Source organism: Vidua chalybeata, chromosome 3 (assembly GCF_026979565.1).
Source record: "Vidua chalybeata isolate OUT-0048 chromosome 3, bVidCha1 merged haplotype, whole genome shotgun sequence".
Classification (NCBI taxonomy): Eukaryota; Metazoa; Chordata; class Aves; order Passeriformes; family Viduidae; genus Vidua; species Vidua chalybeata.
This window is the reverse complement of record NC_071532.1, coordinates 77,286,567-77,430,745: the sequence shown is the minus strand read 5'-3', so window position 1 is coordinate 77,430,745 and position 144,179 is coordinate 77,286,567. Positions and strand designations below refer to the sequence as shown.

The 144,179-nt window shown below is 41.8% G+C and overlaps 4 protein-coding genes and 1 long non-coding RNA gene across 9 annotated transcripts in view; 1 reads left to right on the top strand and 4 right to left on the bottom strand.

Annotated features, from left to right (window-relative positions):
- LOC128786185 (gamma-aminobutyric acid receptor subunit rho-1) overlaps positions 1 to 29,270 on the bottom strand; it is a 29,544-nt gene extending 274 nt beyond the window's left edge. The window contains exons 1-10 of one of the 3 annotated variants that reach the window (XM_053939281.1): positions 29,174 to 29,270; positions 16,162 to 16,215; positions 14,399 to 14,505; positions 12,991 to 13,058; positions 10,973 to 11,196; positions 7,514 to 7,596; positions 6,204 to 6,344; positions 5,586 to 5,738; positions 3,702 to 3,898; positions 1 to 2,870 (exon numbers count right to left, since the gene is read on the bottom strand). The exon at positions 1 to 2,870 is cut by the window's left edge and continues 274 nt beyond it. In XM_053939281.1, coding sequence (XP_053795256.1) covers positions 2,583 to 2,870; positions 3,702 to 3,898; positions 5,586 to 5,738; positions 6,204 to 6,344; positions 7,514 to 7,596; positions 10,973 to 11,196; positions 12,991 to 13,058; positions 14,399 to 14,417 — 1,173 coding nt within the window. In that variant the 5' untranslated portion in view covers positions 14,418 to 14,505; positions 16,162 to 16,215; positions 29,174 to 29,270 and the 3' untranslated portion in view covers positions 1 to 2,582. Of the gene's footprint in view, positions 2,871 to 3,701; positions 3,899 to 5,585; positions 5,739 to 6,203; positions 6,345 to 7,513; positions 7,597 to 10,972; positions 11,197 to 12,990; positions 13,059 to 14,398; positions 14,506 to 15,907; positions 15,931 to 16,161; positions 16,330 to 29,173 lie in introns of those variants that run through there. The other 2 variants (XM_053939282.1, XM_053939283.1) reach the window with 2 other exon arrangements.
- On the top strand, positions 16,245 to 18,063 carry LOC128786186 (uncharacterized). The gene is made up of 3 exons (XR_008430199.1): positions 16,245 to 16,335; positions 17,019 to 17,181; positions 17,679 to 18,063. It is a non-coding gene; the product is annotated as an uncharacterized LOC128786186 (long non-coding RNA).
- A 24,799-nt stretch (positions 29,271 to 54,069) lies between the features above and the next one.
- On the bottom strand, positions 54,070 to 84,786 carry LOC128786268 (gamma-aminobutyric acid receptor subunit rho-2). Its single transcript, XM_053939427.1, has 9 exons — positions 84,659 to 84,786; positions 76,444 to 76,550; positions 68,654 to 68,721; positions 64,430 to 64,653; positions 61,041 to 61,123; positions 59,627 to 59,767; positions 59,249 to 59,401; positions 58,446 to 58,642; positions 54,070 to 54,411 (listed from the first exon to the last, which is right to left on the bottom strand). Exons 1-9 carry the CDS (start codon positions 84,769 to 84,771, stop codon positions 54,103 to 54,105), a joined length of 1,395 nt encoding a protein of 464 aa, XP_053795402.1. The 5' UTR covers positions 84,772 to 84,786; the 3' UTR covers positions 54,070 to 54,102.
- Positions 84,787 to 86,769: 1,983 nt separating this feature from the next.
- On the bottom strand, positions 86,770 to 113,224 carry UBE2J1 (ubiquitin conjugating enzyme E2 J1). 3 transcript variants are annotated; one of them, XM_053937859.1, is made up of 8 exons: positions 113,041 to 113,224; positions 103,837 to 103,910; positions 102,007 to 102,138; positions 101,365 to 101,449; positions 99,849 to 99,954; positions 97,859 to 97,988; positions 94,029 to 94,160; positions 86,770 to 87,986 (listed from the first exon to the last, which is right to left on the bottom strand). In XM_053937859.1, exons 1-8 carry the CDS (start codon positions 113,069 to 113,071, stop codon positions 87,714 to 87,716), a joined length of 963 nt encoding a protein of 320 aa, XP_053793834.1. In that variant the 5' UTR covers positions 113,072 to 113,224; the 3' UTR covers positions 86,770 to 87,713. The 3 variants fall into 3 exon arrangements, with proteins under 3 accessions (XP_053793834.1, XP_053793836.1, XP_053793835.1); XM_053937861.1 differs by lacking the exon at positions 113,041 to 113,224 and adding an exon at positions 112,768 to 112,929 and having other exon boundaries at positions 86,914 to 87,986; XM_053937860.1 differs by lacking the exon at positions 113,041 to 113,224 and adding an exon at positions 112,774 to 112,929 and having other exon boundaries at positions 86,914 to 87,986.
- A 5,338-nt stretch (positions 113,225 to 118,562) lies between these two features.
- RRAGD (Ras related GTP binding D) lies at positions 118,563 to 140,956 on the bottom strand. The gene is made up of 7 exons (XM_053938860.1): positions 140,722 to 140,956; positions 133,890 to 134,185; positions 133,287 to 133,486; positions 132,191 to 132,305; positions 126,243 to 126,385; positions 124,460 to 124,608; positions 118,563 to 122,526 (listed from the first exon to the last, which is right to left on the bottom strand). The coding sequence occupies exons 1-7, from the start codon at positions 140,867 to 140,869 to the stop codon at positions 122,375 to 122,377; spliced, it is 1,203 nt and encodes a 400-aa protein (XP_053794835.1). The 5' UTR covers positions 140,870 to 140,956; the 3' UTR covers positions 118,563 to 122,374.
- Positions 140,957 to 144,179: the final 3,223 nt, after the last annotated feature.

The window sequence follows — 144,179 nt, the reverse complement described above, 5'->3', positions numbered from 1 at the left end:
ATCAGTTTAGGGAGCTGTGCTGGAAGGGAAATTTTGAAAAATCACATGGGAAGTTGGAAACTAGGTTCTGACTGAAAGCCAGGGAATTCAAAAGTCCATCTCCCATTTGTATTTTCAAAATCTCCTTTAATATACTGATCAGATGCCAAATAATGTATGTAGTATGAGATTTATGAGTCTAAAAAGGAATGTACTGTACTGCAGAAAACTACAGAACATTAAGCTTCTTATGGAGCTGAAGAGCTTACTATAAAATCTGGCACTCCTGTTCATGCTATTCTTAAATTGTAGAAATAAATGGGTTCTTGCAATACTGAGAATCTAAATACATTCCTGTGCAAGTTTGCCCAAGAAATCGATTTGTGGGGAAAGTTGTCATCAGAATAAGGAATAAAGAATCAGGTAGGGTGGGCAAACCTGGTATCAACCTTTTATCTGCTTTTGCCAGAGTGACCTTTCTGCTTTCATTTGACTGAAATGTTTACAGGTTTTAAAAAAAAAAAAAAGGCATTTTTTTCATCTCTTGTAAAAACTTACAGGAGAATAATATTCAATGAAGGGGACTTGATAAAACAAGGTATGATAGTACATGTGCATGTAAAAAAAATCTCTCTAGAAATAAGTAGTAGAACTATCTTATGGGTGGGTGTATTTTTCAATGATGTTTAGCCTTTGTGATTTTACTGCCTTACCTGTGGAATGTAGGCTGTGTGAGATGAGTGTAGGGAGTTTTTCAGGTCACAATTTTAGCAGTTGTAAGAAATGCTGAGTATGTTTATGCAACATTTATTTACATAGGAAATAAAAACAACAACCAGCAGTGTTCAAACAACTGCAGTGACTGTGTCACACACTTGATGGTAGAGTGACAGAACAGGCAGGCCAGGGCAGTTGTCATGCAAGAAGAATCACTCTCCTTTTGGAGTCACAACTGCTTTGGTCTGATGCTCAGAGCAGCTCCACCTGCAAAACACAAGAGTATCTGCTGTGCAGGCAGCAATGAATTCTGCAATGTGTGCAAAAGCGTGTGTGTGTTTGAAGTCCTGTGAATGCAAACCCACAGATAGCTTTGTGAACACAGGTGTATATCATGTAGCAGCAGAAAAAACTGAATCATCACAATTCTGAGACACCTTTGGTGCTGCTGGTGTTGTAAAGGCCCCTGATTCCATTCAACTGATTCTTGGTTTTCTGAACTGTTTTATGACTCCTGCATTACAGATTCTGCCTTTTCCATATGGAGTGTATTACACTGACTGGCTGCTCTGCAGACACTGTGTTGGAGAGTTGGGACTTAAGTCAGTGCCAACTGCCCCCAGCTCCAGCTGTATCCCCTTGCTCTGCCTTGGAAGGTGCTGAGCCTTCTCTGAGGGCATGGTGGGCTGCAGGATGCTGCGGTACCATGCAGCATGAAAACAGATTCTGTCAGCTGCACCTGTGTCTGCAGTGGAGCTGCTGTCTTATGGTGGAAGCTGTTTTCCTACTTAATTCCAAAGGTTTTGGCATGGTATCTCTTGTAAAGTCCTTACCACTGCTTTGTCAGCTGTTGAGCACCTCTCTGTTATGCTTTTACTACAAACAGATGAACCTGGATTTTCCTGAAAGCGAGTACAACTACTGCTGGCATTGCAGGCTGCAACAGGTTTTCAGGCTTATACAGGCTGGGAATGCCCAGACTATATCAGAGGAAAGAGGCTTCTCCTCAAGTAGTTTGGGTTTTTTCATAGACAACAGATTGCCTTCACTGGATCATTTTGTAGAGAAACCCATTCCCAGGAAACTCAAAAGCAAAGCTACCTGTGACCCAAATAAGCAGATCCAAGGAGAGCTCCTGTGTTTCCCAGAGGATTTGGTTAGCATTACAGGAAGTCTAGCTTTTGTTCATTCCTTGTTAAATGTACATTGCAACTCGTATTTTAAAAATCTTAGTCAAGACAGTTTGGAAATATTCCCGTGTTTTAAATACTGTTAAGACAAAGCACAAATATGAAAGTATTGCTACGTGGACCTGCCAGTGCAGTACTGCTGATGAGTCATGTCTTAAGCTGTGAAAGTTGTAGCCATCAATAACCTTGCCAAAGCATTTCCCAGTATTGGATATTTTGTGTTTGTAATTACCATTTCTGACCTCATCCTGCAAACATGCAAGTATTTGCATATTCTTGTATTTATTGGTATTGAATGTGGTCAGTCTCTGAGCTGAGAGATGCATGCACTCAGGTACTCAGAGAATTAGGATTTTTGGGGCACAAAATGGAAGATGCACCATATATAAGCAACTGGCAATTATAGTCACTTGTTAAAATAGTTGACAGTGGCCTGTGAGGCACAAGAAGGAACATAGCACATCTTTAAATAAGTATACAATTTAAAAATGCATATCCTATATTTTGCTGACGTGTGAAACTTCCACAATTATTTATGCCACAGGTGAGTTGCCTCTAATTAAAAAAAAATTAAATCCTGGAAAAAGTCAATCTTCCTTCCAAATAAACCAATTCTCTCTTTTCTTTCTCTTAGCCTATGAGACTGTACTTTCATTTCATGTCACAATGCTCTGTGACTACAGAAGTTACGAATCTTTATGAAAAAATGGACCAGTATATCAAATTGAATAGAATGTATGCCCCAGGGAATATGATCCTGGAGTACTTGTCGATGGCATGGGTGTCGATGCGCATGCTGACGTATCTCTGGTTTTTCCTCCTGGCCGAGCCCCTCTCTGAGCCCAGTGCCAGCTGCACCATCATCCGGTCCTGTTTGTCCCCATCCTCGGACATGAAGTGCCCCAGCTCGTTCACGTCCCCGTCGTTGTAGCTGCCGTCCACCATCATGGGCCGCGGCTGAGGTAGGCTGCAGGCACAGGCAGGCTGCGGGCACAGACAAGGGCAGCAAGGGTTTGAGCTGTGTCCACACACTCACAGACACCCCTTTCCTCCTTCCATCCCATAGAGGTGGGGAAAGGCCTGGGGGATTCAGGCTGCTGGGATGCAAAAGGGAGAACAAAATGGTGGAGCTGGGCAGGAGCTTTTTCCATCTCCACTTCCATGTCTGCGAGGCACAGGTACAGTCAGGGAGAGAGCAGGGCTGTCTATGGAAAAGCTCCTTCGGTTTAGGCACAGGCACAAGGTGCAAATAAAGGTTGGACCTGTGCCTTGTAGCTGAGAAAATCAGAAGAAGACAGAGGAAAACCACAAGAAGAAATGAATCCTGCCCCATTTGGAGATAAACCCCCTTCAGCTGAAATTTTAGTTAAAATTTAATGTAACAAGGGCAGAATGGGAAAACTGGGACCACTGCATAAGTTTAGACTGTGCATAGACAAAAGTGGGGGATATCTGTCATGTCATCTGAAACCCAAACCACAGAATCCAACTGATGTTATCCACAGATTTTAATCTACAGGATAAAGAAAATATTTAAAGGTAAAATCCTAAGACCCATCCCATCTATACAGGCGGTGGAGGACTATACCTAAGTTAGCCCACGCAGACTCCAGAGAAAGAGGAGTGAGCTTGGGCATGGTTTGTGTGTGGCAAATCTTTATAACCCGCAATGACTCACTGCTGGTGTCTTTTTGCACACCTTGCATTTTCCCCAGGCAGCTGAGAGCTGCAGTTGCAAAGCTTTGAACATTTCCAGACTTTTGCCACACTTTTTCCCAGGGGCACTGAAATGACATTGGAGACAGAAAACCTCACCTTGTCCCGCAGTTTCCTCTCCTTCCGCTCTTGCACCGTTGTCAGGTAATTCACAGCCGCGTATTCCAACACCGAGAGGAAGACAAACACAAAACTGACCCACAGGTAAATGTCCACTGCTTTGATGTAGGAAACACGAGGCATGGAGGCATTCACCCCAGTGATGATCGTGGACATGGTCAGCACAGTGGTTATCCCTGGCAATACACCAGCAGAAGAGACCATAAGATGCTTTCAAACCAGACTCTTCATCACAAATACAGCAGTTGTTACAATTTCCTGACATCCGAATTTACCTTACAATATTTTTTTTCACTTTTGGGTAATGAATTTCACTGCCTGAGGAGGATCCAGGCAGCCCTGATTTGTAACTGGGGTTTTCTTGTCTATTTGGTGAGCACAGCTCTAATTCTGGTCTCAGGGTGTTGCTAGTCTGGCTCCTCACCACACCATCAGCCTACCCATCCCATGGCCAGGCAGCAGCACTTTGACCCTGTGCTGGCTGCACCCCATTCTAGGCTCAGGACAGTCCCTGGAGGGGTCCAAGCACATGGATTTAAACTCAATGATCCTTATGGGTCCCTTCCCACTCAAGATATTCTATGACTCTATGATTCTGAGTATGTCAACTTCTAGTTCAACCCCTCCACAGCATGGACACAAGTGAAGCTGCTGCTTTTACTTGTTTCCCCTGTGTTTTCTGTATGCTGGACTTCTCCTGGAAAGTCCTGCTTCATGAGAAGTCACAGAAGTCCCCAGCTGACTCTCACACTTGGTCTGTGCCTTCGCTGGAGCAAAAGCAGGGAATAATGGTGCCTCACAAGGCAGTGCTGTCCCACATTACACCCTGGGCAAGCACAATGAGCACAAGAGCAAGGGCAGGAGCCCCTGTAGTTCTGAATTACCTTGGCTCTGAGAGAGCCTCTCCATGGCCCTCTCATTTCAGGGACTAATTATGTCACATTAGTGATTACTTTGGAAGCTGAAATTATGTATACAAGCACAAAGGACTGAATTCACAGAGTATCTAGGTGCTAAAAATACTGCTAAGGCAGTGCCTACATCTCCTGAAAAGCCATGGCCCATACCCTTATGCTTCCTTTAATGATGTCTTGAGGCAATGGGTGCTGTTTCTAAATTCAGACTTGAAAAACTGCTCTATTGCAATCTCTATTTTGTCTCTCTATATTCTCTCCACTGAGGAATATGATTTTAAGAATAAATAAAATCCTGAGGCATGTTGCCTGGAATAAGAGGAAGCAAGCCTGAGCTCAGAAACTGCAAAAAAACAAACAACATTTTGCTGAGGGCAAAGCATCCACTTTAGAAGAAGATTTATGTCCTGCTCCTATGGTGACTCCTGTGACATATGGCTTCATCTCTCAAAAAGATGCTGCAAAAGGGGAAGCTGAATCCCTCACACTGCAGTGCAAACTCATTTAAAAAATTAAACTGCACAGCATAGTTCAGCTGTGTTACCTCCACCCTCCTTCCTCTAGCAAAACTCAATAAACTGAAATTTTGTCAGGGCTGCTCATACTGATTTTCACCTTCTTGCTCACTGAAGTCTCTGAAGGATACTGACACCTTGGCTGTACACGTGCCTTGTCTCTGTTTGGAGTGATGAAATCAGAGTGGGATGTTTGCTCTTTGATTCATTCCAGGTGCATCTTGTGCAAGCAGAGAAAGCAATTCTCTTGGCACAAGGAGAGTTTGCACCATGGGGGGACACATGCCCTGTCCCTGGGGCACGTGTGTGTGGCATAGCTGATTTCTGTGCCTCGAGGCAACACAGTGCATGGCACTGGGGGTTTCACCTTGATGCTCAAGGCTGTGGTTGCAGCCTTTGCCTCTTAGGTCTGCTGACTACAAGATTGTTTTTACCTAACGGGACTCTGGCAGGAACTGCTCGTCGGTCGATCCAGAAGGACACCCAGGACAACATGACCATGAGAGTGGCAGGGAAGTAGGTTTGGAGCAGGAAGAAGAAGATGTGTCGGCGTAATGTGAAGTTTATATAGAGGCGATTGTACCACCCTGTGAAACAGAGAGAGTGAAAAAGAAGAGTTACACCAACACTAGACTACTTTCAGATAGGGTGATGCTGCACCAGGGGAAAAGTGGCTAATTTTCTTTTCTGAAAACACAGTTAATGGCTGCAGATCATCGCAATTTACAGAAAAAAACTCATTACAGAACCAACTATCAAAGTCAAACCATCTCTCGGGCTGATGAATTCCAGAAAATATAACCTATGCAATCAGAGAGTTTAATTCAAGTGAAGACTTGGTGTGACCTTGAAGAGGGATTATCTTTCCAGACTACATGACCATTAAGGTGGAAGTGTGTGGCAGGGACAGCCAACTTGGTATAGAAGAGTGGCATGGCAGGTCTGATGGGATACAGAGAGAACCCCCAGTGGACGATTCTCCATGGCCAAGGTCAAGAGAGACAGTTTTCACCCCTTCTTCCCCAGCTCTGGCAGGTGCTCTGGTTGCCCACCTGTGCTGCTATAAAAGGCAAGCTTTGTGGTGGTGTGAAACTCCTGAATCAAGAACTGGGACAGTGATATCCTCTCATCTGTTTTTAGGGAATCGTTCCCATTCTTCCAGTAGAGCATAAGGTCATCTTCAGTGTAGGCATCTAGGGAAGCAGAGCAAATTCAGGATAGTGCACTAAGACAGTTGATACCACCCTCACAGCTCAAGGCATGCCCACACAGCCCTCCTGGCTCCCTCAAAGCTCCCAGCTGAAAAGGTCAAGTTCCAAATGGCACCCACCTTGGTGGTGGGTATGGCTGTGGCAAGGAGTGGACTAGCTCATGGTCACAGCCCTCAGGCCTGATGCTCAGTATGTTTTGTTAACCCTCCTGTTTCTCTAGTCATAGTTTCACACACATAATATGTGTGTCAAGTAACCCACTTCATCAGAACTTGAAAAATTCTTTCCTGTAAACCTTCTAAAATCAGAAGCAAAAAAAGGAGCCTTAGCAGAAAAAACCTGCTTGGGGTGACCAGAGGAACAATCTACCAATGGTCTGAGGCATGCAGGGAAAAAACTCAGGTAAACTTTCTGCCTATGATATACACATGAACATTACTTTGTTTTTTAATACATATGAAAGTAACAGTAATGTTAATCCTTTCAGATGGGTTTAGTAGCAGCTCTTTCCACACATGGAGAAAAAAATCACATATAAATGTATTAAAACAGAATTAAGATTGTAATTTCTTTTTGCAAGCTTAAGAAGGAGAAGAAAATAACTTGAAAAAGCCAAAAGTTTAAAATGTTGCTATGTGAAACCTGGCCACTTCATATGTGCATCATACTTGGGACAAATGGCAAAAGCTGGCTTTTATCAAATAGGACTAAGAAGCATAAAAGGAAGGCAATTAATGTCACTACCCCATCGTGGTTTCTACACCATGGATGAGCAGATGGTGCCTGTGAAGGGCGTATGGCCATTTATCCATGTGTTTGAGGGCACCTGGGCAAGCAGGCGCTGTTGGAGACAGCAAATGGCCCAGAAGCTTGGGGGGTGGGGTGGCAGTGGAGCAGCCTGGCTGGCATTCAGGGCCACTGGCAGGACAGTGCTCACAGCTGGTTTTTAAAAACACTTGTTGCAAACACCATCTACTTCTAGTGAAAAAAATATGGGCAGGGAACTTCTTAGTGTTGAAGTCTGATGAATTTGGTTAGAGCTCCCATGAATGTAGCAGCAGTTGAATTATTGCTATAATAAATTATTGGTATAACACAGTTTGGGTACCCATGGGGTGCCCTTGGCTCCCCTATACCTTCACTTTACTTACAGCTTTCAATCTCCAGGGAACATGTCTGTGTGTCCAGGGGAAAGCGACTAAAATCCATGTTGCACATTGCTGTTACTGTAACTCTAGGAATAATAAAAATCACTCCATTAAAAACTTGTCTCCTTACGGGACTGTAAAATAGTAAAGCTGTGAGTTTGGTCTTTTATTAAACAGCTACAGCCAGTACCACTCAACTGAAAATAAATTCCTTCTATTCAGCTAAAGCCATTCCACTTTAGTTAAAGCCATTTCTTCCTCTCAGCTAGCTACTGTTAAAAAAGGTGACTATACAGTTAGGCCATTACAAATTGCAACTAGATAACAAAAGTATTGGAGAAGAAACTGAGAAAGGGCAAAAAGGACACTTCCCCGTGACAATCAGCAAACAGATCTCTGCAGACATCTGTCCTTTAAACACATGCTTTGTAGGATAAAATAATTTGCATTTATCAAAGCCATCGTAGTGCCATGAGGGATACAGGTAATTTCCTTGCACACCGTGAATTTCCAGCTGCTCAGTGGCAACCCGGCAATCACACATGGGACTCAGCCACCAGAGGGCACAGGGCTGGAGCTGGAATGCAACAGTGACCACGGAAATGCTCTGGCCCATCCATCAAAATCTCTGGCCTTGCTATAGTCTGATTATCACATTTTTAATAGCATAATTTGGTGTTTGAACCGGAAGCAACCATAAATCTCGACTTGACTGGTTTGGACTCCAGAGAAGTAAATGAAAATAAAAGTATAAATTATATTGGGGAAAGAATTAATAAGTTATAGAAGGGTTAGTGGTAGAGAGACATCATACAGTGATAAAACCACAATGCAATCCCTTATATTAGTAGTCCTTCTGCACAAGTGGGTTCTGTCTGATGTTGCTTTCCCATCTGGACTTAGCCTTTGAGTGAAAGTGCTTGGCTCAGCTGGAAGGTTAGGTGCCAGTGAGGTCTATGGTGGTTTCCAAGATGGGAAAACAATGTCTGGCAAAGAACCCTAAAAGGGCAGACACCAAGGCAAAATACAATCTGCAGGCAAAGGCATTCAGCAAGGCAGACAGGCAGTAATGACCTGTTTGTTCTTACAGGGAGCTTTCGTCCTTCCCCAGCGTTCACGAAGCATTGCAACCTGCACTTGCTGCTGAATAAAATACTGAAACTCAGCCAATTTACTGTTGAAGACATTCACCACCACTTTGTATCAGGCAATTGTTTAAGCACAAGGCTGTGCAGGAGTAGTTTGATGCCCTCCTGTTCCCATCTTCTTTAGATAACCATAAATGCTTGCATTGCAGGTGACTGGCAGCTAAATGAGTGTGTAGGCATGCATGCTATCGATGAACAATATGTCATATTCTTGTCCTTTTTTATTGTACTCAGGACCTGACCAAACTTTGCAAAGGCCTAAAGAATACCTGAACCTTGTCTAATCTGCTGAGTGAAGAAGAAGCTTTGATAATGAGAAGGTAATGTTCAGGCTGTGAATTCAAATGAACTATAAGATAAAAATATCAAAAATAATTCATGTCAAAATGATGCCCCCTAGGGAATCAAGAATTTTTCTGCTTGACTTTTTTTTGTAGAATCATAAAACACCTTGGCAGGCTGAGAAGTTACCCCCTCACCTTGTGGCAGACTCAGCTTCACCTCTGCTGCTACCAATATTCCCTAAACACCCCCACAGCCTTCACAAGCACTGTATTCTGCAACTTTCTCACTAGTTAAATCTATCAGTCTTGCTGATACTGACCTCCTATCAGTCAGATTTTCCTTCTTTTTGTCCTTCAGAATATACTATCTATCATCTGATGCTTTGTTTATTTATCAGGTATTTTGTTATTTCATTGCTGTGGAGGTGATGTTGACATTCTTGCATCAGAATATTGTACAGAAAATGCATTTCTAATAGGTTTTTATGGGTCCTTTGGCAGTACTTGTTTTCTAACTGGATGGAGCTGCAGTCAAGTAAAACAAAAGCACAGATTTTATATTCTTTTCAAGATTGACAAATAGATTTTCTGGGATAGAGTTAATTTTTTTTTTCATAGTAGCTAGTGTGGGAATACGTCTTGGACTTGTCAAGAAAACAGTGTTAATGACACAAGGACATTTTCATCAGTGCTGAGCAGGGCTTCCACAGCAAAAAGGCCTTTTCTGCTTCTCACACTGCCCTAAAAGGGAGGAGGCTGAGGGTGCAAAGGGAGTTTGGAGGGGACAGCTGATCCCAGCTGACCAAAAGGACATTCCACAGCATATGTCATCATGTTTAGCATATGAAGTGGGGGAAGAAGAAGGAAAGGGTGGAAGTTTGGAATAAAGGCATTCGTGTTTCCAAGTGACCATTACGTGTGACGGAGCCCTGCTTTTCTGGGGGTGGCTGAACACCTGCCTGCCCTTGGGAAGTGGTGAATGAATTTCTCTATTTGCTTTGCCTGTGTATGGGGCTTTTGCTTTACCTAATTATCTGCCTTTATCTCAACCCATGAGGTTTTTTGCCTTTTACTGTTCCAGTTCTCTTCTCCCTCCCACCAGGATGGAGTGAGCCAGCAGCTACATGGGGCTTAGTTGCCAGCTGGGGTTAAATCATCACACAGATGCTCCTCACTTAGCATCCCCAAGCATGAAAGTGTTACTTAGCAGAAATTTTAAAATCCCAGTTTAATAACATTCAGACCTATGTCAACTGATGAACTATTTGGAAAATAAGGGAGAAAGCCAGGGCTGGGACCACCCCTCAAGCCAGAGGACAAAGCGATGTTTACCAAAAATGTCTCCTGCAAAGACCTTCCATGGATTTCACACGAAAAGTGAACAAAAAGCAGGAAGAGCCAAACCAAGTGTTTGGGTTGCTCTAACAACACACAGGAGTCACCAAGAGCTATATACCCTTGCTCTGAAGCTTGTCACTTCATGTGCTGGAGGATGTTCCCTCTGTTTTTTTGCTTATCATAAAGTGGCACTTGGTATAATTTATACTTCTTCATTATTGCTTTCAGGAATAGAAACTGGACATTTTGCTAAGCCTAGAGACTTTGCTGTGTAGTGAAGTGAATAACTATAGCTGCCCTGGACTTCTCTTTATTACCAGACATTTTTATTTAGAATATGCCCTGCCTCTTCAGCAGTGCCCCATGGGGATTGCAGCCTGCTAGCCCCCACTGAGCTGCTCCAAGGGACAGCCACATCTGACTGCAGCTTCCCAACAGGGACAGGGGCTAGCCATGCTCACAAGGTGAAGAGGCAGTGGTGAACCAACAATGCTGGCACAGAAACTGGCTTTCTGCAACAGGCACTTAAATGCATCATACAGGCACTCAGATGTCTGTGGATAGCCAGCACATTCGTTCTTTTTTATGCCTTTTTTTTTTTTGTACGAAGTCATGCAAAAACACAATGCAGCAATCAATTAAACCACTTTCTCTTTCCACTAAGAGCTGGCATTGACTGAATGCAGTTTTACCTGAGGCTATAAAGTACCTTCCCATCTGGCTGGACCCGCAGCATGACATTGTCTGTGGTGGTGTCATGGATGAAGGAACGCTTGGAGTGGACGAAGAACATGTCAGGGACCCAGATCTTCTTCACCAGTCTGCCATCAAAGGTCATGCTTTGGTTGTTGGTGCTGGGGAAGGACAGCCTCTCATCTTTCCAGTAGTGCCTCAGGTAAAGCGTCATGGTGAAGTCCTGCAGCAAACGGGCTTCTGTCACAACTTACACCTTTTCAGCACAGTAGTGACTGCTCCTCTCTGGGACAAACCATGAAGTGTACAGCACCTCTCCTGAGGGCACATCCACTCCCCGGGCTGCAAGGGGCATCACCAGCTGCAGCTTGTTTATTCATCAGGTCAGAGATTTACTGGGCTCAGACACAACTCACTTCTCAAGCTTAAACTTAGTACAGAATGAATAACTCTGTCACTGATGTGTCTTCATTTAAAAAGCAAGTAATGACCTTGCTAAGCACCAAGGCATTTTTCTATAAAGCTGCACGAGTTAAAAGGTATTGATTCTGAAAATATAAAATCTTCTCCATTATTATTTTGCTAACAGCCAAAATCGACCCTGAATTTTTTTTTAACCCAAAGCCATCTAGTGGTTTTCCCATGCTGATGAGTGTTGCAACATGACATTAGAGGAGGAACAGGGGCAGTATTCAAAAGCCAAGGGAATGAATTCAAAATCATAATATTTGATTTAAAAAAAAAAAGAAGAAGAACGGGTTTGTTGTTTGGTTTTTGTTTGGTTTGGGGTTTGTTTTGGGGTTTGGGTTTTTTCTTTAACTTCTAAGTCCTTGATGTTAGTTCTTCCACTCTGCTTTCAAGTCCCAAAGCTTTTTAGGGGCCCTCTGGCCACCTTTACAAGCTTTCTCCTCAACCAGAAGAGGTGAAAGCTCAGGACACCCATGGCTAGCTGTCGGGGTGCCAAGAGCACTGGAGTCAGGGAGTCAGCTGGAAGGGTCCCCAGTTCTGGGGCAAATGCTCACCCCTGAGGTCAGATGACTGCAGATATCCCAGCCCACACAAGAGCTGAAATAGCTGCAGTGAGAGGAGCCTGACGTGTCACCAGTGTGTCTACCCACCACCAGCTGTGCTGCCACACAGCCCTGTTCCTGCCTCAGGCATGGGAAGAGGTCCAGTGCAGGCTCTTTAACCCTCTGTCTGTTAATTAGGAGTACAGAATCTGGGGCTTCCTGTGAAACCTTCAGAGCTGTTTGATAATTTTGTTGAAAAGTCAAAGCATTTTGAAAAATATTCTGTACTGGGGAGTGATTCTTTTCTCTTCCAAAGCAAAACCTGAGTTACTGGGAGATTCTGTGGGTCATAGAATGTTTGGATTGGAAAAGTGCCCTTAAAGACCATCTTGTTCCAACCCCCCTGACATTGGCAGGCTATCCTCCACTAAAGCAAGTTGTTCAAAGCCCTCTCCAGCCTGACCTTGAATGGGACAGGGCATCCACAACTTCTCTGGGCAGTCTGTTCCAGTGCCTCGCCACACTCTGAGTAAAGAATTTCTTCCTTATATCTGATCAAAAGCTACCCTCTTTCAGTTTAAAGCCATTCCCCCTTTTCCTTGGGAGCTCTCTGGCCCCCGACTACCTCAGAACTTGTCCAAAGTGACTATGTCTGCAGCATGTAAGTGCCTTAAAACAAACATATTCATTAGTCTCCTCAGAGCTTTTAGGTGTGTTACCACTATTTAAGAAAATACAGAAACCCAAATCCTTTGAGACAGTCTTGGCAAGGTTTTACCATTTTGTCCTAGAGAAAAGAAAATGACAGATTTCTTCCTTCTGCTTCAAGGGCCATGAAACGGTAGCATGAGGTCAATAGAAGTAATTGCTGGCAGATTCAGACTGAACCTGAATCTGCCTTTGGAGGCTGTGGAGTGTTTGTCCTTGGCAGTATTCAAACCCCATGGACACAAACCCAAGTAGCCTGCAGAGTTTTGGTCTCCAGAGGTCCCATCTGTGACTCTTACCATGTCCACCTCAGAAATGCTGTCCAGACTTTCAACTTGGACATCCACCCCAACAGGAATTGCAGGGCCTAGGGGAAAAAAATACAGGAGTTGACAAACCTAGTGAGACAAAACAATCCTCTGACTTTACTATCTTAACAGATAGAAATAGATGCTCAGTCTGAAATACAAACAACAGTAAACCAATAGAAAGTATAAATTATTGGAATTCACAACAAAAATCTCCTAATAATAATTAAAGTCAGTAATAAGACTGACCTACTAATAATTTTCTCTTTTTATTGTGTCATCCTACATGTGTCTCTTCAAGATTTAAAAGCAACTTTAATTGTTTTTAGCTCTGGTGCTTGGGTCCAGGACTGGTGAGACAGATTAGTGGGAGAAGATCCATTCACAGAAGGATCAGTGGTGGCACAACTAAGGGAATGAGGGAGATTTTCCCTCACTTTTGCTCCCCTTGCATACTAATAACATCCATGAAAGCTTCTATATGCATTTGACTTTCACAAGACTCATTGCTCAGCTGTGGAAAAGAAAGGGTGACAGGAGGGGACATTGCAGGACACAGGTATGTGCCACTGAGCCTGAGGCTCCTGAGGGGAAGGATCCAACTGTGACCCCATGTATTAGGGATTCTGAACTTTTTTCCTTCCTCCAGGCTTTGACTAGTCTCTCATATACCTCTGGCAATTACAGTCCAGGAGAGCTGTCAAGTAAAATAATGCTCACATTTGTGAACTGCTGTGAAACTGAAATGTTTTTAAATTAATTGAACATGCTGGTATTTGGCATATTGAGCATTTAGTGATAAAATCTTCTTTCATCAGAGTATAATGGTATCCTGGATTTGAATGACCATCTGTCAGCCAGAAAGGGTAGATAAATTACAACATTCTCTAATCTGATGGGCTGAAAGAAAGCATGTTCTCCTTCATCCATTTCCCTGAAAGCTTCGGTTGCTCTAGCACACAGCCACAAAACTTTGAGCAAGCATTAACACAGGCAGTCAAAATATTTTCTTCTGGGTTATAAATTAAGTAAGTGCAGTACATCATTTGATTATGCACACACATGGCCATACTAAGACAAAAACTTAGAATTTCCCATGCCATCCAGGAATAAACATAAGGTGTATTTACAGATTTTTATCAGAGGAAAGTATCACTGAGCACCAGGATTAATATATTGCCTGTTAATCACATATCCATGCCTTTGACTATGCTTTTTGCTCATCCAGAAGGCTATTTCACTGAACCTCCATTCCCTTGAGAGTGCCATGAATTCACAACTCAAAAGAATAGAAATTAGAGACAGAAGAGCCAGTCTGCTTCTTCACTGCTGTACATGTTACAGTATAAGGAAGTGACAGTGCAAAACAGGAACAGTGACAAATGTGCATGTTTCATACCTCCAAAACCTGGTCTCATGCTGAAGTCATGGTCATCTATTCGCAGCAGCTGCTCTGACTTCGTCAGGGGAGATTTGGTGATGTCAGGGCTTCGTTTTAAGATTGGGCTGCCAGGAGGAGAGAAGCACAGCTATGAGCCCTGAGCAGTGCCTGTGAGAAGTACACTCTTGTTTCACTCCATTTACTCCTCAGAACATCCACCCTTAGAGCATGAGCCTGTGATTGTGGCAGTGGCTGGTAGAATGTCATTAACAACTGATTCGGGCACTCAGCATGCAGTTTAGGCACCTGTGATAATTTTAGCACTGAGAAAACGTTCGTTCAGTGGCTTTTTGTCCCTGTAAAATTCTCTCTGCATAAAGCAGTTTGGGTACAGTCATTAAAATGTGTGGGCTGGAGGAACAATATGTGTGGGTAAGTGGAGAGGGGGAGGCATTCCTGACATTGAGTTATGATGGAGTGTGAGGCCAGGAATTAGGGAAACAATATATCAAATAAGCTACTGGCTGTTGCCCAGGAACAAAATGGAGACAGTCTGGGAAGCAGGCCAGGAGGCAGGCCATTCCCTAACTTGGGATAAAATGATTAGCTTCTGCCCCAGATTTCCATCAAGGATAAAAAGCAGCATTAAAGAGCTGGGAGGGTAATTCCAGAAGCTGTTGGAGCTGCACCGAATGCTGGACAGAGGAGGCTCTGAAACCCTTCCACATCCAAAATGCAAACTGCTGTTCAGTGCCCCAGTGCTGTGGCTGGGATGGTGATGGCAGCAGCTCCTTGGTTGCTCCCTTGTGTAGGGGAAGCCTTTGCTGCCCTCAGAGCCAGCTGCATGCCAGCCACTTGGGTGGCAGGAGGGCTCAAAAAAAGGAGGAAAGGTTTTCCTGTTTTTGATTTTAGAAAAGATAGCACACTCAAAGGGGCAGTCATCTGAATACACACAAGACAAGTAAGAAGTAGGTTAAATGAAAACAGGCTGACAAAAAAACTTGATGAGGGAAAAGTTCCTGAGATAAAGTTTCTCATAAATGAGACTGCTTAGCCATGCTATACTTCTCAAAGACTTGTTGAAAGTTGTACAAGAAGCCAATACAACAATCTCCTAACAGGGGCCAGAGGTGTTGTCAGCGACTCCTCTCTCAAATCCTTTATGTGGACTTCAAAGTATCTTAGAAAGATGCTTAGTTTAAGTTCAATAATTGCTAAGAGGTTTGAGTTGTCTACTTCCATCAGTGAGTTCTAGTCATGAATTATCCCTCAGGCACTTTCAAAGTGGGCTCCTGCTTCTGCTTGAGGTTTAGTTCAGCCTCTGAAAGACCTGTGAGTGTACATGAGGGAAGGTTTACGCCTGTCCAAGGCAGAGGTGCAATATTAGCAGGCCAGAGGCAAAGCAAACATTTGAGAGCATGCTTGACCATGCTCAGGAAGGTGGGAAGAACAAGAGGCATGATGGAGAGCCCGTGGAAGGGGCTCAGCTCTGCAGAAGGGATCCTTGGAGGGAAGGCACCCACTGACACAGCACAGCAACGCAAACTGCGTATCAGCACCACACGAGGCCTGAGGGGATGTGGCAAATGGCCGTGGCCTCAGCCCTCAGCCCCATGACGGTGTCAGGCAGTGGGGCTTCCCCTGGGGCCCGCTGGATCTGCTAATGGTGTGGCTAGCACCTAAAGACAGCTGGCTTGTCTGAGAGCTGCCCCTTCCCCTGCCCCAGCCCCTGCCCAGCTGCGGGCCCGGGCCAGCAGCAGCCTCCGGAGGGCTTTGCTTACCTGCCTTGCTTGTGCACCTCGCCGTGGGCTTCCCGTCTCTGCCGCTGCGGCCGGCTGCGTGGAAACAAGGGGAAAGGGAGAGCTGAGACAGGCGGACACGGGCAGGTGGGAGAGGATGGCAGGAGGGAGGCACCGGAGCCCTGCAGCTTTACCTTCTGTCGCATGTGAGAAATGGTGCTTACCTTTTTCTTCACCCTTTCACCAAAGGCCGGTGTCAGGCTGGGCATGGCAGAGGGTGGGGAGGGCAGGGGTGCTCAGACTCACAGCAGGGACAGGGCAAAAGGAGGCGAGCCATGCTTTTTGTAAGGTGGGATGCCTCTGTTCTTGACTGTCTGGCAAAGTGCCCAGGCAGGCAGCTCAGGTCCCACCTGCCCAGCTTTGGCTGGCAACACCAGGGGCTTTGGAGACAGGAGCTGCCATGGGGCCTCTAGTGATGAGGGCACAGCCATTGCACCTGCAGACAGGAGTCAGCCAGGTATGTTCACGAGAAGAAAAGATTTTCAAATTATTTCAGGGGAGGAAAAAAAAAAAAGAAAAAAATTGTGCAAATTGTTTCTGGCTTCATACCATCTGCCAGCTGGCTGTCAAGAAACGTCTTCTCAGGTCTTTGGCCAATATTTTATTTAATCTTTAAAGGCAAGAATATTGCTTTTGGTTATGTAAGTGGTAGCTTAAGCAAAAGTAACATTTTAAACATTTAACAATTCTAAGACATCTTTAACTAAAAGTAAAAAAAATTAATTTCTCTCTGTAATAAACACTAACTCCAATCAACTCTACTAATGAGGCTTTTTGCCCATTAGCATACATTTCGAATCCCTCTGTAGAGACTTACAGTGGCAAAACTCTTTTTGCAGTAATGGTTGACATCACCTGAGCACCATCGTCCCTTTGGTGTGGGATGGAGGAACCCCAGGCCTTGTGGGACAGTTCCTTTCTGAGCTGGGAACATTCCAAAAGCCAATAGTATGGGAGGGAAATTCATCCTGCTGCTGCCACAGAGAAGCCACAGAGAACCAGGTCAGGAATGGACATGTTGGGCTGAAGCATTGACTTACCCTGAAGTGAGGCACTGGATGAGTAGGATTTTTTCTCCCAGAATCTACTCTGTGCTTCCTAGAGGAATTCTAGGAATAAGTGCACAGACTTATGTGTTTGGGGGAGCCTTTGGGCCATGCAGCATCATTGCTATTAAAAGAAGCAGCTTCTGTGACACTGCTCGGGTCTGGGCATCACACAGCAAAACACTTGCAAATGCAAAATGCACTTTCTGGAGTCTTCTGCCTTGTTCTACACCCTTTCTGATATGTCTCACTGCTGCCTGCTTCTCATCTGCTGGCTGTCAGGAAGTAATTTCTTGTATTTTGGGGATAAGCAGATTCTGGCAACAAGCTGACCGATTTACATGACTTTAAGTGCCCTAGTAAACTCTTGGCTGTTCAGGAATAGTGCTGGTATTTGAACAGGGATGAAGCAGGCCATGTTCTTGCAATTTCTAATTTTCATTTCCCTTCTAGGTCTTATCTAATGCTTCATGGTGGCTCTCTCCCTATTCTGCTTGTCAAGGAAGACTTCAAGGCATGGCCATCAAGGATTCATGGCTAACTCATCCCCATCCTCTGCACTCAGCAACCCTGGGTGCTTCGTTTTGTTTCCTCCAGGTGTTTCTCTCTCCTTTAAATTTAACTTTATCTCCCTGTCACGGACAAGCATAAAATGTCCCCCATGCTCCATCCACTGCAGGGTACTGTGTTCATTTGAGCTTTGGTTCAGGTATTTTGCTTCTTTTTGCCAGTCCTGTTCCCCTTGTCACAGCTCTGTGGTGGCAAAACTTTTTTACCTGTTACCCAGTTACTCCAATTTGAAGCCCCATTTCTTTCTACTCAATAAATATCTTTTGTGCTCTGGTTCCTGGGGAGTCCTCTGCTAGCTCAGTGATCAATAGTCCATCATGGGGCCCCATTACCCTGCCTGTCTGCACTGTGAATCGATGGAAAGCTGCTGTGGCTTCTGCTGTTTCTGGGTGTTTGCAGTCAACAGCCTCAGCTAGGAGATTCAGCCCAGACATTGTGCACAGATTGCTCAGCACAACTGGCTGGGAGTGTCCCTCCTGCCTTCACTGGGGTGACAGGCTCCTTAAAACTAAACAATCATCCCTGAGGTAAAATATACCGAATAATGAACAACCCTTTTTCTCTCCCCACACAATCTTTTATCTCCAGCAGTTACAATGCCAAAAGGCATTTAATGTCTCATGAAGCTCACAGAGATGCTTTGTGAAAAAGCAACAACTGGAGCAGAGTGGCATTTATTCACAGTGTTCCCTGTGCATTGCTAGAGTAGCTCTTGGGCCCTTGATGGCAGCTAGGGTGGTGCAAAAAGTCCCCAGATCTACCCACTTCCTCAAGGGGTCTTGAGATGCCTCTGCCCCAAAGTCTGAGGCCTGCTGGGGCTGGGAGGCAATGATGTGGCTGAAGCATAGGATAGCTGGGGAAGAAAATCAGCCAACCCAGATCTTGATCACTACTACTACAGACACAAGGCAAAAGGCCTTTTTGTATTTTAAAGCATGATATTTCCTATTGCTCTAATAATCACTCCAACACAGCAAAAAGGGTTGCATGGTTAGGGTTAACAGTGTCTGATTTTCAGAAGAAACAGTCCAACCATGATATCTGAAAGTCCCAGCAGGCATTTCTAAATGCCCAACTTCATAGGACAGGTGCCAGAGGAATGTCAGGTCCACACTTACAATGTGCACCAGAAACCCCACAGTATTCTTCATCTTGGAAATAAGAGCTTTTGGAAGCAACCAAAACACGTGTATGAGAGGTCCCGTTGCAGCATTTTAGTTTGCAATTACTTCTGCAACATACATTTCCAACCTATAATCTCACAGATCAGCTGATCCACAGACTTCCTTACCACTGATGCAAGGCAATGGGGGATATGGAGCTTGTTGAGCCAGTTTTCAGCAGGGCTTCTAATTGGAAAGTAAAGAAAGTGATGCAAGTCCCTCTTGCCCCAGCCATGTCACGGCACTCAGCTCTGGGCCCCCCATCCCTGTGTGAGCAGGGGTGGACAGCTTGTGCTGTGCCTTCCATCCTGCACCAGCTGTGCTGCACAGACCTCATGCCATGATGGGCAGGGGAATGCCAGCACCCACGTCCTGCTTGGTCTTCCCATCAAATTACATCTGGGCAAGGCAGGAGAGGCAGCACAAGTCCCTGCGGGGAGCAAAGTCTTAGCAGGATGGACATGGGATTGGCAAAGGTGTATTGGTACTACAGAGATCTGTGAGAAGTGTAAAAATCTTATTAAATGCCTATTAAATGCCTACATATTTGACTAGGCTTTGATTTCCCTATTTTATGACCGGTTAGTGACTGGGGTTCATACGACATCAGCATCCTATTAAAGGCCAAAACCAGACAGGGGAACGCTGGTTTAGGGAATGGGAGAGAAACAAAAAGGAACTGGGGATTGTATGCACAAACATACAGGAAGTTCCTGCAGGGAAAAAGTAGGGCAGAGACAAAGGGAGTTGGGATCTGCAACAGCGCCCGGGCTTTGGGGAGACTGAGGAGAAAAGATGGGCAGAGGTGGGAAGAGAAGGGAAACATTGGGTTATGCCAGAAGATATCAAAAGGAGCAAAGAAGAGAGGAGGCATCAGACTCAAACAGTGCCTCATCATTTTGTGGGATGACTCCTGGGGCACAGGGAGCCTGGACAGTCCTTCATGAGTAGTGATGTCCCCTCATGTGGACAGAGATAATGTCCAGCTCATGGAGACATGTGAGCCTTGCTGGGTTAAAGATCTTCCCAGCCTGTGTCCCAAAGGAAGAAAAGAGTGTTTGGAGTGGGGAGCTCACAGGAAGTTCCTCCATAGCATGCCTTATGACTTGCAAATTAATTGCTTCTCAGCAAGCAGGAGATGCTGGTGGATAGGTGGTGCAGCAAGTCCAGGTGAAGACTGAGAAGTTGTCCAGAGCCCAGGGGAGAGCTTTGCAGGAGGAGGAAAAGTGAGGTAGCTAAATGGGAAGAAAACCTACCCAGCACCCGAGGGAGGAAAGAGCAAACCTGAAATGGGAGGAAGCTGCTTTTACCTAGTGACATGCACTTCACCAGACATGATCCACTGTGTAACACATTAATTCCCCAGGGATAATGTAGGATAGAAACCCACTAATTTGTACTCAAATTGAGAGACTTGCAAAGCCATGGGCTGTAAACAAGGCTCTAAGAAATGAGGAAAATTTATCATTAAATATTTGGGTTTTTTTTTTTTGCATTTGTCAAGCCCTCATTTGTTTGTAATTATTTTGGACCATGTGTCCTTATGATTAGTAGGTTTAAAGATTGTGAAGAAAGGTGATACATTGCTATTATAATATATATTGTTAAATACATGAAAAGAAAGAGGGAAATAGCACTATTTTTGATGTTTACATTACAAAGTCTGAGAAACTGTGGGATTCAGAGCTCTTCTACCATCTTTTTTTTTTGAGTGATACAGAAAATTGAATGACACTCCCATTTTAATCCATTATTACTTGAATACAGGTCAGTCTCAGAATCCAAAATATGCAGGAGACATACATACACCCTTTAAAAGTTGCACTTCTTTTGCTCTTTGCCTAGACATAAACACTGACTAAAGATGAAAAGGGAACATATGTACATATATTGATTACTCACAGAAAAGTCGTGCTGCCTGAGGTCTTGACACTGTACCTGATATTGCAAAAACAGAAGTGCCCCTATGTTGCAGGAATTGCATCCAGTGCATGGGTGTTTGTTGAGTTTTGTCTTACATATGTTGAAAGGAAGAGTTGGAGAAGCAGAAGGTCCATCCTGCCAGCTAGGATGAGGCAGGCGTGGTGCCAGGACTCAGCCAAGTAAAAAAGAGAAACAGATGAAGGGAAGGGGCCAGGACTAATGGGGCAATGCAGAGCATGCTGAAAGCTTTCATGTCTGACTCAGTCCTAGAAGAAAAGTTGACTTGCAAGCACAGTGTAGGTCAGGGAAGGGCATTTTAAGGAGTATTTAGATAGTTGAAGGTATTTAAGTCAACAGAGGCTGATGGCATTCCCCCAGGAGCACTGGGAGTACCAGCTGCTACAGACTCTGAGCTGTAAGTCATCACCTCCAAGGACTCCTCAGAGATGGGTGATGCCCCTGGGAGAGCGTGAGGGTGAAAACAATACCTGGTTTTAAGAAGGGTACAAAAGAAGGAAGTTGGAGCTTTGAGATCCGAAAATAAATTGTGACAAACTCAAGCGATCCATTGGTTTGCCCCTCCCCCAGGGAATAATGAGATTATAAAGATCAGTCAATGTGAATCTTTGCAATAATTGACGTCAAACCAGTCTAATGTCCTGTCTGACGGTGTAACTGCCTTAGTGTAAGCAGGAGGGAAAGTAGATTTGAGTGAGGTTTTTAATATTTCATTACTAAACAAGGGAAATAGGGTTGAGATGAAACTGTGACTTTGAACATATCTGAAGTACCATGGTTAATGTGATGCCATTAATTTGCTGCTGAGAGACACTAAACAACTTTTCACAGATTTCATCCTGGGAGTAGCTGGTCAATATTTTCAATAATAAGACAGATGACAGAATTATAAAACTCAGGCATGAGGGCATGTTTGAAAAAGAAACAGGCATTTGGGGATCTAAGGTCACAATTCAAAGCAGCCACAACATGTTGGAGAAAAGGTCTGATGTCAATATGACAAATTGCAATAAAAGATAATACTAAGAATAACATGGAATATGGAGAAATAAATGTATAAATGATGACTAGAGAATAATTAGGCAAAAAAAATAAATAGAATTGTAATAGAATAGAACAGAAAAAGCAGAATTATAACAATTCTGCTGTTAGGGCAAAGTTAAGAAATATTCATCTTGGCACAGGACCAGAGATAGATTTAAAGTAAATGGATTGAACAGTAACAAGTCAACAGGCTTTTACCCAGAAAAAAGCCAAGTAAGACACTGTTGAATCAATTGTCATTGGTGACACAGGACTGGAAGTCGACAGCTTTCCATTTCTTTGGAACTCTAAAAAGCTACTGACTTTTCCACTGGACTAATTAGCTACAAAGATAGCAAAAACCACCAAAAGTAGACACCAGATAAATATAGTATGTATTGAAGAAGAGTTTTCTTGAGGGATATTATGCCCTTTAGAATTATGGAAACATTAAGTTTGGAAAAGAACTTTAAAATCATCAAGAACAACCATCAACCTGGGACCACCACCATGTTCACCATTAAACCACGTCCTCAAATGCCATATCCATGTTTTTTTAACATTTCCAGAGATGGTGACTCCACCACTTCCCTGGGAAACCTGTTTCAGTGCTTCACAACCCTTCCCATGAAAATATTTTTCCTAATATCTCATCTAAACCTCTCCTGGTGCAACTTGAGGCCATTTCCTCTTGTCCTGTCACTCGTTACCTAAGAGAAGAGACTGGTGCCCACCTCACTACAACCTCCTTTCAGACAGTTGTAAAATAATGGCCTTCTCTAAAAAGTGGCCTTGTAGACAACATTGATCAAGATGACACATTGTACCTCAAATTCCAAAAGAGTGTTGACAGGTTCTTCTCATAAAGAATTCAGAAGTCAGAAAGAAGCTCCCCACATGTGAATGGTTACAAAATAAGAAACAGAGAGAAATTATGGAGAGTTTTTACCATGAAGAAGGTTTCCCAGTGTAGTCCCATGACATCTATGATAGGATCACTAGCTTTATATGTTCAATAGCTTTATAAATTATTTTGGAGAAAAGAATAATTACTGGAAACAATATTTACTGAAGATATGTAATTATTCAAGGTAGTTAAATCAGAAGTATGGGTGGAGAATTGGAGCAGACTCTCATGACTTCAGAAAAAAAAAACAGTGCTAGCAAATTCAGAAAAGTGTATATTAATTTTTACTTTGTATTTTTAATTTTTTCCATTCTGCCTTCAGAAACAATGTTAAAATATTGATGGCCTCCAAACCAACTGTCACTGCTAAGGAAGTGTCCTTGTGGTATTTCTTGGTGAACATCAGCCTAATGATGCACAGTGCTCAAGGGGACAAACAATGGTTCAGCATTATTGGGAACAGAGCAGAAAACCAGTCAGAAGGCATTTCAAAGCTGTTAGCAACATCAAGGCATGTCAACATCTCACATATCCTGTGTCCATAGCTAGAAAAAATAGCAGAGTAAGAGGAGAGATCTTGGAGGTGGAGAAGCCTTCCAGGCAGCCTGAGCAGGGCTCTCAGAGTGGGAAAGGAGAAGTTGGCCAAGTGATAATGGTGCAAGCATAGAATTCAGGAGTAGCTTGGTGCAGGTGGGCAGGAATCTGTCACTCAAGACTTTCTGCAATGCATAGCAAGGAAAAGAAATTTGAAAGAAAGTACATAAGCATGGCATCACACTGTGAAATTCACTATGAAATCTGTGAGTGCTTTCACAGAAGTGAGTTTGGAAGGTGACTGAGCATATTTTAAAAGAAAAACCATCATCATTTCAGATGTGAACTCAACCCTGCAATGAGAAAATCAATTTATATGCATGCAGGAGGGAAGAAATGACCTTGCAGCATCTTTGAATTGGTTTGTGGTTGGCTTTTTTTTTGGCTAGGCTGCACACAGCCCGTTTTGTCTCCTCACACCAACTCATAAAACACGTTGCAGTAATGGTGGGCCAGAAGAAAACATGAAGCTGCTGATCCTGAGGAAGTTGCAATGTTGCCTGGAGCTTCTATCATTAGGGGCCAAGTAAGGTTGCAGAGTACTTGGGTGTATGAACATAGCTACAGAAGTGCTACATGACTGTTCTGCCACAAATGAAACGAATAAAGTTAGGAAGCTGTGTGGCACATAGGCCCGAGGTAAATTCTAGAAGGGATGAAAGAAGGCTGGTGATAATGATGAAAGTAGAAAATAGAGTTTTCAAAGCATCATCACTTGCTATGAAAAGCAGAGGAAGGACACTTCTGGCTGGTCCAAGAAAAGGTGCCATGCACAATTGAAATTTCTGGAAAGAATGACAGGAGTGAAAAGGCAAATGAGAGAAATAGTGAAGCAATAACGAGAAATAAACTAATGTATAACAATATAAAGAAAAGGTGCACGGTTGGAGGCAAGAAAGGGGTTTGAATAAGCCACAAAGTGATATGAAGTTGAAAGCAACAGGGTAAACCTTAGCAGATTTGTGTGACAAGGGAAAGGGATGTGGCTAGGGGAAAAAAAAGAGGTAGGTGAAACACAGGGCAGAGAAAGGGACAAAATAGAGAGAAACAGCTTATTGAAGAAGAGGAGAAACCTTGAATAAGGGAAAGAAAGGAGTGAAGGAGATGAAGAAAAAAGGAGGAAAGGGGAAGGCAAGTTACTAACTGGGGAGATGGAGAGATACCACTTGCACTGGCCTGAAGTCCACACTGGCCTCTTGTTCTCCTGAGACCCAGCACTGCTGCAGCAAGTGGTGAACAGACACAACTCAAACTGCTCCCAGAAAGCAATGCCTTGGGAGCTGTGGGCTCACTGGATCTGGCTCACCACTGATAACGTGGCAATGCCTTCAACAGGCATCTCACAGTCTTACCATGCACTCCACAAGTCTGATCTAAAGACAGCTTGCATTAGAAAGATTTGTTTATGCAAATGGGTTACTATTTGGAGATAAGAGTGAGGCAAAATTATTAGTAAGGGAATGGTAGGGACATGACAAACAACATGAAGTGAGTCTCTTAGATAAGGTTAAACAAACATGATCTCTAGATCTTTTACAGTGAAATCTCTTCTGTTGAGAGCTCTTTGTCTGAAAGATGGTTTGAATGCTGTCCAGGGAGATTTTAGTGTTAAAAGAGATCACCCCCCTCCCCCTTCCCCCAGCAGTTAGCTCTGGCAGAACAACATGGCTCAGCTCCAGGACAGTCCTTTTCCTATCGCTCATCCTCTCTAGTAGATTCTGCAAGTCTAATTAGCAACACAGGCTTTGGCCATTTTGTTGACAAAATGATGTTTTGATTTTTAATGAGTCTTTGCATCATTCTAGTGACCCCCCCCTCCCCCAGCCCCAAAGCCTGGTGGCTTTCCAAGAGCCTGAGCAGTTGGGAAAACAGCAGACAGCTCTCTTGCCAGTGCTCCGGAACTCAGCTCCTTTCTGTAGGAGTTTTGGCACTCTGAACCTAACAGGCATAAAAAGCCTTGCAATCCCTGCAGGTTTTGCACACAGCTGACTGCATACTGTGAACGTGTCTGCAAGGTGAGAAAGCTTTTATTTTTATATTGCTGCTCTTTGAAGTGAAATTCCTTTGAGGTGATTTGTCCTGGAGATTAGCAAAAATAAGTAGTTGAGTCTTTGACTGGCACAGACATATTTTTACAGTGAATTACAATATTTGAAGGCTCTGTAGTAAGTCCCATGCAATAAAGCTATCTACTATGTTGCTTTCACTGTGATTGTCTGTATACTATGACCTAGAGTGATTTGCCATTTTCTTGTCACACTATGTCCTAAAGCCTCAGCAGCTTTATTTAAGGAATTATTTGGGACCTTTTTCAAAATTCCTGTCATGCAAACCCAGTCCTCATAAGACTGTGGTGCATGCATGAACTCTCATGGGCAAAACCTCTCCTGTCTGCTCACTCTTCTTCACAGCTCTTATGTCATGCTAGAATGGGGTGCCTGCAGTGACAAAAATTGTGACAGAGAAGGTCTCTGACCCTGCAGCTCCCCATATACTCCATCCACCATATCTCTAGAATGTGAAGGCTGTGGATGTGAGCTCAGCTGGATTTGAGCAGGTGAAAAGAGAAGGCCTGGAGCTGAAAATTGCAGATCCAGAGGTGAGTTTTAATATGAAAGCAGAGTTCAGCACAAGTGACTCTCCTTGGAAGAAACTGACACACCATCCAAAGAAACAAGCTAAAAACCTGTGCATTCCTCCATCAGCTGCACCATGAGAATCAGGAGCAAAGATGGACACATCTGTCAGGCACAGCAGGATGCTGGCAACCCACCCAGTGTGGCAGGTCTTTACAGCAGGTGCACCTGCCATGTGCCAACACTGGTGGCTGGAGCTGAGCCCTGGCACTAGGGCAAAAGGATAATCTTGTTGTTCTGTAGGGATTCTGGGGGTCAGGGAGGTCATGGGTGCAAATCAAGCCATCCTGAGCATCTTGTGATGCTGTGGATACAGTCTTTTCCACATCAAATAGATTTCCCCATCAATCCTCACTGAGGTCTGTGTCTTTCTTCAGAAATAAAAGGCTACAGTGGTGGGATGGATTTCCATCCTGGTCCTTACCACAAGCCTTATGGAGCAAGAGGTCAATTACTCTAACTTCTCCTCCTGCAAAAAGGCTATTCAGAGCTGGATGTTGAAGGGAGGGAGAAACAGAGTAAAATCCAAAATGTTCAGGAGCAATGTTTTCTGCAAGTTTTTCCGATGTAATATAGCACCCTCAGTCACTCTGTTTTGAATCCAGGATCTAACTCTGTGATGGAAAAAGGCATGGACTTTGACTGAAGTGCCAAGGAATCATGCCTACTTCAAAACTGTTTTATATAACCAGCATCTTAACATATAAGAGACCACCCCATGAGAGCGAAGAAGCTTGTCTGGACCTCTGAGATGAGGTGTACTGCCATACACAGATGCCTGGTAGTGTTGGGCAGGCATGATCTCCCACTGGGAAATCCTGACTGCAGTCCCAGGAGGTCGGGGGGATTACCTCTGCATACAGCACCTGCTGAAGGGCTGTACAAATACTGCACCTAGTCCTGATGTCAATCCTGAAAAAGCAGTGAAGGGACAGAGGAAAACAAGCAAATGGCTGGCTCAAAGCTTGGGAAACATTCCACATTGAGAAATGCAAGAAGCTTTATCTCCTGAATGTATGTAAGCAGAGATGAATGGAGGCTTGGTCCTCCTGCAAATACCTCGATGGAGAGGAGACAAGATAGCACAGAACAGGACCAAACAGATGGAAGCCAGAGTTAAAAAAATACTTGCAATCTCGTTCTGAATTTGACATTGAAGGTTTGGTACAGAGGGTTTGTTGTTCGTGCTTAGAAGGAAATCCTAAGGTCCTATGGTCATCTTATGGATGGCCATAATCATCTTTTTTTTTACCTTACATGGGTGTCTCACAGGCTGTCCCATCACAGGGCAAAGTGGGCACTGTGCTGGGCGCCACGCTGCTGATGGACAACCCTACAGCCACAGGCCAGCTTTGTTCCTCTCGCCCCATTGGCTCTCCTCAACATCACTGTGCCCTACTGAGGAAAGAACAGGCCAGAAATGCCCTCCCAGGCCAGCGTGGGCATGCTGGAAGGGCAGTGGAGCCAATTTTCCAGAGCCACACCACCTCAGGGCTTTCTGATGGGCTTACCCTGGAACAATTACACCTTATATGCAAAATATAGGTGAAGAGGCAGCTCCTGCATTTACTGAACAGGCATTTCTTTTCCATTTTCACACATTTTTTAACACTTTTCTGCTTTGATTTGTTATATTGTCACTTCATTGCACTGCCACTCAAGCATTTAGTATAGAGCTTTCCTTAAAGATGAAAAGCATAGTATAGAGCTTTCCTTAAAGATGATAAGCAAGGAAATGGCTGTGTGTGCACATCCCTCTTGTCTGGATACTTCCCAGCTCACATGGTGGTAGCTTGCTTTTCACCTCCTTCATTTGCTACATCCAACACATCACCTCTGCTGTCACTGTCATGAAGCCTCAACAAAAAAATGGATTTTGTGCCTGTCTTGTACCCATACTGCCTCTGGTAATGCATCCCCTGGGGGCTGGTCATGAAGAGAGCACTGCATCCATTTTGCCAGTTATACCTCCATGGAAGTGGTGCCACTGCTAAAGCCACTTCCTACCTAGAAAATGGTTCATGGATGCACGAGTCCTGACCAGGACACTGCAGTCACTCTGTAAGCTGCCCCTCACCTGCTACAAGGGGCTGTAGGAAAATAAGCACTTTCCATCCCTTCTACCTTTCAGCTATTTTTTTCTGAAGGCTAATAAGAGTGGTTTGAATTCCTCAGGACTGTGACATTCCTGCATTTCCATCCCTATACACTTTACAGTACTGATGATGATATGGAGCCTTTACAGAACTATACAGCCTCTATAGTAAAGCAGAGACAACACAGGTTCAGTCTGTCACAAGTAGAAGTACACAGCATTTAAACAACATTAAATGTGTCAGCTATATTCTTACATAAAGAAGAAAAAGTATTTTTTTCCTCCAGGTGTAACTTGTTTTGTGCCTGAACATAAAAATCCTCACACAAAGTTCTAAATATTTCCCGAATAGAATATAAATAATCAGAACTCAGTTGTAGCAAAAACCCTTCCTCCACTCAAATCCTCCGAAAATGGCTGTCTACAAGATAGTGAGAGCAAAATATCACACATTTTGTAAGAGAGAGATAGAGAGACAAAGAATAAACAATGTTTTAAATAATTTTAGCATATTAATACTATATACTGAATGCTCTTTCTATTCCTTCTGGTAACTGACCATTGCCTTGCTGAGAGACTTTATTTTTCCTTTTGAAAGGTCTATAAAACAAATTACATGAGAACAAAAAAATTCTGAATGCTTTCATCTGAGGTCTCAAGTCTATCTAATCTTCACTGAATGCAACAATTCTCATGGACCTAAATTTCATTTTCACTTTCATGTAAATATTCTATCACATTTTAACTACCATAAATATAAATACCTCTTTTTTTGTACCCTTTCAAACTTTTAGACACTTCAAAAAATGACACTATTTTTTGAAAGAAGCAGTGATTTTCACTGTAGGAAATGCATTAAAACTTACTCATTGGCAAAAGAAACTACAGAAAATATTTTTGCCTGAAAGATCACAGTCTGCAAATGCAAGCTCAAATTATCTGTTAGTAATTTTATCATCACCCAAAATATTACATTTATCCAAACTATAGCTACTTGAATATAAAAACATGATACTCACCTGCCTTTTTTGTATACCTCATGTATTTCTTTTCCTTGTCGGTGGGTTCTGCATTCAGTGGATAAAATCCATCCCCACAGCAGGAGGAAGATGCTAAAATGCATTTTATGGACAGTCAACATATTACCTGAAGGTCCTGTGTACAGAAATAGTCCATACAAGAAAAAGAAAACCTAAATGTAGATCCTGTTTCTCTTTTTAAGACATTATCGGTCTGATCGTTATTGAAAGGATGTTTACTCATACAAAAAATCATCCTGCAGTATTTAATCTGGACAGTGGGGAAAGCAATTTCCACTAAACCTATAAATCCTTCTACGTCAGATGGCAGGGATTTTCTAGCAGTGTTGAATTCACGTATTCTCAGATGACAATTATTTTTAGTCCAAACAGGCTATTTTATTAATTAGTTTAAATTGAACCCTGGTGAAATACCTGTGGCACATATATAGATATATTTCTGCCTTGTTAAGTGAAGTAGTGCATTTGGTCAGGTAGACATCATTGGTAATTCTTTAATCACCGAACTTATCTGTGTAGCAGTAATGTTTGTTCCAAGCATTGCAATAAATTGAAAAGTATTAATAAACATTTATCAATTTACAGGAAAAAAAAAATTGATCTAGCTCTACAAGCAGCATTTGATCCTGTATGTCCTTCTACATTACTTTAGTATCCAGTATGGTGCTGTGGCCACAGTGGTCAGTGCTTTCACGACTTGTGCTCTGCTGAGCACCACGTCTGGAAAGTATCCAGTGCTCAGAGGAACGGGGAAGGACAGAATGGGGGAGATGGCTCTGCCCTCTGCACAGGGATGTTTGGAGACATCCTGCCGAAATCGAGCAGCAAACACCCACCAGAGCTGCAGGAGAACTTGGGGGCCTGGTGTGTCAGGTCTCATGTGGCTGGCAAGATCCTCATTTGTGGTAAAGAAAATAAAATGGCGTGGGCAGAAATAGGACTGGTCGAGCCAGCCACACTGCCCATCAGTTTGGAGCTCACACACTCCCTGCACAATCCCCAGCTCCGTGTTCACCCTCCTTCTCCTCTGTGCCTTCCCCCAAGGCCTCACAGCTCTGGTTCCTACTTGTGCCTTCTCGTGGAGACCTCACCTGTGTCCTGCTGACACCACCAGCCTTGTCCCACCTCTTTGATGACAAGGCTCTTCTTCCTCTGCCTGTTACCCATGGATTTCTATTTCAGAGCAGTTTGTCAGGTCACCCATCTCTTTCTACAAACCCTGGGGAGCAGATCTCTACCTGGCCTAAGCTGCTGTGGTTTTACTGACTTTGGTGAGCATTTACACTGCCTTGGGATCCACGGGAACAACACATTGAAAAGCACTAACATTTCATTTAATCAACAAAGATTCAACTTCATGATTTGCAGGGGTAAAACATTTTCTACACAAATTCACACAGGCTTCAAGAGATGGGCAATCAGTCATCAGCAGTTGATTGTGGTGATTGATCAATGCTCCTGTGGAAAGAAGTTGTACCCATTTAACTTTGAAAATCACCTGCATTCCATTTACACTGATTCAAGTATCCTTCTCAAGGAGAATAAAAAGCTCCTTAATAACTGTTGTTTGCAGCTGTGGGGATGTTAGATATACTCTTCTCAGTCTCAACAACCTATGTAAATATATTTTTGATTTATACATATTTAAAAAATACTAGTCCCTTTCTTATGCACCAGGGGAGCAATGGGGTTTGACAAGCAATGGATAGCTATGAATTCACTTAGCTGCCCTAAAACAGCTGGAAGTGCCTTGGTACACATGAGAGGAGGGAAACAATTATTATCTCACTAGCAGATGGAATTTTCCAAACGAATATATCAAGAAGGCAAAAAAATGTATTCAATTTCCCTTCTTTTGGATTATTATTCATAGAAAAGTTTAAATGTGAGCAATTCATAGAAAAATCCTGGAACAAATCATCAGACAACTTCAAAATTCCTTAAAGAAAATGTCTAGATGAAGAATAGATGTGGGGTCCTGAAGAAAAAAGTTGTGGAAGAAACTTCTTTCCCTGACAGGCCAACAGGCTTCAGATCTAGTGGAGAAGCAGTAGATTTAGACAAGCTTTCAACACCATCTCACACAGCATTCCCATAAGAATGAGAAGCATGGTCTTGCTGAAATGTCTGCAGGACTGATGCAAAACATTTGCAAGCTTTAGCTCAGTTTCTCTTGCTGCGCCTGGAGAGCAGCCATCCATGAGTACTCCTAGCCTGCAAGGTGTAAGACGTTTTGCAAATGACCTGCAAGGAAGCTGCAAACAGCCTGGGGGGTAGGAACGGCACAGTGTATGCCTCCAGGTGTGTACAGTCACTTCAAACAGAAAAATACTCTGCTCCAAATGGCCATGAGATACAGAACAAAAAGGTAACCGAGAGGGGAAAATGAGGTAAAAATGAGGTTAGGCACCAGGCTTATTTAGAGCAGGGTTAGAGCTGGGTTAGAGCAGGAGCTGAATGCAATTGATAATCCACAACAAAAATATAAAAGCAGCTCAGACGGATAAAACAAATGATCCTGAACAGGAATGGTAAAAGAAATCAGAGTTCTTGAGTAAGCAGCAAAGAATAAGGTTTGAAGTTGTGTTGGAGGGCAGTCCCCAGCAGCTGCCCTCACTTAGAGCAGCTTGATCTCCCCTCAGGAATGCCACCCCCAGCTCCTGCCCAGCTCAGTCCCGCTCAGCTCCTGCCAGCTGGTGATGCTTTCCTGCCTCGAGTATTTTATCACTTTGATCGCTATGTTCCTCAGAGGAGTTCAACAGGGTCTTGGGCTTTCGCTTAGTTACTGAGGCATAGAAATGCAGGTTTCCCAGACTGTTCAGGACTTTAATCCTGGATTTCCTGGATTTTCATTAACAAAGCATGATAAGAAATGTCACAGAAATAAACTTTTCATTGAATTTGTTAAATATACACTTTCCCCATTTGATTCCAGAAGAGTAAACTATTTATCCAGTTCTATTTATAACCTATCCATCTCCAAAATGAGAACAGAAGAAGTCAGAAGAATAAATTGAGACATATTTTTTTTGCCTTTGAGACAACAATATACTGAGATACTGAACTTGTCAGGAGCAGAAATCCAGTCTGGACAACAGTCACACAAGCCACCAGACACCACAGGAACCCAGGAGTACTTTCAGTGCCTTCAGGGCAAGGCACAATGCAGTGAAAGTATCTGACACAACAATAACTCCAGTCAAATCACACCTTCTCTTGTTTAACTACCTACCCAAAGCTTCAAAAAGTGCAGCAACACACAGCACACTCTGTGTAAATACTCCTGGAGCTACAGTCAAACTGTAGCAGACACACATAAAAGAGCATTTAGATGTTCTAACCCCTTCTCAGCAGGTGTCTGCCTTTAAGAGCTATTGATGCAACAGGAACAAGTGTGTCACTTTATCTCTCTTGTGATTGATGTTTGTGGGAGCTGGAGGAGCACAAGGGTTCCTGTGTAACAGTTTGGGTGCTGCTTGGCTTCTGGAAAGTTATTTCCCCTCTGCAGCTCTATTTCTTTCAGAAATGCTATTCTGTGCTCCAGGACACAGTGGTCAGAAAATAGTTTTTTACTTCTTTAGTGTCTTCTATCATGGGTGTTGTCAGACACTTTTAAAATCTGGCTTAATATGAAGTTAGTGGGGTTTCTGCATCCATTACTTGTGTCCTTTTTGAGAAGAATACTTCCATTTTTTGGGACATTCACAGGAGATCCATGTCACTTTGTGTAAGGTGAAATATGTCAGCTGGATCCCTCACATTTGTTGGGTTACAGGACCATATCCAAGGAGGATGTTGGTACAGATAAGGAATAGAATTTTATCAACCTAGGGATAAGTGGCATTTCCACTGAGCTTCTGTAGCGAGCGCTGGACTCCTGGATGGTCGGGAAGGATGGAGACGAGAGAGCTCTGAAGTCAGGTCTTGAAATATATGGTTTATTGTAAAGGGTGTGGGTGTGGGGCCCTGCTTGGAGCAGGCCCCAAGGAGTGGGGGCAGGAAGAGAGAGAGAGAGGGAGAGAGAGAGAGAGAGAGAGAGGTAGCGGGGGTGGGAGAGGATGCCAAGAGAGCGTCCAGTCCCCTTATCAGGGGGCTTCAGAGTGGGTGCAGAATAAGTCTTGGGCCAGTGGGATTACAGATACCTGATGCTTCAGGGGAGGGTTACAGGTGTGGGATGAACCACACATTTTGAGGGGTGAGACAGAACATTCCATGTGACCCTTGGACCTGTCTGTAGGTAGAGGGCATTGTTTAATCAAAGGGCGGATTGCCTACAGCTGGCTGTATTATTGCTTTCTAGTTGTTTAGTGACCAAGGTTTGGTATCTCAAAACTTGTTCTCATCTCAATCTCGCTTATAGTTTCTGTATTTTCCAAATCAGGCAATCATATTTATAAGGCTTTCCTATTTCATCTTCCCCAACAAGTTTCACTATGGTGGTGTCAGCAGAGCTGGTGGCTATTCCTAGCATTCCTAGCTCTCATAGCTCTGCTTTTTGGATGACTTGAAATCAAACTCCCCAGGAAGTTGAGAGGATGAGAGAAGTGTGAAGATATGTATTTACACTAAATGGTTAAAACTAAAGAAGCCCACACAGAAATGGAAAGAAGACAGTATTTCCCCTGCAGGCACAAGAGGCAAATATATCCTTTTCTAGGCTGTAGCTACAGGTGCTGTGATTGTGGAGAGCAGAGATCAGCAGCTACTGGCCAGAGCAGGGCAGAGAAAACAGGCAGATTTTAGTTTTCAGTGTTAAAGGTCATTATATGATTTGGCGTAAGTGTGCACCATGATGATGGGAATCACATCACTTTATACTGGCCACTGGTTTTCACCACAAATAGCCTTTGCACTTTGTTATCACATTTGTTTTCATGCCCCTGCTCCTCTCTGGTGTCTCTTGCACCCCTTGCTTATAACATTACATCAGGGCAGATTCACCTGCTTTTTGTGGCAAACCCTGGAACTCCTCCAAGCAGCGATGAGGACATTGGTGGACGTCAAGAAATCATAAACACTAATGAATAATTAGATTTCTGTGCAACTTGAATGGCAAGGAGCAGTTAGTGCCAATGAACCCATGACCCCAAGCCTTCTTATCACAGAATAAAAATCAGATAGAGACAAGGCAGTGTACATGGGCCTCTAAGCCGCTATAAATCCCTAAATGGATTGTGCACTGCATGAAAGAAAAGGGAAATAGGCCAAGCCCGCACTGAGCAGAAACCTGAATGGCTACGGCAAACAATGTGCCTGAGTGGATTGCACCCCTTGGGGACTAATGCACCGAGCTGCTATTCCTCACTGCCGAAACGAATAGCAATGCCACAACACCGCAGCGACGCGCGTCTTTACTACCACTCTCCTTTCATTAGAGCTCTTCCCTCGGGGATGGCTTTCTCCACCAAAGGTGTCTTTGCTCCCCACATGGTGTGTCTGTGTGCCCGTGGAGGCATATTTGAGTTTGCAAGTGCCTCTCTGTGGCCCTGCACTCTGAGAGATTATGCGCGTTGCGTGCTGAGCTGTGTCCTTTTGTTTCAGCCCCTCCTGCAGTTCCCTGCAGCTGCCTTAGCTGGATTAGGCGGCTTTGCGTGTTCTTGGCCGTGGGGCATCTGACCTTTTGCATGGAGGTTCTGCTACTAAAACTGAAGACAAGATACCAGAAAAAAGAGTAAAGGATAAATGAGAGATAAAAAGACACTTTTAGAAGTATACTTTGCCGTTAGCAGTTTAACAGCGTTGAATTAAAATATTGAAACTACACACATGCCTAGTGCAGCCTGGTGCAAAGGATTTTTGCCTGCTACTAGCAGTCTGCCTACTGCAGGAGGCAGACTTGGGATACTACGGATGTCACAGGTCCCCCTGATGCTCCCCAGTATGTCCTAATGCCCACAGTACACAGCACTCATTTACTAGGAGGGACTGCTCCCTCAAAGGGAGTTCTGTTGGTCAATCCAGAACTAAAAGATTTGAAAGCATGAATCGAAGACTGGATTGAAGTTATACCCTGGACATTGTAGACAGGGATTAATTTCACTCCAGCTACTAGATTCTGGTCCTTAGTCCCTCTATCCAGTCCATGCCATTCTGCTTTTTTTTGCAATAAGTAAATTTCTTACAATACAACCCACCTGTTCTCACGGTTCATCTGCAGCAACCCCATGGGGAATTTCATCATCAATATGCTAAGGGCCTCTGCCTATCAACCAAGAAATTGTTCCAAATGTTTTTCAAAAAACAACAACAAAATGGAAGAAAAAAAGAAAGGTGATGAGTCTGAAATTCTTACACGCAAACACTGAGATTCCAGCAGGGCCATCTCAAGGCAAAAGCTGACATAGGTATGAGTAACTGCTACAGAACTGTCAATAGCAATTCAGTGAAGGCAGCAGTGCTTAATAAGAGAGTTGTTCTGCCAATATTCAGAGGGGATTAAAGGAACAACTGGACTAATTACAGCCCTCAGCCTGACAAAATATTGGAAAGGCTGATATGGCACTCAATAAATGAAGAGTTAGTGAGTAATTTGATTAATGTCAATTAGCATGGCTTTAAAGAAAAATAGATCTTTCCAAGTTAATCCTTTTTTGATTAATTTAAAATGTGCTTGGCAGAGGAAATGGAGCTATGTGATGTGCTTCTGTAAGGTGTCTAATGTTGCACCACATGGCATTTTTATTAAGGAACTGCTACAATACAGTACCCAGATAAAATAAGGAAAATATTAAAATATTTTAAAACTGGATAAACTCCCCCATATTGAATATGACTGCAAATGGCAAGTCTTCATCCAGTAATGTAATTATCTCCCCAAAGAGGCTAGTTCTTTTTCCTGTGTTGTTCTTGACAAAAACCAGGAATTAAATACAGACTGCTTCCTGAATAAGCATGCAATGGCATGAAGCAGACCAGAAAAACTGAAGGATCACTGACAAGGAGTAAATGGAATATCACAGGGAAAGGCCCAGAAACCATTAGTGTCATTTGACCACAGCTTACTACAAAACTGTCCTCTTCATAGATACTAGACTGTATCTAGCATTCAAAAATGTGGCTCATAATTTTAGGATGAGGAGAAAATCTGGACACCAATGGAGAGTTAAAAAAAAAAAAACAAAACATGGACAAAATTTGCTAGTTTTTGTGCTTAAAAAAGGAATATTGTAAGAGCATGAAGCATGAAGGTTATATTTCCTCTTTATGTGTTGATGCAAACTGGGCAAGTCTTGAAAGTGAGTTCTCTATCCATCAAGCTAAAGATTTATTAAAATAGCTTTATTAATTTTGTTACAAGATCCAGTGCCTGGAAGACCACAAAATAAAAATTTGAAATAGATTTTTTTTACAATAGTAATGAAGTTTGTTTCATTATGCATGTATATATTGACTGAAGATAATATGATTTTTTAAAGGATTTGGACTAGTTCTCAGATAGGGATAAATCTGGAGAAGTCCAATGCTAGGGCCATAACAAAGAGATTATTAGATGATCAAATATTCAGTGAGCCAGGCTGAGAACCATCAACTATAGGCACCAGGTAAATTTGAACAGTGCTTTTGAAACTCAAATATGTTTGCATACCTTTTCTGAATTTGGCAGTGAAGTAACTTCAGAGGGCAGGTTGTTATAACAGTTAAGTTTTACAAAATTATTGGCCAAAAAGACTTCCTAAACAAATAATAGGCAATAACAGTTTGTATTTTTAAAAATAAAGACAAAAAAGTCAAACATTCTGCCTCAATAGAAGTAATCTGAGGCACATATTGGTTGTCTTTTAGCTCCTTCTTGGAGTCACCCCCTTTCATGGGTGGTGGACCTACCTACCAGTCCCAAATGGTGTCTGGCCATTGCACACAGGACAGATACAGTTCATTCATGGCTGCAGAGCCAATGATGTGATCAATGTCACCAGGTCTCACCTTTCTAGTCTTGTTTCATCCTGATGGAGCCTTGTATGTGGAATGCCCATGGGCAACCCATCCCAATGGCTCCCTACATGTTTCCCCTCACTGGAGTCACTGCAACCTTTTAGTCTTGGCACAAATAAACCCAGTAGCTTTTGTTTTCCTCTGTGAATATGCTTCAGAATCTCCAGCTCTGTCAATTAGTCTGTATTTCAGTTTTGCACTAATGTTGGATCCTGACTGCAGATTGGGGCAACCCAAACAACAGTATTCCTTGAATTTCTGTGTGGAAAAAATATTAGCTGGCATTTGGATATACTGAAGCTCTATGAATTATACATGGTCATTTGGAAAATTTCTGGTGGGGTCCTTTTCTTCTGCTACTGGTCTTCATCACTATAGCAAGGATGCCTCAAAGCAGCAGTAAAAACCAAACTGAGCAGGTATTATGAGCTCCACTGAAACACACCAGGAAGAGAACAACAAACAGGAGCCACAAATCTGTCACGTGAAATTTTGGCTTCAGCAGCAGTCTCTAAAAGCTGCTAGGTGGTTATCACAAATAAACATGCCTGACACAGCTTCACCAGCATGGCTGGTGCTGTTCACTGTCTCTGGATCTCAGACTCCTGCAGTCTTTCCAGGTCTTCACATCTGTGATGAAATACAAATGCCTCAGCAGACATTTCTCACAGTGTCTCCCTTTAGCCTGTTACCCAGAACATAACCCCACTAGTGCTCAGTTGCTCTGTCCTCCATATTTACAGAGATGAACTGGAGTTATTTTAGACCATTTTCTCAACCAGTGAATTCCCTGTCAAAATTTTGTACAGGATACAGCTAGTGTTTGCACATTAAAAAAAAAAAAAATTGTAATTTAAACAATTGACTTTTTTTATTGTCTCCCAGGATCTCAATTTAGCAAAATATTGATTTGCTCAGTTTGTCATACCGCTGTTGTCAGTGTCTTTATAGAAATAGTGGGCTGAATACTGTGAAATATTTTGTGTTTCTCCACCAGATTAGCTTCTGCCTCTTGTCTGCAGATACCATATGGTGTAATATGGGAAGAGACAAGACTATAATTAGTAGACCATTAGTCTGATTGCAATATTTAACTGAAATAAACTGTTATTAAGAGGTCTTGTTCTGCAGACATTGTCTACAAGTGTACAGGAATCAACAGAAGATTGTGTAGCACAGAAATCACTGCCATTGGCAAATGACCAAGCTTAGTATGGAAAGATTCTTTAGTGTCAGAACATCCTGCTTATCCCTCTGCAGAATGAGGGAGTTCATGACTTTTAATCCTGTCATTTCTCAGGCTGCATGGTCAGTAACAACTATTATTTGTCAAGTAATAGATTTGTGTTTGGAATAGAGTTTTTAATTATGTTTGCCTTCATATAATTTAAATTTTTTTATTGGAATAATTCTGATGTTCCTTTTGCAGCACAAATTATCACTGATGTCTTGAGATGTAATTGAAGGTTTGATAGGTTCTTTTCACATCAAAGTTATAAAGCAATTTTGGTTCATTGGATGTGAAACCATCAGCCTTGGTTTCTGGTTTCTTGCTATAGCAAGAAATTGTCTGATCCAGACTTATTAACATAACCACTGTCTGGAGATTATGTACTTTTCCCATGCCATGGGTTTAATTTTTCCTTTTGGTTTGCAAGAATATTTGAATTTAGTACTTATTGTTCAGTATGGACTGAACCTTAAGAGGAAGTCCTGATGTTCACGTTTCTTTTCTGATGAAAAGTGAACAGGCCTATTTTCCTGCACAATCTGCTAAAAAGTTTTGGTGGTACTTTCTGGTCTTCAACCTGAGAGATCCAATTAGATCAGGCTTCTCAGGACCATGTACAGTTGAATTTTTCATACCTCCAAGGGTGAAGTTTCCACAGCCTCCCTAAACAGCTTTCTCCTTGTATCTTGCTGCAGCTTGTCACTATTGCCACTTGCCTTCTGCCGAGCACTGCTGAGAACAGGTCCACATCTCACAGAAAGCAGATCAGCCAGACCAGCCCCCAGCCTGGACCTGTGCTCAGGGTTATCCTTCCCTAGGTGCAGGACCCTGCATTTACCTTTGATGAATTTCTGAAGGTTCCTCTCTGCTCATCCCTCTAAACTGTCAAGGTCCTTCTGAAGGGCTGCACAGCCCTTTGGGGTCACGGCCACTCCTCCAGCTTTGTGTCATCAGTGAACTTGCTGAGGAGGCCTCTGCACCTCCATCCAAGTCATTGATGAACAAGCTAACTCAGCAGAGTCAGAGATGCCTTGACCTGGTGTGAAGCAGAAAGAAGTTGCATAGGAAAAACAGAGTGCCAGGTATTGAAAATGAAGGTGTGCAGTGTTAGGCTTGTAACGTGTTAGGTGAGCTGTGCTACAGAAAAAGCCAGCTCTTTTATTTTTTAACCTTTTCCACATCATTTCACCATGGTTTCTTCTTTCCCCCTTCCAAACCAGGTCAATGCCAATTATATGAATCCATTCATGTACCACTAAAGCCATCATATGTGGAGGCCATTTAAAAGAGTCACTGAAGTATATGAGCAAGCACAAGGCACATCACCAGGGGGACTCCGGCACAAAAGGTCTATCAGAAACGTCTCAGCAGCTCACTGAGGTGGAATAGATGGAAGAGGCAGTCTTTACCTTACATGGTTTTATTTCCAGGTAAAATAGAGAAAACTGGATGTACACTTTGTTGCAAGCATGCTAGCAGATGGCAGACTTCAAAAAGTATTAGACAGACCATAGAAGAGGAAAGCCTTGTCAAAAATCCAAACATAGTTAATACAGTTTTTGCTATGATAATTTTGGTTTCTCACATCACTGATTTCTGCACATATTTCTTCTACCACACATTTATCCTCTTTAGCCTCTCATAGCCAGTACATTCCCTTTCTCGTTCAACCTCTTGCTCTCATTCCATGGCACATCCAAGCCAGAGTAAGCAGAAGTGAACAAGCTGCAGCAGCAGCAGGACAGCATGGCCCTGAGCAGCTGCCTGTCCCCAGCCTTGTGACCACATCAGAGCTGCCCCACTTCTGCCACCAGTGCCATTTGCTTGTGTCCCAGCCGGGGACTGACCTCGGGGATGAGGCAGGATGGGCTGGGCCTTACACCCAGCACTGCACAGACAGATCAAGTCTTGGAATGGCAGTCAGGGGAACAGAATCACCTGCAATTTTTCTTTCCATTGGAGTACAGAGACATGGAGGTTAAGGAAAAGAAAGGAGGAAATTTTGCTGGCATTCACTCTATTTTTTCATGCGCTTTCCCACCTGGAATACCAACTTGGTATTTTTTCTTTGCCAGAGCCTCAAGCACCGCAACAGGCAGCTGCATTAGGAAGCGACACCAACCAAGAGTAGGTCTCTGCTCCTTGGAGCATAACGCAGGCAGTGGGACTGGCAGGGACAGGGGAAGCCACGGGGACAGGGTGACAGGCAGGCAGGCAGAGGCTGAGGCTGTGGTGGTGAGTGCCGGAGGCAGCAGCACAAAACCAGCATGGGTGTGGGCAGGCAGCAATGGGTGTGAGCAGGCAGCAATGGGTGTGGGCAGGCAGCAATGGGTGTGAGCAGGCAGCAGTGGGTGCAGACAGGCAGCAATGGGTGCGGGCAGGCAGTAATGGGTGCAGGCAGGCAGTAATGGGTGCAGGCAGGCAGCAATGGGTGTGAGCAGGCAGCAATGGGTGCAGACAGGCAGCAATGGGTGCAGGCAGGCAGCAATGGGTGCAGGCAGGCAGCAATGGGTGCGGGCAGGCAGCAATGGGTGCAGACAGGCAGTAATGGGTGCAGACAGGCAGTAATGGGTGCAGGCAGGCAGCAATGGGCGCGGGCAGGCAGCAATGGGTGCGGGCAGGCAGCAATGGGTGCAGACAGGCAGTAATGGGTGCAGGCAGGCAGCAATGGGTGTGAGCAGGCAGCAATGGGTGCGGGCAGGCAGCAATGGGTGCGGGCAGGCAGCAATGGGTGTGAGCAGGCAGCAATGGGTGCGGGCAGGCAGCAATGGGTGCAGGCAGGCAGCAATGGGTGTGAGCAGGCAGCAATGGGTGCGGGCAGGCAGCAATGGGTGCGGGCAGGCAGCAATGGGTGCGGGCAGGCTCCCACCTGCTGGCCACAAGCAGCTCCACAGCCGCTTTCCCGAGCGGCCCGGTCCCGCCCCAGCGGATGGGGCCCCGCAGGAATGACCGCAGTGTGGAGCCCCGGGGCCAGGGCGGGTCAGCGGCGAGGTCTTTTTCATGCAGTTTGGTGTACCAGGGGAGTTTACCCCAGCATGAAAGAGACTATAAACGGATGTGTGTTTGTATCTGGAAAGAAATTACATCGTCCTGATAGCCTCTGGGGATAGGCAGAGGATTGGAAAAGGATGCTCACTGCCCAGGGTGGGGGAAGTGTGAAATAAAATCCAAATTGCCACAGTCCACACTCACTCAAATGTGTGGGTAGCTGGAGGCTTCGGTAGAGCAGCTGCACGGTTCCCATGGGTGGTAAAACTCACCCAAAGAATGGAGAAAAACCCCAAAATAAAATATATCTATCCCCCCTTCCTCACTCCCTCTTCAAAAGTATCATTCTCTACCTATGGAAAGCTGCCTAGCATTAATGGCTTAGGTTTAAATGGCAGATTTTCTTTCTTTCATTGAACTCTCAGGCACCAGAAAATGGGCTCTGATTTCTTAGGCTAAATCCTTTCTACTCCCTCTCTGGCAACTGTGAATTTGTTGTCAGAGGTTTGATACTAATAGCATTTGAATGGTTTATGTTTAAAGGAAAATAATGTCATTATTTCAGGGAGAAATCCAGAGCTAATAGAAGGGGAGATAGTGGTTTGAGATGCTCTGGGCAAGGACCCAAAAAGCAGACTATTAGCATGGTTAGTAGCAAGTGTATGGCTTTGCAGCACAGCATGCTGATGTCAGCCCAGAAACAGTCCAGGAAAATCAGGAATCCTCTCCAGAAATTCAGTCTGTGGTACGTAGGAGAACAGTGGATGATGTTTGTGCTGAACATATAAAGCATAGTATGTATGGGAACTTATCATGCCCTTTCCATGATTGTCATCAGTGGTCAGTGCAGGGTGTCCTATGCTACCACCCAGAGTTGAGCTCTGAGAATGCTGTTTCTCCAACATAAAAAAAAAAAAAAAAAAAGAGAGAGAGAGAGTGAGAGAGAAACAATCTTCCCCTCTAATAAAATCTTTCTTTTTAAGCTTTTCCCCTGAAAGCTTTTCAAACCTTTTCCTTCTGTTGACCTCCTTCATTTCTCCAGCTTCTGAGCAAAGGCTGGGCAAAGAAAGTAAAGAACCAAAAAAAAAAAATACAGAGCAGACAAATCTAAAGCAACACGTTTCAAGACAGAAAATGCTGGTGAACTTTTCTTTAAGACTTCTTTCTTTTAAAATTGCAAAACTCAAGATTATGTTGAGATTTCTAAAAAAGGTTGACTGGGTTTTTTTTGTCTTTTTCTAATGCTGCAGGTTGTTATTACTCCGTACATGCTTTTTGCACATGGTTTCTGTAGCTCCTTATGAGAGCTCATCTCTCCATTTGACATTAAAGACATTGTCCAGTGTGCCAGAGCCAAAAAAGCCATTAACTGTCTTCAGACTGGCATCCCTTTAAGAGTAACTTCTTTCATAGCCCAGACAAAGTATTAGCATTTTTGAGAGATGATTAAGATGATCTAATGGGGCTGTTTCATCTCTGATGTCAACAATTTGATGTTTTCATCTCGTTGCTCACTTTGTGTTGGTGTCACAAATTTTCTCTTGACTATAAATGTGGCCTGTAATTTCCATTATAGCATATGCAGAGCTGTCCATCAGTAAAATGTAGGTGGATTTTGCTTTGTGCTGAGAAGCATAAAGCTGCTCAGGGACTTTGCTGGTAAAAAACAGCATGTGAAAAAGGCTCAGGAAGGGGCTGTTGACCACTTTGTCTGCTCACATTTGTACCCAACCCACATTGCTTGCATGGCAACCTGCTGGGAAGCCTCCTTTGCACACCCAGGTGCTGTCAGCTGACAGCCCTTTGGTTGTGAGGGACTTCTGGACATGTATTCCCTGGGCAGCAGCCCCATGGTGTTTCTCTCATCTGCCACAGTGTGTAGTTCAAGCTGCAGAGCAGTTTGGGGATGCTGCTGGCCGGGCTGTTGTGTTGGAAGTGCAGTCCCTCAGTGGTGATGCCCCTGTCCTCCCATCCTCAGGAGCTGGGGAGATGGCCTCAGGGGCAACATCATGCTCCCAGACATGAGAACAGGACTCTTCCAGGTCCCCTAAACATGACAGTACATAAATGGGAAAATCTCTAAGGAGCTATTTAACCAGAACTCTGCAGAGTTCAGCCTCGCTCACGCGTACCTCGCTCTGGCCACGCTGCTCAGCTGCAAATTCAATCACCTGCTGTGCCTCTTTTGAAGTCTCTGCCTATGATGGTATCTCTGCCACCAGCCTTTCTCCCTGTTTGAAGTCCTTTGCCTGCACAGAACTTACTTTGTTCTCTCACTTCTCACAGATTTAATCTGCTTTCCTCAGCTTGGCATCACTGCAGAAATGCAAGGTGAAATGGAAAAGAGATGAAAGAAAACCCCAGAATCTGAGAGATCCCATTTTACCTGCTGAGCATCCCTGCTGTTCAGGAGATATGGGTCTCCCTTGCCTTCTCCTGTTTGTGTGTCACAAGCTGTGGAGCTTCTCCTGCTTTATGCACGTCTATTTTGTGTAAGTCAGTGTTCAGTAAAAGATAAGATGCTCAAGTAAAATGGAATAATTCTTGCTTTAAGACATTATTGTAAAATTCCTCAGAACATCAGCGAATTAGTAGGAAGATTCTTATCAGATAATGAATAAAACTAGATGTAGTAAAAAAACAGACCTCACAAGTACAAATTACCTTCCTGCATGTGAAGCAGTTTTATTGTTTCCATATCCTTAGGTCACAGGGTAAACAATAGTGATTTTGCTTTTTAACTGGTTATTATTGACACTATTTATTGGTATTCCAGGGCATTTAGCTTTTCAGTGAGTTTAGCTTTTGGTCCATGACTTTGGCAGAATATCTCAGACCCTCTGCTGGGGTGGGTGCAAGCATCTCTGCAAGTTCCCACTGCAAGGGGGACACTGGCACAGCCTGAAGAGAAGGTGACACCTGCGGAGTAGCCCAGGAGGCAGCACCTAAGGCCTAATCTCAGGGGACATCTTAAGGGAGGGAAACCAGTGAGTCAGTGGAATGCCTTGCTTCCTTGCAAGTGGAAATAAAGGTCCTGGGAGCCTCCTGAGGGCTGCGAGGGTGAAACTGTGTGTGTGCATCCACCACAGCACCGGCTGCCTGCACCTGGGCAGCTGCACAGTCCCCTGCCAAAGCCCCTGCTGCTTAAGCTGCCTTTGACCTCCTGCTTTTCACAGCCCATCTCACAGCCCAGTATAGCTGCACTCCTCCTCCTTGCACCTTCCCTTTGACACAAACACCCATCAGACAGCCCCAAATCCCCATGGCTGAGGTCAGAGGATGGGCACCATCCCTCCAGCTGGGAAAGCCCTGGTGTGCCCACAAGGCCATCTTCTGCACCCCTGGGGCACAGGGTCTGCACAGTGCCTTTCTCCTGCCTCACACCACCTCCTCTGCCACATCTGCATCACCAGGCCATGGTGTAACATATTGTACTCTTTAGGAAACAAGCTCAGCGCTCCTGGAATTAGAATCTGAGTGACGCTGGCTGAATCATAACCTTTAAAAAATAGCAGGGTTTGGGTTTTTTTGTCTATTTTTCCCACAGAGGAACAAAGCCGGATTTAAAGGTCTGCTGTGGGTGGATGATTGCAACCCTTGATCCCCAGCCAGAAGCATTACATTACATAAAGAGTTTTTTTCTTCATTAAGAATTAATCTGTGCTAACCAACTGTCAGCTGCTGGTAAGGACCGTTTATTAACATGCTGCCCTGTCTGGACTAGGGGCATTTAACTGACTTATTACATTAGATGTAATATGAAAATGCACTTATCCCTATCCCAGGCATTCACGTGGCCCAGCTTTCCTCCTGCCTGCCCACTGCCTGGCTGCAGGGTGCAACCTCAGCTCACCAGCAGTCCAGCTGATAAAAGAGACCTGTCTGTAAAAAGTCCTGCTTTGGATTATGTCTGGGGTCATTATTTGCCTCCATGTCAGGAACCAAAGTTTGCAGCAATGCTGTAGGCATGGAAAAGCTCTTCTGTGCATTTATGGAATGCATGAGTTCATGGCTGGTCAGTTCATTGGTTTATTTTGCTGGGTTGGAGTTTTTGAGATGTGCAAAATGAGTCATTTCTGGGGTAGTGGGTAATCTTAACAGGTGGTATGGAAAAGCCAGGACTGTTGTTCATGAAAGAGTTACCACCTCTCTGCAGTATAATGAAACATTTAATGAAATAGATGAAAAACATATACACAAAAAAAAAAAAAAAAAAAAAAACCAAGCAAAAAAAAAAAAAAAAAAAAAAAAAACCAAGAAAAAAATCAAATTCCAATCTCAAATCATGCCACTTCTGGAGAAGGAAATTATGGATGCAAGCAGGGCTTGTATAGCTTGATAGCAATAAGACAAGGGGAAACAGTTTTAAACAGACAGATGATAGGTTTTGATTAGACACTAGGAAAAAATTCTTTACTGTGAGGGTAGTGAGGCACTGGAGCAGGTTGCCCAGAGAAGCTGTGGATGCCCCAACCCTGTAGATGTTCAAGGCCAGGTTGGATAGGGCTTTGAGTGACCTGGCCTAGTGGAAGGCGTCCTGCCCACGGCAGGGGAGTTGGAACAAGATGGTCTTTGAGGTCCCTTCCAACCCAAACCACTCTGTGATTGAAGTAAGGCTGTTGTGAGATTTTTCTGTAAACAAACTAGGAAACTCTGAGGAGGATCTCAGACAAAGTGGAGGTCACTTAGTCCAGGGAAGTGAAGACCAGGGGAAACACGAGATGTATCTGCACCAATTTAGGTACATAAACTCTATGTAAACTTCACTTCATACCCATATGCTTAACAGACCCAGCAAGGGAGATTCAGCTGGGCTACTGGTGAACACTTCCTAATTTTAAGGCTGGTTAACCACTGGTAGAAGCTCCCTGGGGAGGCTGTGGCACTGCAGGTTTTTAAGAGCAGTGTGCACAAGCACTTGCCAGAAATGGTTTAAATGTGGCCAATGATGCCTTCAGGCACAGGAGCCTCAGCTGCCTGATCCCCCCCAGCCCTGTTTGGCCTGACTGTTGTGGCAGCTCTTGGCAAGGCAGCTTTGTCCTGGTGGTGGGATCATGCCCCAGGACTATCATTCCTTGGCCAAAAAGGTCTCAGTGCTGCAGGTGTGTTGAGCCTCTCTATGCTGTGCCTGAGGCTGGCACACACTGAGTGTGTGCTCCACCCAAGCACTCAGGGAACCCAGCTCAGCAGCTTCGCCCTCCTTGTTCTTCCTGATCATTGACAAACATTTTTCAGCCTCTTTCTCTCTTCAGCTTGTTATTGAGTGACTCCTGATCTCCTGTCACAGCCTTATGGAAACAAGGATCAGGATAGACACCAGGAGGCAGTTGTAGGGGTGTCTGTTTGGCAGCAAGTGCACGTGAAGCCTTTGACTCCATGAGCTGCTCTCCTGACAGCAGAAGGTGGGGAGGCTGGGATGGGAGATGGGTGAGGTGCTTGAGGTGTTGAGGGACCTCCAGGTTCAGGGAGGCAGCTGGGAAGTGACACCAGGGGCAGTTTAATACCACAGTGCTGAGCCTAGAGGCCCATGAGATACTAACATCGAGGCATTCTGCTCCATACAGGCTGAGCCAGGGCCAAGGCACACGCCTTGGACTGGCCATGAAGCTTTGGGGCAGCCTCTAGCTTGGCAATGGATGTGCCTGGAAGCAAAGCATTTTATAGTTTAGGTGGCAGCTTAGCAGCATGGGATAGAGTGATTGAGGAGTGAAACTCTGGGTCTAAGGTTCACCCTGGGTGGCTGCTCCAGTCCTGGGTGCACTGGTGGTCTTCTGTGGGCTGCTTCCTGGACCTACACCCACCATCTGGCCAGGCCATGACTCTCCTCACCATTGTGTGTTGTGCATCCACACAGCCTTAATTGAGACCTGAAGTGAAAGTAAGGTTAGGACTTCTTTCTGAGGCCGTGATATCAAACAAGTTTTAATTGTTGTTATTTTTACAAGGCTGTTTTACCTCTTCCCAATTAAATCACTTCAACTAATTGGATTCACATAGTAAGGAAACCTTGCAGAGTTTGTGAAGCAGCCTCAATGGTCCCTTCCCTTGGCAGAGCACCAGCACAAAGGTTTTGCACTGGAGCTGTTAGTCACTTATTTTCATGGCTTTTGTCACCAGCTGAGACATGGGAAGAATACTGACATTCTGTAATATTTACGTCAGCTGCCAGAGAACTGAAGAGGAGAAAGCATAAACGTTACAGCTGTGATTAAAGAAAAGCTGGAGAACTGAGGAGCAGCTAATGGCTTGGCAAAATACTGCCTTTGACACAGTCACAAAAGTACTTTCATTTGGAGGGGAGGACTTTTTTCCTCTACTTGCCTCTTTCCCTACTTTTGCTTCTTCTTAAAGGAAGCCATGTCCTGCTAAGCACTGCATAGCTGCATCTGCAGGAGGGTGGGCAAGAGAAGGGGAGAGTCCTTCCGTGGGAGACTGAGCATGGGGAAGGGGAAGCTGATGGGCAGCATTGCTCCTGGGCAGCATCACTGCTGGGTACCATCACCACCAGACAGCTCCAGGCATTCCTGAAGAGGTTAATGAGGTACAGAACCACACACACACAGCTCCTGCCCCAGCCTCACTCTGTGTGAGCGGCGGTGAAGGCTCATGGCAGCTCAGCAAATGCCATTTCCATTTAGGAGCTCAGTTCAAAATTGCATTGCATCTTCTCTGTCATTTAGGGCACACAGTGTCCAAGATCCTGGGACAGATCATTTGATCCCAAGTAGTCAGCAGGGCCTCCCATTTCGAGCCTTTCATTTGCTTTCTGTGTCATACACCAGCCCTTCTCCAAAACAAAGGAGCCCTTAGAAGCAAGAGCTCCTCCTCCTGTTCCTCTCCGAGGTCACCACTGGGATGAAAGGAAGGTCTGAGGCGGCAGGAATCTGACAGGAAGATCCTGCAAACAGACACCACCTCTTCAGACTGAGCACCAACCTCCCTCATGGATGGAACACAGAGAGAGAGCCCCACCTCAGCCTCAGAATAAGAGAAACTTCTTTGAGTGCACCACCCTGGGAGCACCTCAGAGACCTTTGGGGCAAGGGGACACTGACCCCATAAAGAAAGTATCTAACAGAGGCATAGAACTTGGACCAAGCCCTGAGGAAACGTCCTTTGTCATCTTCCCCAGGGTGAGTGTTTGCATCCATGGTGCCATCATGGATGGGGGCTGTGGTTAGGGTGATGACCACCTAGGTGGTTAGTGCCTCCAGGTCTGGCCAAGTTTCCTTTTCTTTGCTCTTCAGAGAGTCTTACAAAGTCCCCCCCAGCAACACACCTGAGCACCCAGCAATATGTGTTAAATGTCAAGGCCTCTATCTGGTGCAAATGATAGGATCTTTCTCCTGTGCAGCTCCTTGGAGATCACCCAACAGGTGAATAACTCTGCCTTTCCTGTTTTGTGGAATGGCAGCTCTCCTGAAACTCTAGATGCAAAATGATCAGCATTTTTACTTGGAGGCTGCTGCAATTACAATCTGTGCAGAGCACTGAAGGTCTCCTCCCATCTGCACCAATAAAAATGTGGTCATTATGTACCTTAATAAGAAAGGTTTAAAATTTCATGGTTGAAATTAATTTGGACCCTATTAAAAATTTAGATAAAATGGAAAGAGCCAGGAGGCTAAAGAGTTTTACAGCTCTAATGTTCTGTCCCATTTCCCAAAATATATTTGTTCAAGTAATTCAAACTGTCGTTACAATTAACTTGTCCTTTCATTTCCCACTCTGAATTCCCTCTAAGCTAAACACATAAATTTCTTCTATAAATCTGCAAGACAAGTAGAGCAGTAAAATCTTTCCTTCTTTTTTCCCACACCATTTATATGCATTTTGCACGGGTTGAGTTGCCAGGCATTTCTCCTAAGCTAATTTCTATGGTTGCAAGTGCACATACACACACTCGGAGACCCCTAAAAGACTTGTGGAAGAAGTCCAATTTGGACAACTGGCCAAAAGGAGTCTTCAACATTTTCTCAAGGGGAGGAAATATTAAAAATCGGGTGTCAAATTATCTGCTAAGGGCTTTGCTGCTTGCTCTGGGGAGTGGGCAGTGCAGGGCTGTCCTGATCCTTGGCTGCCTTGCAAAGAGAGGGCTGGGGCATACATTCCATGCCACGCAGTCCCCATCTCTTCAGTGCTGCAGGACGAGCCGAGAGGTGGGGGTACACCTGGGAGCTGGGCATACATGGGTCTCTGTGTCTTGGTGTGGAGGGCACTTTGCCTGTGGCTGCCATGTGCAACCCTGACCAAGGACCAGCTGATGACACACATGGCCAGGACTGAGCCCAAACCTCTGGCCAAAATGGCTACAGCACCTGCACTGCACCACCTCTCGTGACTGCCTTACGGCTGCTGGGGATCCCTCCCCTTCTGGCAGAGGACAATCTTTTCATGCCCAAATCAAGGAGTGCCACATGTGATGCGTGATTCCCACATATCACATGGCACTGAGTACCTTGGGGAAGTTGGTTCCCCTCACCCTTGCCTCCACCCTGCCCACCCTGGCAGTCGCTCCTGTCCTTCCACAAGAGCTGGATGCCAGGAGCAGCACCTTTTCCGTGCTTGTGCGCAATTCCCCTTCTCTCTTCATCTGAAATGATAATTCCTCTGACCACGAAAGTAATGACCCTGATACATTATTTCAAATGACATTTGTGCAAAGCAATTAATCAGCTTAATGTGAGAGTGGATTACATTTTAATTTTAATAGTGCTAAATTCTTGCTGTTTTTAAAATAAATTTTCCACTCTTTTACATTTCAGCAGGGCAGTATCTCACTTAGTTAGGCTGTACCTTCCTGTAATCTCTCCATTGTGGAAATTTGACAGACAATAACCATTATTCAGTGGTTCAGGCATCAGTCTCACCCATGCACATTTATTTTAGTTCCATAAGTCTGCATTAGGGATAATAGCTGAGATCTGGCAACTGGGACCTCGGAGCAGTTTTATCTTCCATTGTGGAGACAATGTTTTCAAAGGCACAATGCAGGAATTAAATGAGAAGTTCTCATTTGTAGTCAGATGGAGATTGAGATACATACCTGCCACTTGCTCTTTTGAAAATATCCCATTAACTGTAAAGCAATTATTAAACTTTCTTCATTTGTGGGTTGCAGTTTTCACAAAGGTCTCCATAGCTTATAACTGTGCTTAACAGATCCCTTTTCCCAAAGAGCTTTGCATACTTCAAAGTACTCACATGCTTCCACTACAGTTCTCCCACCTTTTGAAATGTTTTTTACTTGAAATCAATTATAAATGAGGTGTTTCTTCAAATCCTTTGTCCCTGGGTATCAGCTTACAGGTAACAGATTTCCAAACAGAATTAAAATCACATTTTAAAGTTCACACCATGAAATAGACTCTTTTCCATCCTTTCCATCTGTTATTTTATTTTTTAGGTTTGATTACAGCAATCAGCACAGTGGATTGTACCCACTGTGCAAGTTTAGCATCAGCATTGCTTGTATCTTCTCAACACCTCCTTCTTCAGAAAAATAATGTAAGAGAACCCATATTTCTTGGCTCATTTCTTGGCCCCTGACTGACAATAAGAGCCTTTTTTCCATTCAACATAGTAAGTTTTCTGGGCATAATAAATGGTAATTTACATAGAATATGTTACAATTTCACATATGGACACTGTTGAACATAGGTACACATCCCAGCATCTTCCTTTGTTATACACTATGCTTGCACGCACATTATGCATATGTGCACATATCTATACAGTTACTTTTTCTCAAAGCCATGATTTGGTTAGAAGTAAAATTACAGTGGAGCCAGACCTAGAATGAGCAGAGCCAACATTTGCAATTGGACCAAGTTGTCCAGAGAAGGCATTTTCATCAGTGACCTCAATTTGCCCAAATCTCCTGTGTACTTCTGAAAATCCTCTCCTTCAGTAGGTTCATTGTCCATCTGCTCAGTGCTTCAGAGAACTGGGTTGCATCCATCAAACAGCATTCAGAGCCCAGCTTCAGGCACTCTCTCTCAAAACACTAGTTTTGGGATCTGGCAACTGGAAGTTAGACAATGCTCACAGAGTCCCTTGTAATCCGAGGGAAATCAAAGGTGAAATACATTGTCAATACCACACTTCAAATATTTGTTCTAACTTCATGCCTAGCCAGTCTCCTCTGAATAAACAGAAGAATACAGTTCATAATGCTGACTGAAGGAGAAGACTTGGCTTTATTTGCATCTATACTTTTAATTTGCTGTTTCAATTAATAATGAGCTTGAGTAATGCCTAAGATAGAGGAGGGATTTTTTTCACTTTAGTGGAAAAAAGCCCTCTTGATGGTTTTATAGGCTGACAAAAGCAGACATCAATTTCCATCAGTTAGGTACATGGGCAGATAAAATAACAAAAATCTCCAAAAGATGCCTATTAGACATTAGAACTACTACGAAGATGATAGGACCTAAAGGACATCTTTGCCATTGCATAACTTCTAAGGGAACAGGAGGTGTAGTAAAAAGAAATGGCAAAGTAAAGCACTAGAACTTCCTGGGTTTTGTATGCCAGGAGACATTATTTATCGACAGCGCTCACTTTCGGGCTGTTTGTCTGCACTTATCCCTGGTTTAATATCACTGTAATGCAGGGGAGTTGTAAGAGCATCATAAGGCAGGGGAGATACCTGCTTTCTTCCAGCTGGACTGGTTCAGAGGATGCATTTGAAGAAGTCACTGGTAACTAATACCAAATTGGATTCCCACGGGGTGACCTGCTCAGAAATCACAGGATCCCCACACGCGTGCTATCCGAGCCTGCTGAGCCCCTCGGCACCGTATGAGGCAGGCGAATCCTAGCGCTCCTCACTTTCTAGATGGAGGAGCTGAGGCACTGCGCAGTTAAACTGCACGTGCTGTGGGTAGAAAGACTGGCAAAACAGGGGAGCACAGGAACCAAGTTTCTCACTCCCTCAACTCTCTGGTGGCTTCATGGTGTAGTTCTGCTGCCTTTCCCCAGCAAAGGTCCCTCTGCTGCAACTGTCCTGCTGCCAGCTGGGACATTGGCTCCTGTTTTACACTCAAAACTGCTAATGCTGAAGAATGAAGTTATGCCCAGGCTTTAGCCACTCAAAAGGTGAGTGGTCTATTTCTTTAATATTCTTTGTGTCTTTCTTGTAGTGTTCTCCACCTGTCAATGTGAGAAGTATCCAGGTTTCAGCTCCATGGATAAATGCACTCTCCTGGTGTCTCAGGAGACACGTGGCAGGCTAGGCAATCCTGCCCCTCAGACACTGCCCTTCCTCTTCTTGCCAGCAATTTCAGGGCTGTGGTTTCTTGCTTTTGTGACCAGACAGAACTCCATTCATGTCAGTTATTAACATGGCTGATTAAAGGGGAATATAGCTGTTGATTTTAGCTTCTCTCATCAATTCTCTTTCCACTAAATCGGTGCCATCACCAGCTTGACTTAGGCAGTAATATTTGATGCACAAGGGAAAACCTGGGTATTGCTGACAGCCAAGAGTTGACATTTTTCTGCTACTTTCTACATTCCCTGAGGTTTAGGATGTAAGAATTCCTGCTATGTAAGCAGAAAATTTCACGGCTGACAAATAATTATGGTTACATCAGTATTTTTGTTTGGTTTTTCTTTATTCTAACCTCAGTCCTGGCTCTTCACACTTCAAGCTCTGCCCCTACTTCTGAGGTTCAGCTTGGTAAACAAGTGTTTTGATGTACATAAGCTCCACAACAGCCAAAAAGTCATGGTGTTTTCTTAAAATAAGGAGCACACAAACCTGAGCATTGCTGTCTTGTTGCTATCATGTTTCTACATTTGGGTTTTGCTGTCAGTGTTGTTAGCAAAGGAAGGGGAGATATCATAGGATAGGAAAAGAACTGCCAAGCACATAAGCATGTTACAATGCTGTGCAGCAGCTTCAAAGGACTTACATCGACCTTAGACCCAGAGTATTATCCTTGGCCATTTAATCTCTGACATGCCTCTGTTTCTGCAGAGAGGTTCTGGCAGACATGCATCCCTTTTGATCCCAAATGCCTGAACAGAAGGGTGTTGTGTTGACTGGGAGAGGCACATAGGGATATACAGTTTGTCTGTGGGCTGCACTTTGTAATCTAGAAAAAACCCCGCTGACACAATCATACCACCTGTGCTCTGTAACCAGCCCAGCTGATCCTGGCCAGCCTGATGGTACTGATGCAGGTCCTATCCAGACAGAAAGCAGAATCTGTACCCTTAAAGGAGGTGTTCTTCACAAAACAATGGAAAAAAGTTATGTTTATATGCCAAGGAAAAAACAGAATAATTTTCTCAAAAGTAAAGGAAAGTGCTCACTCAGTTTCCTTACAGGAGAAGCGCTGTCCAGATCTCCCCACACAAGTTGCATTTCTTTAACTCCTTACAGCTCACATGAGCATTGTCTTTGGTTGTCCATTGCACAGCAGGCACCACCCATATGGCCAGCCCCAAAGGAGCATCCAGCACCTTCTGGCTGTATGGTGGACATGTATTTTCAAGTATGAGAAATGGCATGTGTCATAAAGCACACGGGGGCAAGGGGGTGGGCTGGAAACCAACCAGCAGAGCAAGTTCCTCCATGAGGCCTGCACATGGAATTGCCTCCTGGGGGCTTTGTCCTCCCATCTACACTTCAAAGAAGCAATACAGGAATCAGGTTGCTAGCATTGTGTCCAGGTAAGACAAAAAAAAAAGAAAAAGTACCAGCAAAAGTGTTTTGTAGACATCTTCTGATTCAGAAGTGCCATCATGCTTAGCTAAATACAGACCAATATATCAAATTAAAAAATATATAGGTGCCTGGGAATATTAACCTTGAATATTTATCAATTGCATGGGTGTTCTGGATGATGCGCAAGCCCACGTGGCCCTTCAGGCCTCTCTTCCTTGATGAATTAGATTCATTGCTCATAGCTAGATGCACAACCATCTTTTCTGGTTTTTCCTCTTCTGGTACCATCTGGTTTCTTGTATACCCTGCCAGGCTGTTGGCATCAGATTCACTGTAGTTTCCATCCAGCATCATAGTTTTCGAGTGAGGTATTCCACATGAACAGGAAAACTAGAGACATAAACAAGATATATAGCTGAATATTGGAAAAACATGTAAGCAACCAAAATTATGCCTTTCTCTTAACAGACAGCTTGTAAACAGTTGAGGTCAAATTTTTGATTGAGATATTTTAAGTTTCTCTTTGAACAGAAAGGTCTTTTTTTTTTTTGCTTGTTTTCAAAAGGAAGAAACAGTGTTTATCTCCACTGCTTGGACAAACAGCTAACAGCTTCAGAAAAGATTAGAAAAATGCTTTAGCAGACATATAGTCTAAGCAGAAGGTCTTCTTAGGTAGCTGTTGTTCAGCCTTACTGTCTTGAGATTGCTTATTATTCATTCTTTCTGTTTATAAATATTCATGGACAAGATGCAGTTTAATCTGTGGAAATGGCTTATCCAGTACATGTTATGGGAAGAAAAGGTCCAAGTTCTGGTTTTACAGATACACATGCTTTCTTCATAAATCTGATTTTAAACCAAGCAGAGGACCAGCTAAAAGCATAATGTCAAATCCCAGCTCTGGTGGAACTAATAGCAAAACTGGTATTGACTTCAGCAGCACCAGCATGCATCCCACAAGTCTAAAACATTCCAATGCATACAGATAGAATTTTGAAGAGGAAATGCAGTCTTCGACCATTCAAAACCTTCAGTTTTCCTGTCCCAGCAATATGGATTATGTATTTGCATGCATTGACAAAATTGACTCCAAAATGTCCTTTCTGCTAGGAGTTCCTGTCTCTGATTTCCCACAGACCAATTTCCTTACCCAATAATACTCCACCAACTTTGATGTGTGGGTTTTCCAAGAACTTGTTTTCAAGGATAGGTTCAACTAAAACAAATGTATATATCTGAATCCATATATATGTAAAAATGTATATAAAATCAATTTGCAATATTCAGGATGCCATTGGAAAACCCTGCAGTCAAGGATTTTCCTTCAAATTATTTAAACAACAGATCACATTGCTTATTGAAAACCTTATAATCAACTTAAGGATTATTTTCTGTGTTCTTGGCATAACCAAAAGGTCATATCAGCATATCAGCAGGTTATGTTCAGAAAAACTTGACAAGTTAGTAACCTTCTTACTTTACTTTTTTTGATCACTGCATGTGTACAACTGAACATCAACTGGGTTTTAAGACATGTTTTATTCTAAGCAGGCACACTTTCAAAAACCCACACCCCAAAACTAACAAAACCAAACCAAAACAGAACAAAACCAGAGTTCAGCTCCCCAAAAAGGACTGCTGTGATTTAACCCCAGCTGACAAATAAGCATCATGCAGTCGCTCACTCAACCCACACTCCCCCTGAACTCCAGAGGGTTGTGGAGAAGAATCAAATATAAAACTTGTAGATTGAGATAAGAATAGTTTAATAACTGAAATGTGTTCTATGGTGTGGAATATTGCTTTGGCTCATTTGGGTCACTTGTCCTGGTCATGTTCCCTCCCAACATTTTTAGTTTACCTCCTCACTGGCAGAGCATGAGACACAAAAACGTCTTTGACTCAGGATGAAAACAATTTAGCAACAACATCAGTGTGTTACAACATTATTCTCACACTAAATTCAAAACACAGCACTGTACCACTACTGAAAAGAAACTAACAATGCCAGAATCAAACCAGACCATGAAAAAAGCCACAGAGGAGAATTTCACATCATGCTCTTTATCATGAACTGAAAGTCCAGGAGATGGTGGCTGCGTGTGAGGGACAGCAGTTACAATAACAAGCTAATTGCTGCAGGACTCAGCAGAGAAAGCAATTCTGCAGATTTACTGTCAGCCCCCAGGTCAAATTAGAGTTCCCATGGCTTCAGGAGAGCCTGCCGTGCTAGAAACCCACCTCCACAGAACCTAAAATTACACTCATCCTCACACAGGCATGTACATGCAGGGGTGTCCTACCTAATTTCACCCTGCAGGACTTTTAGCCTATGTCTACAATAATAATTCAAAGACTGTCAAAGAACCCCTTTGGACATGGGAATGCAGCTGACAGTACTATTAAAGTGTCAGAAAGGTCTCTGGCCTCTCTCAGCCCAGCAAGCACTGAAAAGTTCCCAGGTATGGGCTGGGAATAAGCATGGGGCCACAGACCTTTTGCCAAGGGCATTTCACAGCAGCTCCTGTGATCTTCAGGGAGAGATGGTTTAGTTTTAGATACTGCATGTCTTTGTCCCTGGCACATTTAATTTCTTAATGTAGACGTAACATAGAGCTCTCTTCTGGGCAGCTTACATGTTCATACTAGAACTTTTGGGGTCTTTCATTGGGGAGCAGCTCTGGCTGATAAGATCTGCATCTACTGTGAGAAATGCCTCTTTTGCTTCTTCAAGAGCTTCTTCCTCAAAAAAAGCTATTTATTATCTCTGTTCCCATTTCCCCTACTGAGGAATAATATTGTCACACATTGAAGACTGGGTACAATATTTTCCCTTTTGTAGTAAAAAGGCAATTGCTGAATATAGCATTCAATGTACAAGACTCAGTAAAGGGCAGATTTATGATATAAATAACAAGCTACACCATCACTGGATGTGACAAAAAAAAATTCCAGAAAACTTAGCAGAAAATTAACAAACCCTCTTAATTTCAGTTCATCCCTCAGTTCAAAATAAAGTACATCAGTACAGTTAAAAATAAAGGAGAAGAGTTTTCATCTTAAAAAAAAAAAATACAGGTTTGTTCTAGGCAAGTCAAACTTAGCAAGAATATTTCTTGTTACTTCCCATGATCTTACAAGACACCATATTCTTTGGACATGGGATGCCTGAGCAGAAATGGCTAAAATGCCACAGACCACCGCTCACATGCAGCAAGTCAGACACACTGGAGTCACTGTGCTTGCCCAGAGCATCTCAACCTTGTAGTGCAGAGAACTGCTGGGCCCCAGGTGGGGGCTGGAGTGGCATAGATAAATTAAGATACTCAGAAGCTGTTCAAGCAGCTTTCCAGAATCATAATGCTGTTGAGAAGGCCTTGAAGAGAGGTAAAATTTCATCACAGAAGTCTGGTAAATGTATCCAGTTGTTTTTTTAAATGTATCTAATTATATTTTTTTTTTACAGTATGCCAACTGAGAGAGGTGCTGGGCTGTTAGGGGATTTGTGCTGTTCTTCAAGGAAGTCATAGGGAGAAAAGGAAGGGAAAGATAAGGACATGCAAAATCAAAAGAGTAATTCATAGAGGGAAATAATAGCATGCTTAAATTGTATGAAAGATGATGTCTGCATTGGCATTTCCAACAAGCTTATACAAATTTCTCCAGGAGTCAAATACAGTAGATTACCAGTAGGCTAATGTGAGTTCCTACTGGGAAGAAAGAAACTGTAAAACATGGTGATATCCTGGGTGTATGGGGACTGAAAAAAATTTGGTTCTAAGCCTTGGTGTTCAAAAGGCAATGGTGTTTTGTTTAATCACAAAGAAGGGCCTAGAGGTCTGTAAGATACCTCAGGCTGGAAAGGACTTCAGGGCATCTCTAATCCTATGTCCTGCTCGTAACAGGACCAAGATGGTCAGGATGCATCAGGTCTCGAAACACTCCAGGGATGCAGGATAAGACCTTTTATAGCACATTAAGAAGTACAAGCATAAACTTGGCTGATTGTTGTTTGTGCTTGGTGATGGGGAACACCTCCATTATTACATCCACTAATTCCAGTTTCCAGAGGGAGGAAACTAATTTGCACCAAATAGCACCTCTAGCTTACTAAACAAGAATCGTGGCAGCTGCAGCAAAGTATCAGGTTTTATACTTTCCCCTCTTGCCATCCCCTCACGTTTCCAGGATGCACTCTTTCACACTCAGATCACACTCTCTTCTCTGATGTTTCTATGAAGATCCATAAGATCAAATCCTGGTTTTCTGTATTAGCAATTCAGCCTGAGGTAGAGCGGTCTAAACAGACCCAATTACACACATGGTTGTCAATGTTTTCCCATTAACAGACAGTCAATATAAAGACCAGATCAGCTGTAAGGGAAAAAAAAGGGGAATAAGTGCATGGCAAAAGTGTTTCTCACCCTCTCCCGCAGTTTCCTCTCCTTCCGCTCTTGCACCGTTGTCAGGTAATTCACAGCCGCGTATTCCAACACCGAGAGGAAGACAAACACAAAACTGACCCACAGGTAAATGTCCACTGCTTTGATGTAGGAAACACGAGGCATGGAGGCATTCACCCCAGTGATGATCGTGGACATGGTCAGCACAGTGGTTATCCCTGGAAAGAACCAAGAGAAAGAAGTGTTATTGACTGATACAGTCCATAGGGGGTTTTGTGTCAAGAAAAACAGAAATGATGGCCTACACGATGCTCTGAAAGATGTTCAGTATGAACATCTTTGCCATGTGTGTAATGTTAATGCAGAATTGTTCCCCTGCCTACAGTTTTGTGCTCATGATGGGTTGAGTTTTGAGGAGCAGTCAACATTTTGCATTTAACAAACAGCATTTAACTCCCTCCTAAAACTCCAGGGTTTAAACACGATGCTGTTAAAACATATTTTTACACACCTAATCCTAAGGTCAGGTCTGCTAAGACCAATGGTGACAAGGACTCCTGTTTCCTAGCTGTGCCATTCTGTGTTACAGATTCATTTTTAAGACCACATGATTTTCTGTCTTGAGCTACATATAAGTGAGGAAGACTGCTAAACAATGAAGGACTTAAGACAAAGTGCAAGTTATACATTATATTAACCATCAGATAAAACCACCATTTGCTTGCACAATATCTTCAACCATCAAAATGAACAGTTCCCTTTCCTGCCAAAACCTTCACATTCAAAGATTTTCACAAGCCATGGCTTGTTGCAGTTGCTCTCACCCAAAGAGACTCTGGCAGGAACTGCTCGTCGGTCGATCCAGAAGGACACCCAGGACAACATGACCATGAGAGTGGCAGGGAAGTAGGTTTGGAGCAGGAAGAAGAAGATGTGTCGGCGTAACGTGAAGTTTATATAGAGGCGATTGTACCACCCTTTGAGAGAGGAGGAAAGCCAGGATCAGTGAGAACAGCTTGGACAGCAGGTACAGGGAGACAAGATCTGTCTTTGGTTCTTTTATTTCTAAGACTAGTAAAACAAGAAACTGAGTTTTCAAACAGGCTGTGGAGACTACACTTCAGTGACATAATCCCAAGAGCCCCCTCAAAGCAGTTGATACATAGGTTTAGCAATAGTATGACATTAGAAAAAGTACATACCTGTGCTACTGTAGAAAGCCAGTCTTGAAGTGGTGTGGAATTTCTGTATCAAAAACTGAGACAAAGAAATTTTTTCATCAGTTTTCAGAGATTCATTCCCGTTTTTCCAATACAGCATCAGATCTTCATCAGTGTAAGCATCTTAGGGAAAGAAGAAATACAATGTGATGTGACTTTAGCTTAGAGGTTCAATAAAAGTTAATACATCCAGTCTTTGGCATGAACTAATGCCACAAGTAAGTTTGCCAACAACAAAGGAGTTCAAAAGATCTTGTCATATAATATACTGTGACAACAACAAAAATGTGGATTCAAGATTCAAGAAAACAAATCCTCGTTTTACTTCACATTGAAATGACAGTTAGAATGGTACTCTTCTGAACATCACAGACTAAAAATAGATAATAGCTCAGGAAATAATCATGGGTAAAACACCTTAATTTAGAGGAAGGAGGAAGCACGGACACTCCAAACTATCTTAGAATGATAAAAGCAAAAGGGACAAGTGAGAAGCAAAAGCCCAGAAATATGTTAAAATTATAAATGAAAAACATAGAGAACTTGTTCACTAAGTAACAGGAATGGGAAATGAGAAAAGGGTTATCAAGGTCATCAGGGACAGGAGCACATGGCTTGGGGACAAGAGGCTGGGGGTACAGGGCTTGTTCAGCTGGGAGAAGAGCAGTCTGTGGTGGGGTCCAGCTGCTGCACTGCTGACCCTCATGGAGAAGGTGGCAGCAGCCTTTTCCCAGATGCTTTGACAAACAGAGAACAAAAAGACAAGAGGCAAAGGCTGCAAGTCCAGCAAAGGATTGTTCCCAAGCAGATAAAAGGAAACATTTTCAGGATCAAGGCTGCCAAATATTTGAGCATGTTGCAGAGAAAAGTTGTGGAGCCTGAATTATCTTGCTCAAAAGATAATTCTTTGTCGAAATGGACACAGACCCAAGCAACTCATCATGAAGAACTCCCTGCTCTCAGCAGAGTATTGGAGCAGCTGACCTCAAGGTCAGTGAAAATTATCCTCTGATTCTGATTCTGCTTTTTGCAGAGAAACATTCAGTTAAATAGATGGGAGGACCTCAAAATAGATATTAGTCTTGCTATACACTGGAGAAAGTCTACCAAAAAATCCTACTGTTCACATTACTTTCTCCACCAAAGCTGAGCCCAGATCACAGTGTTTGCAGGATCAGGATTATGTCATAGGATGTTTTCCTTGCAAATTCTGGTCTTGCAGCACAAGGACTAGATACTGCTAGTGTCAATACTGCTGAGTCGACAGGACTCCTAGTAATTCTGATGAACTATTTTTTCAGGCTCTAGAATAGACAGTATTCTGAAATGTGTCCAGTGAAATGTTTGTGCAGCCAGCCATGGAGAACATCTAGCTAGAAACACAGATACAACGTACAGCTTTCCAGCTCCAGAGAACATGTCTGAGAGTCCAGGGGGAAGTGGCTGAAGTCCATGTTGCACATTGCTGTCACTGTGACCCTAGAAATCAAAAATTAGAAAAGCTGGTTTCTATGAGGAGCAATCAAGAGAGAATGTTATCACAGATAATTATTCTGCAGCTTTTAAGCCAGAAATATTGCATGATGTTTGCAAAAAAATCCACAGGAAAATGCCTACCAACTCTCCATGTTCAAGCTAGATGGATTATACACTGAAACTCCAAAAATGTAATTTCAATATCAAGGAACTAAAGCACTATCTTGGATGTTACTGTTATACTAATGTCAGTAAAGGTATTTCCACTGTGTTTTATATCCAACTATTTGCCTACAAGACTACAATGTAAAGTAACTTCACCATTTACATTTGAATATTCCCTTATGTGCAGTTTAATTAAGGTTTCCACATTTTCCTTATTGCTCAGTTCCCTCCATAGTCACTCCCAGAATGACCCAAGCCTGAGGAATATGACCATCCTTATTGTAAGCCACAAAATTCCTTCAGTACACATATTATTAAGGCAAAAGCAGTTTCTTACAGCTCCCAATAAACCCTTTTAATCAGAGGAGTGTATTTCTGGGGCAGGGGTTGTAAAATGGGTGCAGCTGGTTTTCAGCAAGTGAGATTTGCTTCTGTTAAGTTTTTGTCTTAGCTAAAAAGCTGCAGCAATCACAGCTCCAGTTTTTAAACTGGTCCAGTTGTGCACAATGTTACATAAGAAATTTTCCAGTGGGTCAGTGAACTTTCTCTTGCAGATGGATTTGCAGTGGAGCTCCCGATTTAGGAGGGGCAAATCAGCTGTGACTCATCGTTTCAGAGGCTGACTTACGTTGGTTGTGACCATTTTTTAGATGCATTGCAGATGTTGATAAAGGACTTCTCCTCTGTTCCAGGGATTGTGATCCTAATCCTACCCTGACCTACGCACTCATCATCCCTGAAAGGCACATGCTGTTCATTTTGACTATAAACTAGAGTAAAATTTTGCCATTTGAGCAAAATTTAAAGAATGTTTTTGGGAATATGCTCCAGAAGGTATCCTGCAACAATGGCCTCCCTAACTGTGTGTAGCATTTAAGCATTGTATAACTCAGTCTCATTAAAGTGTGTTATTTTCTTTCTCCGGTGTCACCTGAACTGTGGCACAACCTGTGGTCAATAACAGTTTGTTAGTCAGGGGCAGAACAGAAACTCGGCTTATCAATATGATATTCCTCAATTAGAGGGCAGTGTCCAGGTGGCTTTGAAGGCCCAAGGCCCAAAACAGGAATGAAATGCTCCCAAGTCCACTGCCAATCCCATGAAGACATCTCAAGATACAGGAGGTATTCCCAGCACTACTGGACACCCATGCTTTTTCAGCTGGATATTGTTCTGAGTGTTCTAAACACCACCAGGCCCAAATGCCATGGAGATTTTGTTTCTCCCTGGATTTTACATATCAAATTGTCAATTTAACAATTGTGCAACCGGCTGTGGTTAACTCACAGGCTTCTCTCTTGTGGGTAACATTAGATAGCCACATCACCTCCTCAACTGATCACAAAAGCAAACTTAATAGAAAACCTTTCCAAGTTTTTGCAAATCATTTTACCATAGCTGAAATGAATAAGCTCCAGAAAGATCCTAGAACAGAAATCCTTTGCTACAAAATATTCAAAGGTCACTGTACACTCAGAGCATGTTTTCTGTCCTGGGGAAATATCAATTTTTTGGGGCTCTTGAGCTTTTCTCCTCTGGCAGTGTGTTTTTCTCCGCTTCTTTTTTCATTCTTCTGAAGGAAATTAAATCTGCTGGGATGCTGATCTAAGCAGCCATAAAGGTGGGCTGGTTAGAAGGGGAAACTACTGAGCAAAAAACTGTCTGATGAAAAATATGGACAGAGAAAGGCTTGCCAGCCTGGGAACAAGACAAATCCTTGAGAAGCACAGCTGGCCTCTTTGACATGCAGATAGGGTACCTAGAAACTGGAGACATCCTGAAACACCATCAATAACTGCCAAAAAAAAAGTGCTTTAATAGGCATTTTATTGTAAGAAAATGTAGGAAATTATCTTGAAAATAAAAAAGGGTCTGAGAGAACAGAAAACATCATTATCTATTAGCTGTTACAGGTGAAAAATAAAAACTACTAGCATCTATTGCCAATTCAAAGTGGTGGCATCCTACACCCTCTTATCTCTCTGGATATAAGGAGGCCATAATTTTTACCCAAGATGAAGCCTTCCTCTGAGACCTTTCCATGCTGCCCATACTTTTCTGCTCCTTAGAAGGCTGAATTTGGTGCATGAACTTTCTACCAGCTCTTGGACACCCACCAAGGACTCTTGGCTGACTCCACACCCTGTGACTCAGAGCATCTCTGAAATGAGACACTGCTGTCTCAGTCTGATTCCACTTTGGAGGCTGTTTCAGTTTGTCCTTCCATCTGTTGGATGATTTGGATCACTTGATGGTGGCATTGCTTGATACCAGTACTGTGCACCCACACAAGCCTGTCCTAAGTGTACCTGTATTGTGGATGAGTTGCTTCACCAGTATAAATACCCTGATTGGTTATTGGCTGTTGCCACATGATTGATAGATGCTAAATTATTGATTGCTGATCGTAATTTGCAATAGAGTGATATGGATATACAGTCACTTTATTAATCACGGGTATAGTTGCCAGTGGTGATTTTGTGGTAGTTTGCTTGCTAGTGGTGATTTTTGTGCTATTTTTAATAATCTGCAAAAAGGTAGAGAAGTTTAGAGGATTAAGCCTCCATATCCTTGTGTATTACAGAATCCAGCAAACCCACAGTCACGATCCGTGTATACCCGCAGGATGGATAACCCTGCAGGTCATGACAGGCATCCCTCAGGATTCTTCCAGCCAACAAATCTTCTAGAAAACCAGGATGTCTTTAATACTGCCATTTCAGCTTCAATAAACTTAAACATTTACATCAACAGGAAAGCACCACAACTGAAAAAAATTCTAAACAAAAAGGAAGGAAAAATAGGATAATTATAGAGGTCACCATCTGGTATATCAGCAGCTTCCAGTTTAATCACACACTGACCCTGGGATGAACATTCCTGCTTGACTAAGCCCTTCACTGACTGTAAAGAGTTGGGGGCATGCTTCCCTCAGGAGATTATCCTGTTACTGCCCACAGCATGGATTCTCAGAGTTTCCTGCAAAGCATTTTATACTGGACATTCTGGAAACAGGGCTCTGCATCAGCAGCAGGAGAGTAGGATTGGCAGTAGCAATCCTGGTGATCACCAAAGTCAAGCCTAGAGCAAAACTGGCAGCCAAACCCCAGGGGATGCTCAGGGGAGGCAGGGCTGCTCCATTACCTCATGCTGTAGAGGACGTGCCCATCGGGGAACACTCGCAGCATGATGTTGTCCGTGGTGGTGTCATGAATGAAGGACCTCTTAGAATGCACGAAGAAGACATCAGGGACCCAGATCTTCTTCACCAGCCTGCCATCAAAGGTCATGCTCTTGTTGTTGGTGCTGGGAAACGAGAGACGCTCATCCTTCCAGTAGTGCCTTAAGTACAGGGTCATGGTGAAATCCTTCAAAAAAGGGAAGAGAACCAGAAAAGGAAGAGAGGTCTGACTGTTAGTGCTGCACTCTACAACAAGGACACGCCAGAAGGAAAAGTCACTCCCACCAGATAGATGAGATCTCTCCACTCTCAACTCCTGATTCTTTCCTAGGTCAATGCTCTCTGTCAGCAGGTTTTCCTGACAAAAGAATTTCAGCCAAAACAAAGCATAGCCAACTAATGAATTTCTTACAGTACCCAGTAATGTTCGGTCCCAAACAGGATATAAATATGCCCAAAGAGAAGCAACGCCCTACAGAAATGATTCTTCAATTCTGGCAAAATTATCTTACAGGATTATGGTAGCAACAGGATGATCAAGAGGAAAAACTGAAAGTTAGCTTAATGGTCAGGCTAAACACTAAGCAATTTATCCCCAAAAGGACTAAACTGTTGCAAACAGCAGCCAAGTGAGGGAACTGTGTTTCCTACCATGTAAGTGTGTAAATACAGTTCCCTTTTAGGTTTGTTGATGGTACAGGAGCTTCAGTGACATAAAGGAAAACATCTGTTTGTTGATCCCAGCCCGACAGTTGCTGATTTTAGAGCTGAATCTACTCCCATGCTGAGAGATCAAATACACTTATTTTCTTTATACTCCCAATTAAGCAAGTGATTATGGGAGCTGCAGTTGCTAAGTCTGAGCAGGCAGCAACACAGGCCAGGGTTTCTCCCTAGCCATGTGGCACCACTTTCTCAAACCACAGTTTGGTGACAGGGACAATCAGTTACACTGATTCTCTGCTTCAAAGGGCTGCCTCACAACAGCCGTGCGTTGCCAGTAGGTTTTTCATTTGTCAGGGAAGGCTCAAGCGCCAACCCTCACCTTGCTGCCTGGCACAGTACAGAGCTGGCCAGACCTCTCTGACCACGGCAGAGAATGTCCAGGGGACACTTCTGCTCACCCACCTGCAGGTCCCCACCTTATCAGACTGGTCCCAGGCTCCCTCACTGCTCATCCCAGGGATGCTGCCAGCTCCTGTTCCCTACTGGACACTGGCCACCTTCCCCTTACATCCACAGTCCCAAAGAAACACTTCCAGCACCTACTGCCACTGGCAGAGCTTAGGTTATGGCCCAGCTAGAAGAGTCAGCCTCAGGGGTTGACATCATCAGTTTGACTAGAGCTGGGGAAAAGGGAACCAAGGAAAAGGCACAATTGCTGCTTTCTTAGGAGACAGTGCAAGTTATGGTAGAAGTCAAAAAAGGAGTAAAGAAGAGCCTGGCTATTCATGGTTGCAGGTTTCCTGGCCGTGAGATAGAGGGACATGGGGCTCCAGGATAGGAGGACCATTCTCATGGTTTAACTCCAGCCAGCAGCTCAGTACAGCACAGACATTTGCTCACTCCTCTCTCCCACCACCTCCAGCCAATCTGATGGGGAGTAGACTTAAAAGAAGTTGGGTTGAGATAAAAACAGTTTAACAATTGAAATAAATAGTAATAAGAAGAGTAATGAAAAGGAAGATGAAAAGAGATAGACGGGCAAAACTCCAGAAAAACGAGTGATGCACAATACAGCTGCTGACAGATGCCCAGCACGTCCTCCAGCAGCAATTGGCCCCTCCCAGCCAACTCCCCCCAGTTTATACACTGGACATGACGTTCTGTGGTGTGGAACATCCCTTTGGCCAGTTCAGGCCAGCTGTCCTGGCCATGCTCCCTCCTGGCTTCTTGTGCCCCTCCTCACTGGCAGAGCACAAGACACTGAGAAGTCCTTGACTCAGGGTAAGCACTGCTGAGGCACAACTAAAACATCAGTGTGATACCTACATTGTTCTCATACTAAATCCAAAACACAGCACTGAACCAGCTACTAGGAAGAAAATTAGCTCTATCCCAGACAAAACCAGGACAGCCAGGCAGCCTGAGGCTGTGGCTGCAGAATGCCTCTGGGCAGCTCCATCATGAGAGCATAGGGGAACAGGGACCACCAGCCAGGCACCCTCAGCATTGCTCACAGCCACTGTAGAGGAGGGGGAAGAGACTGTCTGAAGGCACAGCCCAGGAGGGAACTCACTGCTTTCCAGGCCACCCCTCTCCCTGTCCTACCAGACTGGAGCTTCTCATCTTACACCTTCAGCCCCTTTCTCTCTCCAGACAGCCAACACAGTGGCCTCTGCAATGGCCAACTCTCCTCTCTCTCCAATGGCCACAATGGTGCACCAAGTGCTGCCAACACAAAGTGGCAGCTTCTAAACATAAAATCCAACTTACAGAGGCTTTTTCATGGCATGATTCAAAAGAGGCAGTGTGCTGACCACTTGTTCCTTTCTAACCAGCACACACATTATTTACAGGCAAGAAAAGGGGTTTATTTCAGCACACAGAAATACAAAAGTCCCTTGGAAAACAAGGTTTTACAGCAAATTGGGAGAATGATAGTACCTGCCAGAGGCATAGCAAATGAGTCTACACACAAGTACCTCCATTTTGGCAGCCTATTTCATGTTTGTTCCAAGCTCCAGGCGGCCTCAAGAGCATGTCCTGCCACTGCACACAGCAGCAGCCCATCCATGTCAACCAGACAGGCACCAGTTTTAAACCCACATGCTTTAAACAGCCCCTGGATGCTCTCACTGTCATGCACAGTCTTGCAGATACAGTGGGTGGGGGCTGGTGATGCTTCAGTCTGGTCCTTCTTTGGGGCACCAGCTGCCTGCTCAAGCAGTGATAGATAAGGCCTGCCCAGCCCAGGGTACCTGATTTTCAGGGCCACTTCAGAGCAGCTTGAAACAAGCCCTGCCTGCAGCTCTGCCCTGCCTGCAACGAGGAGACAAGGAGGGCACCCTGCTGCAGGCACAGCCAGCCCCGCTCCCCTGGCCATGCAGAGAGCTTGCTGCCCACTCTCCTCCCTGCAGGCACCCATGCTGGGACAGGCTATTGGAAGAACACACCAACATAACTCAGACTGAACGGGGAGAACATTCTTCCACCCCAAATACATGTCAGCAACTGCTGTAGAAAGTACTTGTCATGAGCTGGGAAAATAGGAATTATCAACAGCCAAGGGAGAGAACTGACCTCCAAGACTTCTGACAAGCAAGATTTTAATTGAATCCTGACAGAAAGTACTGTGAGTTATTTCTTTGCACTAATTAGGCCTCTTTGCTGCTCTGACATTATCTTGATGTATTAGAGCCCCAGTTCTCCTCCTGGCAGCCACTTCCTTTGCTGACAGCTCCTTCCCACACACCTCACTGCATGCATACCCCAAATCCTCTTTCAATATCCAGGCAGGCAAACTGCCTGGTTTAAATCACAGAACATAGAACAGTTTGGGTTGGAAAGGACCCTTAAAGGTCATCTAAACCAACCCCTCCAAAATGGGATGAAGATGCAATTGCACCATATTAAAAAGCACTCAAACTAAAGCTCTTCCTTTGTCTTTATGTTTTGTCTAGACCACAAAAGGTGCACAAGAACAGGAAGGAAAAGGCAGCAAGAGGAAGGAGCCCAGAAGCTTCCTCTTTTCCTCTATGTTCCCCTTTCCACTTCTCTTTCAAGTGTTTTTATTCCATTTCCTACAATTAAAAATTTTAAAAAATCACCATAAAACAATCCCAAACCAAACAGTAAAGTGTGTATGACACTCATGTGAATTGAATGGTTCCGTAAGGAAGAAAACTCCTGCAGCAAATACAGCTCATGTGAATTTTACCATATAGCTTCCAATCTTCATATGCAGCTGTTTATATTTTCAGTTGTGATAGATCTTTCACAGCACTGATTACTCTCCCATTCAAGGTCCCTTTTCTCTTCACGCTTTTAATCTTTATCTGGAGGTAGAGAGGTAAGACTTTGATCATCTGGTTTAATCAAGTCTTTGGTTCTGATTATCAGCCTCTTTGAATTTTGGAGATGCTGCTATTACTTTCATCTGACCAATGATTACAAACCCACAGGTTTCAAGTCAGAAGGTCTTTTTATGACTAGAATTAACTGAGGCTTAGAGGAGGATTACGTACCATGTCAACCTCAGAAATACTGTCCAAGCTTTCAACTTGCACATCCACCCCAACAGGAATTGCAGGGCCTGAAAGAGAGTGAGATTTAGATATGTAAACAAATGTTCTTTCATATCATCTGCATTTAATTAGCACTTCTAAGGCGACATGTAAACATTTCTGAGCTTATGTTGTACATTTCTGCCAATGGTTCTTCAGGAGGGGGCTGGGGAATGAGTTAGTGAATAACCATGTAAGGGCCCTTTGGAAACATTGAATTATCTTCCCCTTGGCATATGCTGCAATGTTGACACTTTTCCAGTTAGTCCAGAGCTTGGATGAAACATTTGCCTATGTTTTTAAAAATTGAGCCATCCCATCTTAAATTTTAAGCCTTTATGAACAAATTTAGCCCCAAGGACAAGGGTCTGAGATGAAGACATAGCAAGCAATGAGCTCTTCCTTGGAGGTTTCTAATTTTTTATCAGCAAGGCAAGCCACATTAATCTCTCAAGGGCCCATCACCATCTTGATTCATATTACTCACTGATGATATTGCTAATTGTCCACAGTAGCCTTAAAATTAGCAATCAGAGAGTTCACAAAGAGTAAATAAGCAGAAAACATCCCATAATAAATGCACACTCCTCTATTACTAGAAACCCTGTATCAAAACTTCACTGTAGACTGCTGCTCATTAATGACCTGCTCAAGATCCCCATGGTGTGCCCTCATGTATCTTTTCCCAAATTCTGGTGATAAGTGCCTACTGAGACAAGCACACCAAGCATGACCCAGCAGGGTGGCTCAGCAGGAACTGCAGAGGAACAGTCCAGGTGGATCCAGTGCTGCCTGGTGCTCTCAGTGTGTGGCAGTGGGACTCACAGGGATCACACTGATGACCCTGTCCAGGACGTGTCTCCTGGGCACTGTCAGTGAGACAGACCATGCCAAAGGATGCAGGAGCTCTGCAGGCACATCTGAGACTTGTCCAGCAGAAATTAATTTTCCAAGGACCATGGTGGCCCCCATGAAGATCTGCAAGTACTTTTAGCTCCTAGATTTTGAACCTGATCAGCAGTCAGATAATATGTAAGATGTACTACAGTCCCTTTGTGGACTCAGACCCATATTTGGAGCAGGGCCTGCTGCATGCATACATTTAGCTGGGGCAGCATCTTTCTCGAGACCACATCAAAGCCCTAAATATACTACAAGTCTAACCAGAGAGCAGAAATGTTCTGAGAGAGCAGCACAATTTTGCAATTTGGGAGTCTGTACCTGCAGCAGCACGTACAGACTCCCACACATCTTCAGGGCTTTTGAATGCAGCCTAATGTTTGCCTCTGCTGGAGGAGAAAGAAGGACCAACTCAGTAGGGAAAGGCTGATCCCCATGCCCCTGAGACAAGCTGTGACCAGCCCCAGTGCAGGTTTGCCAGGGCTTTGATAAGCCAGCCTCACCTGATTACAGCAGAGCACACTGTCCCCTTCCCCCATGCACGGCTCCAGCTTGTTTTGCCCACGGTGTCTGTCAGCAGCTGTGCTGGGAACAGGCACCTTGAAAAAGCCCTGTGGAGCAGGACCAGGCTCCTCAGAACCACCAATTCCAATTTAAGTGGCTGTTGCCCCCAGCAATGAAACTCAAACATGGCTAACACAGCACTTTGAGGTGACTCCCAGGTGCTTACAAACACCTACATGTCACATTCAGACACACAGCTGTGCACTGCATACTTTTAAAAAATTGCCAGCAATCGTTTGCAACCAAGAGAAAGAATTTTTCCATGACATTTCTCTTGCTCAGTAAAACATGTTCCGGTTTGTTGGGTTTTTTTTTTAAACAAGGTAGCAAAAAGCACTGTATCTGTGGTGACAAGAGACACTTTGATGTGCAGTACAATCAACACAGAAACAGCACAAGCCAAGGGCTGTGTGCCCAACACATGCTGGGCAGCCCCCCACAGCTTCCAGACTGCAAGAGAGACTCTCTGTGTATGAATCCTTCATTTAGTCTTGATTCAGGAAATCAACACCCACACAAAGTCTATTTACTGTGATTTCTATGCTTCTCTGAACACTAATCACAGATTTAAAAAACCCCAAAAAACAACAGCAAACAACTAAAAACCAAACCCATAAACATAAGAACACTGCCAAGCTGATATCTGTCCTGCTCTCCTATTCCTTCCCTATCTGCCCTTGAAAATAAAATACCATGTTCTTTCCTTTGTTCATGTTCCTGCATCAAACACTCAATAATCAGCAGTTATCTCATTGCAAAGACAAAGCCTAAGGTTCTGTCTGGAGCTGACACAAAGCTGTATTAAATCCAAAATAAAGGGTGTTCCACCTTAAGCTGGATGGTCTGGAAAGCTCTTGAGAGAAGAGGTCCAATGCTGGATTAGGTGTCTTTTCTCCAGTTATTCACCAATTTGGGGGATGATAAAACAGTAATTATAATAGAGGGAGGGAGAAATTCTTTGAACACTGGACTCAAATGTTTAGTTCTTAATACAGAAATGTAAAGATGAGTCTGTAAAACCAATTTATCAGCAGAAATATTTGTTCTGCCTTTTTTGGGCAAACTCCTACTACAATCAGCAGGAGTAATCACTGCTTTTTCCTTCTCCCTGCTTCTCACTCAGCACCTGGGGCTGAGGCAATGAGAGAGCACACAAATGTGAATGAGGATCCGCTGAGACACAAAGACACTTTGGAGGAGGTTTAGACAAGAAGCTGGACTGAGCAGGGAAGGGTGAGTGAAGGGCCAGTGCAAATGTTGCTGCTTGTGAGGTAACAACAGGAATCAAATGATCACCAAGTCCTGCTCTCAGCAATGAGCATAAGTGATAATAAGATAATGATAACTGTATATTCACTCAGCCCATCACTCTACAAAACATCAAGATGCATTTTTGTAGAGGTACTTGATGCAGGCAACATTGAAAGTGCATGCAGCTTCTGAAGCAAAGCAGAAGCCCTGTCTAGAAATGTCCTCTTTTAACCACAGAAACAAACCCCGGGTTTCCTTGAAGGTCATGTTGGCTACAGCACATACCACTGAATTAAATGGCTGTTGATCACCCAGAGAGAAATGTCAGGAGAGCTTTGATCTCACTGACCCATGGAGTCAATTAGGAACTGCTAGCTTTTAAATCCTGTCCCTCTGGCAACTGAATGGTTGAACCACAGAGGCTCAGGGTGTTTTGCCAAATTCCTCATCAAATGCCACTAGGGATGAGCAAAAAGACAAAAACCCTCTGTATTGAGAGGGAGCAGAGTATGATGCGGGTGTGAATGTGAAGGAACAAAACAGCTCAGAACTGGTAGACAGAACAATTAACTTTGATTACAGCATTAGATGCAAAAAAGCCCTTATCAACCAGGTTTTCTTTGTCATAAACAATATTTCATCAATAGTCACCTCTTCTTCAGAAGGAGGAAATATAGAAGGATCATCCTAGAGAATTATAAGCAACAAATCTTGAACACATTAACACTGGAGAGATCTCAGAACTCAGGTTCCTCTGTAGGATGTTCACTGCTGGACAGGAAGCGAAATGAAAGCTGGGGATACTGTTGATAAAAGGAAGCAGGGCTAATTTGCTCAGAGCTTGCAATCCAGCAGAGTTTTTCAGATCACACTTTAGAGTCTCTGAAAAGTATCAGCCAAATTAATGGACTTTTTGGGCTGGTTCTGACACAAAGAATCAGCTTGTTTCATTTTGGCTTGTTTCATTTTGCAAAAACTCCAGTTTGAGTATCAAACCCTGCCCCAGATTGAATGGAATGTCTGGCCTTGGACTAACCTCTCCAGGGAACCCAGGAGGTTTCCACAAGCCCCATGCAGGAATGACTTCAGAAGGAGCCCAACATTAAAGCCTGTTACATCCCAGTGTGTCTCCACACCTAAAAACACCAACCAGTGAGCAGCATGAAAGCTTCAAAGTGTGAGTCAGTTCCCAGTCAGAGCTGGGTGCAAACATGGTTTTTATTTCTGAACACTGGAGCAGACTTTGGAGGAGAGGGAAGAGCGTGCTACCGTGAAGACGCCTGGAGTCAGTTTTCCACTCCACCTCTGAGACTAAAGCTTTGTGACATCTCTTTAATTTTTCTCTTTGGCAGTGCTTTCAGAGGCTCATTGTTTCTCTCTGAGACAGTGTCCACTCATCTATCTTTGGAGGAGGGAGGCAGATGAGGGCCCCGAGATAAAAACACGTACATGAGAAACGAGTGGGTTTGAGATTTCTTTACTGACAGGTATCTTGTGCACACCAGAGAGACTGCAAACCCCTGTGGGACCTCTTGGCTGTGGGCAGCTCCCAGGCAGCCAGCAGCAGGACATGCTCATCACCCTCCTCATGACTGCAGGGCTTCGTCCCTCTGCGTCTCATGCACGGCTGCTCATCAGCAGAGAAGCAAGTTCTATTCCAGCCCTTTTCACTAACACTCAGTGAACTACTTGTGCTTTATTCATCCCTCTGTTCATCCACCCTGGCAAAAGCACTGCCCAGAAAGGGCAGCAAGGACCAGCTGACGTTAGGCTACTCGGCTATGAGCAAATATAATAAAAGTAAAGCATTAGGCTGGTCCTCAATAAAGAAGATACAGCTATTTTAAGTATCAACTAAAGCTGCTTATTCACAGGCTCCCTGTAAAATATGAGATGTCATAAATGAAATGCTTAAAATGGGTGTTTAAGGAAAGCAGCAAAACAAACATTTACATAATCTTTAAATATTAATAATAGTAAATAATACCTGAACATCTGCTACCTAGAACAAGGTTACTGACATGGAGATAACTCCCTAAGGGTCAAAAACCCTGCAGTCTCTTTTAACTTATGGAGGCTCTTTGACCATCATCAAAGCAAAAAACTTTGTCATTGCCTCTGTACCCAATTGTCTGTCTCTAATGGGCTGAGCCATGCTTATTGGGCTGTTAATAACACAACTTACACAACATTTTTTGCTTACTTGCTCTTTACAAACATACTTTTTCTTGAAAAGCCCTTCACCTTTCTCTAATATTGTTTTTTGCATTTCACCTTGCACAATCCCAGCCTGCTCTGCCCAGTGGTCACAGCTGTGTTGGGCTGGCAGCTTTCTGACTGTCCTCTGCAGACCAGCAAGTGTCACCGTGGCCACCATAAAACAGCCCAAATCCCATCCCCTTTTTAGCTTAGGGTGGAATTGCAGGCTGGCCCACCAAACTTGGGAGCCATCAGCAGTGCTGGGTTTCTTTTAGTCTTAGTGCCACTCACCATTTACTTATGGCATTATTGTAATTTTCCAGAACTGAGGTGCCTTTCCCACCTGCACGGTAACATCACAGGCCCGGTGCAATGCCACAGAGCTGGAATCTCAGTTCAGAAGGGGTCTTAGGGCAGTGACCAGTTACAGCCACGTGTATCCCACAGGCTCCTTTCTCCACTTTGGCAGTACAAAAGCCTTTCTATCCTCTGCAGGTCAGACCACACCAGTCTGACGCTGCCACAGCGAGAAGCTGGAAGGGCTCGTGGTGCGTAGCAAATCACTGTGACTGCCTGACGAATAACAGTACAGGCAGAACTATGAGGATCACCTCTTGCCAGACTTTTGTTCCCCTTCCTTTATGGTTTTTTTTTCCAATAGGCTTATCATCTGTCACTAAAAACACACCGTGCAAGACTGCAGCTGAGCAAGAACCTGCAGCACCTGCTATCTCTGTGCTTTTGTGTTGGGCTTTCCAAGGCTGGAGCCTCAACAAAAGCTGTTTCCATGCTTTGCTCCTCACCACATGCAATTTCAGTACAACTTTGCTAATACCTTTGTCCCAAGAATCTCTGCAAGTTAAGGAGGTTTTAAGCAAAAATTTTAAAAACCCATCATGTTTTTCCTTTATAAAAAAGGAAACTTCTCAGCAAAGGCTCTTGGGGTATTTCTCAGTTTTATAAATGTTATTCCAAATTTTGGCTCTAGAAAAATCTCGATGTTGTGATGGGAGGTAGCATGGGAAAACAAGGCAAAAAAAAGATTAAAATGTTTTTACTAGAAGAGTATCTGTGTAATTACATGTGTCTGTTTGGTGTGACCTGTGCTCAAATGCATTCTTCAAGGACCCTGTGACACTGATGAAAATAGTTAAATTCAGATCTGTTTCCAGAAATACAGTGCAGTGGTGCCACTGGGTGCCAAACCATCAGCACAACAGAACAAAACCCTGCAGCTTCCCCCCAAAACAGGCATGATGCCCTGACATACATCCAGTTAGGGGGGAAAAAACAAAAAATCACCATGGCTCCCCAGCTGTCTCCAACTGAGTCAAGGTAGGGAGTCCAAATATCCTCCCAGAGAAACCCTATCATTCCATCCATCAGACCAGCAGGTCTTTTGTCCAGAGGACAGATCAGCTGCAGAGAGGACAGATAGCACCTTCAGTTTGTCTGTATCAGGCACTCAGAAGTCAACAGCCAAGCTCAAAAAAAAAAAAAAAAAAAAAAACCCAAAAAAAAAAATCAGAAAACTTAAGCGCATCCTCTGGCCTCATAGCACAGGAGGGCATACCTGGGATTTAGGATTTAGGAAGGCATGTGCACTTTGGTGAATTCGCACTTCTACAGCCAATTCATAAAGAAGCCCAGTGCCTCCAGAGCCAGCTCCCAGACCTCATCCTTGAGCCTCAGCTGCACCAGGGGCTCACTGTGTTCCCACCAGCCCCAGAAAGATCTGCCTATGCTCCACCCAGAGGGCAATTTAAGGCAAACTCTTCAACCCTAGAAGTAGAAGACCAAGTTAAAGCTGATTAGAAAAAAGTTGCCTCCAATGTTTAGGCTGGACTACAACTTGCTGGTAAATAACATTGCAGGGGCAGGGAACACTGGTTATGACAGGTTTTGAACTCTGGAGTATGAAAATATATCTATAAATTGTGAGCAGGGGTCAGCACTGTGGTCTCAGAACGGCACATCCGCACTGAGGGGCAAGAAGCATCTTCTGAGCCACGCCAGGAACGGGCAGGTCTGAGAAGCTCTGTTCTATGGACCAGGTACAAAGGGCACAACACTCGTGAGTCCCCCTGGGCAGGGAGAAGTAGCCCTTCACCCTAGATGGTCAACTGACAAAGGATGCAGCATTAGTCACTCAGTGAAAACTACAGAAAACTCTGTCCTTAGCTCTGGAAGGATTTGGTTATTGATGTAATCAGAAGAGGGATTGCCATACTGGTATTCCAGCAGTTTTTGTTCAGGTACCCTCTTATCTCTGCAGCAGTGAGTCTAGAAAGGTCAGGCAAGCACTTTCCTGTAACTGAGTGGGGCTGAAGGCAGAAGTGAAGTTGGCAGAGGTCTCCCCTCCCACTCTTTTATTTGCTTATGAGAGTTTGAGACAAGAATTTTTTTTTTTTACAAAAGTATTTCATTTTCTCCTAGTAATGGCAGGCTGTGATCCACCCAATGAGTTCTTTACTTTGCAATTTAATCACATCTGCTGAAAAGCTCATTGCAACTTCACAACCGTAAGTGAATATTAAAACCTGCAGCTTGTTCCTGTTCTCAACAGAGTGAAACACTTACTGGGAGGGTCCATCCTGAACTCTGGGGAACGCCAGCCAAAAACAGAGCCAACTGCAGCAACAGTTGTTGGTAACAGAATGTAGGAAATGCACAGAGGGCAAGGAGGCCTCTCTGAATTGGCACCAAGACTTTTCCCTTCACACTGATGCATCTCGGCAGAGGTTTGTTTGCTTGGCTCTTAATTAGATTGTTAATTGGATAACTAGATTATTCTTAATTAGATCAGCACAGAATTAAGAGAACCATTTTATCCTCACCTCCGAAGGCCGGCCGCATGGTGAAGTCGTGTTCATCGACTCTGAGAAGCTGCTCCGTCTTTCCCTTCCTGGCTTTGGTCAAGTCACGATTCTTCTTAAAGATGTGACTGCAAAAGACAGCAAGAGCATGGCTCCGATGTCTCTGTGCCCGAGTGCCACAACTGCCAGCCCAGTTTCAGAGCAGCAGCTTTGCAGGCACAGTCCCAGGGACTGCGGGGAGACTGCCAGCACCAAAACACAGACACGGAGCTGCCTTTCCACAGCATCAGCTCAGACCTTTGTGCCCCACAGGCAGCCCTGCTTCCTCTGCCCTGCCCCAAGGACACGGTGCTCCCTGTGCCCCAGACATCCCAGCTCCAGGAATGAGAGGGCAGAGAGCATCGATGCAGTGAATGCCACAGCTGAGAGCAGGCACCAGAGGAAGCAGCTGGGTGTCCCACGTTACCTGGCCAGGATTTGGCCAGGTACCAAGGCACCACTGTAATGAAAAAATCTCTTTTCCATGCTGGTCACGCAATGTCACACACTACTTGGAAACTGCCCCATTAACTTCACCAGTTCAGTGCCAGCAGTTTGTGTGGACAGAGGGTCTGCTGGCTTTCAGCAACAACAAAAGCAGCCCTTCCTCCCCACAAGAGCAGGAAGAGAGGAGTTTTATCTAACGAAGCCTTCAGTCCCTCACCTCACTTTTCTGAACATTAAGGTAGGAAAAATTCTTACTTTTTATTTGAGATATTGTATGATAACAGTGGAATGAGGATGACAACAAACCCCTGAGAGAAGTGCAAGATAGTCACTAAAATCACATAAGGGGATAACTAACCAGCAGACAAACAAACTGCATGCAGTGCTGGAAGAAAATCCAGATCAGCATCCCTGACTGTTCTCCAGTGGTGCAAGTGGAAGACTTGGACCATTAAAGTCCTTCAATCCCTTGGATCTGGACATAAGAGCTGGCAATGCTGTAAGTACTGCTGCAATTAGCTGGTTTCCAGTAACTTACTAAAAGTAATTGTGATAAATAGAAATAACTTTTTACAAAAGGTTAAGATTCCTTTTCCTGTACGGAATAAATATGACTGAAAATATAGAACAAAAGATCTTGGAGGAAAAATAAAGAGACTACTTAGGCTTAAAGTCTTGGTCAAGAATTCAGAACCTACAAAACAATCACCCCACTCATAAGTATGGGTATGGAAAGGGATGTTCTTAGCTTCATTAAAATATAAAGCACGATAAGTATGAGCCAAAGGGAGCATAAATCACAAATCAGAAGTTTCCCATCAGAGCAGTCAGTTCAGGAAAGAAATGATGAAACCGAAAGGGTGTTGGTAGCTGCTGTTAACATCAATGACCCATTTCCTTACAATAAGGAGGTGAAAAGGAAGTAACAGGATGTAAAATTAATTGTATCAAATAGATGCTTTGAAGGAACATAACCCATCGTACCCTAGGGCACATGCTACATAGGAAGAGTTGGATCTCCCTCAGGTTGTTTTGGGCTCCTGTTTCATTTGGGATGTCAGAGCTTCTCTCCCTGCTGGCTGTGAGAAAGAGCCAGCTGGAGCAAGCACCCTCTCGACAAGGCTTTTATGGTTACTCAAAAGCAGGGGTGTAAAACCAAGCACAACCTATTAATGGGAATGGTTGGAGGCAAAAGCTTGGCTTTTAACTGCTTGCTTCAGGGGGAGGCTTTGTTTCGCTGCAAAGTTAGGGCTGCTGCCAAAGCGCTCCACTTCACCATCCGCTGCACTGTGCCCGACAAGCCGAAAGTCCGGAAAAGGGATCTCCCTGTGTCTGCTTGACTTTAATTGTCAGGGAAAAGCCAGAGTACCAGGGAATGTTCAATCAAGTCTCTCTCCTCAAAGAAGGGGGTAAAAAAGCCCAATTAAAACACTGGATTGCACATTGTACAAGGAATTAATATGAAAAACCCTGGCAGTATTATCTTGCAAATCAATAGGTCAGCCTCACTGAAATGCTACGTTTTGATCAATTATTTAAAAATCATCAAACAGCAAAGAGCATACAGGAGAGCTGCTGAAAACAGTCTGTGGCTACAGAGGTTTAGAGAGCTGGCTGGGGACATGGATACTGTCTTAGGAAGAAAAGAGGTTTTCAGGCACATCCTGAACCAGGGGTTGCATTTAATAACCATCATTTAATCATCAGTTCGTGCCCAATCCTTCAGGTATTATGACGGCCAATTCAGGTTTTACAGAAAGAGCTCTGACAGTCCCTTTTTAATCAATTTAATCCATTTACAATGTTTTTGTATTGAAATATTTTTAATGACAGGAAGTCTACACAGCCTTTAAAATTTATTTAAATAGACTACTTTTGTCTATTTAATCTAATTCAAGACCAAGTTTGTTTGAAAAAGAAAAAAATTCTTTATAATAGTGTTTAACAATAATTGTGCTGTGTCTTCTGCCCCTCTCTGGCAGTCCCCCATGCTGTTTGGCATAGGGACCATCTCGTTACCTGCAGCAAAGCTGCCAGTGCTCTCGTGGAGCTGAAGGGTGCTCTGAACACTGCCGCCCGCAGGGTGCCTGTACTGACAATCTGATCACCAGTATCTCATAAATCCTCCCTGATGTACTTATGGTCTTTAGCATTTCTGGTTATAGATTTGTTAGGGTTTCTTTCAGCTTTATGCATTCTCTGCAATTCACCATTATTCATTTAAATCCACCCATCTCCCTTTGTCTTTTTTTTTGCCATATTTTTCATATATAATTTTATTGCTGTTTATATTTCATTCAAGGGGCATGAATTTGATAAATCTGACTTCTGTGAAGAATTGTTTATGTTTAAAGAGAAGGCAACAGATAGCTCATTGAGCTTCTGTAAAGCTTCTGTATTATTGCCCTCATTTTTTAAAACATATTTTCCTTTTCAGTCACTTTTACTCAGAATTGTTTCAATTGCATAAAATAGATGCTTTTTCTATTGCCAAATATATCAAAGATAATTAATTCTTGATGACATGAGAAATTACAGATAACAGCTCAGCAGGATTCAAAAAAGAGCAGGTGTCTTCGCAGACATTCAGACCTTTCCAGCCAGATGAAGAACTTTCAGACTGGAAACTGCCTCGTGCTGTAGGGCATGAGGCAATGGCTAAGTGCAGAGCCTGAAAGGAACCATGGTCTCCATCCTGAGTGTGGCACAGCTGTTGGCAGCCAGAGTCTGGCAGGTTTCTGCACCTTCCCCTGCAGAATTCAGGACGGATTTTGGTCACAAGATGGTACCACGTTCATGGGGCCTTGGTTCCAATTACATATGGGGATGTAGAGAAGTATTTTTACAGTTTCAGTGAAAATCTTACCACTCTTCAGTATATTCTCTGGCAGGGGGAAATAATCCCAAAATGCATTAGGTGAAGGCATCATTCACTTTGTGCAGCAGCCATAGCAAGCTGGAGGAGATGCACACTGTGTAAACCCAGCACCAAGGAAGGTACAAGGCCTCCTGTTTTTCTAACCACCAGAGCATGTGACTGCTGCAACACAAAGGGGTAGAAGCTAAATTAAAAAGAGAAGCTACAAGAACAGTTTATGAATGTCATAATGATTAGCTTACTCCTAGATGAGAATTCCAAATTTATTATCACCACTGTGTTATGAGTGTATCTTTAATCTTAATATGCATGGATCACATGGGATTAGATATGGTTGAGAAATTTCTGACAAACTGGGAACATCAAGATACTCGATTTTGGTGAAGTCTCTTTCCAATGCCTGTCAGGGCCACCAATTCAAGTGCTTTAGGAGCCCCAGCTGCCCAGGAAGGCCTGGCATCTCCACAAGATAGAGCCCCAGGGAAGAGGCACTCTGTTGCCCTAGCTCTGGATGTAACATGCCTCACACTTACTCATCTGTGGGCTTATGCTGGGAGCAGGAAGGAAAGGAAAGTGACTTTCCTTGCCATATTTCTAGAAAAACTAAATCTGACTCTGGAAAAGGATGGACACAAACTCAAAGGGTGTGCACAATCACTGCTGTCACACACATTCTCTCCCTGTTTTTTTTTTTCACATTGCTCTTTGGCCCTGGCTGATGCTGCAGTGTTGGGAAAAAAATCTTCAGTAGGCATCAAACCCTGCACCAGAGGTTCAACAGTGCCCTGGAGTTGTGCCCCAGGTTAGACATACACCTGTAAAAAATGGCTATCACATTTCAATCACTGAAGCACTAACAAACTCCACGTTTTTTGAGAAATCCCCAATAGAGCAAAGAGGATCTGTGAGGGCTGAGAGGTACCACAGGCTAGAGGATGTGTCTGCAGTATCCAGTTGAAAAATGGGGAAAAATGCAGCTCCACAAGGCAAGGGAGGGAAGTTGCTGCTGGCAGCAGCAGTTTCAGCAGGGATCACCAGACTGCTTGCTCCAGTGGAATGCTGTTTGGAAAAACAGTTTGTGTGCTGAGCCTCGTGCTGCTGTGTCCTGGTGATTGCCTTCTGCTTCTGGGTCCCAACCTAAGGCTGGCATGTAGCATGCCCTGAAAATGGCATCTCTAAAGAGATTCTTCAAAGGACTGACCACTTCCAAAAACCTTGGCAGGAAGTTGTTAGCTAAGAACAGGCCAAAGCCACTTCTGTATCAGAGACAGTTTTTTCTGCTGTTGAAGTACATGAAGTACATGGCTGGTAGGAGAGAGGAACAGGCAGACTCAGAGTAGGGTGGGCACAGGTCACTGGAAACATGGTATTCACTGGCACAACAGAGATGCTAAATGACTCCTGAGTTCTCAGTTTATGCAGAGCAATAGACATTACCAGAAGCATTATCAGCAATTTTTACAGAGCAGTAAATATTAACAAAACCACTAATTTTTAGAGTTTCTTTTTGTCTTTTGGAAATTTTGTCCAGCTGGATAATCTAGCAGGATTGCCAGCATTTGTTAACTATTTCTGAGAGGCAGCCACTGCTGAGCTACTGAAGAGTACCCAAAACCATTTCAAAAACTCAGTGCTGGACATTCCAGCAGCACTTGTTTGGCACTTGGTAAGGCTCTGAGGAAGATGCAAGCACAGCTACATACACTGTACAGCCAGTACTACCCTCAGCAAGTCTGACCTGCCCAGCATGAGCCCAAACTGTGTACACAGCCCTCTGGAAAATGCCAGCTATCTACACAGCAACATAGACCATCTGACACACACACCTGCACCTTTCCACATTTACACTGTTTCCTTCAGCACCGGGCTGCTCTTTCTCTGTGTAAATTTATTCTCTGGTGTGCAGGTAAGGCTGGGGCAAACATGCCCTGTCCAGCAGCCACCCGGGAGATTCCAACAAAAGGTTCTACTTCGTGATTCATTCATCACTTGAATTCCCATAACAAAATGAAATGCAAAATTTTTTAACCAACAATGCTGTTACAGTTCTAGAGCCCTGAGTTTCATGCACCATTTGTACATCTTGCACATCAGCAAGAACACCCTCAGCTTCATAGAAACAAGTATCACTGATATCCTTCACTTTCTCAATATAAGTGGCAGGGGCTGTACACCATGGAAAATGTGAAAAACTACTATTAAAGTATGAAGCCAGGAGCTGCTACTGGATGAGCACACACCAATTTCCTACACAAGGCCTGGGCTCTCCAGAGCATAGCATGAGGCAATCTCGGGCAACAGTCAGGGCAGTGATGCACACAGGCAGTTGTTTCTTTCTCTTGTACCTCAGTCTGTAGGAGGAGAGATGTGTTATCAGTAAGGGGGGATGCAGGAGTAAGAGAATTAAATGCAAGGCAGTTTCTAATCAAGCAAGGATTATCCATTCAGCATGTTGAGCAAGGCACTGCTCATGGAAAAAACCAATGTGTTACAAGGTATTAACACAAACAACCAGGAGTAATTAAGGATGCACAGACAACTTAACCTGGCAATTCTTAATTTGGCTTCCTAACCTGACTTTCCCCATGTTCCTTTCCCACTTAGGCACAGGCTCAACAACATCTCCATAGAATGGTGGCAGAGAGCTGTCCCAGAACTCGCAGCCACACCCAGAGCTCTGCAGGGAAGGACCTCTGCACCCCGGGAGCCTCTGTGCAATGTCCAAGTGAGAAACTACAGCACCGAAGGAGTTCTGCACCTGCAAACCCAAGCAATAGTCTTGAAGTCCACATAAGATCTTTAGATCAGGCTGATTTATCACCTTAGTGGACACAAAATATCAAACTTACCAACTGTAAGGTTGGTAATTCCCCAATATAGGAATAAATTTTCTTTAATAAGAAATGTGTACTGTAAAATTTACTTTGTTTCTTATAGTAAGTCAGCAAGAGAAATATTAAGCAGAAAATGTGATGAAATAATTTAAAAGATAATTCTTTTAATTTCTCTTACATGACTAGGAAACCAGCCTAGGAACTAGTTTTAGTTTCCTTTTACTAATTATTTTACTAATTTAGTAATTTACTATTCATTGTTGTTTTAGGGACAACTAATTTTTTCTACATAATTGATAAAGAATATTCAATTTAAAATAAATATAATTGAATACTGAAATATAAGAAATTGAAATATAATTGAATAGGAAAATTAAAATATTAATGACACTGCTCCATACACATCTTTTTGTTGCAACATTGCAGAATTCTCTGTATTTAAAATGTCATTCTCATTTAACAAATGAGAATCCCTCATCCCTCCAACCTGATTTTATAAATAACTACATTGCATAGGAATTGTATATGTGTGTGTGTGTATATATATGCCATATAGTTCCTCAGATCCTACTTAGATGGAAAATTGTTCATTTCAATCATTACACCACAGAATACTAAATAGTATTGTTATTCTTTGTAGTGTATTTATAAAAATAATTTTAGAAGTGCTTTGACTTCCACTCTGTTACAACTCACGAAAATATCAGCACTACAGAACTTTTCTCTGAGTTCAAATAAAGTACAAAACTTTTAAAGCAGGGAAGTTTTCACTTCAGGGCAAATTGATATTTAAAGAAGGATTTACACTATTTTATGACTTCAAAGTATGCAATCTTTACTACACAGAAAGGTTTGCAAGGAAGTGCTACTGTTCAATCCCCCACATTCCTCAGAATACAGACTTTGGAATATTTTCAGAGTTCAATGAAAGATCTCATTCAATAATTGAGTTTCTGTGAACATCAGTGGTAAAATTTCAGTTGTCTATAGGATTTCAGGATGAGGCCCTGGCTGTTTCAGCTTTTTAACATTTATATCACTAAAAGCATATGCCACTGTATTTCTTCAATAAGTAGTGTAAATCTGATAGCATATTATGTTTTATTTGCTTCCAATTTATCATGTTTCTTTTCAAAACATTCAAGTAACAACACTCCCTATAAAAGTGTTGAATGACAAACCAAAAAGTCCACAAAAATAAATGAAAATTTGGAAGTTTACAGCCACATTGAAACCATTTAATAAGATGGATTAACCCAATTTTATTTTTGAGCCCTTCAAACAATGAATAGTCTTGTAAGATATAATTGCCACTGGATGATATAACCACAAAAAAGGATAACATACTTCAGACTGTCTGGCAGGTTTGGAAGATTATCTTTTCTAACGTAAACCTCTAGACAAATCTCAGCAGTGGTAAATCTAATAAACTTTACTAAGACCTTTAACTCGTTCTTGTGCTTTCACTTAACTTTAAAATACATTTTTTTAAGCTTCCATGTACTTCTTCAAAAAATATTTTTAATTTTACAATCCCTGGCTAACTTCCAGGATTTAATTTGTTATCAATTACTACAACGTGTGCTAACTAACATCCCCATCTCTAATTGTCAGAGCATAATGGGCAATTCCAAGTGAACATAAGTAACACAGACATTGCAGCAAGCAGGTGAATAATCTGCCCTGAAACAGTGCTGAAACATTAAACAGTTTGGCACATTTGACCATCTCTGTTAACTGCAACTCCTCTGAATTCCCTCAGAAATTTTCATGTATGGCTAAGAATAATTTTACCACAATCCATGCTGAAGCAGTGAACTCAGCAAAACCTGCCTCACTCACAGTTAATCAAGGTTAGCCATAGTATTGTCCACTTACCCATAAAACTGATTATACTACCAGAGACTGTTATAAAAACATTATTTGTTTGCACACACAATACACATGAAGACATTGACAGAGTAGGTTTTTATATTCCTGTAGTAATGTATTTGTAACACTGCAGGAAAAGATACAGACATGGTTTAGTAACCCTTACCTTGCCCTCTGCACATCCAGATGGGTCGTCCACCTCCTCCTCCTGTGCTTCCTGCTTTCCACAAGAAGAGCTAAGCAGAAGATTAATAAAAGGAGTTTTGTGAAATAAGGCATCTTGCTGGAAATGGGAGCCGGGCACTCTGCACTCCAGTGACCTCCTGTCGTACAAGTCCCCCCGGGCTTAAACATTGAATCAACTCTAATTCTGGCCCGTCGCCTTGCTCGGCGAGCAGCGGCAGAAACGCCGCGTCCCCGGCGTGATGCATTCGACAGGCTCTCGGCGGCTTCGCACTCAGCGCTTTTCCCTCATCACCGTTAATGATTGGCCATTACTCACCAAGTTTGCCTCACTGAACATTGCCGCTGGGTCCTAAAGGATACTTACTAAAGCCATTATATAAAAACCTGCAATTCTGCACGCCGGCTTTTTGCTCAATCCCCTAATCTCAGTGCTATCCTCCTGCCAGACTGTAAAACCCGGCTGTCCCTTTTCATTAGGCTTTCTACATGTTTTGACCCTCTGTACGGCATCTTTTTCAACTGGTAACTGTGCCTGTGCCACCTTTCAGACGTGTATCTCATTGTAAAATGCACCTATTTTAATGGATTTAGGGCAGTAGAGGCTTTATTTTCTGACTCTTCATGTTGTTGACGACAGAATATGAGATACTTCCTCTGAAAAAGCTGACTTTATTTACTGTTAACTTAAAAGGCAAATAAAAACAGTAACTCCCAACTTATGCATGCAATTGCTTTTACATAAACCAAGTCACCATTATTTATTTTTTTTTTCCAAAAGGCATTTGCATAATCAGGCACTTTTAACTTTTATCAAAGGAGATCTAAACTAAAATTAAAAGCAGCTATTTCTTTAATCACACTGACGAGGCTATTTCCAAAAATCCATTCAAGGCTTATTTCCTCACAGGGCAATGCTGATTTGGCCTCTCTGTGCAGCAGCGGGCTGTGCTGACAGCAGCCAGAGCGTGGTACAGGGGCAGAAGTCTGCTTGGCACAGCAGGGATTCTGCAGGACAAGAAAAGCACATTGAGAGCAGAGACTGCAGAGGAGCAAGCGGCCCAAAAGCCAGCAGAACCGTCTCGAGGGTCAGAGCTCTTCCAGAACTCTCCTCTGTCAGCCCACGTTTGCAGACTTGAATGGGGATACAAGCACCACACCAACAAGGCAACACGGCTTCCATTTTAGAGGCTACAGGTTCTGAACAGGTTTTTTGTGTGGGTTTTCTTGGGGGTAAATTTGTGTATTGGTTTTTGCTTGTTTTTATTTAATTTCTAATGAAATAAGACAAATTAGGTAAAAAGATGTTGATTAATATATTGACATCAAATTGGTCTGCAGCAGAAAGTCTAACTGCTGAACAAATACGTATTTTTTTTATCTGAACTTCTTATAAAAGTTATTTTTTTTAATCTTTTTTTTTCCATTATACCTGCAAATAAGATTACCAACAATACAGAGAAACGCTAAAACACTCAGATTTTGGGAGTTTTTGAAATTTACACATCTCCCTTAGACACAAAATGGGTTTTCCTTATTTTAGAAGTTGTTATAGCTACTTTAATGTTGCAATACAGTAATATATACTATAGTTGATAAAATTCAGGAAAGCTCTAGCTAGCTTGATAAATACTTGCTGAAAACCAGGATGAGAATCTCACTTAATTCAGTGCTATTATGTTTGACAGCAACAAAATGAAAGCTAGCTAAACTTCCTTGTCTTTGAGATAAGCATGCTGAACAGTAATTTGAACAATAATACAAGAGGAAGATTATCCCACTTTCTTCTACTTCAGTATTTAAATAGTCAAAGACAAAACTTCTCAAAACCCTAACAACCGCAGGTCTACTGCTTGTTTATGCCTTTTCACGTATTCATGAATATTACCAGGGACTTAGAATAAGTAGATCTCTGGGTCCAAAATATTGATTTTAGGTTAAAAAAAATTAAAAAACCAAACACATTGAAAAACCCCTGTAAAAAAACAAAGAAAAAAACCCAACCAACCAACCAACCAACAGAAACCCTCTTACAAAAATCCAACCAACCAAAGAAACCCTCAGATAAACAAGAAACAAACTGCCGTGCGATACTTGAAACATATCCAAAGACTGGCTTGAAACTTTATTACTAGCAGGATTGTAATAAATACTTCCGTTAAGCATGTTCATCTATAGGAGAATTTAAGTATAATAAGGTTTAAATTTTCTTTAGTAAATAAAACCACATACGAAACATTCAGTTCAACACATTATGTATATTTCTGGTATAATTAAAAGACAACAGCTCTGGGTAAATAATTATATTACATATTTATAACTATTGCAAGAATAGACATGTTTTGCATAATCTTCAAATTTTAAAAACAAGATATACAGTTGAAAGTACTAGAAGAGGACATTCAAATCTTTCAGAAGACTACCCAGTCTTTATTCTGAAAAATAAAAATCAAAATAATGCAAGTCGTTTTCTGGCACCTACTTTCCTCCCACAGTCCTTTCCCCCTTCAACACACATAAAGCAGCATCACAACCAATTTGTGTTTCTCCTCTGGAAATGTGTCACGGCAAATAAAAGTGGTTACAAAACTGTATTCCCTCTAAATTAGGAGTTCACCAGACACAAACACATAGCAGTGTTTCATTTTATAATCCCTTCTTCAATGTCAAATCTTATACTAACTTAGATGGGGTACTTATATGAGCATTTATGCCCCATAAAAAATTGAATCAACCATTTTTTAAAAATCGTCTTTTACTAGTTCATAAATTATTCAGATTTAGTCCCATCCCACATACCTTAATGTTACTATTCCACTGCACTGTTTCTCCATGTATCTAGTGGGCACTCAATTAAAATTCATAGCTTACATGTCCAACTTTGCTTTTCCTACAAGCAATGTATCTGTAGGTACATTAACATTCATAAGGATTGAAGCGTAAATACAAAAAGTAACCTTTGTAAACAGTTCTCATGTCATAGCCAATACAGAACGTTCAGTGAAGCATTCAAGTCACTGTTGTTAGGACAAACAACCTTATAACTCAAACACATACTCGTTAGCCAAACATATCCTGCGAAATATGAGAGCTGCGAGCGCAAAGGTCAGCAGGACAATGAGCACGGTTGACCCCGTGTGGTTGGTGTTGACTCTGGGCTGCTGTGCCCGGTTGAAGTCGGTTGAAGTCGGGGCCCGTCTCTGGCTCTGCTGCTGCGCGCGGCGCTGCCGAGGGCTCATCGAGGTGCTGGTGCTCGACACAGCTGGAGTATGCTCCTGGCCAGCCACTGTACTGCTACTCTGAGTTTCAGGCTAAAAAAGAAAGGTTGAGAGTTGTCAGACAATACAACACGTAAGATCTGCAAGAGATAAAATCATAAGGATTAAAATGTGCTCTTCAGATAACTGTTAATACATGCCACTAATAATTACAGGATGGTTATAGCTGGTTGTTTTTGTCCATACACTATCCTGAGTAGAAGTGTATTTCAAGCTGAAAATCAGCAGTTCTATAGACATGAGAAGGCTGAAGGAAGTCTGTCAAACCATATTTGTGTTAGAGATTTCAAATGTCTTTGTCTAGGATTTGTTTTAACTCTTTGCTGCTCAAGAAACCTTTAACAATTCTCTGGATAGTTGTATCTCTGAGGATTTGCAATGTCACCTATACTGAAGGGGAAACAAGATGGGGAAGCCAAAAGGAGGATGGAGAGAAGTCCAAGAACTGTAATTAAGCAATGCTGCAATGCTTCCTGTGGACAGCTGGGTCCAGAAGTCTGTTCTTATCATCACCACCACCACTGAAAAAACAAAACAAAAATCCTAACCACGAACCACCTGATCCCAGCAGGAGTTCCTGAGCATAGCACATGTGCAAGCACTTACCTACTGTCCTCTACTGGTCAGACTTGGTCTGACATTACAAGTACTAAAAAACACACTTTGGCAAATGATGTTCTGCTCATGAGAATTTTATGCTGAAAAAAACGAGTTTCAATCTTATGAACTAGAAAATATGACATCTGATCTCCCACCAAACTAATCCTGCTTGCAATACTAAAAAGCTCAAACTTCCAACGTTTAATATTAAAAATAGTAGTACAGTGCAGTCAGTCATTAGAAATAAGCATTTTGACAAGGTTCAGTTTAAAAGTGTTTTAAAAAAAAGAAGCTCTGAGAAAAAACTGCAGGCTTTTAAAATTTTTAAGCCTCATTTTCAGTCATCAGAAAATAATATTTTAAAAATATTTTCTGGTATTCCTACTTAAATCAATGTGTAGCTATTTTCCAGAGTTAGCTTTTTCCTCCTTTCCTTCTAAAAGATTATCATTACAGCAGGTAAAACTAAAATTCTTGACATTTTAGATTTTTTTCCAAAGCCTTTTAATGGACACAATACCCATAACCTTAAGCACTGCTTCAGCCATCTACTATACCCATAAAAGATAACCTTTCCACATGACTTAATGGGGAATGCCCTCAACTGCATATCAGGGTTGACAATCCACAAGACAGTGAACAGCACTTGGCCTTGTGACTCTTCTGTGTGTGGACAAAGAATTCAAAATTTCCACCTAGTCAGTGATTTGTCTCACCCAGGGAAGAGGCCTTCCATTCCAACCTCCCCATCATTAGTATTTCCCTCTGTTTACCATTGGCAAGGAAGTACTGATGCAATTACTCGCCACATTTGACAACTTGCCTGTTTACACAGGCGACTTGCCTAAATAAGCTAAGCAGCTTGGGTGGCTTCAAAGAAAAATGCTTTTAAAATATACATTTTATCAGCAGACACAGCCAAGAACATCACAAGCAGCCTGTTGTGATTTCCAGTCCACTGCAGAAGAAAGTAATTCTGCTTCTCACTTGAAAGCTCCTCATGCCAAGGAAAATGAAGACTTGGGTAACCCAAGTCTTTGAAAAATGAAGTTCCTAGACTCATCTACATTCCCATCATCCAGAAGGTGAGAGGGAGAGAAGTGAATTCAGGACACAAGAACTATCAATTCAGTAAGCAATGTTTTTCTTCTTCAAACAGTTTTTAAAGATATAAAAAAGTCTAGAAATATTCCTCATCCTTCATCTTACTAACAAAAGTAACTAGCACTGGCTGTCACACACATCTTCTCCATACTGCAAAACTTAAAAATAAAACAGAAGGGCCCTATTCTGAATAGAACAAGCTGTCATACACTGACATGAACAGATCTGTGACTCAAGAGAAATCTCACTGACAATTTCAAGGGTTTAAGTTATTTTTCTGAGGAAATATAGCAGCAGACCAAAAGCTTCACCCAAAGCTCAGCTAATGCACCACCTTGGGATTCCCAATATAATCAATGGCCAACTATTACCAGACATGCAGAAGAAAGCTAAGAAAGGAGTGATAATGACTCGATATAAATTTGGGTCCAGGTGCTACAGTACCTTAAATAATGAGATAGATAGATAGATAGATAGATAGATAGATAGATAGATGGATGGATGATTTTATTTGTTTGAAGACTTAAGTGTTAAGAATCTCAAAAATGGCAGATGGGCCGCACTATTAAAAAAACAAAATCACAAACATCTTGTCTTCAACTTAATGGCAAGTCTTTAAAATCCTTGTAAGCAAACATGACAAGATTTTTAGACTAACACAACACCTCACATGACACAATTTCCATTGTTTCAGCCAAATAATGGTTTCTGCCAAACCATACTGGAAATGTGGATGAAAGCTTAACAGACTAAAAATAGAAATATTCAATAATAGTTATAGTCACCTTTAGCATCTGATCTTTACAGACATTTAATACACATGTGTCACATTATTACATACTATTTATATTACTACTTGTCATATTATTTCTGAAGCTTCTGAAACTGTCAGGACTGATAGAAAACTTTGCTCCAAGGACATCTGAACAATTATTTGATGAACAAGCTATTTCAGTAAAATACACTTATATTAGAACTAACAGAAACTTGTATTGTCTAAATAATGCAAGTAAGGAAATTTATATCATGTTCAGTCTACTAAAAAACGCATTCATTGCATCCTTTATATCTCCAGGCCATTATTTAAAAAATTTTTATCAGAATACTAGAAGGATTAAATAATTATCCTGGAAAGGATGTTTTAAAAATACAGCAAACTCAGGAACTCAGAACCATATACTGAAGTTACTGAACTTCTGGGTTACTGAAGCCTCTTTCACTTATACTAATGGTCTGGGGAGAGATGCAAAAATCAGGATAGGTGAAATACCTGTTTGTCTGTACAACTTCCAGCTGAAGAACCGCTGAAGTTTGACACAGCATGGTTTAATGGCCAATATGAAAAATGTCTATTTTTTAATGAAAGTTGGGCCAAATACTCTCAATTGTCAGGACATTTAAAATGGTTGCTGTAGTATTACAAATCTAAGACATCACTTAACAGTGATAAAAGGAAACACTTTTTACCAATATTTCAGAACTTATGATTAAAGGTAAGGGCTTTTATAAATCTCATGCATCAGCACATAGCCTCATTTTCTGACAGAAACCTCCTTCATCAGCTTGAAGTGGCTGGCTTCAGTTACACTGTTTATTTTATCACCCCTCATAATGCTTCATCCAGCCACTATTATCAGTGCAGGTCACTACTATAGGATATTGTTTAATAACAGGTGTACTGAGGCTTAATGTATTCCCAGGTTATCAGAAAACAACTTAACTACAGTTTTTACCTTGTTACTTAATAAAGCTCACCAAGCATCAACTTTATTCATTAGCTATAAGCCCCAAGGTGGGACATCTATCCATATCAATACAACAAATGTATTACTACAGATTGGTGGAAGTTCAGACACCCATAATCCATGCAGATTTAGTCTGTGCAATCAGGGGAAGACAGAAATGCAGCCTGCCAGCCTCTGCTGCTGAGTAAACTGCTCTCCAGCCTCCACTAGTGAGTCCCACTGTGATCAGAGTTTTGGTACCAAAATTTAGGTGACCACTGGATCCAAGTCCCACCTGAGTATCTATAATATATTCCTTCAAAAACATTGTTTTGCTCAGATGTGGAAGGATCTCTCCTTAATACTAAGGGCAATTACTTTTATCAAGCCAACTTTCAGCAGCATACCTTGCTTGCACTTTCAACACTCAAACAAGAATAACGTTACCATTACTTTGCCCTGAGTAGACATCAACAGCTACTACAAATAAAATAAAGTATTGTCAGAAGTAGTCTAGTCAGAGGTGTTCTCTGCATTGGGTTCAGACCTCTCAGAAATACTGTGTTGCATAATGCTTAGGTAGCCTATCGTTTTCGTTTTATTTTTATTAATGCTAAAGACTGTTCTCTGCAGTTAGCCCTGTCCCAGAAAGGACATCACTGTGCTGACAAATATATTGCCATTAATACATTTCAAAACTGTTTGGCCTTTCAAGCAACTTAAAGGTAAAAAAAAATCATGGAACAGAGAACTGTTGCTGGAAAGAACAAACTCGACCATGAAGCACTCCCATAGTAAAACACAGTCTACAGATTCCTTCACTTTCACCTAGAGGTGACCCCTTCCTTAGCACCTATATACCATTGTGTCTTTTATGAAGACTGATTACAACTGTTCTAGGAACAGAAGAAAGGTAACATTCTTTTTTTTTTTTTGCATGATTACTTCTAGTATTCACCTTTATATTGTCTAGAAAGACAAAGGGTTCCATGGCTTCAGAGGGAGACACATTAATTTACAGTATCAGAAGGAATGACACAAGTTAATACAAGAACTCAGCATTGGCCCTCAAAGAGAGTAAACCCAGCAAATTTTCTAGATCTAGAAATCTACACATTTGTAGATTAAGTGGCAAACATTTTACCCACAAAGAGAGAATAATATGTTTTGGTGTTGCTCACATCTAACACAACTTAATAAGGCAGAATTAGGTCTTTACACAACAAGAACTCAACAAACGGATTTTACACATACAAGAAACCCAGCTGAGTAGAAAAGATTTGAGGTTTGCATGGGTACTCTTTCACACCTCTAAGCAGATCAAGGTCCAGAGTGCCCTACTTTGTAAAGATTTCTATTACCTTTCACATAAATAAGAACACAAAAATAGCAAGCTCAAATTCCTTAAAACAGGACTGTTTCCTGTTACACATTTCTTTCTTCCACTACTGAATGGCTCCAGATAATTTCTAACACTCAAAATGTGACAGCTCAGAAACACAGGTGATTGATTCAACACAGGTGTTGATTCAAACTAAAACTAACAATCCTGAATATTAGTTCAATTCCCTAAAACATGAACCCGCTTATCATTTACAATTAATCACATATATGAATATTTTTACATACATTTATATGTTTATATGTTTAAAGGTCTCATTTCCCATAGGACTGATCTTCTGAAAATTAAATTAATCATTAATTATTAAATCAGTATAATTGATAAAACTAGTTTTCTTAAAAATGTGATTATTTTTAAAAAAACTCTCTCCTCAAGAAAATGCCAGCAATGCCTTGGTGCATGAGACCTTTCTACTATATTAGCCAAGATTTACAATAAGATGAATATAATAAAATAGTTCATTAAATCTTGAACAATCTGGAAGAATCCTTACTGTGGGGGGCAAGAAAGTTTGCTATTAGCATGTTTATATTTCTACATAGCTTGAAAACATGTTGCAAACAACAACAGATGTCATTGAACTTGTTATAGGTTTTTTAACCAATCTGCAGCCCCATCCTCTCTAAAAAAGGCAGCTTAGCTGGGATTTGCCTGCAATTTATCAGTGAATTTAGATTGCATTTGCAACAGCCGTAACAGCAGCTGCCTTGGCCCACCATCAGACTCAGTCACTTCTGAAACCTTTACGTAAGCCCTACACCTAGCAGTATTAAAATATAAGTGTCGTATTTCAAATGGTAAGAATATTTTAGACTTACTTAAGAGGCTATAAAACCCAAGAAGATAGTATTGATTGGTATTTAAAAGCAACAGGTTATCACTGAAATATTTTTTGCCTCTGGCTAAGAATTCTGTAGAAAAAAACGGTGCTACATTACGCAGATGGCAAATTGTAGTGCTTCAGACACCATGAAGTTTTAATGAACACAATGTAATTAAAGGAAACACTGGGAAGAAGAACTGCTAAAAGAACATTATTTTTGTTTTAAGAGAAGAAAGCGAAAGCAGAGGTTGCTATTTCTAAAAATGATTCAACATACTATTTGCCAACAGATTTTATATAAAAGTATGCAGGAGTTCCAGCATAAATAAGTGAACTACATACTTTAATCAGGACTCAAATCAGCTTAAGAGGACCAATTTCATGTTCAGACTATGCCCAATAAAGCTCAAAGATGGACATACCGTCGCACTTGGTGGATCTGGGAATGCTCTAGCTGCACCATCCTGCTGGGGCTCACGTGAAGCAGCAGAGTGGTTCAGTCCTGATGTGTTTGAGGATCCAGCATCAGATCTCCTGGATGAATTAACCTCTGCCTACAAGAAGCACACATGAACACTTCACAGACAAGATCAAAATTGCTCCAAAACTCTTTGGCTTATTGTGGAATGTGTATTCCATTGTAGAGAATATGAGGCTTACCAAAATGTAATAATCAGGTGTGCCAATTGCATTTCAGTGACACAGCAACAAGTTTAAGAAATTTTCATTCTTTAAAAATAAGACTGCAAATGTGCAAACAATGGTTTAAAAACAAATTTTGTTTGCACATAACAAATATAATGTTCAAAAACAGCACAGATGTAGAAAGCAAAAAATAAAATTCTTTAGAAGTTCCAGGACATTATGCCAGAATTACACAATTTTTAATACTTTTGTTTTGCATGTCCTTAAGACAATGCTGGCCTACTGCTGATACAAGTGAAGTAGCACAGCCTGTTCCTCCACAGGACTAAAGGGCCTCTAGTGAGTGCCAGTGTAAACTGGCTATACTGGTTTCAGGACCAAAGTTGCCTCACAGACAGAGTGGGCATATATGCATGACACTACAGTGGGTAGTACATGCATACCAGTGTGCAGTATTTAAATTTCAACACAGAGCAAAAGAAAAAATTCAAGTCTTGCAATACTGCTTTCATACACATTTACAAAATGTCTACTACGCATTATTTCCCAGAATTTAGGTTTCATTCTTAGGAAATCTGAGACAAGAGATCAGTAGGGACATGTAGAAGAACACAAACTCCAGTATATATGCCAACAGTAATCTCTTGGGAATGGAAAAGGACATACCATCAGTGCTGAACTGAAGTACTTCTAAAATTTACACATGTCAAAAAAAAAGAAGTCTTGACCAGATCAATTTTTATCAGTAAGTCAGTCACCTCCCAAGTCACGTGTCTAGATCCCAACTTATTACAAAGACGACAACTTCAAATCTAGTGACTGTCTTCAAATACAGACATAAGTAGTGGTGGTAGTAGTAGCAGCAAGAAATACAAACAGTGTATTAGAAAACAACCACTTATGGTGATAACAAACTGGTAAGATCACAGTACAATAGTCCTTCATGATACTATTTAGTGTGAGGAAATTAAGTTCTCTGTTTCTTCATATGTACCTCAAAAGAATCCAAAAAATACAGCACCAAAACAATCTGGAGATGGATTTAACACTTAAAAACTTAGAATCTGCTAAGAACACTGCTTTCTCTTTGCACTTGTAATACTAGACAGGAAAAGTTATGATTCAAATATGGATCATCAACAAAACAACACAGAATTATGAAACATTTAGACTGGAATGGAACTTTAGATGTCCCTGTGATGACATGACTCTCTAGAGTCAAGTCCAGACAAGGTTTGAGCATCTCCAATGCTGGAGGTTCCAGAGTCTCTCTGGGTATTCTGCTCCAGCATTTGACAACACTCTTTCTTTCCTATATCCAATCACAAGTTCCCTGGAAACTGTGAGTACTCTTGCTTCTTTCAAGACAAGCTTATTTCATCTTTACTGTTAATCTCTATAAAGCAGTACCAAATGTGCATTTGATTTACTTTAGCTTATAAAAGTACTAAGTCTAGTATCTAGACTCAAGTCAGACTAACATTCAAAAGATGACCAACCTATTTAAACATAATAATGAGGGTGAGCAGAGAATTAATTTTACACAAAATATACCTTGTGATGGCAACATGAAGGTAAACCATACTGTTTTACAGTGATACATATGCTATTAGTAATTTCTTTTTCCTTTCTCCTTCTTTAATCAAAATGGAATTTCTGTTATATAACACCTAAAATGAAGAAAACTATTTGGAAGTCAATATAAAACTGATACAAAATATAATTTACTATTAAAACAGACAGGATCAAAGGTGGCTGCTCACAGAAGCAGGAAAACCGTAATGAGAAGATGAGTTGGGGTTTTTCCCCCCCTCCTGAATTTCGTATTCCTATCTCAATACCACTTTTTTAAGTTACCATCTTGTTTAAAGCTGGAAAGAAACACAATAACCCTGGGATCATCTACACATAGTTCAGGAATCTCTTATTTAAGGAGGAAGCTAATGCAGAGGCTGCTAGTATGTTTGCTAGTAGAGAGGCTCTGTCAGATTATACATTCAATCAGCAATCTGATGTTAAATCTTACCCCATAAATTGACATGAAATGTATCCAAATAATTAAAAACTTCTTTACTTTGCACTAGTAATTCATACTATTAGTTTATTACAAACACATCAATTGAACACCTCCATCTAACAACAAACAGATAGGAAAGTCAAGCAAAGCAGAGAAGCAGGAAGCTTAAAAAAACCTCAACCCCTACATTTTGATTTTAAAAGGGAAGAAAGATGCAACCAGTGGACAGAACTGATTTACCTTATTAAATTAAAAAAAAAAATCTTTAAAAATCCACAATGGATGGTAAAAGGCTGTAGAAACCTAAGGCTTTTTTTTTTTTTTTCCTGACAAGTGCTTGCTCTTAGGAGGTGGTGTCAAGCATATAGATACACGGAAAGCACCTGTATTCTTTAAAGACTGATATCTCTAAGCCTTTAATTTTAAAACTGAAAAAGGTATGAAATATAAGTTATGAGTTCTTTCTCACAAAAGAAAAAGCCAAACAAAACCAAACTTTGGTATTTCTAGAATTTCTTTGAAGATTACCAGTTCTTAAGTAAAAATCAATCCTATAACTTTAAACCCTTATATATTCTAAAAAAGCCAGGAAAAGGCAATCCATTGTTTCTCCAAGTAGCTGAGCTTTAAATCTCTGTCCCTGTTTTTCTCATCTTTGTAAATAAAACATTTGGAGATGTTTTTATTTTAAGTGTTATGGCACAGGAATATGCATGTCCTGCAAAACTGGCAGGAATGCTCAGAAGATAATCTTTACTTTCCTGGCACACACAAAAAAAGTAAAAAGTAGACTTTAGGACACTATTAGAAGAACATAGGAGATAAAAGGGGACATATTGGCAGCCCTGACCTTAGTGAGGATGCGTTCTGCACTAATGCCGCATTGTCACAATGTAACTGTAGTTCCCTGCTCTCATGCACAGTAGTCTTCCTTAGTGGCTGATTTAAGAGTTTAGTGGAAAACCCAGTGAAAAACAACACTGTGCATGCAAGACATGCAATTCTCTAAGGAATGTATTTGTCTAAACAAACCTTGCTTTCACTGAAACACAAGCTAGAGAACACATTTTTCGGTCACAGCAACTTCCATACCAGAGTTCAACTTTCAGTCTCTTCAGATAGTAGCAGAGTACTTCAAAAGAATTTGCAACCATTTTTCAGTAGTACTATGTTTTATTCCTTCCATAAGCCAAAAGGAAAAAAAAATCACAAAGGTAAAAAATTTAGGTTAGCTTTGCCCAAACTTTCATCACACTTTTATGATAAAACTAATTCTGGAGAATTTAATCAAGTTATTAGTGTTGGAAAATGTGGAAGTAAAAGCAACATAGGTAGTTCTTACCACAGTGGTCACCACTAAAACTAAAACTAATCAATCAATGCTTGAGATGCACAACTTATTAACTGGCAAATTTCAAGAGATCCATTCTTATTTTCTCTTTCAGACTATACTGAGAAAACAGGCTTCCACATAGCAACTGATGAAGGTTTTCTGAAATGATGAATGTTTCTGTGATTTACAAGTTTTTTCTCAGTATTTTCTTTTCTATTTCTATATAAGAGAGATAAAAGTTTAAACAGTGACTTTACCTTGAAGCTAATTTGTCTAGCAAGTTCTTTAGCCTCCTTGTCTGCCTGGCTTGACACGCTTCCAGATGTCAGTGGTAAGAGGGCTGTCTTCATAGATGTGCCACAAATTTCACAACAGAAGTCTTGTGACCTGCCCGCAAAAGACATAGCTCAGAATAGCATGTCCTCAGTGTTCCTGTGTGCTTATTTAATAAACTATTTGCAGAACAACCCACAGAAAGACAAGTGGTGGCAAGGCCAGTAGCTTAGAAGTACTTCCCTCTGCCTCAAATCACACTATCTTGAAAAAATATGTTGAGAATTATCTGTATTACTAACACAAATTCTCTCAAGTCATTTAGGAGAGTATTAACATCTGACTTAAATAGCACTATTATTTATACTTTATTAATAATTTCTTACAATTAAAATACTTATATCTGCAGCAAATAAAAATTATAAAGATTTAACTATTATTACAAATGTTATACTGGACCTAGATTGGAGCTTGTACCTCCAATCCAGGAATTTCAACTTCCTGGAAAACATAATCAATCTTCCCACATCATCTCTCTACAGGGCACACTGCAAGTGGCTCTCCAGGCCAGTGAGGAACCACAGAGACTTGGCAGCACAGTATCATGACCAACCTACCCCACTGACTCACTCCCTGTTACTGAATGCTACTGAAAAGAGCCTGGCTCTACCTTTTTTACAACTTCCTTTCAGATAATTGTACACGTGGATATGATCCCCTGAACCTTCTCTTCTCCAGGCTGAACACTCACAGCTCTTTTATTATCTCCATGGATGAAACATGTTCGAGCCCCTCAATCACCTTTGTGGCACTGCACTGAATTTGCTCCAGGATGTCCTTATCTTTCTTGTACTCTGACCTGGTCACAGTCCCACCTGAACCCAGCACTCCTGATGTTTCACCAGTGCTGAGTACTGAAATAGGATCACTTCCCTTGACCTGCTGGCAATGCTCCTCCTCATGCAACCCAGAACACTTCAGCCTTCTTTACTTCAAGAGCACCCTGCTGCCTCAGGATCAGCATGGTGACCACCAGAATCTTCCCTTCCAAGCTCCCTTCTAGTCAGCTAGTCAGCTGATGTTGTTCCTCTCCAGGGGCAGGACTTCTCTCTGACATTCCTCCAGCCCATTGAGGCTCCTCTGGATGGCAGTACAACTTTCTGGTGTATCAGCCACTCCTCCCAGCTTTGTGTCACCAGCAAACTTGCTGAGGGTGCACCCTGTCTCACTATCCAGGTCATTAATGAGACTGAATAGCACTGGCCCCAGAACTGACACCAGGAATACACCAATAGTGACCAGCCTGCAGCTGGATTTTGTGTTGCTTATCACAATCCTTTGAGCCAGGCAGCTCAGCCAGTTCTTAATCTACCTTACTGTCCCCAGCTACCTAGGTTGTACTTCATGACTGAGGATAAGGGAAAGGACACCAAAAGCCACGCTGAAGTCCCTATAAAGAACATCCACTGCCCTCCCTTTGTCCACTAAGCTAATAATTTCATCATAGTCACAAACCTAATCTCAAGTTAACTTCCTAAAGATCATTCAGAAGAAGCTGCTTCAAAATTTTGAAATAATTTAATTATTACTTAAAGACAATTATGCATTATTATTTTTGGTTGTTTTCTCCCCCATTTAACTATCAATTCCATCATACCCACTTTCTCTCCATGCTGCCATTAGTACTGTATTACAATGTTAATTACATCTCCAAGTCTGAATTTCAGACAAACTTCTAATATGGCCACACAATGCTGGAAGGAACAGAGTGCTCTCAAAATACTTTATTTGAGTGCAAGTTCCAAGTTTGCACAATATTCAGAGAAAAAAGTGACTACACACACAAAGCATCAAATTTGTTTTATTTGGAATAAATGCAAGAGAATAGACTGAAGTAGCTTATTTTCTACTCAATGCATTACCCTAAAAGTGAGTGAATGTAAATGTCCCTACAACAACAAACTTAGCACTTACTTCTTTGCAAGAGCTCTTCTTTCTTCTGGTGTGTAATCTAGAGATCCTATTGCTCCTTCACCTTTGGTTGGCATAAATCCAATGATAGCTAGTAAAGCTGTTCTTACTGAAATGGGAAAACAAGAGATATAAACAAGGTGGCAGAAACAACAGTTATGTAATCTCATTCCACACTCGGAAAAGTTGCATTTCTGACTGCAAAACTTCATTCTGCCAAGTTTGAATTTCCTACAAGCAGCAGTGGTTGGGTTTTTTTTTTTTTTGGTACACTGCAAGGCTTTCTTAATTTTGTTTTAACATTATGTTGTAAACAAAGAAAAGGCCACCAGCCAACAGAGAAGAGAAAAATCAACTGTCATAAGAACGTTACATTAAGATGAGGGCTCCAGACTTTAAAAATGATGAAAAAAGGTAAAGCAGAACTAACATATAAAAAGGTGGTTGGGGGGAGAAGGGGAGCAGGAGGAGGAAAAAGATAAGAAGGTTCACAGGGAATTCTTTTTTTTGCTTCTGTTTTCTATTGGACATGAATTCTGCAATTTAGTGTACACATGGTCAGAGTTTTTCTTTTTTGCAAAGTATTGCAGAATTTGTTCCTTTTATGTCATCATAATAGGGGAAGGAGCTCACTTAAAATATTAGTAACTGCTTGTAACAGAATTGTCATCTGAAGCATCTCTTTTGACAACATCTGTACTTGGACTTTGTTTTACAGAAGTAATGATATTTAAGAATTCAAGACACTTTGCTAATAGATTTGGTAAACAAATATCACATCAAAGTAAGTACCACAGAAAAGAGAAAGCATATATACAACTAGTTAGAAACACAGTAATTTCTACTCTTAAAAAATATTAGAGACTTAACAAAAGTTGAAGAGTGGTCTGCTAGAAATCTCCTAAGATCTTACTAATATATTTTAAAAGTGAAACGAATATAGAAATAATGAATAACTGTACTCAGCAAAACTAAAATTACTTGAACATAAGCATATTGCCTTGGATGAACTGTGCCAGCTCTCAATTTCTGTAACAACAGTATTTTTAAAAATAAAGATAGAGATGATTTAGTTATTCTAAACTCAGACGACATTATCTTTCCTCTTGAGTGCTCAGAACCACATCATTAGAATTGAAAACACCCTTCTATTATTATTCAAGCTGGCTCAGTGATCGTGCAAAAACAGGGTAAAGTAACAGGATTTATTTTCATAAGGAAAATTTTAAACAAAACACACAAAGAATATCCTAATTAGTCTGAGAATTCTTAATGCTTATGTATCCAAGTAAAGGAGAGCTTACCATCACCCTTCAGTTTCTCAGCCCTGGCATTTACTTAGTATGATTTCCAAATCATTCAATTTCATTCTTTTATGACCTTACATTTGACAAATTCTCCCCAGTACACCTCAAAATTTGTCTCCTTTTCCACTATAAACATTTTTCATGAGATTTTCTTTAGTTTAAAGAACAAGTTGTTTGACAGGGGTAAGATTTTTCTAGGAATTGTTACTTACTACTCCACGAAGGCTGCCATGTTTCAGGATGGTGCCCTGAGATGCTTAAACAAATTTTCTTCCCCACTTCAAACCTGCCGTTTGCCTTCACAGGAAGGAGGAGGATACAATAAAGCATGCTAGAAGTTAACTCTTCAGTTTTTGTAAAAGTCATAAAAATCACAATCAAAAGAAATCCATACACAAACAATATGTGACAATTATACTACTGCCAACACCACAAAATTGGCATTCAGCTTGCTGAAAACTGAACTCTGTCATCTGAGTCTATTAATGCATGAAGACAACCTTCTACAAAACTATGCACAAAGGAAGGCCTTTGCCTTAAACTACAGGTCTGCCTTCCTACATCTGAGCAATGTATTCAACAGAAACCAAGAGGGCCCATGGAGAGAACAAAAGGCTAGACAATCACATCAGCAATGTGATTGCTCCTGGAGGAAAGAGCATTTATGAGGCATAAAGCTTCATGCAATTAAGAGATTACCAAAATAATCTTGGAAGACTTTGGATCTTCAATTATACTATACTGTGCCACCTTTCTTACAAAAATAACATCATATTAAATGCTAAGAATCTCTCTCTACCTATGATAAAATTGATAACATAAAAAGGAAAAATTAGTAAGGCATGCTTACTTACCGTCAACAAAATAATGCTGGGTGGTTTCATGGGATACTCAGGTGGCAGCACTATTCGCCCATGATAAATCCCTCCATCAAAATCTGAATCTGGAGGGCCTCTAACAGTGAAGTGCCATTCAAAAAGATTATCCTAAAATTGCCCCCATCAATGGAAGAAGGGGGAAAAAAGAAAAGTGTTCATCAGAGAAATAGACAACTCAATGCCATTTTCTTGAACAGGACAGGCTGAAGAAACAGTACACAGGCAAAAGTTTTAAGAAGCCAAAATCAAATGGAGAATTAAGAGAAAGCAGCACTAAGGATAAAGCATTGTAGGCTTCTCGTAATTTTCTTGCGCAATAATTTGCCAAAACCCTCTAATTCATTATCCAAATTCTTTATGCTAGCAGTATAAATTATGACACGAGTTTTTTCTACCCAACAGATGGAAAACTGAGTCAATTAAGAGTAAGATCCAAAATCTTTAGATCTTTGCCTCAGTGAACAATAATTTCTGGAGAACCAAGGGGAAACCTACACCAAGAAAGAACACTAATGACAGCCTTCCCAAAGCTTCTACTGTGCCCAGGTCAACACAGGGATTTGACTCACACTGCAGAGAACTCCTATTCTCCCTCCTCCACTAACAATTTTGAAACAAGTACTGTGCCTTATTGCACAACTTCGAAAGGTACACTTTGAAATCTACAGTTTTTTCATCATTGGACTTATAAATAACTTGTCTTTAAACATTATTTCTTTGGGGTTTTGAGCTGGGATTTGTGTATCAGAACTTGTGCTGCCAACAACTTCCTCAATATTTACAAGCAGAACAACTCCTACTGTTAGGACAGGAGCCCAAATGAGGCTTGCTGTCAGTGAATGAGATCCCTCAGCTAATGCTAAACACTGATATTACAGCACTGGGGTGGCCCACCTAGTTGCAGTTTTTCAAATATAGGAGATAACTGTCAAGATTTCCAGCATTTCCTTTCATCTGCCACTGTTCTCTTGCCAGTGAGACACTGTTCTAATCCAGAAATAAGACCTTCAGGTAGATTACAAATAATAGCAAGAATTAAACCTCTCATTTTACCACAGGAAGGAGAAGCAAGCTACAGATGAAAACCAGGAGACAATAAGGAATATTTTATCGCACCCAGGAACATGCATTATTATGTGAGCATGTCAAGCATGTTACTTATTTCTGCAAACAGCTAAAAATCAAACCTCCCAACCAAATACCACAGAACACTGGTTTTTTTTAATTAACCAAGTTGAGTCAACAGGGATTTCTGTTTAAGCTTCTAACCACCAGAACTTCATTGTCCTCTCAGCCCAAAAACTTAACCGGGTGTTTAGACAAGAAGCTACTCCTTAAGTGAAATCCACCTCTCTTAGAGTGCATCCAGAATTGTATACATTTGTGTTTTTCACAGGTTTTCTTAAATGCAAAACAGCAATCCTCAGAGATCACCTTAGGTTAAGTGCTTCAGTGAACAACTCAACAACTGCGCCAGATGTCAGGTTTGGGTACAAAAAGTTTGATTTAAATATTAAGTATTTCCATAGTCTTGAGAAGGTGATGGGGGAATAAAAACACCCATGCTATAAAACTACTCAGGTGCAATGTAAAACTGTTATTAAGTACTTTCACCAATACCCTGAATGACAAGACTATTGAAGTTGAATTCTGCTGCCGATTTCCATCACAGGGGAAAAAAATTGGTTTGCTATCATTTAAATATGTACATTTTAAATACATATGCATTTTAGAGAAGTATATATTAAGAGTATATATTAATAAAACTGCCTAATTACAAGCTCTTGCAAACATAGAGAAACAAACCTCCAAAGGCTGTGCATGATAATGATCTGTAGGATCCTTCAGTTCTGCAGCCTCTTTCATCAAACGTTTGACAGCTGAAAAAAAAAGAAAGCATAAGACATGAAAATGAAGAAAATAACTTAATATGCATTGCATAGAAAAATGCATAAAACATTTCTTGAAGAACTCTTTTCAGCTAACTAATCTTCTCTAGCAGATTCCAGCTTCTTCACTGGAGTTCATAATTCAAGACACTATATAATTACTTATGATGAATAAACTTTAAATGCATTATACAAGCATAAAGTTATGAAAAATATGTGCACGGTCACAGTTTCTCAACACTGAACATTAGGACTAAAGTAGTTTTACATTAGTAATTGCACCAGACAGGAGGAAAAACATACGTATCATTAACAAGGTTTCAGACTACAAGATTTACAAGGCTAACAACCTCAATATTTTATGATACAGGACATCATGTGCATCTTTAGCAACTGCTGAAAAGCTTTATCCTGACACCTCCCATGACAATTACATGACTACTCCTTTAGTTGATCAAAAGGAGGTCACAGTAATACTTGAGAGAAATCAACACATCACCAGTAAGAGGAGATGAAGTTTTATAATAGATTTGAAATACTTGAATATGCCCAGCCTGAAAAATTTACCCAGGGCTTCTGCAGTTGGAACCTGCCACTCAGTGTGACACCCAGGTATTCTTCTATCATGACTTCAGGATACTCATTAGTAACCTTCTCCAACCTTCCACTTCAGAAATACCAGCATCCATCTGTATTTTCTGCATCTCCTTCTTGTGCCCTCTTTTGCAAGCTCTGTTACATCACTTATACTTCTGGTGCCCTCATGTGCACCATACATTAATAAAAAACTCTGTCCTCCCCACAGAGGAATTTTCCTTCCAATCTACTGTGAAAAGTCCTTCTCCTTCTTCACACTTTTGGACAGCTATAAACAATGGCTCAAAGTTTGAGAATTTCACTTCTTACAACCCAAACAGAAAACCAATTATGTGGAAATCTTGCTGCTGCCAGTTACCTCAGTTATGCTGCTGCCACAGGGAGGTGTCAATTAAACACCCAACAGATCACACCAGGTCACGTCACAGCTAGCAGCATTCAAGCTCTGCTGAGTAACAGTTTGTCTCTTTCATCTTTATTAAGGTTTACAAGTTCATTAGAGAGGAATATAAGAAAACCAGTCTGGACCAGAAAAGGCTTTGGACTCAGCATTGCTTCACAGCCAGCAAGGCTGGACACTTGCCTTTAGAGGAAGAGTTGCATGCACCAGGATGAGCTAATTCAGGAGTGAACACACCACAAAGCAAAATGGTGACCATGAGAAAACTGAGACTGTACGTAACAAATCCTAATAAAGACAGAGGAGTCATGGACAAGGCAGACAGCTGTTACTGAGATTTCCCAGCTGAGAGACCAGGACAGAAAAGAAATACATTCCCCCATAAAAGTATCATGTGGAGTCACCCATGTTCACCGAGGGAAAGCTATTAGAGCATAATACTATGAAATGGTATTGTGAAACAGCAAAATCTAATTTAGCTCTCGAATATCATAGAGATAATTTGCTTATAAGAAGTTTTCAGTATTAAGCAAGGACATCTTAAAAATCTATCAGGTGACCTAACTTCACCCTTCCAGTACCTGAAGAGAGCCTACAAGAAAGATGGGAGAAGGATTTTTTTAAGAGCATGTAGCAACAAGATGGCTTCAAACTGAAAGAGAGTAGATTTAGATTATATATTAGGAAGAATTTATTTCCTGTGAGGATGGTAAGGTGCTGGAACAAGTTATCCAGTGAAGTTGTGGATGCCCCATCCCTGGAAGTGTTCCAGGCCAGGTTGGACGGAGCTCTGAGCAACTTGGTCTAGAGAAAAGTGTCCCTGCCCACGGCACGGGGGTTGGAAGTAGGTGATCTTTAAGGTGCCTTCCAACCCAAGCCTTTCTATTATTCCATTATTCTAAGCAGCACATGTGTATGCAGAAAGGCTGAGAGCTGGGGTTGTTCAGCCTGGAGAAAAGGCTCTGGGGAAGTTTTACTGTGACCTTTCAATACCTAGAAGATGCTTTTAAGAAAGAAGTAACTTCTTACCACAGCCTGTAGTGACAAGACAAGAGGGAATGGTTTTAAACTGAGAGAGTAAGTTTAGACTGGACATATAGAAGGAATTCTCTACCATGAGGGCAATGAGACATTGGAACAAGTTGCCCAGAGAAGTTGTGGAGGCCTCATCCCTGGAAGCCTTGAAGGTCAAGTTGGACAGAGCTTTGAGCTGTTATCTAGCAGAAGGTGTCCCTGAATAAGGCAGGGAGGATGAACTAGATTACCTTTGAAGATCCCTGCCAACCCAAACTATTTTGTGTTTCTCTTCCCACATTGCTGAAAAATACCAGCTGAGAGGCTGCAAGGAAAAGCCTGGAGCGGTAAAGGTTCATTCTGAGAACGTGTGATCCAGTGAAGAAAGCACAAAATTTGTTTCTTCTTTAAGCACTGCCACAGTATTCATGAAACAGTTCTTCCTTTGGCTACCAAAAACTGCGGTGGAAGAAACAAGCATAATTCACAAAGTCTGCCTGCAATAAGGCATGGTATTTCAACCCACTTAAGTCATACTGAGTCACTGAGTAAACATTTGGCAATGGCAATTCTGAAAAATCAGAACAGTTTGGACCTATTTGAAATAAAGAATCACAGACTGTCAATAAAGTCAAAGAGTATCGCTAGTTCAGCCGAAAAAAAAGAAAAGTCAAGACACTGAATTTGTCTAAGGTTTTAGAGACAAAATAATCAAGTTATTTTTTAATGTGACATAACCATCAGCGTGAAAAATAACCACACTTGCACAGATACGCTCAGTAACACTTTATCAATGTTCATCAAAATTAAATGCTGGGGAAATTAAGCTTCTGGACTAGAGATTACAGGAGAGTTCCCACCAACAAGCAGGAGGTGTGGGAGCTCTCTACTGCTCTGTGGAGGAAAGACAGAATACTACAGGTCAGAGCCTGTGCCTGACAATCTGCCTCTTGTGTTACACTGAACAAAATTTTCTGAAAAGCAAAGTATGGATATTAAAAATCTGAGAATCAAGTTTAAAGCCACCAGCTTGCTTTAGGATTGAGTGGTGGTAGAATAACAATTAATGAGGAAAATTTGTACAATAAATACATATGTGATTCATAGATTTATTTCTGCCAAAAACCATGCCCAGTCAAATTCCACTTTCATCATCCTTTACTTCAAGCTACCCTGAAACTTCTGTTCACACAATTGCTTCTTTTGAATATATCTGCAGGTGACATTCAAGTACTCCTGCTATGTACCCAACCAGACAAGTCTGTACCTAATGGCTGGGGCAACCTTCTGGACACAGGAAACACAAGTGATCACTCTTTGTAACCATCAGTGAAACTGCTTAAAGCGATGACAGCATTTGAACATCGGTGCTGTTTTCTTAGTAATCATTATGTCTTTAAAAAAAAAAAAAAAAAAAAAAAAAAAAAAAAAAACCCAAAAAAAAACCCCAAGTGGTTGTGCATGACAGTATCTTCCTCAAATGTACAGCAACCTTTTCATTCTGAAATGGATTCTCAAACTTCAGTTTGAAATTTCAGTTCCACTGTTTGAAGAAGAAAGTACATAATGTACAGATAAATAATGGAATCCAGAATAGCTGGCATAAAGCTAGAGATCTCTCAATCTTTCAAGATGACTTATCTAAGCTGGGAAAAGAAGAATAAAACAACCTGACAGCTTTTACTGCTTTGGCAAATGTTTCCTACCTTTTTATTTATGGCTGCCATTATTTTTTTTCACTTTAAACAAGATTTAGAGGTCTACTCAGAAGAAGTAGTAACTTTTTCCCTATGGCTCTGCTAACCAAAACAGTACAAGGAAGGATGCAATTTATTTATTGAATACAGGTTTTCCAGTGAAAGTAAAACTCCCATAAAACCCTTCATCTCAGAGAAACTTATATAACTACTCAATCCACTTAAGTGATTAGTAAAACACCAGTCATCTTTGTTATGTGTTTATTTATTAATGAGGCTACTACCTACAATTAGGAAAAGTATTATACAACAATAATAGAAAAAAAATTAAAAATGAAATCACATCAACAGTTTGAGACAAGCATCAAGTCCCTTGAACTACATGGATGTGTAATGGATGACATTTTGGGAGGGTCTTCTTAAATCCAGCTGTCTTTGTTTTCTTCCCCCCTCCACTCTATACCCAACCACTGAGCCAAGAGTGCCTGACCCACAGCTGGTGTAACCATCAAGTGACTTCAGAGGTCACAGTGCAGAACTGTCACCTGCTGAATCACCAGTCCCCACAGCAGCCCAAAGCACCTGGGAACCAAACTGCATTGGCATTTAAAAGAAAATCTCATTTACTAAAGGTAATGTTTAAATTTCTTGTCCGGGGGAAAACAACAGCGAATCACACTCTCAGTAGCTCTACTGCACATCATTTAAAAACCCATCAGGATTAAGTTTATGTGTAAAGTACCTAGGATTTCTCGTAAAATGACAGGACTTGATGAGCTTTGACATTATAAGTAAAAAATCCCATTTTAAGTGATGTGGTCACTGACACATGTAAGAAAACATATTTAAAACAAAGAGTCACAGTAGCTCTTTGATATGGAAAATGGTATTTTTTCAATGGTATTTTTTGCTGTACTCTGTAGAGAATGGTTTATTAAATCTAAACATACAGCAACTCTAACAAGTTCACAGCAACCTGCACAGTGTCACTAGGAGCTGTGTGTCACCTTGTGGATGTGATTCTCCTGGACAGCTTAGAATCTGTGAATGATGTGTGATCATTTGTGAACTAAAAATAATAGAAATAAATCCAAAACAGCTCTGAACCTACGACAGCTACTAGGAAAAACATTAACTCCATTCCAGCCAAACCAGGACATTCCTCTGGCAGTTCCTTTGACTTCTGCTACAAAACAAATGTAAACACCATTTGCCAAGAAACAGGCCAGCTGTTTTCCATCCTCAGGGTCTCAGATACGTCCCTTCTCAAGACCCAAAAGCCTCCTGAATAGCTGCTTTACATCTTCACAGCCTCACGTACATTCTTTCACATGATCAACAAGTCTCCTGTACTCATATAAAGTATTAACAACTATTAAAAAAACACAAAAAGTTTTAATTAGTCTTGTCTTGCTTTCCTCTCGCCCTAACAACCAGACTTTAGTCTTCATTTTCCTGAGGGCAACAGGAAGTACAGTACTCTTCTTGTAGTTGCAATTGAAAACAACTGTTTAGTCAACGCAAAGGGAGTAAAACTTACAAAATCCAAGGTCCTTGTTGAACACGCTAAGATCAAACAATGAATAAATTTCTAACATGTGTTCAACATTTTAATTGTAAACAATCTATCCTTAATTCATACACAGAAGCTACTAAGCAGCACAACAGCTACTGGCTATTTCCTATTAGCCCTGTTTAGTTAACAAAGAACTGATGCATGCTTGTTGGCATGGATCACTTACTTGTACAAAATATGCAGTGGAGAAAGAAGCACAGTTTTTAGGAAAAACAGCAATCATATTGAAGATGACAGCTAAGAGGATCACAATCTCAGCATTGTTATGTTCCCTATGCCTTCAAGATCCCAAAGCAGCGCCCCTGGGCAACAAATGCAGGACAGCATGCCAAGACTCCTTCCATGTGCTCTCTCTAGTGCTCCACGGCACTCAGTAATCAAATTCTTGATGAGGTGGTCTGCTGAAAGCAAAACAAACTCTGCCCACCAAAAAACTAAAAAGCATGTTTTTTGTGGGCTCTGTGTGAGGCACTGTAAGTAGGTGTTCATAATTCTTCAAGTGTCTGTGCTAATACCCACTCAGACGCCTGGTCACAGCCTACACAAAAGCGAGACATTGTCACTACAAGAGCAGTGACTACAAGATTCCGTGTCTGATCTTACAGCAGGCTAAGGGTCACAGCTCTTGGGGAAAAAGAAAAAAGTAAATAGATTACTCCAAGTAGCTGTCTTATAAATTTCAGAAAATTAGGGATGTTCCTGAGGCATGAAGAGGATGAAGTCTGTACTTTAGTCAGCTGAGCTTTAATATTGATGGGAGAGGTTTATCAGCCATGTGGTAGCAGGCTGATATACATTGACTAATCCATTTTGAAATCCTAAGACCGAAAATAGCTTGCCCTTTTATAACTGCCAAAAATACACACAAAAATATGAAGCAACAGCTTACAAGGCTTTGCCTCATTGAAGCAATACAAAGAAACCTGAAGTGTGAAGTGTGAAACTTCATCCCTTCCAAAATTAACTGTCTTTTTGGGAAGAAAGAAAAAAGAAATTCAAGGTCATAAGCAGTGTGAGAAGGGAGCATCAGGTGAAAGCCCCTATGGCTCCTTGCTCTTACAGAGGGCAAGTGACAGGGGCCTCTTGGCATCCCAGACCTGCACTGGCCATGGCCTGTACCTATGGCAAACTGAAACGGGCCAGAGCTGCGTTGCCTCTCATCAACAGAGTCATGGTGTGCAGGGGAACAACTTGCTTTGTGTTGTGGGGAGTTACCATCTTTGGATGAGCTAATTGGCTGTAAAAACAGCCAAAGGAAGAAGATGAACACATTGCCTAGGAGCAATCAGCAGCAGGACAAAGATGTGTAGCAATATTGCTCTTTTGTGGTCTGCTTGAGAGCACACAGAAAGTACAGCAATGAAGAACCTAACTGATCCCCACTCATCAATCTGGCCTAGCACATTCACAGAAGAGGGATCCAGGTATTAACCACAGATGAACTTCAGCTCCTTCACAACTCTATAACAGAATTTGGCTTAAAATAAAGATCAATAAGGCACATGTTTCTTTTAACAATATTTTCCTATTTAAAATGTATTTTCATCTACAACATTACATTAAAGCAACTTATACTAAAAGAGTTAGTAGAATTTGCCCTTTTAAAATCAATTGAGCAGACAAAGTCACCGTTTGCAGTTTGCTCAACTCCAAAAGTAGATTTCAACAGTAGAAGCATGTTGTACAGGTACAAAATGATTACTTTTTCCACTCTGTCTCAAGATAGCATGTTCCAAATCCCTAAAGCTGACCTAAAGGTTAGCAGCTTGGTTCTTCCGCTATTAAAGGCAAAGCAACAGCAACAGGCACAAGGACAGCCACTTGTTCTAAAGCCCTAGAGGGCTCAGTTACCAAAGTAATCCCTCCAGTCCACACATGACACAACCCCTTGAAATAGAAAATAAATTTTCATTTATTTTAGTGCCTTTACATTAATTGAAACCACCTTAGTATTAGAATATTCTGCAGTTCCATTGTTAACCTTCAGTCAAATGGCAAGAGTAAGATACCACCACTAAAGTGCACAGGTAACTGGAACAAGATAGGAATTTGTAAAACACACAGAAATATTAAATAATTGCATACGCTCATCTATCAGGTTAGCAACTGAAGTGCCAGACTACAAGCAATGGCTATACATAATTACTGTCAATTCATTTTAATGTGCAACTGTTAAAGAAACAATATTTATTTAAAATATTTGTTTATATTTATTCAACACCTTTTTGCCCATCTGTTCAGTGAACGATTTCACACATATTGACTATTGAAATCAATGTTTTAAATCATTATAGAAATTTTAAAAGTTATTTATATAATTTACAAACTTTCACTATCTATATGGAAATAAATAGTTTAATAAATTAATATGTAACCAAACATGCTTAATTTGGAGAAATAATATTAAGCCATTGCATGAATTATTTATCTTTGCCACACAAAGTTCATTTTGCTATGGAACAGCTGGTTCCAGCTGGTTTTCAGCACCAACAGGTGCTGAAAATCAATTCCAGTAAAGGTAATTTTCTCTTGAATAAAGGGAACAACATTTCTAAATTAAGCCACAAATATTTGTCCTCTCCACCCAGATCCCAGGTGCTTGTCATACAGCACACCACCACTGTTTCCCATGACGTGGCAAACCACAACCAGTGAGCATGTTTGTGTGGCCTTCTAAATTCACATATGCCACACATTCTGCATATCTCCCTGAAAAAAGTATTCTTTCCTGATATTTTAAATGACAACAAGTTCATAATTTGCTTAGTGATCCTTCTTATCTTTCCGTTATGCAACTTGGGCGTGAGGCTAAGGGACGTAATTTAACAATAGACACATCATCCGCATGAGGTATGTTTGTAAACAAGCGTGTCACTGACATTTGTAAGGTACAAAGTCATCATAACATTCGGTTTCTCCCCACCTCCCACGCTGGTAACAGGACGCTATGATTAAAAAATAAAGCTACTATTCATCACAGTAACACGAAGCTGATAATGCCTATTTCTCAACACTGGGTCGGGGAAAGCGGGGGCAGGACAGCAACCCACACACAAACCCTGCCAGCCCTTACAAGCTGCGGAAGAGGTTTTGCTTCGGCAGGGTCAGTCAGGCCCCCGGCTGTGCCAGCAGCTCCCAGGAGGTGAAGCCCTGGCTTCAGAGGCCGCTGCTCCAACACAGCCATGGCCCGTCCACCGTGTGCTTCCTAGGGACCAAAACCTTCCCTTCTAGCGCTGTTTTCTCCACATCTCTAGAGGCGTCTCTCTCACTTCAAGGATTCCAAAGAAAGCCCAGGAGTTACAGCCATGAATTTTAACATGCAAACATGTCAAACCAAACATGTGAACAAACACAGACACGCCAAGTACACAGAGCCTGTACAGCAACACTTCTGCAAAACAAACTGACGCCACACGGGCCAAGTTAGCCTTGGCAAGCCGTCCCCTCACACGCACCTATTCAGAGAGCAGGCGATGCCCGGGGGAACAGGGCACGGCCACCTGACTAAACGTTCAAAGGTGGTTTCCACGAACCACCAAAATGCGTGGGTACACAGACACGTACACAGACCTGGCGGTCAGGGTGTTTTGAACCGAATTACAGCTCCGAGGAAGGTTGCAACGCCGTCGCACTGCGAAGGCGAACGGAACCCGGCCGGCCTCCGCCTGAACGCCGCCACCGCCCCGGCGCAGGGAACCCACCGCCACCGCCGCGGCCCCCGGCCCTCCTCCCCGCCGCGGCCCCGGCCCCGGCCCTCCGCGACCAGCGGCAGCCCCGAGGCGGGCTCGCCCGCCCGCAGCGGCCCGGGCAGCCCCTAAAGGCGCGGCCGCCGCCTACCCGGGCTCTTGAGGTTGTACCGGGCCTCCATGGCAGCGGGCACCGCTCGCTCCCTCCGCGGCGACTCTGGCGGCGGGGGCAGGGGGCGGAGGAGGAAGGCCGGCCCCGGCCCGGCCCGGCCCGCCTCGCCTCGGGACACTCCCCTGACGTGGCAGCGGCGGCGACAGCCCCGCCGTGACCGCGGGGGGAGGCACCTGGCGAGCCGGCACCGCCCCGGGCCCGGCCCCGGAACAGCGGCCGGGACGGGCCGCGGTGCTGCGGAGGCCGGGCCGCGGCGCGAGTGAAACACCCGATCGCAGAGGTGATGGGGCGAAGTGCCTCCGGGCCCACTCCGGTGGGTTTGAAAACTCGGTGGGGGCTTGGAAAAGGGGCTTCCGGGAACCCCCAGACCCAAGACACTCCTCGCCCAACAGACTTCCCTGTAAGACTTAGTAGCATCTTGGTGGTTTTCAGGATCATGAAAGACTGAAATGGCGTCGTATGTCAATGGTTATTATTTTAGGCAAAAATTATCAGCAAGAGCTTGACTTGAATGCCACCTTTGCCATACCACAGTGACAGAGATATTTACATGTACGACTGTTTCTCTTCCACCTGGTTATAGGTGTAATACACTTGGGATGGAACTTTTAAGAACATACAGCTTAAGAGAATTTCCAAATTAAAGTGGACAGAATCTCAGCAGTCACCATTTCCTTTTGTTTCAGTACAAACTGTAAATAAAAAACAACCTCTTACGTACTTTTCTTCAGCATAAGTTTGAAGCTCATATCTAGGTCATATTGTCCTTAATTTAATCTATGAAACGAATTGTTCTTTAATTTCATCTTACTTTTATATTCTTCATAATCCTCTTTTACAAATTAAATTTTTGTCTTAGTTCTCTTTTCCCCACTTTGATTGATCAGCAATGGCAAACAGTTGTAAATAAAAACATTTAGTAGGTACATATTTTTCACCCCATCACGTTCTCTTTCAGTATTACAAAACATCGTGTTAGTATTTCCTTTCCTGTTCTGTTGCACAGGGATGTGGTAAAAGCAATAAGTAAAGAAAGCAACTTTACTCCTTCTGAAAAGCTAGCAAAATTTTCAAAGGGGCAAAGTGATTGTCCTTTTAACAGGACAAAGCCATATGGATAATATAAAGGGTCATTAATGTATAGAGATGGGAAAAGATGGCATCAGACCTTGGGGTTCCCTCTTAAAACAAAGGCACCCGAATGGCCAACAACTCCTGAAGAAATTTCAGCATTTCTAGCTAAGAATGGTTGAACTGACCACTTGAGATGGCAAGCTGCAGGCACTGGCTGTTGGGTTCACAAACTATTTTTGTCATAAGTATCTTTCCTTGTCTTCCAGAGCCACCTTGCTGTGCAGATGGGGAAGGGCATTGGGACAATCTGTCACTAAATCATGCCCTTCCCCAAAGTAGGAGAGAGGTATTTTCCACTCAGAAATCTGGATTTCCAAGTAAAAAGTTCTGGAATTTATTTTGGTTGAAGATAATTTTTGAAGTTGTATTATAACATGAATAGTATAAGGTGGTACTTATTGTGAACTAGTTAAGCATAATGTGGAGTTCAGCTTTGCCTTCTGGGCTCTGGCCTTTGACCCTTGGATGCACTTACAGTGTCATTTTATATAGTTCAAGGAGGAAACACCTGCAGTTAATGTGAAACTTTGGCATTCAGCTAAAAGATATACAGTCACTGTAACTGCATGCCAGCTAAGCACTGTTGAAAATGAGCTGAATAACCTCAAAGCAAGAGAAATACCCTGAAAGGAGGTGCACATTTTCCCCATTTAAGTAAGCTACAGAGCGGCCTGGCTGGGAGCTGGGGGAATTGCCATGAGGTATTGTGCAGAGCTAGCAGTACAAGACTGCTTTAATTTTTAGATGTAGTATTAGTTAAAAGTCAGAGCTGCAGGATGTGAATGCTGCCAGATGCAACTGCTGATTCCTGCAAGGTAGTCAGCATACAGTTAGAGATCTGGGGATTAATTCCCAACCCCACATCTCAGCAGCTGCTTGGGGCACATAAGGAGCTGGCACTGCAGAGCTCTTGCACAGTCAGCATTGCCAGTCCAGAAGCAGCAGCCTCCCTCCTCTTCCTGCCTCTGGTTAAAAATACCCTTTGGATTTTTCATCTGCCTATTGTTTAGACTTTTGCAGGAAAAAGCCATTTTGTGCTAGAACTTGTGGGGTTTTAAAACCATACACCAAATATAGTAGCAAAATTGCAGTCAAATTCTACATGTTGGCAGCACTTCATGTAGCTTGTGTATCCTGTCATATGATCTAACTTGGTGAAAAAATAAACATGCTCAGCTGAAGCACATAGAAACTGAAAGTTTGCCCGAACACTGCTGCAACAAAGATTTTGTTATTTCATGCCGTACTGAATCTGTGCTGAAAGTTTTTATTCATGCTTATGTGTACATTTTTCTCTAGTTATCTTCAGAAGGTGGATCTAATAGATGGATCTAATAGATCCACCTAGCTTCATAGTAAAGTAGCATATAGGCCCTTTTGGTGCAAAAAAAATATTACAAAATTAATGACAATCATAAGGTTTGATAAAATGAATAATTTTTCAATTGAAGGTGTTTCTACTGTGAAAGAAAGACCAAGTCAGAGTAAACATAGGAGAATTCTGCAGAATTCTGCTGAATGCTGAACACTTGCAAACTATGGATACAGATTTCTGAGCTGATTCCTGAGGCTTACTTTATAGCTGATGGAGAGAACTGTGAGCTCCTCTTGCCTGGAATAGATGTTAGCTGTACACCCAACAAATCATGCTTTAAAAGTTCCTGCATTTTTCAGTTATCTGCAAAGGGAGATTAAGCTAAGTCCTCTGTGTTCTAGACTACCCTGGTTAGGTGTTTTTACATGTATGTATGTATGTGTATATGTATAGCTGCATCTGATACATGTAGCTCTCTATACCTGAGAGAAATGAGTCCTGCATTTCCCCTCAGTTTAGAAGAATTACAAGCATTTCAGTCAATATAGCCTCTTATTTTTAACAGTAAGATCCTTGAAGAACTGATTTTAAAGGTCCAAGAAGGGAGCTCAGGCAGTAGGAATGGGAATCACAAAGGTCAGCATGCAGAGTTGGGGGGATGCACACTAAGAAGAATCCAGCAGGAGCCCACAAAGAGGGAGTTACTCCCAAAACCTCATCTTTCTCTGGGAGGCAGAACACCTGTGTGACAGAGGGGTTCAGTTTTTGCACAAAGGTCTGATGCATCAATGCATGTTCTTACAAATCTCAGGGAATTATGCTAGGTAATGTGACACTGAACTACTCTTTATTTCTCTTTGCAGGTCGTATAATTGTATGAGATGAGTGTATAAATATGTTAGATGATTATCTAAAGTCAGTTCAGAGTGGGATTTGTATGCTTTGTAGGCTGTCTCGTAAATTCAGGTACAAATTATTTATTCTAGAGCAGGTTGGCGATCACAGAAGCTTATGATGATACAATAGTTCTTTGTACAGAGCAATCACACCCTGCTTTTACAAATTCACAAAATGTAGAAGGGTTTGCCTCATTTATAATGCTAGCCTTTCAATACAGACAGTTGGCTGCAGAATTAAACTCTTGATGGAATTAAGGAATTTAATATTCATATGCCTGTATTGTCAGTGGGAACAGATATGACTTACTTGCAAGAGAAATCATCATGGTACTCATTGTGACTAATACAGCCTCAGCTTTTAAAATCCTCTATGTGAATTCAGACCTTGTAAATCTGGATTCAACAAGTGCACCTCCTCCTCATCAATAAAAACAAGCATGGCATTGTGTAATCAATGCCCTGTAGCAATTGCACAGATGGATGGTGCCTCTCAGGAAAGCAATTACTGTCTGTTCTTCAAGCTTAGTTCTAAGGCAACCATCTAACAAAACGGGGGGCTTTGCCAGCTGACTTTTAATTAGCATTATTTCAGAAATGAAGAAAGATAGTGGGGAAAGAAGTTACAAGATTGCTTTAATTGATGAAGCGAGTGAGTGCCCGATCTGGACTATTGGTGCAGAGTTACTGTGAACTAAAAAGATGTTTCACAATGTGAAACATATGTTTCACCTTTTCTTTACTCCCTGAAGAATGAGGACAATCATGGCAACCAGTTGACTCACAGTCTTCTGCCATCATTGCTGTAATAGTTCAGATGATTTCCTGGCTCAGAAGACATGTGCAAAGACCCAAGTCAAAGCTGAAGCTGTGTCCAAGTGACAGCTGTTCACAACTCTGAACCTCCCTGATTTAGTTACTCTATCTTTAGCACCTACAGATAATGGCAGAAATTTTCTCTGGTGCATATTCTTCACCATGCAAATTGCAGAGCACACTAGATAGCTGGAGGCTGTTGCAAACTACCAAAATTGCAAACTACCAAAATATTTTGCTCCAGTGCCACTATTTAAGGACAGTTTGAATGTGTTCATATGGTTTATACTTATATTTGTACTGACACTATGCTTCAGTTTAGCACAGTTTAGAATGGCTTTTAGTTTGCACTGAATAAAAACACAAAAGGTATATCCTGCTATAATAGGAAAGGCAGCTTTGATACTGTCCTGTTGCTCCCTGTCAACTGCTTGGACCTTTGAGGACCATGTGGTGTAACGACCTCACCCACACCACCTCCCCGTGGCTGACCCTGTGATAAGCCCATTATCTTTCCTTGGTCTACATTTTCATGGAACCACAGAATCAATTCAGTTTGAAAAAAACCCTGGGATCATCAAGTCCAACCTTTGACTAAACATCACCAGGTCAATTAGACCATTGCATTAAGTGCTATGTCCAGTCTTTCCTTAAATACCTCCCGGGATGCTGATTCCAATGTTTAATCACTCTATTACCTCCCTGGGCAGCCAATTTCAATGTTTAATCACCCCTTCTGTGAAGAAATTCCTCCAAATATCCAACCTGAATATTTTGTGTAAGGCAGTTTGCATACACTGAAATGTTCTGGCCTACATGCTGTACCTTTGGCCACTGTACTTTTTTCTTGCCTCTCATGTTTGCACTCATCCATGTGTCTAATCCCAGTGCTTCTCAATCTAGGCTAGTGCATGTTAGTTGTTGGCTTGTTTTTTTTTTTTTTTTTTTGTTTTTTTTTTTTTTTGTTTTTTTTTTTTAAAGAAAGGACATCAATGGGTTTTTTCTCTTTTTCTTCTGCTATTCAGCAATCCTGAAATAAATAATCCCTCTTACTTGTAGCAGGTCCAGGTATTCTGGGGAATATTCAGTAGAGTATCTTCTCTGACTAGTCTCATGAAAATCTTTTACCTTATCAAAAATGTTAGTTTAGTCCAAGAGACATTGTGATAGTCTGCTGCACTAGGGGTTTTTGTCCTGGATATATTTATATATTTTTAAAATTTTAAAATATGTTCTGGACATGATTAAGAAATGTTTAAAATCTGACTGTGAATCTGACTTCAATATGAATACATATTTTATGGCATGCATACAAACCAGGATTACATAAATATGTCGAGTCTTTTTAGGGATGTTAATAGCATGTAATGGATTTTTACAATTTAGATTTTTTTGTACTCAGTATTTTTTCAGTATGTTTTAGCTCAAGACCTAGCCTGTGGCTCATAATGCCTACAAGCCAAAGGGAATAGGTTGTCAGGAACCAAGGAAACTGGGTATCAGACCTGGTTACAGCAAAATGTGAAATTCAGAGATAGCAAACTGAGAAAGGTAACACAGAAGATACCAGGGAGAAAACAAATTAAAAGCAGCAATCTGCTAGTGTCATTTTTAAATGTACCTATTTGAAGATATGTGCATGAGCTAATATGCAAATATTAATACAGTGAGAAATCAAGTGGGATGTCAACCATATGCCACCATATAAGAGGAGCCCAAAAGAACTTCCCAACCAAGCTTATTTCTCATTTTTCACACAGCTGAAATGGGAGAATTTGATGTGTTTATCTCTAATTGAGTAAATTCACATGCAGCTATTGATAAACATTTAGAATCTGAGTAAGAAATTTTGGTGTTAATGTATCTGTCCATCTAACAGGACAAAGCTGCAGCACAAAAATCATGACATGATGTCATGTACATTATCAGTACAAAACCAGGAAAACCTCAGTGTTCAATTTAAGAAAGAAATATTCTACAATGACTTGCAAAGGACAGCACAGGAAATACGTCATTAAAGCAAACAGTTGCTACTGTATACAATTACAGGTTATTTTCTTTAATTCCTCCACTTAATCTGATGATGCATATAAAGATGGAGGGAGTTCATAGGTCAACATTTATTTTAAAAATTGCTGCAGTACTTTCACAGAATGAGCTCCCTTAGTATCAAATCATCAGGAGTGCAATTTCACATGCAAGAAACCACAGAATTTTTGTTTTAGAGAAAACAAAAACGTTTTTTTCATGTCCTATCATGAAACATGAGAGCTCAAATGATCCATTTGAATTATGCTTTATCAGACTAGCTTGCTCCTGTCAATTACACTTCCATGCTAATGAACAGCATTACCAGATTTTAGAAACATATTCCAGCATTGTAACATTTTAAATAGCCATTCCAGTGCATGCTCAAAGGTGATTTGAACTCTTCAGAGAACCCTTCACACACTCTGAGCTGCTGCCTGTTGAATTACTTACAGGGATTTCCTCAACTATAACAAGTTCTTGGAACCAATGATTTATAGTTATCTAGCTCCTGACTTTAAAATGTCTATGGGATACTAAATTGGTTTGGGTTTATTGTAAACCAGTGTTTTAAAAAGACATGGCTTGTTCATTAATGGTCCCTACCATTTCTAGTCAACCTCAATGATAAATAAAAAATGGAGACTTATGGATCAGGTACTTTAGAATTACTGGACTATTTGGAAAGTAATTACTTCTTCCATAATTTCTAATTTTAGAAAAGGTATATCAACACTGCCTTACGTGCCTCTTGTAGCACATAGGGTATGTAATTTCTTTAAAATAAAAACTAGAATCTCAATAAAATTTAAAATAATTTTTTAAAGCAAAAGCAAGTTTTAAATGTATTTGTAAAAAGAACCTTGCATGCTTCACTCAGCGTTCAATCACTTCAGCTAGAACATAAGAAAATGATTACTCAAAAGTGAAATGAGTTATCACCTAACCTGAAAATACCAAAGTTAAACACTAAAACTAATGAATTTTTAACATTCTTTCAATTTTATATTTGAAACATAAGTAATCTGATGAAAATTACATTTACTCTGATAATATCAAATTGGAAGTTTTATGTTGGCTAAAGTCACCTTCACTAAATTATGCTAGATAGTCTGTTCCAAATTCTAGATGGGACTACAAGAGGCAACTTCACTGTCTTAAACAAGTTGATGGTCTCTAACATAAGGGCATGCATGGCTACATAGAACTCAGGCCAAATATATGGAAGCTACATTTAGTTATGACTCATACCATAACCACTATGATGAGATAATTTACACATAAAAACAAACCAAAAAAATCTGGCCCAGCCTGGTAGGGGTTCTTAGTCCCATGTAGCCACCTACACCTGGTGGGATGAAGGGAGAACAGAGATTGTGACCCAATGGGGGAATCTCAACAAAATGAAAGACAAACACATGGCCAGAAATTACGGTAGCCCTTCAGTGAAAGTCCTGTGGACTGGAAAGCTGCCAAAAGGTGTCTCTTACCCATCACTGCTTTGGTGAACTCTGAAAACAGCTCTGCATTACTTTACCTGAAGGGCTAGTCAGAAGAATTGCCCTCAACTAAGATGATGGGTGGTGACAGTACCAAACTACAGCTACTGTCACTGTTTTTCACACCAGCACCAGGATCAGTGATTTTCACTATTATCAGTATTTCTTACCTTCCTGAGCCCCTAGAACTGCATTACTTATCACACAACTCTTGACAGAGCCATTGGTTCTATCTTCTTGCCTGCCTCCACTGCTGTTTTGGCTAGGGGCAGATTAGCTGTGCATAAGGTACATTTCCCCTTACCTGTTTCTGGTGTACAGCAAGCTGCCTCCCATTCTGGTCAAGTTCTTCTCAGTCCCAAAAGCTGCCAACAAAACCATTAGACTGTGCATGCAATTGGTAAAAATTAGTGTTTCCCTTCCATCTAGAAATTATAATTTTGTATCACAAATTAAACAAAAACACTGAATACAGAACATGGAAAGTAAGTGTTACTTCTTTTTAGGTTTGAGAGTCCTCTGCTGTCCTGGCTGATCCTGTGGTAAGTCTGCCCATGTTCAGTATTAAAATAAAAAGTAGTGATGTACGCTGATTATTATGGCAGGTAGATTGTCCAGTCCTCATTTTAATGGTCTCGTCTTGATTTCAATCACAGAAGTACCCCTGATAGAGGGAATCAGAACCGAGTGCTCACACCTTTATGACTTATCAGTACATCAGAATGCCAGGGTGGAAATACATACACATTCTTCATTGTGCCAACTGTACACGTGCAGGCTCTCGACACAAACTTAGCAATGTAAATCCAGCTGTACAGATACAACATACTCCTGAAGCCTTATAAAAATACCAGTGCAACATAGAGCCATTTTACAAAACAATCATCTTTATAGAAAGGTATTTTAGTGGTATATGCTGAGGTAAATAATAAAACCAGACCCAAGAGAGGGCATGACCAGTGTTAAGGAGAACGCCGGATGAAATTTGGCCAAAAGCCTGTTTTATAAAAGCTAATATTTACCTACCAGTTACGATCCCTGGTAAGGTGCTTATTGCTGTAATACTTCAATATTATTCTTCAGTTTACAAATTGAAAAATATATGAAATTAGATCTGTATGAATGTTAGGTATTAGCTGTCACAAATTTAAAAAGGCATTGTACCAAGTTTTCTTAATCGTTTACTAACCAATTTGATTGCAGCAGGTAAATAAACTACAGCATACATTTTACCTGACACCATGCATCAAAATCACCATAAAAACTAAGTTTATCAAAGTCCAAGTCCACAAGGAAAACATGAAAAAGTGCAAATTATGTACCCAGTATTTCTGTCACAGCTGTTTTTTCTTAATATGGCATGAAAAAGGTTTACAGCATATATTAAGAAAATTCTTACAAGTGCTCACCTCAATGTTTATATATACAACATTTTGCTCAAAGTGCTCACTATATGAAAAAAACTGATTGGATAAAAATATTTAAACAGTGCTTTCTGAACGTTCAGGAAAAATTCATATAATACATCAGTCCCATTTGTTTTCCTCTTCACTCAGTGCAATGAGATGCAGAAGTCACATCAACTTCATGAAAACTTTGCTTGCCACATTGCCAGAAAACCTCAGTTACAGTGGCATTCTTGGTGTCCCATTGGGAGTGGGTCTTTTATTTTTTTGCAGGTGGCTTTGATGTTTTCGAGATCTTACTACTTTCATTCTTACTTCAAATACTTCTTGTATGGCTTTTCGAAAACAATGGAAATTGTAGTCTATTAATCCTACAGAGACACAAATGTTTTATATATTAATAAAGACATAATATAAATAAGGTAATGAAAACATTGCTTATATTCTATGTTTAGTGAAATACCATACTCTCTGTTTGGAGGTCACATTCAGTGAACTGTCCAGGATTTTTTTTCTGTGCTAAGCAAAAGCACATTTGAGAAATACAAATAATTCAGTAAGCATTACAGCTTGACACGATGTCTGCTACTTAATATGCTTGCACGTTTTAAGAGAAATCAAATAGAAGTTCATTGGCAGATAAAAGATCCTTAATTTAATAAAGGGCTTTGAAGAAGTGCTCAGTATACTAGAAGAAAAACTGAAATCTTTCATAAAATATGGTGTCATTTTGGAAATCTGCTTTACAGAATAACTGCGATAAAAATAAGTACCATCTATTAATCGAGAAATATTCATTTTTTGACAATACATAAACTTTGAAATGGATACTTGATAGAACTATTACCAAATCTCAGCCAGTTGTATTTCATCTTACACTGTAATTAAACAGTAACACAATAGACATGCTGTTAGATTAGATACTTACATAGAAGGCAGATAACATTACCATGTCAGTGGGCTGAATGTAATCCCACAGAAAAGCTGTAAAGCCATATTGGTAGTCAATTGGAAGACTTACTGAGTGCTACAATTCTGTAATACCACAATATAATTTTAGAATTTTGGTACTGAGCTCATGACCTCATTTAATATTAATGCCATAAGCTTTCTTAACTCAAATACTGCAGCATTTTCCACTTCAGTTTCCCTAACAGGAGATGCATATTTTAAAGTGGTTTAAATCCACCATGTTACACTTTGGGTTTTTTTCCCAGAAATTGTTTTCCGTCTCCCTGTAGTTCAGACAAAATTTTACTTGGAATTCACGAGGCACAAAAAGCTCATCTCCATTATAATACCAGAACCGTACTGCAGAAGAGTGAAGGCTACCAAGTGTCCCAACTATGTAGACACAACAACCTCACACAGTTCTGAACAAACCCTAATGGATGTTTTTTCTACAGGGTGTCTTTCTGAAACAGTGCTGTTAGTAAGTATGCAGAAATAACACTTATGCTTTCTACAGAAAGCAACTGCATCCAACATTCATATGCAATAAAGGTGGTAGGGGTATGGAAGGGACATTTGAGCAGTTTAAGTTCTATCAAAAGTTCAACAGGCTGTCAAACAGCCCAGCAGACATAGTACAAGTGCTGCGTTCATAAATACACCAACACCGACTGGTGAAATTACTATCACAAGATGGGGCACACGAGCCCAGATGACAGCTTGCTCTTCAGCTGCTGAGTTTTGGTCTCAGGGCACGTCACAAAGACCAGCAACTCAGTGAACATTGTGCCAGTGAGCAGAGAGGTCATGAACTAAGGGTTCAGTATTAACTTTGACCAGGGTCAGAAAGATGACAGAAATTTTACGCATTTTAACTGCAAAATATTAAAGCACTCCTAATTAGGATTATTCCCTAAATATGCCATTTTTCAAAAGCCTCCTTTCAGATATAAGCAAGAACATTCTATCAGTCAGTTTCAAAATTTTTCCCTTGGTTATGGCAGGCAAGCTGTTCCAAATGTGTATGGTGGTATCAACAGGTACAAATCAGTGTCAGTCAAGATAAACTGACACAGTCTGCAGTTGCAGGTGGAAGCTTTACTGCACTGGATGTAATCTTTCAAATGCTTTCATATCAGAAAGTTGTCAAATATGTTTATGATTTCATCCCATTTTAATGCCTGCACAAGTACTTTCATTCCTTTAAAAATGTTATGTAAGCTTTATCAAGCTGTACTTACCTCAATATTTACCATACAGTTAGAAACTGTTATCAGCTATTGACAACCTCAGTTATTCATTAACTCACTAATATAAGGGAAAATTAATGCAATACTAGAAAAGGGAAAATACCTTTTCTCTCAAAGCTTTCTTCTCTGACAAAACAAACAAGAGCAAGGAATTTTGTCACCTCTTTTAAATAAAGGACAGTTGTATTATTCAGTTTTATGATTGCCATTGATTCTTTGTCATAAGGAGTTCCAGTGCCATCATCTTTAAGCCTAAAAAGCAGTATTCAAACAAACAAACAAGAAAAGGTAAGACACCACATTAGCTAACAAAAGTACTGCTACATAGCTTCTCTCACCAAAGATTCTCAAAATTTATGAAATCTTCATTTTAATCTTTCAGGGAGACTCTTCTTCAAACTACACACTAGTAAACTAAGAAGACAAAGAGATTAAATTATTTATCACATCACACACCAAACCTTAGATCTGGGGCTAGAAATCCAATTGTTTGATTGCCAAGTGCCTGAACTGGAACCTTATTTTTTCCTCTGTAAGTTACCACCCATTTACCACAAGGCTGCTTTTCTTTTAATCAGTGTTTTATATTATGACTTATCATAAACATGTGAAACAGTAGGTCTGTACTGATAACTCCAAACCCAGTAACCTTGCTTGAGTGGTAGCAGCTGACTGATAGTTTAAGACATCATGAGACTTTCCTCATGAGATGTTGGCTTTTGCAACATCATATTATGAAAAGATATTTCTCATTCACAGATGCTGTGTCATGATGATCAGTTTTTGTACACTGTAACATTGTAATTTTATCCTCATTCCTGAATGCACACAGAGATATTGTTAAATGGATAGTTATCACCAACCTCCCAGAACAATTAGTCTCAATAATATATTAAAGTGGCAAGTTCCACAGATGCTCCAGGAACAGAGGACAAAAAATGAAATGTAATATTGTCTTCGTAGCTAAAAAATGGCAAGCAGATCTCTGGTGATAAATGCTAAATGGCTACACAACCACAGTGAAAGAATGATATTGTAAATAAAGAGCCCCCCAGGTGGTGTTGTACAGATAATTATTAAATGCACGCTCTTTTGAACTACACAGCAGAATCCTTCTCTTTACAAAAATCAGCATATTTTATTTTATACCTCTGTAAAACAAGTTCTTACACAGTTACTCAAGTGATGACTCCAAAATCTGAAACACACGGTAGAATACACAAACTTCAGAGATTTTAGGTTAAGTATTCAACAGTTTATTGTTCCAGTGCTTATTGCACATGTGCACCAGGACTCTCCCTTGTACCTCCTCCAAGAGTGCAAGAAGTCTGTCAGTGGATACAAATGCAAAGCTAGCCCAGCCTACCACTCTCTAAGTATGTTGTGCATTGGCCTCCAAGTGTAAGCATCTTAGTGCTCTAATTCTTAATGTGCCCCACCTTTCCCAGAAATGGCTGGCATTACATTTGGCCAAGGGCCAAGCCACTGAACACATAACTTGCAAGGAGATGTACATGCCAGCCCAGGAGATTTCCACTTGCTCATGTACAAGAAGGGGAAATTGAAAAAAACCCAGAAAGGTCATGTAGGGAATAGAAGACAGAGAACTGAAGTGAGAGTGAAACAACTCTCTGAGGCTATTAGAGGCCACTGGCTATTAAATAAAACTAAATATGGCCCCACTTCTTTTTAAAACAAAAGAGATTGAACAGGGAGCAATGCTTGTAGCTGGGAAGGATCAGTCCCTCAGAAGCCAGCTGTTTTCTCCTCCCCTGTCCTGGCAAATTATCCATTCTCATTATTGTTTATACCTACATCTCTGGAATTTTGAGGCTATTGAGATTCTCAGTACACAGCTTTACGGAAAACATTTACAATTTACTTACCCATATATACAAGAAATGTCAATCACAACATCTATCATATCACAGCAGAGCTCGTAAGTTTGCATATCCACTGGAGTGCTGTCTGTTGCAATATAGATCTTACTGACTACATCAAATAAAAATGCTTTTTCAATCCCAGAATTCTATTCAAGAGAAGAAAAAAAAAAGAAAAATAAAGTGGAATCCATGTTTTCAAATCAACCCCAAGTTTTTCTGTTCCCTTACTTGCCTGTTATACAAAAAGTCTAGGCTAAAGAAATTAAATTGCAATTAAGCTCATTTTGAAAGAACTGTACATACAGCACTGTTGTATTTGTAGCAAACCGTAATGCTCACAAACCTTCCAACAGTTTCTGTCTCTGAGCAGACATAATGCCAAGTGACACTCCCAAACTTCTTCACCTGAAGAGATTTCTGTTCAGTGGAAAATGAGGGGGGGCAAGGGGGGGAGCAGAAAAATCTTCCAAGTTCAAGATTTTCATGTTTTAATTGTAGCAACAGACATAAAAGAAAGCTGTAATCTAAAGTTATTCTAACTGGGCATACAAGAAGATAGAAAGAAGGGAAAGAAAACACTGATGGACAAAGAAGACAGTAGTGCTCAGGAATGGATTTCCAAGGAAATTAAGAATTTTTTTTATTGCAGTCTGTAGCTGTTCTACTGTCTGGTTCTGTAAAATATCTTCTAGGATCACAGGAGAGAGATCAGCGTTGTGATGGTACCTTCAGGTTTCATGTAGCACTGGTAGTTAAAGCCATGTTTAAAATGCTAAGGCTTGCTAAAATAGTGACAGCTATGTTCCTGTGATCCTGCCAAGTTGATTAAGATGCTCTCCTTACTGGAGATGTATCGTATTCACAGCACTGAGAAGCTAGACAGGAATGCTAGCTCTTAGGCTTTGTGTAGATAAGGTAAACTGCCATAAGCCTCTGCTTCCTGGAGAAAAAAAAAGTGTACTTAACTGAAAACAGTAGCCTTGCAGGCTGATGTCAAAGGATTACACCTGCACAGCTGTCCCAGCATGAAAAAGGACAATTTTCCAGCATTGCTAAAGCACAAGCTATAAAATACTCTTTAGTGTCCATCTACATGGGAAGACAAGCAATTTTCTCCATCCAACTGAACTGTCTCCATACGTGGGATTCCCATTTTAACATGGTTTGGGACTGCTGCCACAGTAGTTCTGTAGCCAACAAAAAAAAACCACACTGAAAATCCCTCACAAGTTTTAATAGTTTAAGCTTCTTTTGTATGGTTACAGAACTTTTCCATTTTTTCTTCCTTCTTTTCTAAGTCAACTATTTAACACATAGTTAAGTAACTGAAGTTACTCTCCTGCTTTCCATATTTCCTGAAATAGGCAGAAAAATTTCCAACACTATATATGCTATTGAGCAATGGCCAGAAGTATTTTGGCCATTTTCTTCTTAAAGTGGCGTCACTCTTCCATCATTGCACACAGAGCTAAGGCTGCAAACATCCATTAGTAACAACAGAGTATAGAGGTGAATTTCTTGTATTTCATAATGGAAAAGACTGAGTGGCCTCTTTCAGTTAATCAGAAATAAAAAAATATTAAAAACAAAGAATACACTGTGGATACCTTAGGTAATTGGGCTGAAGCACAGAATGTACAAGGAGAGTCTCAGAGAAATGGCTTTGTTCAACCTGAAGAAGAGAAGACTCATTGCTATCTACAAATACCTAATGTAAAGGTTCAGAGAAGCCAGAGCCAGAATCTGTAGCTCTTCTCAGAGTTACAATGTTGAAGGACAGAAGCCAAAAGGCACAGCCTGGAATTCTGACTTGATACAAGAAAAAAAATTAACAGAAGAGTAGTGAAGGACTGGGAGCATGCTGACCTGAGAGTCTGTAGCGTTTCTATCCTTCCAAATGCACAAAGCTGAACTGGACCCAGCCATAACCAGCTTGCTGTAACTGGCCTGACTCTGAGCAGCAGCTGACCTCTAAAGGTGCCTTTCAGCCTACAGGGTTCTAAGAGTCTATGTTCTTTGAGCACAAAGAACAAAAATGTATGCATATTTATGCTGGTTGTTCTGGCCACATATGGGAGTTCTGTAATTTTATTTTTCAAATAGTAATTCTGACAGCACCTCACACAGTTCAACAGATGCTGTCAAATAAGATTAATTACAAAACTCTTTTGAAATATCATGTAAGTACATAGCTGTAACTCATTGCCAAAATTGTATTTGAAAATACAAGTCATTTCAGACAGAAGAAGCTGAAACTTGAGCCCTGCAGTGTCATTCATGAGAAGTCAATTACAAAGTTTTGTATTATAAAAAGAGAGACATAGCAACAATTTCAGCTGTACAGGTAAGATGCAATTTTAATTATTAAGATGCCAGTAATATGACAATATAGTAACATTTAACGAGAAATTATATTTTCATCTCAGAGCTCCAGGTGCTGCAGCCTGCCTGTACTTGTAGTGACAGTTCAGAAAGTTTTCTGAACGTTTGCCATGAACATCTTGAGACATTTTGCCATGCCAGCAGTTACACCTGCTGGTTAAGGGCAGAAATTGGTCTCTTAACTTACTCTGTGCTTGTTTTCAGTTGCAACTGATCCATAGTGGTAGGACCTGCTGAGAAACTGCACATATTTGCCTCTTTAGAACTTTGTATGGTGACAGAAACCTCTGTGAAAAGGTAGGATGGACTGCCAGGAGTAGTAAGCACTAAATTTACCCACATGCCTTCAAGTATTTCATTTGCCAGGGTTTTTAGTACAACTGTAACCAAAAAGTCAAAGGATTTCCCAGATTTTTTGTGTGGAAACTACTCAACACTCTACCCTCCACCTGCTACCCCTAGCTCGCAAAAGAACCCAAACAGAAATTGTAGAAACAATAATAACAAGTCATAAAAAACCAGGAAAAGGTGGATAAAAAGTACTATTCAAAGAGACATTACATCATTAATGCTTAGGGAAAATTACAATAAGAATTCAACTGTTTCTGTTACTGGAGCTGCTGGGTTCCTTACTGAATGAAAGGCTGCCATTGATTAAATGAGAGCAGGGTCTGAATAAACACCCATTCTCTCTGACACAACCCTACAGTCTGCAGAGAAGATGCAACATGTGCTAAAGGCACTCGGAATTGATGTAAGAATATTCCATGGTTGATTTGAACCAAGAGAGTAATTGTGAAAAATCTGCAATGAATATATGAGATTTTATTTTGGATAGGTAAAAACCATGAGGTACTTGAAATTCAAACCATGTCTCTCAACCATATGGGGTGTGATGATGTAGAAGACTGTTTCTATTACTTAAATAGAATGGGTTCAGTAAAATTGGTAGTATTCCTCCAATTCCCAGGATAGGTAAGCAGGCCTACATTTTTTCTGTCTTTAATGTATGAAAGTAAGCCAGAATTTGGCCCTAAAAAGCAACTCTCAAAAGAACTTAAGAGGATATTGCCAGTCACATCCAGTTAGTAATGAATTTTGGATCATTATTTAAACAGGCCTGACATCACACAGCAGATTTTATGAATTAATTTTTGAATTTACAGATTACAAAACTTACATCATTAAATGATCAAAACTGTATATAGTTTTATTTTTACTATAATAAATGTTTGTCATAATACATACTTTTTAATATCCCTCCAAACAAACAACCCTCAAATGAAAATACGCTTTCCTATGTCACACAACTTGATTGGTTGATAAGGCCACAGAAATGAAAAAAAAAACAAGCATCCTTCTATATGAAGCTGGTAAGTTAGTCAGGTAAGATTAATGTGGATTTTTAGTGCCAGTTATTTAATGACTTACAAGCTGTTACATTAAAGAATGCAGAAGCAGTATTATCACACTGACGGTTCCTCAAACATGCTCACACACTGTGGCGTTATAAACTTGGGAAAAAACCTGCTGTGAACTTAAGAGTGATCGCAGATCTATTTTTGCAATCGTCAGCTTTTTGTGTTGGAAGTTTCCGTGGCATAAATGAAAGCAGTTCCTCGTGAATGCTGCTGCAAACTCCCAAGTAGAACACGAATACACCCACGCCCTGATATCCAACACATTGGCTTCCTGAGGTAAGGTGTGACCAAAATCCATGCCAAAATTTGTTCTTACTAAGTTGCCAAGGTAAAGAGGCACCCCCCCAACTTATTGTATGAGGGAGAACGATGCTTAATCTTCCTGTGGCTGCAAATAATCATTCTGAGTCTCTCTGTCTACAGACAGAAGATACTTGTAAAAACAGCAACCATGCTGAGGAAATAGTGATGCAGCTAGACATGGCCCTAGGTCATTTAGAAACTGGAGCAAAGAAACAGTCTGAGACTTTTCCCTTACTGAACAGGGGAAACAGCACACCTCCCTCACTTTTCTGGACATCCCATTTATTTGAAATACTTTTTTTTCCTTACAAACTGTACCTAATATTGTAGGTGAGATTGGAGCTGGGTGATCCAGACACACAAGCAACTGTCATCAGTCATTCAGGAAGCTGCCTGTGCTCAGTTCATTTGGAGATTCTGTACAAACCCTTCACCAACTCCAAACAGTGAGGAGACTCCATACAGAAATCTAACTCACAAAGAGTGACTGGAGTGACTCTGGCATAGAGAGGACTATTATTCAGCCAGCTTTCTCTGTAAGACTGTGTGCCAAAACCACTATCTAATTGCTCTAGAATTGTTGTCATCATTTCTTCATTACTTTTCTGTCATGGCGTTTTGAGACTACATGATAATAACTGGTATACAGTCCAGCTGTTCTGGAAGAAACAGATCTTTGTAGCAAACTATTCATTATGAAACAGTATAAATGTGCTGTTTAATAGTAAGAGAATAACTTTTGTAATGACCTTCCTCTATTCTTAGCTTTCCCTGTCACATCCAACTTTTATCTCTCTGTTTTCACACTGAGAAACCATGAAGTCAAATTTTATCTTATTATTATCGAATAATATTTTATTATTATCTAGTAATATCAACAGTCTGTTGAATGATATTAAATAATTACTTATGTCAGAATCACAAGAAGACACAACAAGTATCTTCCTTGGAAATTGAAGTGTCAGAAATTAGTACTAGATGCTGAGCACAAAATTAGAATATTGTGATAAAGGGTGCAGTTTTTGGAGCCACTATAACCTGATATAACAACCACTAAAATAGGGAGTTTCCCCTTTTCACAGCCTACTCACTGTGCTCCCCTTCACTCACTGCTCCACGTTTCCATCTCTTACCTTGTGCCAGAACAAGAGCATGTTGGGCTCGTCCATCACCTGCTTTTAGCTAAATTAACAGTGCATAAGTGCATGGTATAGTAACCCCATGAGGGAACAGGTGAGTGTCAGAACCAGTAGAAAGGAAAGGAAGGGATCAGACATAGAGGAAGAGTGGAGCAAGCAATCTCTTCCACAGTGGTAACAAACCACTAGATATACAAAACTCCCTAAGTGGCCTTCAGAGTAATTATGGAAGTGGTGAAAGTTGTGGTGGACTCTGTCGAAAAATTTCACAACATAAGAAGATTATCTTAAGCTCGGTAAACTTCTAATACAAAGTAAAATTAATTCTGGGAAGCACTACAGACAGCTCCCCATATGAGGTCAGACTAGATTATGTTCCTTTAAATATTTATTCATAGAAGGTTTAAGTGCAATTTCAACAAATACATGCAACATTCAGATTGATGTTATGAGCAGAAAAGTGATGGCTGCTAACCCACTTTATGTGACTCAGGAAATACTCTGAGTATCTCAGCAGCTTATCAATGCTGTTTAACATACATGGAGGTGATGCCAAGCTGCATGGAGGTGCATTTCAACTAAGTTCTGATAATTTCTCTGAGAGTTCACATTGCTTGTGATCTCTAAGAAGGCAGTGAACAGAGTATCTGAACATGCATGCTGGACACAGCCAGATCTACAGACAAAGAACATAGTAAGTACTTACTGAAATAAAGATGTTAAGCAGGTTTTCCAGTGTTGGGAGCTGTGGAATCAGTTTCTGTACCACTTTGCTAAATGCTTCAAATATAGAATGATCATATATGCTTGTCAGATAAAAGCTGGAAAAAAATGTCACCACATTTTCCTTTTAGCCACATACTATGAACATGATGTAACTTTCATAATATGAGTGAAATAAAATATTGTCAGACATTAAGTGCCTACAGTAATGCAATTACCCCCTGTGATCAAAAATCATGATATGATTGAAACACAGGACTTTATATTAAAAAAAAAACCCAGCCTAGACAGTGAAACCTAGAACTCAATGTAGAACTTTTTAATACAACTCCCATGCTTGTATTCTTACAAAAATATATATCAAATTTCAGGAGAGGAGTATTACTGAGAATGCCTATTGTGATCTACTTTTTGAAGGCTGTGGACCCATTTATCAGTGCAGTGATGCAGTCGAGTAGTTAAGAGCTCTAAAGAGCTGGCACTTTCATGGAACAGGCCTCTCTTTTTAATATATTTGTACTTGGCTTTAAAGTGCTAAGAAAGCCATGACAACTTGATGTCCTCTGGTTCCCAGTCTGCCAAGTCCACTTCTCCTCGTCATTTGCTACAGTAACCCATTTTACCAGAAGACACAAGGCAAAGATACAGCAAAGGTCTTCCCAAGCAGCTCCAAGCAGCCTGCAGCAGCGAGCATGAGTGACTGGGAGGGGACCATGTGGCATGGAGCTTTCAAAAAAGGCACAAGTGATGTGGTGGCATATACACTCCATGGCCTGGAATTCTACTGGTTGTTGTCACTGTCCAAGCCAACTTATTTCAAGACAGCAACTGCAGCAAAACCTGATGGGATTCTGGCATGTTTGTCTGGGATCTGTTATTAAGCAGCTCTCCATCTTTCCCTTTAAGACAGCAATCAGAAATAGGATACTTTGCCTCAGGTCAAATGCAGTATCTCTAATTATCCCTTTCCTTCATGTATCAAAAGCATGTGGCCTGCTACTTCAAGAGGACAGAAAATGGAAACTTGTCTAATAAGCTGCTCTCCTCTTTAGCATTCTCTGCACAGCAATTTTTCTCACCTGAGGTGAATCTTCTCCAATCCAGCATCTGCAAGATCATCATTTGCCCTCTGGTGAATATCCCTCTGTGTTTCAATCTTATGATCATCAGATAAACCATCCACTTTATGGATAAAGATTTCAAAGTTGATATCTGGATTCACTTTATAGGCTCTGGTCACAGTAAGATGCAGCCGAGCTAATGCTTCCATATAATCATCCTAATAAAGCAAAAAGAAGAGCTACAACTTAGGAAAGTTTAAAAATATATATATTATATTTTATGATACTTATTTTTAAAAAGTACTACAGCTCAAGAACAGCTTGATTTTTAAAATGTTTTATAAGTAGAAGCCTGAGCCTACATCCAGCATGTGCACCAATCTCATGCTGTCAGCACTTAGGAATCTGAGCAAGAACCTTGAGATGTTAAAACAAATTAGTTAACTTCCGAACACACTGCAGAGAGAGATTAAAAATAGCCAAGCAGCTCTTCAAGTTTTAATGACTTCTTTTAATGTGTGTTTGTGATTATTTGTTTGCTTTGAAAAAACCTGTGCTTTCCAACCCATTTGTCTATTGCTGAAGACAGAAAAAAAAATAGCTTAAAGCCCCTTTTTTTACCTGAGAATCAATAACAAATATCAGTGCTCCAGTGCCTCTGAAAATCATCTCATAATCAAACGTAGGGTCAAAGAAGTCAATTTGCCCAGGAAAATCCCATATCTGAAAGTTGACAAAGGAGCTGTTGGAAACATCCTCTCTGCAGATCTTGTTTGTGCTCTCCAAGAAGAGAGTTTCATTCGGTGACATTTTGTGAAAGACAACTTTCTGAATGGAAGACTTTCCACTTCTTCTCAATCCCATGAGCAGGATTCTTGGCTTAACTTCAGTACTGAAGGGATCGTTGAAATCCAAAACTGAATAAATCACACAAGAAAAAAAGGAATATACTATGGCAATATAATTAGTAACTGCTAGATAACATGCATTTGATATTTATGTTCATAAATTTTTATATTAATTTATGCAAATGTTACCAATGTTTACGCTTAGAGAGCAGTGCTACAGGCATTTTGACTTGAATTATTTGCCCCTTAGGGTATACTATCGGAAAATCTACTTCTCACCTCCAAGACAGAAACTGCGGAAGTTGTATGTGAAAGATCTGTTATCACACATAGACATCTTTAAATACCTAATTTTACTCTAATTAACATTATGCCACATATATTCTCCTTTAAAAGAATATCATCTGATAACAAATACCCTTTCCAGCAGATAGCTACATCACGATGCTGGAAGAACAGAGTAAGACTCTGTAAAGTACCTCTGCATGACCTTTCTACCTGAGGGCTTCCTTTCTCTAAAATCAATCAACCAATAAATAAATTAATAAATGAAATCACACATGCAAGGAGCTACAAGAAGAGTTCAACTCAGCAGGCACACAGTGCTTCTATGTTGCTTACAGTACTGAGCTCATGAGGAGTCCTTTTCTAAGGTGCTTAGGATTTCACCTGCTGCTCAGCAATTTGTGTTACAATCTGTAAAGGTCTGTTATCCAATAAATAAGATTACAGCATATCATCTGCCTATTTGCAAAACAAAGCCTGGGAACACAGGGGTTTCATTGTGTTACCTACCCCAGTTTGAAACTGGCACTACTTTTTCTGGTGCTGATGCAGTTCTATCAGCATCAGCTAGTTCCAACAGTAAACTATGCTGTTGTATCTGTAAGGACCTGAATGTATAACTATCCATTCCTGTAGGCACTTCAGCTTCAGGTATCTCTAGCAGTCTAAATTGCTGCATTTAGTTGGCCTAGAACTTTGAAATGTCCTTTGGTGCTGAGGTGAAATGGCACTGCCCTTATATGTAAAAAGCTTTGAAACACCTCTATGACTCTGCAGAGTCAAACATAAGCAGCACAAAAAAAAAAAAAAAAGAGATGTCAGTGCTAAATCCACAGAGTACAACTCAGAGGTCAGTACACAGAGGTCAGGTTTAAAATACTGATCACACAACAGGCTAAACATACTGTCCAGTGAGATTTGGTAGATCTCCTATCCACTGCACTACAGACTATTCAGATTATACTTCATAGCACAACATAATTGCATTTCTTTTTCTTTTTTCTGCTGGGATAAGTTTTGAATTGCAAAACTTATCTGGCAGACATTTATTCACATGCATCATTCTTGAATATGCCCTGCATACGTGGTCAGCTTTACTCCCAAAATATGAAAATCCAAAACAAGAAACCTCAGTAACAATTTGAACCTGCCAATTTATTACATAGTCTTATCAGCCAAAAAAAGATAGAAAGCTTAAAGGAATTCTTTGCCTAGGAGCATGTTTTGCACCCAGGGGTGGTGACGAAATCTTGTGTCTTCTTGTGTGCCTGAAGTCTCACGCATAGATTACAGGGGCACAGGGGCAGTGTATGTCTGCCAGGAGGGTACAGAACCTTGTCCAGGTCTCTTTGTGCCTCCCAAAGTCGCGTGACAGAAAAGTAGGGCTTCTCAAACTGACAGTATTGGACTTCTCAAACTGACAGTATTACAGTGTTAGCATAAAACATCTCCTGGCACCATCTACTGGCTTGTGAAAGGTTGTGCCACTCAGTGCAGGTCCGTGTCACCAGTGACTGACAGAAGTTTTCAACTCATTATCGGAGGGATCCTGTCCGTTTCAAATACAATTGAAAGTGGTAATTGGCAGGTATTACCACTTACTGTGGTCTTACCAATTATCACACCTGAACACTGCCAGGCAGGAGTAGTGCACAGGGGAAACGCTTTCAGGCAGAGCAGGCATAGGTAACTCTGTAAGAATCTCATCCTATAAACACAGCAATGGCCACTTCTGATGGTCTACACACAACAAATTTAGGAAGCAAGAATGTGAGGTCAACATGCTCCTCTACTATCCTCTACCATGCTCCTCTTCCATCAGCTTGAACAGAGGTTGTACCTCCTGTGGCTAGGAGAAACATGTGCCTACAATACTTCACACCTCCAGAAGAATAATAAACATCTGCTCTAGGATTATGTAAAGATATTTTATGTTCAGGGGGTACAGTCTTGTCAATAAACCAAATATGCAAGATTTAATGGTGTATCCTTCATCTCACACTCTTGTTTTTTTTTTTTTTTTTTTTTTTTTGCCATCAGAGAAAATAATTTATTCAAAATTTTATAAAGACTTTATAAAAGCATGTAAAGGAACAGTCTTCAAGTTGAGGCTTTATTGCATGTTTCAAAAAAATAAAAAGCCTCCCATTTGCTCTATATGCAACTGAACTTACGAAGTCTCATCTAACATGGATTTGTACTTTGTGTCCCCTTCCTCTTCCCACCACAATAACACCAACTTCCTCCTGTATGTCTTATGACATCTCCTCCAAATAATAGATATGACATGCTGTGGCTGATCTGGAGCTCAGCACATTTCAGTTGGCCACTCTGTGTACACCCGTTCTGCCAGCTGCTGCCACAGTGAACACACAAAACTGCTCACTTGTCCCTCTGAGGACACTTCATTTTGCTTTCTCCTCTTTTCTGAATGCCAGTTTTCCTCAAACTTGTGGGAATAAGTTCATTAATAACCTTTGAGACATCTTTTGTTCAGATTTCGTTGAAGGTGTACAGCATTTTCCAAGATTCTGACTATTGATGAGACAACCAGAGGACAAGCTACATTCCTAACTTCCTTTTCTTTGAGAAACAAGCTAAAAACCCACACATATCTGAAGAAATATTTTAAACAATTTGGGAGTTTTTACAATGTGGTATTAAATTATTCCAGGCTGTTAGATTTTTACTGATTATAATGCTTAATAGAAGGAAATTGCTTTCTATTAAAGGCATACTAAAAAAATACAGTTGCAACTGCAAACAGAATTAGGGATGTGAAGAATGAAGACCAGCTCTTCTGCTAGTAAGACTGTTACTTAGCTTTTGAAATCCTGCCAGTTCAAAGACAGGGAAATGTAAGAGTATCATCCAAACCTGACGAGATAGCAAGGCTTCTACAGCACTTCCCTCTCAGAGAGAGTTAAGAGATTACCTTATATGTAAAGGAATTGGACGATGCATTGCCTGCCCACATTCCTTTGCAGGAGTACATGACAACTCCTTTTTTAATTTGCCACAGAAATGCCAATAGATGTATCACTGCAACTTCCCAGACTAGGTTACTGAGTGAGATCATAATATGCCCAAGAGAAACACTAAACTGTTCTCTGTTCTATAACGGGAAAGATAATTTTCCCTATTGTGAGATGCAACACATTTCCTGCTTCATTCCCTTTTGCAAAGAGTAAATGTTGTAAAATGCCAGACTCTAATGCATATCAACAGCCCTTCATATTTCAGCTTTTCTAAGCAGCCATAAAGAACAGAAGCCATGCTGGTTAGAGGCCATTCCTTTGAAGTATTCACAAATTTAATTCAACAAACCTAAAAGCACTTTCACAGAAAAGCACTCAATTCCTCACAAAACTTCTGTTAACTGCAGCTGTGTCCTTGCCTATGGAGTGTGTTTTGCAAGCATTGCAACACACAGAAGAGCACAGCTCTGAGGAGGTGAGAACCACATCTAGCAGTCCCGACCTGTCTCACCAGTACACAATGAATACTTTAGTATTTCCCTTATGCTATTAGAAATATAGAGATAACTAAAACAGTTTTTGAAGCACATCCTGAATTCCAAATCAATTGCAATTAATTGTCAAAGCAGGTGACTACCCATGCTTTGTAGGAGTATGGGATGGGGATGCCATGTTCTGTATATCCCACCAGCTTTCAAACATCCAAATAAACCATCACAGCTCATCTGTTCAAGTAACATAAAACCAAAAGGAATTATTTTGCTCCTGTTACCATCTGCAAGGTAACAAGCCTCTGAGTCTAGTTTTGAACTAATACAGCTAATGGTGATTTTTCCCCCCCTCCACTAATTCAGTTATATTAAGTTTTAACTATTTCTGTGTAAAGGAGAGGTAACAATCACAGACTTTCTACTCTTACCTTCAAACCCATTAATCCTGTAGCATTTCCAGTACTGCTGTGACTGTGGTATTTGCAGCACTTTGGATTGCTGTCAAGACAATGCCCTTACAAAACACATGCAATGAACATCTTCAACGCTAACAGACGGCCTGAGACTAAAGAGTTAACAGAAAAAGCTTGTGTGCAATGAAGAAGGCTGTTCAGCCATTGTGGGTTCATAGATATTGCAGAATCACCTGGTGGAAGGAAATTCTTGTGGCTACAGAAAAGACTCAGAAGTGTCTTTTCCAGAAGACCAGGTCCCCTGCTGCCACAAGGGCAGCACTCTGCAGTTACCACTCTGCAGTGGTACGTCTTAAAGCCACCTCCTTGGACACTCTGCAGAGAACTTTCCTGCTTCTAAACACTTTTTAATTGCGTCTATAAAAAATATGACTATGCTTTATGTAAATTTAAGTGTTTTAAGGTCTCTGAATATGACCCTAAGTGTAAATGAAGGACAATGATGTCAGCACTGAAGCCAGAGACACAAACCCAGTATAGGGTGATGGATGACCAATATGAAGTTCTGAAATCTTCTGCATGCTTACAAGAAGAAATTAAGCTTTTACTTTTAAGCCTAGCTTCTCTCTTCACTGTCAACAGCCATGCATTGAAGCTATTCTTCTTAGAGTGCCCTTTTCATTCTTTCTTTGTAGAAAAGTGGAGGCACTGACACTGAATTTTGGACTACTTGCTGTACAGAGCCAGGAAGAGAGGACAAAAAAAGGGGAAAGCCCCCTGCCCTGCAGCCCGGTGTTACACAAAACACAGATCCAAATCCCAGCCCCCTCTGTTTCAGATGTTGTCTGCCTCTTTCTCCAGAGAATTCAAAATGGAACAGAAAACCAGGGAATCTGAACAGTTAAAATGGATTTTATTTTAAGCCTGTGTAAAATAGTCCCTGCATGGACTGCCTTCTCCTGCTATTCAGGATGTAAAGGCTCTTTTCTGTTAAGTACAATATTCTAGTGTTACTATAAAGAAGCAATTGCAATTTTTAGCAGCCTAACAAGTTCCTATTCAAAAATATCCAAATGAATTTGTCTGAAGACAATATATGGGTTACTTCTCTACAGAAAATGCTAAGTTATTGTCGCACTAAAGAAACACATTAAAATTTATTCTCTTTGCATCAAAAAGAAGGCAATTCTTTAGCAGGTTCAAGTAAGACTTTATTTAGTCTCAGTTATAGCTCTTATAGTCTAACATTCCTATAGCTTTTAACCATGAAGGCTTATACTCAAAGCACTGACCTTCCTCCACTCCCCAAAATTACATTTGTCAGTGCAGCACCTCCCATGGCATCCTGGAGGACTGGGCCTTTAAGGAGAAGGGTTCCGCACGCTAATATCAAAGTAGACTTAAAACATGTGGCCTTTTATTACGCTCTTATAAAAAAGCACTTCTTTTTTTATCCTGTGATACTGAGAGCTCTCCAAGCTCCTTTGTGAAATATGTCTCAGAAGAATGAATTCAGGCTCTGAATGAACGCAACAGGCTCTGAGCTGGCATTTCCTTTTTCTACTGAATGAGACTGCTTTTCCTGGTAAGCCCGTCCTTCTCAGCATCACCATCCACACTGACACGGACATGCAGTGAGTAAGGCGGCTCCTCACAAGCACAGACAGACGGACATTTAGCAGAGCCTGCCACTGTGGGACTGACACTCGCAGCTGCGGAGCAGCCCCGGACACAGAGCTGCGTGTGGCCGCTGCCTTTTATAGCGTGACACCCAACCCCCCACCTCCTTGGCACACTCGGGTCACATCATCAAGCTGTGGCCTCTAATAACTAATAACTCTCACTCCAAACCTGAAGAATACTGATGAGAAATTACACACACACACTTTGCCTGCACTCCCTTTGCCTCCTCTCTCTTTCCCAACGCTTCCTGCTACCTGTCAGCCTTGCCCTGCTCCTTCCTCAGAGCTCCCTGCACCCTCTGACCCAGCGAGCACCCTGCCCCCGTCCCATGGCCACCTCCGCAGCATCCTCGCTCCGCTCGGCCTCCCAGTGCCCAACCCCGTCCCCACTTGGGCCTGCCCTCCCTCTGGACGCCTCGTCTTTCCCGCACCGCTGTCCCTGGCTCCCCTCGTGCTCCAAACCCCGCGGGGAGCCGCGCCTCCTCCCTGACCCACATCCGCGGGCCGCCAAACCTCACCTCCTGGCGGCGGCCCTGCGTCCCCCGCCACCGTCCCGGCCTCACCCCGGCCCCCGCCCCGCCTCACTCCACACCCGCACTAATTGCCGGCCGCTCCTCCGCAGCCCCCTCCGAGCCCGGTGCTGCCCCTCGGCTCTCCGGGAGCAGTCCCAGCCCCCGCCCCCGCAGCCCCGCGGCCGCCGCCCAGCCGCTCCCCGCCGCCCCCGGTGCCGCTGCGGCCGCCGCGAGCGGCACTCACACGCCTCATCGCCGCCGCTCTCCGCGTCGCCGTCCGAGAAGGACTCGGCCCCGTCGGCGTAGCCCGCCAAGCCCACGATCTCCTCCTCCTCTTCTTCCTCCTCGTCCCCCTCTTCCTCCTCCGGCAGCTTCCTCGGCACCTGGCTCATGCCGGCCGCGCTCCTCGCGGGGCTCCGCGGCCCCTCTGCCTGCGGCAGGCTCGGGGCGCGGGGGCGCAGGTCCCGCGCTGGCGCCGCGCCCGCCGCCGCCGCTCCCCTCCTTCCCCCCGCACGGCGCTGGCGGAGCGCGGCGCAGCTGCCGGCGGGGCGGGCGGGGTGGCGGCGTGACCCGCGTCACCTGACGCGCCCGGTCACGGGCCGCCGGGGCCTCCGCGCTCGCCCGGGCCCGCTCCCGAGCCAGGCCGTGCGGCTGGCACCCCAGCGCCGGCGGGCATTGCCGGGCACTGCGGGCTCACCGGCGGCTCCGAGCGCCGCCGCCGCTCGCCCCGGCCCTGCTGTCCCGAGAGACACCCGTGGGAGCGGTGCACACGCGAGGCGCTGCCCCTGGCGTGCGGGGCGCCGCGGTGGGCGAGCGGAGTGGCCAGGTGTGCCCGGCAGCGGCACCCAGATGGCACCTGGCGTTTCTATTACAAGCATCCCTGCTCAAAATCCTTACAGTCACAGAATCAAATAGGTTGGAAAAGACCTACGCTATCATCGAGTCCAACCTATTACTGAACACCACCATGTCAACTACACCGTGGCACTACGTGCCGCGTCCAGTCTTTCCTTAAACACCTCCGGTGACTCCACCACCTCCCTGGACAGTCCATTCTGAATCTAATCACCCTCTCTGTGAAGAATTTGTGCCTAATGTAGAACCCAAATTCCCCCTGAGGCAGCTTAAGTCTATGTGTTCTCCTCCTGTCATTGGTTGCCAGGGTGAAGAGTCCGACCCCTATCTGGCTACAACCTCCTTTCAGTCAGTTTGAAGAGAGTGGTAAGGTTTCCCCTGAGCCTCCTCTTCTTGGTCATGTCCCGCAACCTCATCCTGCACAAACTCCAAAGACAGGCTCTCCTGCATCATCTGTACACACTTCCAGCATGTGGAAGACTCTGGGACATGGACAGGACGAGTGTGTGCTTGGTGCTGCTCAGCTCACCCATCTGCCAAGCACTGCCTGCTGCCCTGCCCCATGCTCCTTCCATGCCGACTGTCATCACATGGGCAAGCCCAAACTGTTAAGCTAGGCACTGATGGTGGGAGGTAATGTATTTGGAGTATGGGTTAGAGAGATTATTTTAGAAATAATTAACTTGATTAATAAGGAACACTAAGAGACATAGTAGTGAAATCTCTGAAGAAGTTGAGATTTTGATGCCCCTGACAGACCAAGGTGTTCTCATCTCCCTGCCATTGTTTCCTCCAGGCCTGCTCTGCAAGGACAGACCTCCTGCCTCTCACCCAGGCTCCTTCTCCGGAGTTTCCAGTGCTGCTCTTCTTATCTTGTACCAGTCTAAGCTCCAGAGTGTGTGTGTTAGTCCCTGACTGTCATCCCATGCTGCCCACTGTGGTGACTGGCAGCTGACTTCCTGATTCTCCAACACCAAATTTTCCTCTGTTTCTGTTTCTTCCTTTCTACTTCTTCCTGTCCCATTCTCCCTCCTTGCATTCAGTATATTGATTAGACTTCTGTTTGGAGTCTCCACTTTTTTCCTGCAGCTGATTATTTTTCTGACCTCTGTGCTGCATGACAATCTTCTTATCGCCAGGCCTTCCAGGTTGCACTAACCCACCGTAGATAAAGGAGGTACACATCTGTTCAGAGGTGGGAGAAATCCCCCTTGCCTATTAATATACAAATTTATTGCAAGGCCTGCCTTTATTCTCAACTTATCAACCTGCTTGGAAGTTTTGCTTGAACAGATTAACAATGTACTAAAAGATTATGGGAAACCTTTCAAGGTTAAATCCTGTAAAAGGAATTAGGACTTAGGTTTGGAGCAGGATTTTTTTACCACTCATGTTTTCAGCATTGTGTCTTGGGACAGCCCTGACAGGCATTAGCCTGCTGAAAACTGATGGAAGGAGGAAGAGAGTTTCCAGGTGTGTAATGAAGGACCATCTGTCTCACACACCAGGCAATCACTTATGTGCACAAAAGGCTGTTAGGTTTCAAGGCCAGCTTTGGATGGGGGTCTTGCCCAGAAATGTCTATATTAGGTTTTTTTCTATACAGAGAACTATGAAACATGATCAATGAGAGAGTGAATAATTTGGATCTATTAAAATACAAAATCAGGGTGTAGAAACTCAAAAAAGAGGACTGGTTGCAATGCAGCTCTTCCCACAACCTTCCCACAGCTGACATCAGTGACCTCCTACCTGACCACAGCTTCAAAGCCACATAGACTCCAGGCCCATTGCCAGATAGGTTTTTGGAGCAGGGCTGAAGCATTTATGCCAATTCCTTGGCAATATCGTTGGCGTGGACTCTACATAGGCCTCAGCACTTGCTGCTCCTTGGTCCCTTTGCCCCCAGATTGTTTTCAGTTCCCTCTGCCTTTCTCTTCTTTCCCTTTTGTCAGGTCACTTGACTTTGAAGCTGGGTGCACGTAATGAAACAGTGCCCAGCCTTCAGTCACAGGACTTGCAGTAAGGGCAGAGGTAAATAAGAGGTTGTGTCTTTGCATATATGACATGTACAGTGATAGATGTGACTGGACTTTGTCCATGGAGAGCTGCAGTTCATAGACATTATATTCTTTCTGTGTGATTCATTTCTCTCCTCACTAGGGAAAAAAAAATCCAGAAGAATACAAAACCAACCGTCTGCATTAGAAAAGGTTAATTTTACTTAAGCACAGGGAATTGTGCCACTGACATCCACACAATCAGGGACCTATTTGCACTTAGGTTTGCAGGATCATGATAGGGTCTCATCCTGTCCTGTTAAAGAGTGAAAATTTCCATGAAATTTCACAATGTCACATTGCTGACAGACCTGTGCCAAGAAAGCTTTTTTCTACAATGTGCTAGCATCTTGTTGCTCAGCTGTGATGATCAAACATAAAATAGTTCTGCCAATTTTTACATATATGGAACTTAGTTAACATACAGGTAAACTGTTACTCACACAAATACTTCTATTCTTACATTAGAATTTTGCACAGTATCAAATTAAATAAATTTCTCATGAAGTAAGCCTATCCTGAATATGGAAATGAGGAAACAAAATCGTAGTGTGAAGAACCACAATGTGTTTTTATGTGTTTTAGCAACTACACTTTAACTTAAATAATGACACCAGACTTCAGATTAATGCTGTAGTTTTGACAAAGCCTTGATGAGATCAGGGAGGCATCAGAACAATAAATCCAGTCAGTCAGTCAGTCTTTCCTGGGGAGCACCAAGGGTTTTGATGTGAACCTCTGGTATGACTATTGCCACAGAACGATGACTACCATAGTAATTGTTTAG

Bases quoted from the DNA above. Each gene is read 5' to 3' on its own strand.
- RRAGD (XM_053938860.1), bottom strand. From the start codon at position 140,869: ATGAGCCAGGTGCCGAGGAAGCTGCCGGAGGAGGAAGAGGGGGACGAG. The intron at 124,609-126,242 runs GTAAGTAAATTG...ACTGCTTTTTAG, and splicing joins GACATTTCTTGTATATATGG to GCTTAAAGATGATGGCACTG. The intron at 122,527-124,459 runs GTATTTTCCCTT...GTGTCTCTGTAG, and splicing joins AGAAAGCTTTGAGAGAAAAG to GATTAATAGACTACAATTTC.
- LOC128786268 (XM_053939427.1), bottom strand. From the start codon at position 84,771: ATGCCTTATTTCACAAAACTCCTTTTATTAATCTTCTGCTTAGCTCTT. The intron at 68,722-76,443 runs GTGAGGATAAAA...ACTCTCTTTCAG, and splicing joins CATGCGGCCGGCCTTCGGAG to GCCCTGCAATTCCTGTTGGG. The intron at 64,654-68,653 runs GTACGTAATCCT...CCTTTTTTGAAG, and splicing joins GTATTTCTGAGGTTGACATG to GATTTCACCATGACCCTGTA.
- UBE2J1 (XM_053937859.1), bottom strand. From the start codon at position 113,071: ATGGAGGCCCGGTACAACCTCAAGAGCCCGG. The intron at 97,989-99,848 runs GTAAGTGCTAAG...TTTTGCGGGCAG, and splicing joins AGAAGAGCTCTTGCAAAGAA to GTCACAAGACTTCTGTTGTG. The intron at 94,161-97,858 runs GTAAAGTCACTG...TGCTTCTTGTAG, and splicing joins CTAGACAAATTAGCTTCAAG to GCAGAGGTTAATTCATCCAG.